This window comes from Nerophis lumbriciformis, linkage group LG06 (genome assembly GCF_033978685.3).
Source record: "Nerophis lumbriciformis linkage group LG06, RoL_Nlum_v2.1, whole genome shotgun sequence".
Taxonomy (NCBI): Eukaryota; Metazoa; Chordata; class Actinopteri; order Syngnathiformes; family Syngnathidae; genus Nerophis; species Nerophis lumbriciformis.
In genome coordinates this window covers 39,782,761-39,905,950 of record NC_084553.2, presented here as the reverse complement: position 1 = coordinate 39,905,950, position 123,190 = coordinate 39,782,761, and the positions used below count along the sequence as shown (strand labels likewise).

General features: G+C 39.0%; 4 protein-coding genes and 1 long non-coding RNA gene across 14 annotated transcripts in view; 4 read left to right on the top strand and 1 right to left on the bottom strand.

The window, feature by feature from the left end:
* The first annotated feature begins 2,467 nt into the window (after nucleotides 1-2,467).
* On the top strand, nucleotides 2,468-46,492 carry lpin1a (lipin 1a). Of its 5 annotated transcripts, none has more exons than XM_061964321.1 (24): nucleotides 2,468-2,590; nucleotides 15,549-15,749; nucleotides 15,961-16,056; nucleotides 20,075-20,171; nucleotides 20,254-20,464; nucleotides 21,771-21,839; nucleotides 26,206-26,298; nucleotides 28,182-28,296; nucleotides 29,459-29,624; nucleotides 31,742-31,885; nucleotides 31,958-32,051; nucleotides 32,174-32,373; nucleotides 35,166-35,259; nucleotides 36,731-36,800; nucleotides 39,251-39,337; nucleotides 39,549-39,641; nucleotides 39,700-39,749; nucleotides 39,825-39,948; nucleotides 41,575-41,723; nucleotides 41,798-41,884; nucleotides 41,966-42,118; nucleotides 45,465-45,579; nucleotides 45,655-45,758; nucleotides 45,831-46,492. In XM_061964321.1, exons 2-24 carry the CDS (start codon nucleotides 15,558-15,560, stop codon nucleotides 46,000-46,002), a joined length of 2,775 nt encoding a protein of 924 aa, XP_061820305.1. In that variant the 5' UTR covers nucleotides 2,468-2,590; nucleotides 15,549-15,557; the 3' UTR covers nucleotides 46,003-46,492. The 5 variants fall into 5 exon arrangements, with proteins under 5 accessions (XP_061820305.1, XP_061820304.1, XP_061820308.1 ...); XM_061964320.1 differs by having other exon boundaries at nucleotides 31,949-32,051; XM_061964324.1 differs by lacking the exon at nucleotides 39,251-39,337.
* A 12,144-nt stretch (nucleotides 46,493-58,636) lies between these two features.
* LOC133608792 (uncharacterized) lies at nucleotides 58,637-68,737 on the top strand. 3 transcript variants are annotated; one of them, XM_061964326.1, is made up of 8 exons: nucleotides 58,637-58,710; nucleotides 63,844-63,966; nucleotides 65,610-65,726; nucleotides 65,790-65,846; nucleotides 65,916-66,086; nucleotides 67,566-67,679; nucleotides 67,754-67,822; nucleotides 68,475-68,737. In XM_061964326.1, exons 2-7 carry the CDS (start codon nucleotides 63,844-63,846, stop codon nucleotides 67,799-67,801), a joined length of 630 nt encoding a protein of 209 aa, XP_061820310.1. In that variant the 5' UTR covers nucleotides 58,637-58,710; the 3' UTR covers nucleotides 67,802-67,822; nucleotides 68,475-68,737. The 3 variants fall into 3 exon arrangements, with proteins under 3 accessions (XP_061820310.1, XP_061820311.1, XP_061820309.1); XM_061964327.1 differs by having other exon boundaries at nucleotides 68,362-68,737; XM_061964325.1 differs by having other exon boundaries at nucleotides 67,754-68,737.
* A 10,138-nt stretch (nucleotides 68,738-78,875) lies between these two features.
* Nucleotides 78,876-97,377, top strand: LOC133608789 (uncharacterized). 3 transcript variants are annotated; one of them, XM_061964317.1, is made up of 8 exons: nucleotides 78,876-78,965; nucleotides 90,356-90,478; nucleotides 94,008-94,124; nucleotides 94,188-94,244; nucleotides 94,314-94,484; nucleotides 96,204-96,317; nucleotides 96,392-96,460; nucleotides 97,113-97,377. In XM_061964317.1, exons 2-7 carry the CDS (start codon nucleotides 90,356-90,358, stop codon nucleotides 96,437-96,439), a joined length of 630 nt encoding a protein of 209 aa, XP_061820301.1. In that variant the 5' UTR covers nucleotides 78,876-78,965; the 3' UTR covers nucleotides 96,440-96,460; nucleotides 97,113-97,377. The 3 variants fall into 3 exon arrangements, with proteins under 3 accessions (XP_061820301.1, XP_061820302.1, XP_061820300.1); XM_061964318.1 differs by having other exon boundaries at nucleotides 97,000-97,377; XM_061964316.1 differs by having other exon boundaries at nucleotides 96,392-97,377.
* A 2,904-nt stretch (nucleotides 97,378-100,281) lies between these two features.
* The window catches only part of LOC133608788 (uncharacterized), a 49,854-nt gene continuing 26,945 nt past the window's right edge, over nucleotides 100,282-123,190 (top strand). The window contains exons 1-2 of the long non-coding RNA XR_009815628.1: nucleotides 100,282-100,362; nucleotides 100,693-100,746. This is a non-coding gene — a long non-coding RNA (uncharacterized lncRNA). The remainder of the gene's footprint in view (nucleotides 100,363-100,692; nucleotides 100,747-123,190) is intronic.
* The window catches only part of cnsta (consortin, connexin sorting protein a), a 30,377-nt gene continuing 10,660 nt past the window's right edge, over nucleotides 103,474-123,190 (bottom strand). For both annotated transcript variants that reach the window (XM_061964308.1, XM_061964309.1), the window contains exons 5-12: nucleotides 122,583-122,669; nucleotides 122,078-122,159; nucleotides 121,649-121,670; nucleotides 120,156-120,222; nucleotides 113,016-113,470; nucleotides 112,590-112,766; nucleotides 107,117-107,258; nucleotides 103,474-107,017 (exon numbers count right to left, since the gene is read on the bottom strand). In XM_061964308.1, the coding sequence (XP_061820292.1) occupies nucleotides 106,806-107,017; nucleotides 107,117-107,258; nucleotides 112,590-112,766; nucleotides 113,016-113,470; nucleotides 120,156-120,222; nucleotides 121,649-121,670; nucleotides 122,078-122,159; nucleotides 122,583-122,669 (1,244 nt within the window). In that variant the 3' untranslated portion in view covers nucleotides 103,474-106,805. The remainder of the gene's footprint in view (nucleotides 107,018-107,116; nucleotides 107,259-112,589; nucleotides 112,767-113,015; nucleotides 113,471-120,155; nucleotides 120,223-121,648; nucleotides 121,671-122,077; nucleotides 122,160-122,582; nucleotides 122,670-123,190) is intronic.

Genomic DNA, 123,190 nt, shown 5'->3' with positions numbered 1-123,190 from the left:
GTCTTTCAGGTGCATTTTGGCAAACTTTTTACTAAGAAATAGCTTCCGTATGGCCACTCTTCAATACAGGCCTGATTGATGGATTGCTGCAGAGATGGTTGTCCTTCTGGAAGGTTCTCCTTAAAAAGGAATGCTGTAACTCTTACAGAGTGATGAAAACCAATGCTTCCCATCCAACCTGTTGGAGCTGGAGAGGGGTGCCAAGCTTGTGACATCGTATTCAAAACCACTTGAGACTGTAATTGATGCTAAAGGTGCATCAACAAAGTTTTGAGCATAATCTGTGAATACTTGTGGAACAAAAATAAATGTAGTCCTTTTTGGAATAAGGCTGTAACATAACAAAATGTGGAAAAAATGAAGCGCTGTGAATGCTTTCCGGGTGCACAGTATATAATATAACAATAACAACGTAAGAGTTTAAAGAATATACTGTATGGAGAGAATTTTAAATTGTAAAATTATATATATATATATATATATGTGACAAGAAGCAACTGTGCAAATATTGCCAAAGGTGCTAACAATAGGAGGTAGAAACATGTCATACTGTATATAGGGTAGGATTGACTTAACATTATAATAAGGTATAAATATATACAGACATTTACCTGTGTTGAATTTTGTGTTTTTGTACCTTTTTAAACCATGTTAAAAATGTGCGCTTGCACTTCCAATTGAGTGTTTTAAAAAACAAAATGCAATTATTAAATCATTTAAAAAGTGTTTATTTTTTCTTAAATATTGTAGTTGTTCTTTATTTTAAACATTATCACAGAGTAGAAAAAAATATTAATTAAAACGCTACACCTGGAAACAGTAGCGAATGATGGGCAGGACAACCTCCTTTGCAGTAAATTCTGCATGAAAATTATCTTAGTTATGATTTTTAGTTGTATCATTAAAGAACACCTGTGCTCATGACTTTACTTCTGTAGATTTGTAGACCGGTACCTTTATTTGTATGTGAGTATAATTTCAGCAAAAGTAATTTATATTTAACTTGAATACAGTCTTTTGTGCTCTTTATTTAGACCAGGTGTGTCAAATTCAAGGCCCGCGGGCCAGGTCCGACCCGCGAATGAATTACCTATGATATTTGATTAGTATTGGAACCGGCCCGCAGGCCACAGCCGCCTGCTGCTGTTTTGCACGCACCAATACTCCATCAGTGTTGGCGCTAGGAATTTTCAAAATGGGGTCCCTCCCCATCAAGTCATAAAAATGGGGTCCCACATTAAATCTTTGAGGTCCCACTTTTTTGTAAGCGTTTTGAAAACAAATGACAAATGTATGCATTATGCTGTTATATCTCACATACTATATTGTGTTTTGGAAAAAGGTTGTCATAAACGTTACTTAATTCATTAAAAACAATAACACAAAAGAAAACACATTTTTATGCATATGTACATGAATTCAGTTATAAACATTCATTCACTTTCTTCTTTCCTTCATGGATCTAAACTTTACCGCTGCCGGTATTTTCTCTCTCTATTGTTATTGTAATATTTTCAGAATGTGTTTGTTCTATTTTTGGCCTAAATAAGACAGAGAAAATAATCTGAAGTTGTCTTTATTTTTTTAGTTTTAATGCCATGATTTTAATCAGGGGTCCCCAAACTTTTTGACTCGTGGGCCGCAATGGGTTAAAAAAATTTGGCCGAGGGCCGGGCTGTATATATATATATATATATATATATATATATATATATATATATATATATATATATATACATATATACATTGTCTTTTTAATCCGTTTTGACATTTAACATTGTCACGTTATCGATGGGAAAATTAATTTTTAGACAATATGATTTGCCTGAGCGGCTAGGAGACACCGAGAGTAACAAGCGGTAGAAAATGGATTAGAAAGGAAAGATTAAAAATAAATAAATAAATTTAAAAAAAAATTAAAAAAATTAAAACTTTTTTTTAAATTTGGGACTTACCGTGGGCCGGATTTTGGATGCTGGGGGGCCGGATCCGGGCCGCGGGCCGTAGTTTGGGGACCACTGATTTTAATAGTGTGCACAGATTTTCCTCCATGCGGCCCCTGAGCTCAAATGAGTTTGACACCTCTGATTTAGACTGTAGTGTTTATGCACTTGTCATTGTTGTCACTTTAATGTCAAAAACAAATACTATTACATCAAATATATGGATAAGTAGACATCAACATCCATGTCTTAATCTGCTGTAAACATACAATAAAATCAAGTTTTTTAGTTTTTTTAGTTGTTTTTTTTAATAGTTTTTTTTTGTTTTGTTTTTAATTTTATAAACCTTTATTTATAAACTGCAGCATTTACAAATTAAATCAACGTGTATTTGTACAAGTTTTAACTTCTGACGTCATCGGGGCTCGACCAATCAGAGGGCAGTTTATTTGCGGCGCGTTGACAAGTGGGAGGAATATTTGTACTGCAGTTTAAATAGCGACGCAGCCTTGAGCAGCAGAAAAGAAACACAAGGAATCTTATCCGATATTTGACAATGTTTGGCCTGAGGATACACAGGTAACCATTTATACGTCACAGATTCGGACGGAAAGAACGCGGAAGCAACAGCAAAGCGTGTTATCGATGTAAGTAGGACTCATATGCATCATGTAACAACAACACGCCGTGGACAGTTACTACCATGTATATTACGCGTGTTTATGTCGCGTTATGTCTGTGGGCTGTAAGACTTGTTTTGCTCATGTCTCCAATGCGGTTGTTTGAATGGAGTGTGGCGGTGCCTCGCCCACATGTGTAAGATGTTTACATGGAACGCCAGCACATGACTGCCCCCTTTATCATTATCATGACCTATATTATGTTTATTTAGCCTCAAAAGCTCATATATGTTTGCTAGGCTTCGACTAAGTACATTATGAATGTTTTATATAGTAACATTTTTGGTTGCAAATATGTTATTTTTTTATGCAGGAAGGGACACTGGGTGAAGATGTTCAAAATATGGGCTTCCGTTTGTATGTTGTTGAAAACACAAGCTGTGTGTTTGTGTGTACGTTCAATGACACTGAATGACCCCCATGCACTAGTTGCCTTGTGATTGGTCATTACGTAATACACACGTATTGGGATTGGCTATTGTGGAAGCAATGTCCTGGGAGAGTGAGCACGCTGTGTGTGCGTGTGTGTGTGTGTGTGTGTGTGTGTGTGTGTGTGTGTGTGTGTGTGTGTGTGTGTGTGTGCTACCCTTCTTGAGACATCAACAAGGAAAAGTACCTTCCATATGAGGACCGGTGAACAAGTTAGGACCCAAATCATGGTCCCAGAATGGAAAATCATTGCCTCTAATAGAGAGACAAATACTAGAGTCTGTGAACATAGCTCCAAAGTCAGGATTTTTTGTCGATTTAATGTGCTTACAAAAGTAAACATTGACAGGTGCAGAGGCAGCAATATATGTTAAAACAAGACGGCAGCTAAAGAAGGACTTCCCTATTCCTATATTGGGGCGGTATAGCTCGGTTGGTAGAGTGACCGTGCCAGCAACTTGAGGGTTGCAGGTTCGATACCCGCTTCCCCATCCTAGTCACTGCCGCTGTGTCCTTGGGCAAGACACTTTACCCACCTGCTCCCAGTGCCACCCACACTGGTTTAAATGGAACTTAGATATTGGGTTCCACTATGTAAAGCGCTTTGAGTCACTAGAGAAAAAGCGCTATATAAATATAATTCACTTCACTTCACTATTCGTCCACGAAAAAAACCCTGCGTGTGTAAAAATTTGAAGTGCTCCCCCTCTGGCCAACATGTGTAATAACAAGTGTGTGTAAGAAATTTAAGCGCGCCCACTTTGGTCAAAAACTAATACAAAAATAAAATAAATATGCATATAGAGACATACTGTAATAACTTGAAGTAAATAATGAAGATTAAAAACCAATAACAAACAAAAAACTAACTAAAATATTACCTTTATATTGGCATAGTTGGTTTATATTATTAATGTTGTAAATACAAATTTGTATATATCTAGAAAGGGTGGTCCTAGAGAGGTAGGCATTTTTCTCTAGTCTCAAGAATGTAGGAAATACAAGAATATGTGTGTTTGTTACATGTGTGTTCTTGTATTTCTACCCTTCTTGAGACATCAACAAGGAAAAATACCTTCCATATGAGGACCGGTGAACAAGTTAGGACCCAAATCATGGTCCCAGAACGGAAAACCATTGCATCTAATAGAGAGCCAAATACTAGAGTCTGTGAACATTGCTCCAAAGTCAGGATTTTTTGTCGATTTAATGTGCTTACAAAAGTAAACATTGACAGGTGCAGAGGCAGCAATATATGATAAAACAAGACAGCAGCTAAAGAAGGACTTCCCTATTCGCATCCGAAAAAAACCTGTGTGTGTAAAAATTTGAAGTGCTCCCCCTCTGGCCAACATGTGTAATAACAAGTGTGTGTAAGAAATTTAAGCGCGCTCACTTTGGTCAAAAACTAATACAAAAATAAAATAAATATGCATATAGAGACATACTGTAATAACTTGAAGTAAATAATGAAGATTAAAAACCAATAACAAACAAAAAACTAACTAAAATATTACCTTTATATTGGCATAGTTGGTTTATATTATTAATGTTGTAAATACAAATTTGTATATATCTAGAAAGGGTGGTCCTAGAGAGGTAGGCATTTTTCTCTAGTCTCAAGAATGTAGGAAATACAAGAATATGTGTGTGTTTGTGCACGTGTGTTCTTGTATTTTTACCCTTCTTGAGACTTCAACAAGGAAAAGTACCTTCCATATGAGGACCGGTGAACAAGTTAGGACCCAAATCATGGTCCCAGAACGGAAAACCATTGCATCTAATAGAGAGCCAAATACTAGAGTCTGTGAACATTGCTCCAAAGTCAGGGTTTTTTGTCGATTTAATGTGCTTACAAAAGTAAACATTGACAGGTGCAGAGGCAGCAATATATGATAAAACAAGACGGCAGCTAAAGAAGGACTTCCCTATTCGCATCCAAAAAAAACCTGTGTGTAAAAATTTGAAGTGCTCCCCCTCTGGCCAACATATGTAATAACAAGTGTGTGTAAGAAATTTAAACGCGCCCAAAAATTAATACAAAAATAAAATGAATATACATATAGAGACATACTGTAATAACTTGAAGTAAATCATAAAGATTAAAAACCAATTACAAACAAAAAAATTAAAAGCTTATCTTTTTTATATTTGCATAGTATGTATATATTATTACTGTTGTAAATACAAATCTTTATATATCTAGAAAGGGTAGTCCTAAAGAGGTAGGCATTTTTCTGAGGTCTCAAGAAGGTAACAAATACAAGAATGTGTGTGTGTGTGTGTGTGTGTGTGTGTGTGTGTGTGTGTGTGTGTGTGTGTGTGTGTGTGTGTGTGTGTGTGTGTGTGTGTGTGTGTGTGTGTGTGTGTGTGTGTGTGTGTGTATCTTAGCACATGGTCAGTGTTGACGACATCAATGTGTGGTGTTCATCATTCACAAACCGCTGTGCATGTCTGCTTTGTTAAGGTATGTGTTACAATATGATTGTTACGTTAATACGCCAGCATATTAATACATGTTGCAGGGGGGAACGTTTAGGATAGACACTGTACAGGAAGTAAGCGGGCAAGTGTAAGTCAGCCACTTTGGATTGCAACTGCAACTGAAGTTGACAATAAAGTTGAAGTGAGCAACTATACTGCTCTAACTGTCCACTCTTTATGGTTGGGAACATAACGGACAAGAGTGAAACAGTATGGTGGCAAAATTATATAAGATATAGCCTATAATATGTGTCAGGCTTGAACAACAACAATGTTGTAACCATCCCTTTAAAGATATAATACAGAAACCATAGAAAGCGGTAGTTATCTACATGTACTTTGTTTGAGTAGTGTGTTCGTTATACTTTTTGGGCACTATGCCAATACAAGAGCTGTATTAAAAGCAGGGACGGACTATACCATTAGGCAAACACAGGCACTTGCCTGGGGCCCCGAGATTCCTAGGGAGACCCAAAACATCAAATTAAAAACAATGTTTTATACTTTTTGGGCACTATGCCAATACAAGAGCTGTATTAAAAGCCGGGACTGACGTACCATTAGGCAAACACAGGCACTTGCCCTGGGCCCCGAGATTCTTAGGGGGACCCAAAACATCAAATTAAAAACAATCTATCGTTTAATCACAGCCACCAGTCAAGAACTCTCTTTTTTCCACCAGTCACACACTTCCGGCCTTCACAATAATAGCGCTACGCATTACATTTGGTAAAGTTGTGCTAACAAAATAATGATATTTGAAAAATAGCTTACACTTTAATAAATATTGATTAATATTCCTATCAATTCATTGCCTGGCTCGCCAAGCTTTAATATGCAATAAATGGCATGGTGCTTTCTAACAACATGCTAAATTACATTTTTGTTATGTAAAGGGCCACAAAGGGATAGGTTTGCTTGGGACCCCATCTGAATAAATATGCTCCTGATCAAAAGTCATTACAAAGTAATAATGCTCAGGTTTGATTGACACTTTCAGGGAAGTAAAAATATTTGTACTATATTTGCAGCTCTTTTTAAACACAATAGCACAATAATAAGCCTATTACAGTAATGCCTCTGCTGTATTAATTGCTGTTGCACATCTGTGTGAATTCCAAACAATTAATTTACTGTTGTATATGTCGAGTGGACATTGTTTAACTGTTGCTATGGTGCAGTGAATTGCTCACCTCTGCCAGGATGTGCCAGTCAGTGGTGTTTGGATTAAAGACAAAAGTCAGTAGAAGTAAAAGGTCTTGGTGGATACCATATTGTACTATTTGAAAGGGAACTGCAGTTTTTTTGTTTTTTTTGGAAAGTTGCCCATCACCCACAATCTTTATCATAGTCAAAAGCCACGGTAATTCCTTTTTCTGTGTGTTCCAAAGAGTGAAAAACTGTAAGGACCAGGCGGCTAACAATGCATGTAATGGGAGTCATCTACTCTGGCTGTAAAACCCTCTAAAAAACATAAAAAAAACCACCAACAACACTCTATTTACACGCCGCTTCCTGCATATTAACCAAGCTATAGCGACATAGTTTTTATAAGAGCTAACACAGAGGAACTACTTTTCTGCCATGCTCACACTGCACCTTCGACTACTAGCGAGTGTCCAGCTACAACCTAGCTTTAGCTGCTAATAACGTTAGTCGCAATCCACCATAAAATAAAGAAGAAGGAGCTTGAGATTGTTCTGCTGCTGCTGTATTGCCTTTGAGTTCGTAAACGTGAATGCTAGATTATAAATCATGCATCTCACCTGTATAGTAGAAGGTTGTGGTACCAAGACAGGAAGTTGGTCAACTTTGAAAATCTACACCCTACCAACTCAGGTTCTCAATCATATTTCCATTTGCAGGAGTTGATTTGCCTGACAAATGAAATGATGAAGCACTGGTTTAACGCATAGCAACAATAGCGTTTGTTGCTTTGCGCTTTGTGAAATCAATGCACCCCAGAAAGAAGTTACAGTAATTTTTAAAATACCATATCATGCCCAATGACCAAAATACTGTAAATATTACATGTTAGCATGAATTTTCCCATTACTACATTACATCCATACTTACAGTATGTATATAAAACGGTGTTGGAGGTTTTATAGACGGCTATAAAGGCGGAATAGATTGTATGCCTATGACCTGCATTGTTACTGTAGCTGCCTCTTATGGGCAGTTTTTCACTATTTAGAATGCGCAGAAAAGGGAAAGGCATGTTTGTTCTTGCCTCACATTAAGATTATGGATGATGGGCAGAGTTTAAAAAAAAAAGTGGTGTTCAATCTTAATCATTCATCTAACATACTAATACACTTTGGACAAGTTTAGTCCCTGGAACACTGTCGGGTAACCCGTTTGTGTTTTCATTGCTCAGAGCAAGGCCCATGAAGTGTGGAAGAAGCCCATGCAAAGATGCCCCCAACTTTATTTATACTTGTGACACAATAAGAAGCTCATGCAAGTCGCATGTGTCATATGACCTCATTGGAGAAGAAGGTCCTAAATCTATACTGATCATTTGAATGTTGTTAGGCTGCCAAAATGTGAAGCTGTCTGTCATGAATCCTTTTTTTAACCACTTAAATACCGCACCCTTTTTGTTGTTTGTATCTTCAGTGCTGAGATTGTTTGCTGTATTTAAGGCCTGGTATCTAATGCAAAACAATTTCTATCGATTCATTCCTGTTCCTTTCTCATCTTTCTTGACTCAACACCGTGATGTCCCTGTCCACTCTCTCTCTGTCCAAGGCCATGTTTGGCATTGTGGGCCGAGGGCATTAATTCGTACTGTGTCCGTGTGACAGGATCAGTGCAGCATCATTAGGCTCACTCAAAAAGGGGAATCTAGTTATCGTTCAGGAAGACAAACATACTTTCTGATTCCACGCAGCCCAAAGCTGAGACAATCCACACATAGCAGCAAAGTACATTAGACATCTTTCTTTCTGTGTGAACAGCCTGGAATGACATGATCAATAATTCATGCTATGGAATGTGCCAGGGGTGTGCCGATTGTGCTTGAACTCATCTTCCAACACTAAAAACACAAGGTCATTTCCTCGGATAATGTTCAAGAAAGGAATGAATTGGAGGCTGTAATGTTGGGTAATACATCACAGCATATCATACCAATCCCCAGATACCATGCACATATGCTCCCTTGAATCTGTGAGCAAAATATGAGCGAATTTACTTGGGCTGTGAATCTTTGGGAATAACATCGGGTGCCAGTTGTATGATTAACTCCATTCTTCAATAAAATACACAAACAGCTCTGATAAATGTCTATAATATAGACATTTATCAGAGCTGTTTGTGGATCGGCCGCCGATATTAGCCAAAAAATGCGTATCGGCAAGGCATGGGAAAATGCCGATCCGGATCCAGTTTAAAAAAACTCCGGTCCGTGATTTCCAACGCACCGATTTAAATAATACATTCCACTTTTCTGCTGCTCCCTAATTTCCGTTCCGTATTTTCCAGTACAACTTCAACACATCCACAGGTCTGTGTCCTAACCGTCCTAATCGGAAGCGGATGCCGGTTCATGGTTCCGAAAGGCGAGCAAAAATGTCAGCTGTGTGGGATTATTTTACCCTACAAAACGAAAAAGATGAAGAGGTGGAGTGCAAAACATGCCACAATAAAGTCAAGCGTGGTGGTAAAGTTGTAAGACATTTTAAAACAACAAATCTGATCATGCATTTAGCGAAATGCCACCGTAAAGAATATGAAGAATTTCTAAAGAAAACTGACGAAAAGAAAAAGAAAGGTCCTACCCAACTAAGTCTGACAGAAACGTTCGCGAAGCGTGACATACTGCCACTGAACAGTGCTAAAGCCCAGGGGATAACTAGAGTCATTGCCGAGGAAATCATTCTGGATGATGAGCTGTTATCTCTCGTGAGTAAAGTGGGCTTTCGACGCACCATCCAACACATCTCCCCATTATGCTCGGACTGCAGTCAGGGGGGGCAAACAATTGAAGGGAGTGTGTAGATAGTTTTTTTTTTTTTAAGTTTACACTTGTTTAAGAGCAAGTATTGATGCTGAGTTATAGACATTTTATCCCACTCAGGTTGTGTGTTTTGCCTTTTTTAATAATGTTAACAGCAGTATTTGCACTTCATACTGTTCACTTTTCTACTGTTCAATGATGCCATTTCTATTTGTCATGTATAATTTTGTCTATTTTGTGTTTATCCTTGAATAAACAGGTCAGTTTCTTGTTACCAACCATTGTGTATTATTCAAACTCACCTAATTCAGCTGGCTAGTTGTTATCAAGAGTACTAAAACCCTTTCCAACATGAATCTGACAACTAAGTAGGCTAAATAACTTTAAACTTTAATACATGCTCGGATAAGCCAGTATCGGCCGGTATCGCTATCGGATCGGAAGTGCAAAAACAACATCGGTATCGGATCGGAAGTGCAAAAACCTGGATCGGGACAAAACCCGTTTTGTTTTAAGTAATATAGACTCTATATTACTTAAAACAAAACGGGTTTTGTTTAAAAAAAATGCCACCCAAACATTTAATAAAATCAAATACAAATAAGGCAACAAGAGAAGCATCTAACACATACCTTTTCTAAAGTAAATCTGTACAGCAGATATGGGCATCTACATCAACTATATGATTTACCTGAGAGGCTTGACAGGCCAGTTTAAAAAAAATAAAAAAATAAATCCGTTTTTGATTTGTTTGACTCAATTAAGAATCGTTATAAATAAGAATCGCGATTCAATTGAAAATCCTTTTTTTTTACACCCGTATTATTTAGTTCGAACCCTCCTCCATGTCTGTTCATAATTCATTCATACCATGCATTTAACATGTAATAGGTTAAACATCCATCCATCCATTTTCTACCGCTTATTCCCTTTTGGGGTCGCAGGGGGCGCTGGAGCCTATCTCAGCTACAATCGGGCGGAAGGCGGGGTACACCCTGGACAAGTCGCCACCTCATCGCAGGGCCAACACAGATAGACAGACAACATTCACACTCACATTCACACACTAGGGCCAATTTAGTGTTGCCAATCAACCTATCCCCAGGTGCATGTTTTTGGAGGTGGGAGGAAGCCGGAGTACCCGGAGGGAACCCACGCAGTCACGGGGAGAACATGCAAACTCCACACAGAAAGATCCCGAGCCCGGGATTGAACCCAAGACTACTCAGGACCTTCGTATTGTGAGGCAGATGCACTAACCCCTCTTTCACCGTGCTGCCCTATGTTAAACATACACAATATTTTATTTTCTAACTTGTTTAAGTGTCACCATTTCCTAATTGAAGAGAATATAATAGAAATGTGTAGCAATGGATGAAAGAAAGAAAATGTGTCGGAAAATAATCTAACAATATACAGCTTGTGCAATGTAAAAAAACAACAACAATGAAATATTACAATAAATATAAAAAATAATATTAAGAATGTACTGTAAGACTAAATAGGATATAAATATTTAGAAATAATGCTGTATATAACATAAGTCAAATATGTTTTAACTGATACTAGTGTTTCCCACAGGACAGCAACAGGGTTATTCTAATGTAATTAAATGTGGCGCGCCGCCACGTCATTTATATTATCGGCATACTTTGAAAATAAGATTGTTTTTTAAATGTATGTATACATTTTTTGAGCCTTTTTAAAGAAAATCATAGATAATTATGCCATTGGGACCACGCCCAGGCACACCCCCACCGCCACAGGTATCTTGCCAGTTTAGGGGAAACCCTGAGCAATCTTATCTAATTTACAGAATTGGCCGTGACGCATGTGCATGCCTTTTTTTTTTTGACATTGAGTAAGTAAATAACATTAAAATAATTATAATAATGCCAAAAATAACATAGGTCAAATAATTCACAGCACAGCACAATTGGCCTTGACACATATATTTTTATTAAAAAAAACATCAAAAGCAAATCTAATATGACAAACCTGCAATAAAAATGTTAACGCATATGAAATAAAATATGAATCAATTATATTTCTCAAAGTGCCTTGCATTGGAAAACCCATTAATTCAGAAGGTGGTGGTAAGTTAGATTCATACCCGTGTGGGTGGCACTGGGAGCAAAGTGAGTGAAGTCTCTTGCCCAAAGACAAAACGGCAGCAACTAGGATGGCAGATGCTAGAATCGACCCAGGAACTCGAAAGTTTCTGGACGACCGCTCCACACGCCGAGCCACTCTGCCCAAGTGTATGTCACTTCATTTTGTGTCCCACAGCAGGACCTGCTGCTCGTTGAGAAGTTATACACACTTTTATGTTCGAGCCTCCAAAAGTGTCCAACAATATTTGATGACAGAAAATAACAATCTACAGGGATCTGGATTAAGTTGTCAACACTTATTTATCCTGCTAGGTTTTTTTATTCTCTGACCGACCAGAGCCCTCACGTATTAGGAGTTGTGTGGATTTTTTAATAAAATGAGACCTACGTTAAAATCCAAAAAACAAGGTATGCTATGCAACAAAAAAATTCAGATGTATTAAAGTGTGAGCACGCACAAATCAATCTATCAATCAATCAATCTAATCAATGTTTATTTATATAGCCCTAAATCACAAGTGTCTCAAAGGGCTGCACAAGCCACAACAACATCCTCGGTACAGAGCCCACATAAGGGCAAGGAAAAACTAACCCCAGTGGGACGTCGATGTGAATGACTATGAGAAACCTTGGAGAGGAGCCCCCCCCCTCTAGGGGAGACCGAAAGCAATGGATGTCGAGTGGGTCTGACATAATATTGTGAAAGTCCAGTCCATAGTGGATCCAACATATCTGCGAAAGTCCAGTCCATTGTGGATCCAACATAATAGTGAGAGTCCAGTCCATAGTGGGGCCAGCAGGAAACCATCCTGAGCGGAGACGGGTCAGCAGTGCAGAGATGTCCCCAACCGATGCACAGGCTAGCGGTCCACCCCGGGTCCCGACTCTAGACAGCCAGCACTTCATCCATGGCCACCGGACCTGTGTAACTCACCCTCCACAAGGGAGAGGGGGGCAGAGGAGAAAAGAAAAGAAACGGCAGATCAACTAGACTAAAAAGGGGGTCTATTTAAAGGCTAGAGTATACAAATGAGTTTTAAGACGGAACTTAAATTCTTCTACTGAGGTAGCATCTCTAACTGTTACCGGGAGGGGATTCCATAGTACTGGAGCCCGAATAGAAAACGCTCTATAGCCCGCAGACTTTTTTTGGGCTCTGGGAATCACTAATAAGCCAGAGTTCTTTGAACGCAGATTTCTTGCCGGGACATATGGTACAATACAATCGGCAAGATATCCAATCCAAGCACATTTCTTTGTTACATCACAATCAACTTCAAATTGTTCGCAGCAGTTTGCTTGGCTTTGCACACCCAGGCCACGCCCCCTGATAAATACAATTAAGTCATATTTAAAGTAGCCATGTGCGTGAGATCTGCACGCTCTGCCCAATCAGGATTCAGTAGGAGGTGCTTCTTTCTCGTGTTTCGAGGGTTGAGATTGAAAGCCAACATCATTGCTGTGTGCTTCGGTTTTAACCGCACACAGGCTGAACAAATGGTTGGGCATCAGGAAGAAGGTGCGGAACGGAGATAATTGAGTTTGACCACCCGTAACCCAGTTTGAAAAGATAGTCGCTGCAATGATACGTAAAACTGTAGAAGACGTGGGTAATTTGTGTAGTTTACAACAAAATATTGTCATACAGTAGCCTGCTCACAGACAGATTATATTTTCATGTGAAAACCATGTAATATTTGGTTTGCAATCTTTTAAATTTAAACATGCCAGCCCTATCAAAAACGATGTGAAACACTTAGTTTGATTACTCAATTCATTATTACAACTCAGGAGAGCTACATGCTGTAGCAGCCGTATGTGACACAAAGGAGGGGTCATTCCTGCTGTGCCAATGTGCCGCCACCACCGGCGGGTGCTGTCAACTTGACTGGCCAAGCTGGTGCTGCAGTCACGGGAACACATTGTGACAGCAATGGGTGGCAAAATGATCGCCTAGATAAATTATTAGATGTCCTCACAAATGTTAATACGAACATTAAGCATAAAATGCATTGGCGAAAAAGTGAATTTTGTCTCCTTGCCTCGATGTTTTTGACATTATTGAAATTAAATTACCACCCCTGTGAGTGGAAACTATCCACGGCCTGTAGAAATGTGAGTAAGTGAAGCATGAAGTTGGCGTGAGACACCGCACAATTCCATGTTGCAGTTCAGCCTTGATACAGCACATCTTTTCCGCGAAAAGAGGCGTACGACAGTAATTTGTGCATAGACAAGCTTGTTACAAGAGGGCCCAGGTGCGAATGAGGTGTGTTAAGAAGCAGAGTTACGATGCCATCTACTGTACGGAGTTGGAACGACAAGTTACTTTCACATAGAGTCCAATTACAATGTGTTTATAAGCGAGGGCGTTAAGGTGGCTGAAAGAAATTAAAGTACAAGCAGAGTGGAAAAACCGGTTGCCTCTATATATCATATATATCTGATTTATGACACCTAAAGACTTCCAAAGTTTGCAAGTAAATAGATATGATCAAAATAGTATCAATCTCACGGAGATCCCCGAGCCATTTTGAGAGATAATGAGGAAGCCAGACACTTCATCGCGTGACGTAGAGGTAGGAACCACAGATCCCTTCCCCACCAAAAACAATGCAAATCATGCAGACTTTGTGAGAGCAAACCACGATTACTTGGGGCAAAATTATAATCCAGAACCTTATATTGTTGATTCTGAATATTAGGGGGATGAGCTACGAATTTTAGAAGCACTGCTAAACAAATCCAGCTTTAGTGAAACACTATAGCATCATGTAGCAGTCTTGCAAAGTGCTAAATAAGAAATACAAACTACAAACATAATAAAACAATAGTTTACTGTACGATGTCTGCTCATACTTCGATGACAACTGATAGGATGTCCATATATTCCTGTTTAGATGAACAATTAATCATGATGCACATGAAGGGTTAACAAGGAAAATTCTCCCTGCAGGCACTGTCTACTGTTGTTTGTGTTTGTCTCCATCTCTGGGTATACATCGAATGTCACAGATGAACATATTCTAGGTTCAATGTTCAAGGAGTGGCATGATTTATAATCTAGAATAAATTGAGGCGAGAACAGCCGAACATCGCTGCCGGATCACAGTAAAGCAGCAGAGGGCTACTTGGCTGGCTGTATCATTGCGCCGCTAAGAAATAGTTTTTTGCGATAGCGCTTTTAATAACAACATCGCTAATCTTTGGTTAATAATCAGGTCAGGATATGTATAAAGAGTATTGTTGGCGGGTTATGGATGGTTATTTAGAGGGTTTTGTGGGCAAAATAGAGAGCCCCCATTGAGTGCATTGTTTTATGTATTTATTTATTTACGACTTAAAAGCATTTAAAAAAAGAAAAAAATATGTGTTCATGTTTTGTATAGAGATTGTGAATGATAGATAACACATCTCTGTCTAATGTTTGCCTATTTCCAGTATGACTGATTTGATACTATGGTCAGAGTGCAGAAGCGTTCTCAAATAGCCGAAGGTATTCAGAGCGGAATATTCTAAATGGCTGACTGGATTTGTGGCATTTTGTAATGTTTAAACTGTGTTTTTACATACTTTGCGGATTGTAAATACGATTGGATATGGGTTAATGGATACAATAAAACACAATCAAGCATATAACGTCAACTTGTTTTTCCACTCTACTGGTACTTTAAGAATCCAAATTTCCTGCCATTTCATGTGCTGGTATGACAATAAAAATGTAGCACCAAATGTATTTGTGGTGGGATGAATGTATGAGAAACACTGCATTATAAAATGACAGTTCACACGTCCCAAACAAGAGCTACATTAAGTTTAGGAATTTAGAAATGGCAGTACAACTTTAAACATGTTTACAAAAAAATAACAAAGTATATGCTTCAGTCGCAGCTGCATTCTTCTAGTGATTCTCTCTCTCTTTGTGACTATTCAGATCCAGACCATGAATTATGTGGGTCAGCTGGCGGGCCAGGTGTTTGTGCAGGTCAAGGAGCTGTACAGAGGCCTCAACCCCGCCACGCTGTCCGGCTGTATCGATGTGATCGTAGTGCGGCAGCCCGATGGCTCCCTGCAGTGCTCCCCCTTTCACGTGCGCTTCGGCAAGATGGGCGTCCTGCGCTCGCGGGAGAAATTGGTGAGATTGCAACACTGCTTTACCCTCTCTGTGTGTTTTTATTTATTCATTTATCTTGAATCAAGGTTAAGAAATTTGAGTCAAAGGTCAAAATGGAGTTCCATAAAAATGGGCAATTTTTTCAAAAATGTGTCATTGCGTAATTCGATCAACTAACACTGTAAACGATGTATAATTGCGTCCTTTTGAATCCTTATTTGTTTTTCTGCAGGTGGACATTGAGATCAACGGAGAACCAGTGAGTTTGCACATGAAACTTGGGGAGAATGGAGAGGCCTTCTTTGTTAAAGAAGCTGAGAGCACATTGGTGAGTGATGACTGTAACGCAACAAGCAAACACAGCAAACAACACAACATACTGGCATGAAGGACCCACAACCTGCATTGCATTAAGTTAAAATCACTTTGTAAATCCTCACATTCATTCATTCATTTGCTGGTGTGTGTCCTTTTCAAGGTCATGCGAGAGCTGGAGCCTATCCCAGCAGACTTTGGGTGCGATGCAGGGTACACCTTGTATTGATCGCCAGTCAATCGCAAACATTGCAACATGCATAATAATCAGGAATGTATGGATACAGCTTTTTCACTTTCAATACCGATTTTAGAGTATTAGCCGACACCAATATTGATCCGATACGATTATAGCCCGAATCATACATACTTTTATTATTTTGTTGCATGGAATTTTAGAAAAGGTGTTATCAAGAGAAATTAGTCAAACAGAGAACAATAGTAGGTGTGAAAAATACTAACCTATTTATAATTAACTTATAAATATTTATAATTAACTTATGCTGTCTTTAAGTTGAAGTAAAATGGTCATTGATTTTTGGCGACACAAAAATCATAATACGGTATCATCAAAGGGGTCCTATTATGCGAAACCTATTTTTACCTATTGGCACCTGTTTTTGTGTATATGGGATCTGCATAAGTCCCGGAAATTCCAAATCAAACCCTGGAGGCATTGTAGAGATATTTATAAAACAATCTTGCTTTCCTTCATACTTTCTCCAATCGAGCCGTTTGGAATTTGCCGAATTTGTGACATTTTTTTCAAGTGTGACGTCAGCGGATATATGATAGAGATTTAACTGAAGAGCTTTGTGCAAGTCCGCCATTGTAGTCAATAAGTTCCTTTTTTTCTCTATCCTCTCGTTGTGGAGTAGACTGACTCATACAACATGCACATGCATTCTCGGCTGTTGCTATTTCTGATTGAAAGTAGCGTATAGTTCTAACTTATATCTGTCTGTAGACTCGCTATAGAAGTGCAAAAAACTAGAACAGGAGTGACGGGGAGTAAACACCGTCGAAGTGGAGGCACGTAAATAAGACCGCCCCAAAAACGGCGCTTGTTTACTTAGCTGTTGTGTAGCTGGTAGGTCTTAGTAACCTATAGCCTACCGTTTTTACCTTTTGTAAATGACTTGACTAAAACAGAAGAAAAGACCAATCTTGTGTGATAATTGGAGGACATTTAGATGTTAACTGTCTGTCCAGCTTTGCATGAGTAAATGTGCCGCAAGACTATTTGTATCAGAGATTTCAGATGCAAGCTGATATAATGCGATGGTTGATTTTTGCTGGCATTGAACTGATTTTCAATATCGATATCAATATTGACTCAGTGGCCTAGTGGTTAGAGTGTCCGCCCTGAGATCTGTAGGTCGTGAGTTCAAACCCCGGCCGAGTCATACCAAAGACTATAAAAATGGGACCCATTACCTCCCTGCTTGGCACTCAGCATCAAGGGTTGGAATTGGGGGTTAAATCACCAAAAATTATTCCCGGGCGCAGCCACCGCTGCTGCTCACTGCTCCCCTCACCTCCCAGGGGGTGATCAAGGGTGATGGGTCAAATGCAGAGAATAATTTCGCCACACCTAGTGTACGTGTGACAATCATGGGTACTTAACTTAACTTTAAATTAAATTTTTTCAGTATCTAATAAATTGAAATGTATTATGTTTGCAGATGAACCACATGTATATTGTTCAGGAGAAGATATGAAGGAAGTGTTGAGGATAATAGAGGTTGAGTTGCTTCAGCTAAAAAAATGGTTTGATATGAATAAGTTAGGCAGCACGGTGGTATAGGGGTTAGTGTGTCTGCCTCACAATACGAAGGTCCTGAGTAGTCCTGGGTTCAATCCCGGGCTTGGAATCTTTCTGTGTGGAGTTTGCATGTTCTCCCCGTGACTGCGTGGGTTCCCTCCGGGTACTCCGGCTTCCTCCCACCTCCAAAGACATGCACCTGGGGATAGGTTAATTGGCAACACTAAATTGACCCTAGTGTGTGAATGTGAGTGTGAATGTTGTCTGTCTATCTGTGTTGGCCCTGCGATGAGGTGGCGACTTGTCCAGGGTGTACCCCGCCTTCCGCCCAAAGGGAATAAGCGGTAGAAAATGGATGGATGGATGGATGAATAAGTTATCATTAAATGATAAGAAAACTAAATTTATGGTGTTTAGTGGTGCAAGGACAAATTGTGAAGCAAAATTAAAAATTAAATCAAGTGGAAATTGATAGAGTATATATCATAGAACTCACAGTCCCATGGGAGAACTCTGTTGAGGAGGCCTATGAACGCAAGAAACTGCGATATACAGAGGTGGCAGCAGACGCAACTCAAAATGGCTGGAATGTGAAGGTTTGTCCAGTTGAAGTGGGATGCAGAGGATTTGTGGCATCTTCCACCATCAGATTGCTGTGAACTTGGAATTCACGGACAGGCTCTGCCGCAGATTATCAGAGCAGTTTCTGAAGCAGCTGAAAGAGGCAGCCAATGGTTGTGGATGAAATGGAAGGACCATTGCTGGGCTCTAAGAACATGACACACACCCTCACATTTCCAACCCTCCAACCTGAGGAGGGCCTCTGAGGTATGCGGTCAGCTCTAAGCTTGGCTCAGGGAAGAGGACGGCCCTGATAGTCCCTTGGGATGTTAGTCATTTTATAGCTAAACTAATCCTAATGATTGGGCATGGGACACAAGCTACAGGGTTGATCACCTGTTAGCTGTCCGCCTTTGATGAGGGTGTTTAGTGAGTAAAGGCCGAAACACCCCAGGATTCAAAGGAACACTACTGACGATGTGTCCCACTCTAAGGTATACATCTCCCATGCCACTCTTAACATCAAAGCAAATCTCATGTGAGTGCACACCATCTATTGGCACAATGGACAGTCTTAACATCACGTCCTGTGTTTTACGATTCATTCTTATGAAACTTAAATTATTGGAAATAATAATTGATCATAAATTATGTTGGAAACCGCAGATTAAATATATAAAGGGAAACATATCCCAATCCATTGCCATTCTTTATAAAGTAAGACACGTGCTGAATAAGAAATGTCTGCAAATGTAATGTTATTATTTAATTTTTCCATATTTATCATATTGGGTTGAAGTTTGGGGAAATGTTTCTAAAACAAACATAAACCCAATAATTAAACTTAAAAAAAAGAGTAATTACAATAATACACAAAGTGTGCTACTATGAACCTACCAATCCAATCATAAGTTGTAATGTGTTAAAATGTTCAGATATAGTGTTTTTGAAAACAATGGAAATTATGTTTCGAGTAAAGAACAACAGCCTTCCAGCTTGTATTCTTAGGTTATTTACATTAAGAGGAGAAAAGTATAATTTACGGGGAATATTGATTTTGGAAATATGTAAAGTAAGAACGAATATAAAATACACATTTATTTCAGTTTTAGGAGTTGAATGGTGGAACAAGTTCAGTGATGAGTTGAAGACATGTAGTTATTTGTTAAGGTTTAAGAAAGCCTTGAAATGTGAAATAATGGAAAATTATAAAATATACCAACGATTACTTTCATCCCTTAGATTTTTTGAACGTTGATGTTCCAGGCAATCTAATTTTCAGGGAATGTATAGGATAGGCAAATATACGCCTTGGCTTCAGCCTATTCCTTTTTCGGTCATTCTTTTTTGTGTGTGTGTGTATGTGTCTGATTGTTAATATGTATAATCTGTGCTGTTAAATTGATCACACAAAATGATTGATTATATGACCAAAATAAACTAATTTCATTCATTCATATTTATTAGTATTTATTTATTTATTTATTGTTATCTATGTCCTTTTAAACCTCTTGGGCAAATCATATTGTTCATGTCAATGCCCATATCTGCTGTACAGTTTTACTTTATAAAAGATACGTTTTTCAAAAAAATACTACAATGAAATGCACTACTGTCAAGGTTGATTTTGATGTCCTAAAGTCGACATGAGGCTTCTGACACAGTCCTCTAAATCATACTATATAATTACTTCCTCCACTAACAGGAAGTCGTTCCGGCCTACCTGGCGACGTCACCCATCCTGTCGACCGGAGCGGAGTTAATGGAATCCCAGCTGAGCAGGAATAGTGCGCGTCACCACGGTATGCGTCTTTTAAAACCACACAACTTATGGGAGAAAAACACCACATTTCTTTAATATTGCTTTCATCTGTTGCCACACAGACATGCTGTGCGGATCACTTCCTGTCCAGATCATTGGGCTGCAGCAGGGTGACGGAGGGATGAGTAAGAAAAGGAGGAAGAGGAGAAGAAAGGCTCGGCCAGACGAAGGGGGAGGAAGAAAGGACGGAAGCGGGGAGGAGTTTTCAGATGATGACAACATGTTTACTATTGACCTGAGTTCTGATGAGGAGAGAGAAGGAGACGCTGGCAGGTTGGTGTCTCTGTGATGGATGACAAAGTCTTCCAAGTGATACGTTTAATGCGCTTCTTTGTCTCTTGAGAGTGCAAGGACCCTTGAAAGGCAGCTCCAGTTTCTGGAGGCGCTCCAAGAATTTGTCTTGTTCCCACAGTACTCTCTGTTTCCTTGACATAATGGAGCACAGCGGTGGCCTCGCTGCTGCTGCTGCTGCATTTGCCTTTTCAGTCTTTTTTAGGAAATCTTACCACATAGATGGGATTGGAACATTCCTGAGAGACACACACACACACACACACACACACACACACACACACACACTCAGTATTATTGCGTCAAAAAGGGAATTAGAGGAGCACGCTTGGCAACATTTTCACAACACAAATTGTATCTTATCACGTGAACAACGACACTAAGGGCCTGATTTACTAAAAGTTTGCATGTACTAAAATATGTGCAAACCTGATAGCACACGCAAAATTGATCTACTAAACCTGTGCAAAGTGGATTGTGTCTGTTAAGTGTGCAGAATAAGGTGTGCAATTCATTTTGCGTGTATGTCTTAATTGGTATGCAAAACATATGCTGATCATCAAAACATCCACAATACTCGGAATGTGATTTACAGTATCAACACTCGTCACAGTTTTGCCAGCAATATTTTGGTGTTTTTTTGCACCTTTGAGAAGGACAGATGAGAATCTTCCAACATGTCATGTGTTAACATTTTGGACTGTCAGAAATTAAATAAAAAAATATTAGACACGTTGTCTATTCAGCGACATCCTTTTATTATTTTGTAGCTGCTAGAGGAGTTAGATGGCTGATCAAAACAAATTCAGTTGATGTGTTTTGATGTCCTTTTGTATTTTTTTTAAATTACATTAGTTTTTTTTCTACATATTAAAATATTTTTATATTTTTAACTTCTTTAACTATTAATTTGTTTGCGTCTTGAGCGGTGTAAGTACAGCCTTTCTCCAATGAGCGCACCTTCAGCAGTAAAAAAAAAAAGTGGTTTCATTGTAGATGCACTGCAGGACTGTTTCTAAATGCCCATAAAAAATGGTAGATGTCTCCTGCACGTTTGAAAACATAGCAAAACGCCACATAAATGTGCAGCAAATGAGAGTGTCTCTATGGTGATGCCTCATATTGTACACGCAAAATCCTCATTTAAATAAGGCGGTCTGCACCACTTTCCAATTGCACACGCAGTCTTACTAGATCACACGCAACACGGATCTTAGTAAATCAGGACCTAATGGGTTCTTTCTATAAACTGGTTAATCTGTGGATGTGTTGTCTTTTTTGTGACCAGGACACTCTACGGTGATCAAGGGTCTGCAGCCAACACACACACCAGTGCAGACTGGAACCGCCCAAAGAGGTACACACACACACACAAATTGAACACTCTCAAAAATAGATGTACCAGTATGTACCCACAGTGGTACAATGCTTGTCCCTGGGGGTGTACCTTTTTGAGAGGTACTTATGTACTATTCAGTCCAGGTCCATTTGTGTAATAGCTGATAGTACCAGGAGGATGTACACATGTGCTTGAAACCAATATGAAAGAGAATAAAAGCTCAATACACAGCAATAAGTCGAATTTTAATATACCTTTGACAATAAAACAAGATCATTTTAAAAATGATGAAGAAACATTAATACTATTTTTTATTTAACCAGGAAAAAATCCCATTGAGATTAAAAAACTATTTTTCAAGGGAGTCCTGGCCAAGAGGCAGCAAAGTTACACATAAAATGACATTCACATTACACATTAAAATGACAGGATGGACACCAAGTAAAACAGTTACAGATAACCGAGGCTCCTTTTTAAAAGCATTTAAGGATTAAAAATTCAGTCAGCTTCCAGTCTCTTTGTAACATGTTCCAAGCACAATGAGCTGCATAGACAAAAGCTTTTTTCCCTAGCTCAGTGTGAACAAAAGGGACAGAGAGCAACAGCTGATCGTTGGATCTCAGTACATAAGAGTTCATACTTCTCTGTGAAATCAATGTAAATGTAATTGGGCAATAGTCCCAGAAGAGCCTTGTAAATAAAAGTGTACCAATGACACTGTCTCCTAGTGGACAGGGAAGGCCATCCCACCCGAGAGTACAAGTCACAGTGGTGTGTCATGGCTCTACAGTTTGTAATGAACCTCAAAGAAGCATGGTAAACACAGTCCACAATCTGAAGACAGTAATGAGTAGCATTCATATAAAACAGATCACCCTAATCTAGCACAGACAAGGCGCTTTTTTACACCAAAAGAAAAACATCTCTTATTACAGAAGAAAAAAAACAATTTAAGTTTTAGTTTCTTCACCAGTTGATCAATAAAAGGTTTAAAAGTGAGAGAGTCATCAATGAAAACACCAAGGTATTTGTATTCATGCACCACTTCTATGACATTCTCTGCAAGAGTGGACACTACTGGGGGAGTTTGAGGCACCTTCCTATGTTTGGAAAACAGCATAAGATTTGTCTTGTCAACATTGAGAATCCGTTTTAAGTCAATAAGTGACTAAAGCTTTCTGCAGCCTTTTCAACAGATGATCCAGAGCAAAAACAATTGTATCGTCAGCATAAAAATGCATATTAGCATCAGAGAAATATTGTTTGAGCTCATTGATGTATAAGATAAATAAGAGGGGCCCCAATACAGATCCCTGAGGCACCCCTTTATGAATAGTGAAACATTCTGAACAAAGGCTCTTGTATTTAATACACTGGGTTCTGTTTTCTAAATAATTTGAAAACCATGCGACTATATGTTCTGACAGTCCAATGAGAAACAGCCTGCGTTTTAAAATAGCGTGGTCTACTGTGTCATACGCTTTGGAGAGATCAATAAAAAGTGAGGCACAGCACTGTTTTTTATCAAGCGCTACAATGATGTCATTTACTACCTTCATTGAAGCAGTGATAGTTGATATTTACAAATAATTGTATTTGAAGAGAAGAACTATTTTAACTGATCACAAACAAGAGATTCCAGAATTTTTGATAAGACACATTTGATATTGGCCTATAATTAGAAAAAAACTGCTGGATCACCTCCCTTTAATAAAGGGAGGTCAAAAGCAGATTTCCAAACTGGTGGAACGTCTTTGTTTTTAACTGACAGATTAAAAATAATTGAAAGTGGTTTTGCTAAATCAGCTGCCAGCCTTAAAAAATAAGGCTCAATCAAGTCAGGTCCGGGGGACTTTCTGCGGTCTAATGTTTTTAGGGCTGTATACACTTTAAGACAAGTAAAAGGAGCAAAATTAAAATGATCTCCAGAGAACTTGGGAGAGTCTGTACAAGGATTCCCTATAGTTGTCCCTTTTGAGTCAAATAGAGAACCGGACGATAAAAAATGCTGGTTAAAACCATTCAAGACTTCAGTTCGATTATAAACTGGCACTGATTCTTGAAGTACAAATGTGAGAAAAGTTGCTGTGTTTTTATTCACAGACAGAGATTTGATCACTTTCCAAAATTCCTGTGGGTTGTTGTTGAGATTCTCAGTAGTGACAGACACAAAATATTCTGATTTGGCCTTTTTGATAAGGGAAGTGCATTGATTTCAAAGCTGTCTAAAATACAGTATGTCCAATCAGTGGCAGAGTTACTTTGTCTTGCCTTATTCCATGCCTTGTTCATGAATATCTGCCAGTTCTGGAGAAAACCAGGGATTTTCTCGTCCCTTCACTCTGTATTTCTTAAAAAGTGAATGTTTAATAATAATGTGCATGCAAATGTATTAGAAAAATGTCCAAGCTAGCTCGACATCTGGTATTAGATTTATATGTTCTCAGTCCACAATAGACAAATCATGATGAAAAGCTTGTTCATTGAAATTTTTAAGATTCCTTCTACAAACAATATGAGGTTTGCACTTCGGAATCCTAGTATTTCTACATGCAGCAATAACACAATGATCACTCAAATAATTACAGAATATACCCAAGGAAGAGAATTTATGAGGCACATTGGTTAAAATCAAATCAATCAAGGTAGATTTTTTTGGAATTTTGGGATTAAGCCTGGTGGGAAAATTGACCAACTGGGTGAGATTAACAGAATCACAAAACCTTTTAAATTCATCAGAAGCTTCATTTAACCAGTCCCAGTTAAATTCTCCTGACATAAGTAATTCAGTGTAATTTAACTTATCTAAAAGCTGTTTTAATGACTCTAGCGCCTTATTTGAAGCAGATGGAGGCATGTAACACCCAACCACAGTAATATGTAGTGATTTATCTATTTCTACATCCAGAGCCAAAATGCAATTTGTTTACTGATTGACTGGGAAAGAACAATTGAAGCATTAAATCTGGATTTCACCTAAATTGCTACACTCCCACCTTCTTTTGGCGTATCGGTGCGGTAAACATTATGGCCGTTAATGTTAATGTCTTGATTTGTAATAGACTTCGTAAGGCAAGTTTCCGAAATCAAAACAACATCTGCCCCTGTTAAATTCACCCAAATTCTGACCATGTCCATTTTTGGTAGTAAGCTCTGTACATTTAAATGAACATATTTAAGACCAGACAATGATTTAAAATCAGAGGATAAGCGGTAGAAAAAGGATGGATGAATGGGTGGGTGTCTAGGAGCACTGAAGCTCAGGTCCAGGATTTGGTTGCCCATTTTCGGACAAAAGTAGGAGTAAAGCAATCAACAGCCTCTGCTTGGCAATTTTTTTACTTTTAATCTTTGGCATGCTGAAGTCCCTCCATTTTGTGGATTGGAAAGATACTTATATAAAGCAAATAAACATTTGAGTTTTGATAGGTCTTTGGGTAGACCTGGAGACATGTTTACCGTATATCATTTTCCAATTGTACTGGAGGTTGCCCTGGAGATAGAGAAGCTATAGAGCATGTGCCAAAACCTTTCACAGTTAGGTGATTTTCATTAGAGTGTTCACAGCTCTTTAATGGGTGCAGCAAAGCCAAAAATAGGAAAATAGTTACTGAATGAATCATGCTGATTCCAATGTAGCACAAGACAGGAATACCCGAGTTTTTTTCGGTCCCTGAATTAGACGATGACGTTGCGTGACGTCACGCGTAAACAGGAACTGAGGCCCAACAAGGCAACACAGCGAACAAAATACGCCAAAAAACTAAGACCACTGTAGGCCGCGGTCTCAGGCAACAGGAAAAAGGGAAAACTATTCCCGGCACCAGAAGAAAGAAGCGCAGCCACCGTGCTGCACTTTCATCAATACTAGTATCTGCAAAATGCCTGTGTTTTCAAGACATGTGAGCAGTACATGAGGATTTTAACTTGAAAGTATTTGTACAACCTTTCACTGGACAACTCACAATATGGCAATATCCGCAACATGGCTAATGATTCAACACAAACCCCTAAAACATTTAAGGTATGCTGTAAATTTAAATGTGCATTTAAGTGTACATTATGTGATCTTTTTCTCCTCGCTACCTGTTATAATTGCTAGTATTTACATGATGTCACAGCAAAATCTCATATTTTATTTATTCATCTTTGTTCTCTTTACCAGTCCCATTTTAAAGAGTGTTCTTTTAAAACATTTTTAAATGATATGCAAAACATAAGGTAGCTAATGTCAAATATTGAATGATTATTGCTTGTTTGGGTCTATATCTTCACCTCACAATGAGTATGTAATAACATAATTCAATGCCTGACTTTTCTTCTCTCTTAGCTCCTCTTTTTGTTTGTGCTCATTTACAGTGTATATATGTTTATCTTCTTTTAGTCACATGGTTAAGGACACTCTCTCCATCCCTCTGTCCTGCGGACTGTCCATCTCTTGTCCACAGCAGACCTCTCACCTCTCCTCCCACCTTAGGTATCACCTCCACTTTCACCTTCTCTGAGCACTCCAGAGGCCACACAATACACTTATTGACTCAGCAGATTTACTATCTACATACATATATTTAAATTAGGGCTGTCAAAATTACCATTTGATAATGATTATCAATCAATATTAATATGATAAAAACATTTACTCCGTTAACCCATCTGGCAATGTATTTCAGAAAAATTGTCCAAGTAGTGTTATCGCCGTGCATGTGCAAATAAGCAATTTATCCGGTAGTGACCGGCTACAGAAGCAAACAATGAAATAAGGAAGAAGCTAAAGAACACATAAACCCTCTCTATGAGAAAATTAAGAACCAAAAAACATAATATAATTAGGGTGATTAATAGATTAATTTGATTAGGAAAAAGATTTGATTAATATTCTGTTGCTTCAATTAGTGTAACTAATACAATTCCAGACCGCATGGAGTGCCCAAAACTTGAAATACGCTGACATAGTTTGCGCATAACCCCATGAAATAGAGTGCACATGAGAGTGGTGGTGTTTGGGTGCCGTGTGGCAGCAAACAGCGGTGAGGTTTTTTATTTATGTATACATGTTAAAAGTGCAATTTTAATGTTGATGACGTGCATTTATTAGAAATGAAGAAATGGCAAGCAGGAAAAAAAAATTCAACAATTTTTCCTAAAATACTCATTGAGGCAATAAAGTGAGTTTTATTTGATTAGTCAATTAATCAAACGAACTAATCGATAGATTACTGTAATTTCCCTTGCTATAGAGCGCACCGGTATTTAAGTCGCACTCACTCAATTTTAGAAGAAATAAATATTTTTACATATATTAGCCGCACTGGACTATAATCCGCAAATATACAGTATACCATATACAGTATACCAGTACGAGAGATTTTGTAATGGTGCCTGCCACACAGCAGTAAAACGGCTTATCAAACAAAACAGAAGTCTTCTTCGTGGACCCACTAGCTGCGGAAGCTAGCTCTCCAATCAGCTAAAGAGACTCTGTAACTCCTGTGACATTTTGGTGAATTTTTTCAAAACTGAAACAATATAAAAAGAATGCCATGGTAAATTAATAATACTAACACACACTTGTAAATGTGTTTGCTAACACCAACAACGCTAGCTTGATGACATTACGATAGATGGTTTAGTAGATATGAATTGTTTTATTTAAAACTTGCAAAATTTGCTTGAAATAATGAATGAACAATCCTTTTGAGCAGAAACGCTGTGGACGAATATACTTTTGGCACAAAACAGGAAATACATAGTCAGCACCTGCAGTGAGCAAACTCATCCAGAAGCTGGCGCCGTAGCATAAACAATAACACACCTTTTTCAGTGTCTCTGTTGGCGTAATATGAAAACTATTTGTTGAATACAAAACATCGTGGCCGTTAGCGAAGAAAAATCCATAAATTAGCCGCACTGATTTATAAGCCGCAGGGTTCAAAGCATTGGAAAAAATTAGCGGCTTATAGTCTGGGACTCGATTATTAAAATAATTATCTGCAGCCCGAGACGGAACAGACAACCTACTTAGAGTATTATGCACACTGCAGAAAGTAGTTATATTTTCACCAAATCGCTTCTGTTTAAATGTGGTAACTGTTTCAAAAACAAAAAAAGGCAGTTTTTGTTCAAATTAACTTAATTAGGTGTTTTATAAACACTTTAAATTAATAAACAGTACAGTATATTCCCTTCTTTTTTTATTCTCTTTGCTCATGCAAAATGAAACACAATTAATGGTGATTAATCGAAATGAAGCCACACCAACACTGTGATTAAGCTGATTAAAAATATCAATTGTTTGATCGCCCTAATTTAAATATTGTACTGACAGCGTCCAAATGGATCAACATGTGTGATTCTTTTCAGCGACGCAGACGACTCTCAGTCTTCAACGCCCAAGAGCGACTCTGAGCTCGCCAGCCGAGCTAAAGATAACCCTGAGATGCAGTGGACCTGGGGGGAACTGCCACAAGCTGCACAGGTATTCACACACACACACACACACACACACACACACACACACACACACACACACACACACACACACACCTTGTTTTAAAATGGTGTGCATGTCCTATTATTGTAAATATTACCATTCATTTGGAGACTGTTCAGTTCAGTTTCAGTTTATTTAAAATCAAATCAAATCAAATCAACTTTATTTATAAACATGCATATGATAAAGTGTGGTCCACCTATTAATGATATTACTATTATTATTATTGTTATGATTGATACTTTTGCTTTTATTAAATTTAGTTTAGTTTTTTTTAGTATTGTATTAAATAAGTATTTTATTTGTATGTCTTCTCAATTGCTTTGTAAATGTCTACAGTATCTTAAGTATTGTAGAGGTGGGATTGGGTTGGAGTTGGGGTTGCGCTATTTTATTTTGTTAGATTGATTAACATGATTAGTATAAATAAAATTTAAAAGGACATTTTTAAAAATACGTTGTTTTTTTTAGACCAACACTGCACATGTAAGTCGTACGTCAGCAGCCAAAGGGAGCTTTACCTGTTGAAAAGGTTTTATTATCATTTAAATACAGAATAATATGTTACAAGAATAGTGTTGAATCAAGAATCGATTCTGAATCGAATCATCAACCTATAAATCATAATCAAATCTAACCGTGCGGTGCCCAAAGAATCCTACCTCTAAGTATTAGTATCAAAATTTCAGCTTTTTCTCATTACGTTACGTCTTTTTGCTCTTTTTTTTTAAACATTTAAATTATTTTTTTTAGGTTATATTTTTTGTTTATTGTCTACAATATGCTGTGGGCTAACAAAACTCAAGATGCAGACCACACTTTAGACAGCCCTGGTTTAGGGAATGGCAGATCCTTGCATTGCCTTTGTAGTGGACACTTAGGGGAGGTTTTTTTTTTTCTCAGTTTGAATTTTAGAAATACAGTACACCAAAAACAAATGTCCACTACAGAGGACACGAATCCTCGAGAAAATAAAAAAATAAGACTTATAGTAAAGGACAAATATGGCCCCCAGACCAAACTAGTTGATTAGCCCTGCTTTATTGACTTTGTTTTGTGCACAGCGCACAGAAAACTTGAAAGTATAAAGCATAGTTTAGCAGACTAAACATGGAAACCGCTCTCTTGTCTTCTTTTCACCTCTTAGCCGTCCTTCCTGACGTCCCATCAGAGGCAGGAAAGTGCAGCGTCAGTCACTATCCCAGTGTCCTCCAGCACTCACTTCAGGACCATCAGCGACACCAGACCCCCCTCGAAAAACCTCTATACAACCCAGCAAGGGGAGAGGCATGCTGACAAGCATCCTGATGATGGTAAGTCAAAAAATACCCTAACCATATCATGATTATAATTCTATATTTAAAACACTTCCTTGTGGTCTACATAACATGTAACGGTGGTTCTTAGGTCAACATTTTGCCGAGATTATGTTTTACAAACCGTCTTCAAGTTGTTTTCTGTGCCATTTCATGGGTGGGCTTACGTGCCTCCACTTCGACTGCATCTCCTCCCCATCAGCCATGCTCTAGTTTTTAGCACTTCCATATAGTCTACTGACAGATATAGGTTTCAACTATACGCTACTTTGTATTAGAAATGGCAACAGATGAGGATGTATGTGCATGTATGAGCCATTCTGCCCCACAGGGTAGAGAAAAATAAGCTTATTGACAATGGCGGACTCACGCAAATCACTTTGGGTACATTTCTACCATACTGGAGATATTTGCTGTTGTCACAAATTAGGCAAATTCAAAATGGCTCGTTTGGCGAAAGTATGAAGGAAGGCAAGATTGTTTTATAAATATCTCAGCCATCCCTTCATGGTTTCATTTCAAATTTTGGGGATTTATGCAGATTCCAAATACACAAAAACAGTTACCAATAGGTAAGAAAAGTTGGTTTTGCATAATCGGTCCCCTTTAAAGAAAAGCTTGATGCGGGTCATTTGTTGTTGTTTTATACAGTAAGAGCAATCGTTTTCTGTTGAAGAGGTTCATTTAGCCTACTAATGTGTATTTATAAATGGTTGATTTATATAAGCTAGTAAGGTAAAGTTTTGTACCTGACAAGTTTCTAGTCAGGTACAAAACTTTACCTTACTAGCCTATATAAATCAACCATTTATTAAAAAAAAGCAATCGTTTTCCCTTAGGTTGGTCAAATTTCAGATTGTGCAATCACAGGGAAGGAAGCTCTACTGTATTATTGCCAAGATGAGAGTCCATGTTCAGATTTGTGTATAAGAGAGTATGGCCAACTCGGTTTAAGGTGATCTCCTCAATGATCGGTCAAAATGCACTCACGTGACTACAGGGCACCATGACTGCTACCAACTTTAAGCTAATGCCATTTGTTTACGGTGCTTCCTCGTTAGTTTTTAGATGTGTGAAAAATGGCCACATAAGCTAGTACAAATAATAACAGAAGAAATGAACAAATTAAAGAGATGGTTTGACAAAAACAGACTATCTTTGAATCTCAGTAAAACTAAAATAATGCAATTCGCTAACAGTAGGGAAAATCAAACACAAATACAAATAGACGGACATTGAAAGACTAATAGAAACCACATTTTGTGTGCTACAATAGATGAGAAAATGAACTGGAAATTTCATAAACAAAATATACAACATAAAGGGGCAGGAACTATGTCAATAATGAATAAAACAAAATATGTTCTGGACCAATAATCACTTCATATTCTCTACTGCTCACCAGTGTTGCCATATCTCAGTTATTGTGCAGAAATATGGGTAAATAACTACAAAAGTACACTTACTCACTTAGCATGTTACAAAAAAGATGAGTTATAATAAAACATAATGAGTGATGCATACAGTGACTACAAATACATTGGCGGCAGACACCACAGTTGACATACTTCACACAAAAGTCACAATTTCTCTGTGATTGTTGGTCCAAAGCTAATGAAGATTTTGGCAAAATGAGGGTAAAAAGTAATTTTTTGGGTCGTTCTGTGTATATCTTTTACGTTTATTGTGCCGTCGGGTGTGTGTTAAGTACCTGCTGGTCACTAAACCCTGCAGGAATGTAGCAGCAGAATGCGTCAAATACGGCCACAAAATTCTACTTTCATGAAATAAAAGCATATTTTATTGTAAGTTTATGAGCTGGAGTATGTTTAGAACTATATATAGACGTAGTATTTTGGTCTATTTTGTCAGAAAAACTTAGGTTAAAACAACAGCAATTGCATGCGTCCGGGCACAGCCGCCCACATCCTTGGTAGCAGTCATAGCGTCTCTCGTTAAGTTGGCCATACTCTCTTTATACTCAACTCTGTTTGTGCTGAAACTTGGATGACCCCTAGTTGTAGGAGTTGGAAAGTAAAACATCAGCTGCGTATACTGTGGTGTTCGCAACATCCTGGCGAAAAACACAAATTATGTCATTGGCTTTCCTGCAGGAAGCATAGTGGAGAGTGTGAGTGGCTCATGTGCAGAGATGGAGGGTTTAACAACATCCCCAAGCATCCTTCCTGATCATTTAGAGGAAGGCAAGAATAGAGAAAGTCCTGTCAGGACCACAGATTCACCTTCCAAGAGGAAAGGTATACTTTTTTTAAAAAGCAGTGCAACTTTGAGATGTGGGGACGCAAACTCATTGTTTATAGTGTTACTAGAGAAAAGAAGCCAGCATCTTGGCGCTGATGGAGTCTACCTGGATGATATCACCGAACTAGAGCCTGAAGTAGCTGCTCTCTACTTCCCTAAAAGGTGCAATCTAAATACCCCTACTAGACATTTTGTTATGTACATCTACAAAATTTAAAGTGTGTAATCCATCAAAAAGTACAAGCTTTTATGAGACAGTAATTGTCCCTCTACTACTTCTACAGTGATGGAGGCGGTAGCTCAATGAAGGTGGACTCAGAGATGATGATGATGGGCGTGAGGAGTGCTAATCAGTCACCACAGTCAGTGAGCAGCAACGGGATGGACAGTGGTCTGGACAGTCTGTTGGACCACATGGGGGACCTCCCCCATGTGGCCATCTCGCTGTGCGGCGGCCTCAGCGAAAACAAGGAGATCACTGGAGGTATGACCAGGACTCGAATGACACCGACTGTGTTGTACACTGCATATTCATAGCACACTGAAATAGAATATTTTCTGGTAATAGTATCGCTCAACTTACAGATAAATGCCAAATGGGTCATCACTGGTGTGAGTGACAGCACACAAATTAGTCAGAGCTTTTCTTCCTATTACTCACACACACACAAGAGATGACCTACTCTGAAAAAAGGGTCTTAAAACTTTGCCTATTTGGCTAACAAATGAGTCAGATCTTTTCTTCCTGTCATTCACACACGCCAGTGATGATCCACTCTGGAAAAAAAAGTGTCTTAAAAGGGAACTGCATTTTTTTTTAGGATTTTGCCTATCGTTCACAATCATTATGAAAGACATGACGACGGATGTATTTTTTAATGCATTCTAAATATTACAGCAGAGTCAATTGGAGCTCCCATATTTCGCCTATAAAATCCGATACGTAACCATTCAAAAAGTGCCAACAATAATCCATTTACATTTCGTGACTTGAATATTAACCAAGTATTAGTGATATTATTAGTATAAGCGCTAACACAGACAAACTATTTGTTTTAGGCACTAACACATTCCCTGTGTTTACATCATCGATTGGTCTGCTGCTTTCTTGTTTCCCTGATTCCTGCAAGTTTATTGTACATCATAAATCATGGGTCTCACCTAGAAAGTAGATGGCTAAGGATATAATCGGACAAGTTGGTACACGAAAAGTCGTTTGGTCCTACCCACGGCGTCCCAATCTCGTTTCGCCGCAAGGATTACGAGACATTTTCCATTTAAGTGGGAATATATGAACATCCGAGCAGATGGCATCCTAATGACAGCAGACCTTCTACATTAAGTGATGTTTTATTATGCTTGTTGAAGTCTGCAGTGAGTAATAATCAGTGTTGGGTTAGTTACTAAAAACCAGTGACTAGTTACAGTTACTAGTTACTTTATTTCAAAACAATTTAGTTTCTTCTATTTTTATTTTTTTTTAAAGCTCCCATTAATGCCCTTTTAGCCTTCATTTCAGTACTGTTATTGCACTGGAGAATAATACTATATGTTGATATGCATTTGACATGCATTTGCATCACTGAACTCTGCTAAGCAATGTGGTCTACATACAACACACAAAGACAAAGATATGTTTCAAAGGGCCAATTTATTTCAGGCCAGAACAAATTGACAAAACTATTTTAAATAGCTGCAACATAACATACATAAGTAACAAACAGCATAATAAAAACATGTCACAACATAGCTGTAAACCTGGCTTCACCCAAGGAAGGCGCACATGACATACACAAAGCCTAACCAGGCATTTCTCTCTCTCAAGGAATTGTGAAATAAAATCATGTCTTCATGAGATCAACACTGTACTGAAGCCCAGAACACTCTAAGCATTTCCCCAGTTTTAGTTTAGAGAAAAGGAAAGATTGTCCTGGCCCACTAGGATCCCTCTTTATGTTTGTGAACTTTATAGTCTATACATTTAGAGTGATGTGATAATCAAACACTCAAGAAGTCTAGAATGAAAGAGTATATAAGAGAATTGACAGAGTGTGTACCTTCAGTGATGAATGATGAGCAGATGCAGAGTTTGGTGTGTCTTCTTTAGCTTGCTTTCCATGTTTATGTACTCACTGTCCACTGTGTCCAGGTACTTGGAAAATGTTTTCGTGCCATTTGCTGTTTGACGCCCGATATCATACTAATTAGCTGCCTGAAAGCGGGTGACTCCACTGTAGAGATAGCCTGCATGTCTTCTAGCACATACGCTGCAATGGCTCTATCAATGTTGTCCTGGCTAGCAGTCCCTCCGTTAAAATCCAGCCGCTGTCTGCGGTGGAGGTGAAGTGTGTCTCTCTTTACTAGCTTTGTCAAAGCATGTTGCTTTTGTAGCTGTTTCAGCAGATTTGAATTGCTGTTTTGGGCTGTAGATATGATCTTTGATCCAAGACACAACTTACATTTAACTTAAATGTTCTTTTCTTTGTGCTCGACAAAAGAAAAGTAGTGAGAATATCTCCATGTTAAGAAAATCGACTGCGGCTCCGCCATGATGTCTTGTTAGTAAACACAGACACGCCCCCCTCCCCACCCCACACCCACACACAGAGCGCACCTCTTCTCTCCCTTGTGACACAAGAACATTCAGAAAGACGACACTGCAACTCTCCAATAAAACACACTCAGATCTTCTGTTTCTAGCCGATACTACATAAAAAATAATGTAAAATAACGCAGTAACGCATCATGTAGTAACGGTAACTGAGTTACTGAATATAAAAAATAGCGCGTTAGACTACTAGTTACCGCCGAAACTAACGGCGTTACAGTAACGCATTACTTTGTAACGCGTTAGTCCCAACACTGGTAATAATCAGTTATCAAAAAAAGCAAACATTGTGATGCATTTTTTTAATTAATGCACCGCATATGATTAAAATGATCAAAATACGTAAATGTTAAATGTTATCATAAATGTGTCTGTTACTACATTACATATACACTTACATCATGTATATAAAACCTTAATGGAGGTGTTTGGATGTTTTTTGGGCTTTATAGGCAGAATTGAGCAGCTCCTGTAGGCTCCATTGTAAGCAGACTTTTGATCGAATTTCTTTAATATTAAGAATACATAAAAAAAAAAAAATAACATCCGTCGTTATGTCTTTCATAATGATTGTGAACGATAGTCAGTAGTGACAGCAAACAAATAGGTCCGAGCTTTTTTTCCCTGTCACTTACACATTTTCTGTGTACTGTGTTGTATTGCCACAGAACAGTTCCAGGAGAGGGCAGTGACCTACCAGCAGTTCTCCGAAAACCCTTCCATTATTGACGATCCCAACCTGGTGGTGAAGATTGGCAACAAGTATGCACAACCTTACTGTATTAGGTTCATGGCCGCACATTTCAAAATACTAACATTATGCAAGTTATTTGGTTTTAAAAATGTGTTATCTGGTAGTTTGTTTTTGTGATAGATAAGTTGCGAACCTCTCCAAAAAAGTGTAAAATAAATGGTCTATTATTAGTAGTATTATGGAATAAGGGTGTCCTGATCTGATATTGATATTAGATATCAACCCAATAACAGCAATAGAAACAAGTATCGGCTTGCATCTAAACTTTCCGAGGCAAAAGCAGTCCTGCAGTGTGTTTACTTGTACAAAGCTAGACAGCCAGTTAACATCTAAATGTCCTCCAATAAGCACACATATATGGTCTTTATTAGATTTTAGATCTTAGAAAATGTAGCCTAAACGGTCATATAAGCTACCGTACTAAAAACAGCCGTTAAGCACACAAGTTAGACGTCTGTATTAAGTGTCCTTAATTGAACAATATTGCAGTATAAAACATGACATTTGTCAATATAAACAAGCATCAAATAACTATAGTTGCATATTACTTACATATACAAAGTTTACAAGGAAGAAGGTATCCAGTAACGAACATGTTAGCACCATTTTAAGTTGAGCCTCGCTTAATGAATTGTTGTGGCTAATACAGTAGTTGTTGCCCAAAAATCAAATACCACTCCACTTCAACTTAAAGAAAGCATAGGTCCATAAAAGCCGTTTTTTTAAATAAAGTGTTTTTCATACCTATAATTTTTCTCTGTTTAAGTTGATCAAACCTTTTGTAACATGCCACACTACAAAATAATAAGAGCATGTATCGGATCTATATCAGCCAATATTCAAGGCTCCAATATTAGTATTATATCGTAAGTGAAAAAGTTGTGTCGGGACACCCCTAAACATTCAATCAATCAAACAAGCAATCAAACTTAATTTATAAAGCGCTTTTTATACATAAGAATGCAACAGAAAGTGTTTTGCCGATTTAAAAACAATGCCCGATGACCCACATCCCTCATCATCAATCACGTACACACACACACACACGGACACATCACACACACACACACACACACACACACACACACACACACACACACACACCAACAAATGAATGCATGGCTGAGTACAGAGGAGCCAGGTGAAGAAACACTATCACACCAAGAGGTCATCGGACCATGGCCACCAGGATTCTGACACAAAGCGCCCTCACAGCCATGGCCGATAACCCCAGATGCAGAGTGCTCCCTCTTAGGAACGCTGGAAAGTAAAAATAATAAAACTTGTAAAATATTAAGAACCATGAACTGACTTGTTTTTAAAGATTAAGTTGATTGAGCTGTAATTCATTGGGGAAACAAAGTTATTGTACACTCAGTACACTACACAAGAGCTGTATGCTAACATGCGTTAATCTTCAAAAGGCCAGATTTTTTTGCATTGTCCATAAGTTATTAACACAGTTGTATTGTATTTCAGGTACTACAATTGGAGCACAGCAGCTCCTGTCATGTTGGCCATGCAGGTCTACCAGAAACCATTGCCACAGGTAAGACCACTTCAGTGTTTTTTTGGTTTCTTCTATTTTCACACCTACATGTGAAGTTGTAGATTACATGCTTTATCTCTAATGTGACTGTTGGTCATATGCAGTGTACATCTCGTACACTAGGTGGCGAGTGTGGCCATTTCAGCTTGTTTAGCTATGTGGAATGTAAGAAGAAGAAGAGACTGCTACTGCTCCTAAGATCAAGATAGTAGCTGTCAGATTCTTGTGGGTATTATGATCTTGTTCTTCTTCGCCTGTGAAAAATGTAGCAAAGAGCGGTGTTTTGGTGTGTTAATAGGATTTTTCAAAAGCCAAACACAATCAGATCAAGGTGTTGTAAAAAGTATATTTTGAGCTGAATTATTTGAGAAGTCAGACTAATTTAGTACATACTGAGTGATTGGGAGAAGGATAAGACACACTTAGCATACAAATAAAGATCGCAAATGTTTTCAGTTTTACTTTTTACAAAAATTCAATTGGTCTAAGAAGATGTATTCTTTTTTTTCTTGTTATCCCCTTAATGATCAGAGCCTCACCAGACATGAACATCGCCGCACGTCACAGTAAACCAGGGGTTCTTAACCTCTTTGACCTTTTACACGACAGAGGTGCTCGGGACCCCCTCAAATATTAACACTGAATCTAAATTTGAATCATATTCAATAAATATATCCAAACCTACTTACAGTTTAGCAAAATATATGAAAGAATGTGTTAATCACAAAGATTATTATCAAGGTTTATGTCAGGCTGATTACAAAAATAATTAGTAATCAAATATACTGCTAAAAAATACAAACAATTATGCTGTGCTAAGATAAATAAATTATAACTAAATAAATAGTAAGTAATAACTATATCCATCCATTTTCTACCGCTTATTCCCTTTGGGGTCGCGGGGGGCGCTGGAGCCTATCTCAGCTACAATCGGGCGGAAGGCGGGGTACACCCTGGACAAGTCGCCATCTCATCACACGGCCAACACAGATAGACAGACAACATTCACACTCACATTCACACACTAGGGCCAATTTAGTGTTGCCAATCAACCTATCCCCAGGTGCATGTCTTTGGAGGTGGGAGGTAGCCGGAGTACCCAGAGGGAACCCACGCAGTCACGGGGAGAACATGCAAACTCCACACAGAAAGATCCCGAGATTGAACCCAAGACTACTCAGGACCTTCGTATTGTGAGGCAGACGCACTAACCCCTCTTCCACCGTGCTGTAATAACTATATATGTTTCCTAAACCTTCAATAAAATGTAAGTGCAAATGAAAATACAGCTTTACCACTTCTCTAGGATTTTAGCTCCAGACTTCTTCTGTTTGGTTGATATTGTCATTACCAGTGTTGGGTTAGTTACTGAAAACAGTAACTAGTTACAGTTAGTAGTTACTTTATTTCAAAAGTAACTACGTTACTAACTCAGTTACTTACACCAAAAAGTAATGCGTTACTGTGAAAAGTAACTATTTAGTTACTTATTGTTTTCTCTCTTTTTTTTAAGGCTCCCATTAATGCCCTTTTAGCCTTCATTTCAGTACTGTTATTGCACTGGAGAATAATACAATCTGTTGATCAACTTGACATGCATATGCATCACTGAACTCTGCTAAGCAATGTGGTCTACATACAACACACAAAGACAAAGATATGTTTCAAAGGGCCAATTGATTTTGGGCCTGGACAAATTGACAAAACTATTTTAAATAGCTGCAGAAGTCTACAATGAAAGAGCAACATTATATAAGAGAATTGTCAGAGTGTGTGTACCTTCAGTGCTGAATGATGAGCAGAGGCAGAGTTTGGAGTGTCTTCTTTAGCTTGCTTTCCATGTTTATGTACTCACTGTCCACTGTGTCCAGGAACTTGGAAAATGTTTTCGTGCCATTTGCCGTTTGACGCCCGCTAACATGTTAATTAGCTGCCTGAAAGCGGGTGACTCCACTGTAGAGATAACCTGCATGTCTTCTAGCACATACGCTGCAATGGCTCTATCAATGTTGTCCTGGCTAGCAGTCCCTCCGTTAAAATCCAGCCGCTGTTGCGGCTGTTGCTCCACCACCACCACTTCAGTTGGTGGTGGTGGCTCCGCCATGATGTCTTGTTAGTAAACACAGACACAAATCTGGTTCTTTTCTGTACCTGCAATAGTTGTTAAGTGCTTTTTTTTAGAGTTGTGCAAGCCTTTCCATCCCCTCTTCTCTGCACTAATTTATTTCACTCATTTTCACTTTGGTGAAATGCTCTTCCAGTGTGCTCCACATAAACATGTACCAGTGTACATGGTGCACAATGACAATTGTATCAAAACACACTGCCTTTACACCAGAGTGAAATCTAGCTGAACGTCCTAACACTTCAATAATGTCTTGTCTTTGTCCCCCTCTCTTTCCTTTTGTCACTTTTTATTTACTGTCTCACACCTTCCATCCCATTCCAAGTTTTGGTGTTTGAGTTATTTATTTTCGGCTTTCGGCCTCTTCTCATACTGCCTCCCCGGTCTCTTTGGCTCTACAACATCTGAGCATGTATGATGTTCTCCTTTTTTTCTACTGCTAGCATGTTTTTTGGCTTGTCTGTCGTCCTTCCTTTTGTTATTACAGGACATTGTGATTTGCTTTGCTTTCTAGCATTCACTCGGATATTTCCCAGCTCCATCCTGTTCTATGCTTGGATTTTTTGTGTCAGTTTTGATTTTTTTCAGTGGGTTTTGCGTGGTATGTGCATGCTTTTGTCCAGGCCTCTGTGGAGAACATCATGAAGGACAAGATGCCCAAGAAAGGCGGACGCTGGTGGTTCTCCTGGAGGAGCAGGAACAGTGACTCCAAATCGGTGGGTTAAGACGAGGCATGCGGAACATGCAGCCATGGTGACATATTGTGTCCTTCAGGAGTCAGCGACTGAAACAGCGGGAGAAATCACCATGGCGACAGCAAGCAGGTAAGTCCACACTATTTTACTGTTCTAGTGTTTTGCCGGTTTCACATCATATGTTGTTCTTATTTTTGTAAACAGGATGAAACACGAGTCGTCTTCTAGTGATGAGGACCATGTGTCTGTTACCTGCCAGTCCCAGTCTCTTGTTGGTTCTGCTAACATTTGTTACAAGAAGACTCTTAGACTGACCTCCGAGCAGCTGGTATGACGTCTTACATTTGGTCCTTATATTAAAAAAAAAAGGATGTTTATTTAATTCCAAGACAGTTTGAACGACATACAAAAGCAGCATAAATGCAATTTCTCATCTGCACGTCGGCAAAAAGTGTAGAAAAAAATGCTGACCATCTCAAACATCCTGGCTCAGATATTAATATATATAGTAGGGTTGGGTATTGTCTACATATTATCTGACACGGGTCCCAAATTGAAATGGCGCTAGTGCCAGAACTGTGTCACACATGTTTGCGAGAGTTGTGTTTCCCAAGATGTGGAAGGATGACAGGAAGCAGCGTGCAGGTAAGGAAAGTATTTTAATACTCACCGGGCAAAAAATTAACAAAGGCAGTGTGCCGCAGGAATGCGTACGTGGAGCGCCAGGCGAGACATAGCATAGCAATAACAAAAGAACTGAAACTAACGTTGCGTGTAGCAAACTTTGCACCTGCAACTAATGCTGGCTGACCAAAGAATATACAGGAGAGTGATTAACTACGGAGACAGGTGGAACTACTAATCATAAACAGAACACAGATGTGTCCATTCAGTGACCAAGGCAACAAGAAAAGTAGGAAGGCGCACTCAGGACCAAAACAGAACAATAAACTGCAAAAAATTACGAAAACACAAAACAAGACATGACCTGGGACAGTGGATCATGACAGTACTACACCCCCCCCCCCAGCATCAGAGTCCTAATTGAGCGCGTCATGTGCGCCCATTCACGTGACCTCGTCATTTAATATTTTTTTAATGACATTATTTTTTTTACATAGAATATATATTACTAACATACATCCTATATGATGAAAACTTCTTGAAGTATGCATTTTTTGCGTCTTTTGCACAGTAGTGCAGCCTCTCTCCCATGCTCTGTCAGCTGTAAAAAGAAAAAAGTGGTTTCAGTGTAGATGATAATGATAAATAATGATAAATGGGTTATACTTGTATAGCGCTTTTCTACCTTCAAGGTACTCAAAGCGCTTTGACACTATTACCACATTCACCCATTCACACACACATTCACACACTGATGGCGGGAGCTGCCATGCAAGGCGCTAACCAGCAGCCATCAGGAGCAAGGGGTGAAGTGTCTTGCCCAAGGACACAACGGACGTGACTAGGATGGTAGAAGGTGGGGATTGAACCCCCGTAACCAGCAACACTCCGATTGCTGGCACGGCCACTCTACCAACTTCGCCACATGCATGGATGGCTGCTTCTAAAATGCCCATAAAAAGTGGTGCATGTCTTCTGATTGTTTGAAAACATACACGCCACAGGTAGGAACATGATAACATGAATGTGCAGTAAATGAGTGTCTCTGTGGTGATGTCATTTAAATAAGGTGGACTGCACCACTTTTCAATTGCACACGCAATGTTAGTAGATTGCATGCAACAGGCCCAATAATAGTGCACACTAGTTTATAGATTGCACAGGCTGTTTAGCGAGAGGTATTTGGATCTTAGTTAATCCGGCCCTTAGTTTTTGTGTCTGGTTACTGCCGTTTATGCCAGCGCATGGTACCGTGTTTCCGTACTCATCCCTCGCTGTCTTAAAATCTAAAATTGAACACATCAAACATCAAATCCTGGTTGTTTTGTAGGCGAGCTTGCAACTGAAAGAGGGTCCAAACGAGGTGGTGTTCAGCGTAACAACTCAGTATCAAGGCACGTGTCGCTGCAACGGCACCATCTATCTGTGGAACTGGGACGACAAGCTGGTCATCTCGGACATCGATGGAACCATCACTAGGTTTGACCTCTCCAACAGCTCCTTTGGTTGCATCTTTCTACTACTCAGAGATGAACTTTTTCTTGTGGCTGCAGGTCGGACACACTGGGCCACATCCTTCCCACTCTGGGGAAAGACTGGACCCACCAGGGCATCGCAAGCCTCTACCACAAAGTCAGCCAGTGAGTGTACATAACATGTCCTTATATTTGTAATTATTCTGTCTTGCAACTTTTAACACAAGCTGTGCTTGTTTGTGTCAGAAATGGGTATAAGTTCATGTACTGCTCGGCGAGGGCCATCGGTATGGCTGACATGACCAGAGGCTACCTACACTGGGTCAATGAGAGAGGAACCATGCTTCCTATGGGTCCGGTGCTGCTCAGTCCCAGCAGCCTTTTCTCTGCCTTGCACAGGTCAGACACACAACATCACATTGCAAACAAGAGCTGCATGAAAAATTGATTGACAGGCTGTGAAAGGTAGTACAGTGGAACCGTCTGTGTTTTCACCTTCTTATTACTAAAAATTGGAGCTGCCTAAGTCATCTTTGACAAACGGCACATGGACGACCGCTTTTGTCGACAAAACATTTAAAACCTAATGATTAATTCATAATTTCTAGGAACAGTCGGTTCATTAATATCCACGTGTTGCGGTATTGGCGCTAAGCAATGTGAAATGATAACAGCACACAGTGACTTCCTGTTCGGTGCAAAAATAAAGGCATGGCAGAATCACTGTAACTTGGATTTTACAAAATGCATGGAATATGTCATCAATTGTCATTCAAGTGTAAACATGCAAGTAAAGGACTGCAGTGGCAATGTTAGATAAGAGTGGAGAAAAATCCAAATAAAAATATGCAAATACAGGAAAACAATGTCAATATATCATCAGTGATGGGAAAGCTACTTAGAAAATACAGTATGATAAGCTACATTTACTCTCAATTAAATGGGAAGCTATCCCCAGAGAATTGTAGCAAGCAAGCAAGTTGCCAGTGTCATCTTAAATTGTGAAGATCGCTGTCTGCGGGTATATCTGGAATATATTAAAGTACAACCACAGCGCGGACACGCTACCTCCGCTCCAGACAACTCCGTGCGTATAGCTTACGTCATCACAACTTCAGTTTCGGAAGCACTGGTTCCGGTGATTGAAGTACGTCTTTTTCCGGACAAATGTTTGGTGCATCCTTGGTCAATAGTGCGCAAATAATGAACTATATACTGTATAGCCATTCATACTGTAACTACCTGCTGGTGTTAATGTGTATGTGTGTTATGATGGTCATTTTTCCCATGGTCTGTGAACACACCGTGTCGGCGGAGAATGAAGAAGTGCGTCTCGGAGTGAAGCTAGGAGGCAGATGTGTGTGCACGGAGGAAATACTTGTTGGAATTGGGCCCGTTGTTAGCATAAAATCGGCAATAAAATCTAAAAAAAAATAGTGTTCAACCAGAATCTTGCCAGAAGCTTGTGGTTGGCTACCAAAAGCGCCTTATTGCAGTGAAACTTGCCAAGGGACATGTAACCAAATATTAACATTGCTGTATGTATACTTTTGACCCAGCAGATTTGGTCACATTTTCAGTAGACTCATAATAAATTCATAAAAGAACCAAACTTCATGAATGTTTTTTGTGACCAACAAGTATGTGCTCCAATCACTCTATCACAAAAAAACAAGAGTTGTAGAAATTATTGGAAACTCAAGACAGGCATGACATTATGTCCTTCACAAGTGTACATAAACTTTTGACCACGACTGTATATATATACTATATACTATATATATATATATATATATATATATATATATATATATATATATATATATATATACTGTTTATATGTGTGTGTGTGTGTGCGTGTACATATGTCCCCCCGTATGACATGCATTAAGCTACAGACCCCAATTTAACAGCGTTTATATCTATGGGCCCACATGTAATATAAATATCAATGTTAATGTAACTGGGAGTGTACAAATGGACTACCTTTAGGGATCCCCACACCTTGTGTGCCTTTTCTTTGGCCCACCCCTATAATGTTATTCATTTTCTCTGCCTACAACATTAAAAAAAGCATCTATCTATATCTTGACAAAAAAACTATGACTTGTGTGTTGTTTGAGAACAGTTGATAATGGTTATGAGCAGTAAAACTTTTCATGAACTCAACTCACCTTAATGTGTGTTCCTACATTTGTGTTGGGCATATTTGATAAAGACAGCAGTTATGATTTTGGTTTACAGGGTAAACAACTAAAAACTAAGGTGTTGGGCATTGTTTTCTCTAAACATTTGTGTAAATATGGCCAAAGACATGCATTATTGTGGGTTTCCTGCACGTCATCTTTGTTACTAAAGGAAAAATCTAATCTGCGCGACAGAATCCATCTGCCCTTTTTTTTGAGTTGTCAGCTTGAAGCGTTCCTTTATCTCCGACTCCCTCGTCGTCATGTGACATGAGTGCGGGTCTGTTATGATTTTGCTTCCTGGTTTCGATGACCCGCCTTATCTTGCTTCTGATTGACCAGTCCGTAATGTTCCGCCCTAACCTTAGCCAATTGTGACTCATCATACAAACACCAACCAATCACCATGGATTTTCTCCGTATGTATGGATGTTCGTATTCATCCAGGTCATTGTATTTTCTACATATTTTTTTTGGGCCTGGATTTGCAGTCCATTTTCTCTCTTTGTAGCTTTGATATGAGCTACCTCGCTACATGGATCTAAAAGTAGCTAAGCTACAGGAATCGTTACTCGTTCAAAAAGTAATGGCTACTGGGAAATATAGTTAAGCTACGTAGCTTTGCTACTGTCCAACACTGCCTATTACCCAAGAAAATGTGCAAGCAATAATTTGTGCCACGCTTGGGTCGCATATTCGCAGCGAAAGTTGAGATCCCAAAAGGCAGAAAGAAGTCAGCAGGAATAATAAAAAAATCTAAAATAATAGAACTATTGTGGTTATTATTATTATTAAAGTTATTATAAAACCACTTGCATTTAATACTATTTAAAAATGGGTCATTCAATAATAAAATTGATAATACAGCAATAATAATGTTGATATTACTAATGCCAATAATCCTGTTCTCCCTGGATTTGTTGTTGGACAGTTTGGACACAATAAATATTATAAAACACCCCAGAAATTGCTGTCAAACTCCTCGATAATGCAGGAATTAAACTGCAATATATTTGTCTATGTAAAGAGTTATACACTTAAAATATCCTGTAAATCAGTGGTCCCCAACCTTTTTGTAACTGCGGACCGGTCAACACTAGAAAATTTGTCCCACGGACCGGGGGGGTTGTCATTAAAAAATACAATCATGTGTGCTTACGGACTGTATCCCTGCAGACTGTATTGATCTATATTGATATATAATGTAGGAACCACAAATATTAATAACAGAAAGAAACAACCCTTTTGTGCGAATGAGTGTAAATGGGGGAGGGAGGTTTGTTGGGTTGGTGCACTAATTGTAAGTGTATCTTGTGTTTATTATGTTGATTTAATAAAAAATAAAAATAAAAAATAAAAATATATATATATATATACTGTGTATATATATATATATATATATATATATATTTTTTTTTTTTTTTTTTTTCCTTGTGCGGCCCGGTACCAATCGATCCACGGACTGGTACCGGGCCGCGTCCCGGTGGTTGGGGACCACTGCTGTAAATACCTCACAATTCAGTGAAAATATTGATGTTGTGTTGTGTTGTGTTGTCCAGGGAGGTGATTGAGAAGAAACCAGAGAAGTTTAAGATTGAGTGTCTGACGGACATCAAGCACCTTTTCTACCCAAATACGGAACCTTTCTACGCTGCATTTGGCAACAGAGCCACGGTCAGACCACACACATACGCGCACACACACACACAAACTGTGAGACTTGTACCAATGAAATGTGTATTATTGCAGGACGTGTATTCCTACAAGGAGGTGGGTGTTCCTCTCCACAGGATCTTCACTGTCAACCCAAAGGGGGAGCTGACCCAGGAGCATGCTAAAACCAACATCTCCTCGTAAGGGTTCTCTCTATCTCTCTATGTGTGCTTGTCCTCCAGCACTAACCTCTCTCACAACACTGTGTCTAGTTTTGGCCGTCTACGCGAGATGGTGGACCACGTCTTTCCCGTCCTCCTCCAGAAAGAAGGAGCCGACTTTAACCGTTCGGATGCTTTTGACCAATGTGATTATTGGAGCAAGCAGCATCTTGATGGCAGCATACAAGAGGAAGAGAATGACTCTCAGCTTCTTGTTGAATGAGACAAGGTGGTGAAGTAAAGACTAGTGAACCTGAATGTTATTTAACACGGTGCCATTCTTAAACAGCCGCAGGAAACTCACAACACACTTCTGTCAACTAGGAAGACATCAGAAGAACTGCAGGATTACCTCAGTAGACGCACAACGTAGACACATAGTGTTTAACAAAGCAAGCACAGACTTCTGCAATATTCTGTGTTCTTAATGCACACACACTCTCTCACACACACACAAAGCTCAGCGATCCTCCGAACTCAATGGATGACTTTCAGCAATATTCACTTCATGACACCTTCATTACCTCCATGTTGCCCACAAACTAGCTAACACACAAACACACACACGTGTATATATACAGTATGTATGAAGTCGAGGTTTCTGTGGTTTATCCGTTATACAGTGCTCGATACCGGGGTAGAGCGGAATATACGTTAGGTCAGGAAAAATATAGAGGCTATATCGTCCTTACAAGCCTGTTTCACAGGTTTCCCTGCTCAAATAAACCTGTGAAACAGGCTTGTAGGGATGATATAGCCTCTGTATTTTTCCTGACCTAAAGTATATATATGTATGTATGTATGTGTATATATATATATATATATATATATATATATATATATATATATATACATATATATATATATATATGTATGTGTATATATATATATATATATATATATATATATATTATATATATACAGTATGTGTATATATTAGGGCTGTCAATGATATTGAATGAATTCATCAAAATTAATCACACCATTTGTTATGACCGCATGTAAACCCGGAAGTCTGTGCTTTGTGCAAAGGTGAGTGATGATTTTCACTTCAGAACAAACTCCAATGAAACTTAGGAAAAAAACGGAGGTAATTTGTTGGCATTGCAGCGACATACCTTCTTAATATCGGCACACAGCAAGTTTGAAATAGCATCTTAAAGTAAAGCACATAAAGGGTTTCCGTGGGGCATCAAATATCAATAAATGAATTGTGCGAAAATGAAGGCCTTAAATGACATTGAATTCAAAGTCCAGAGACACTAAATATGTTTATATAATTGTAGCACTGCGCTGATAGATTAATCGACCGGTAAATTAAAATGAACTCAATAACTTTGCCGACGTCGATAAATTGCAGCTTCTGACTGTTTTTTTTCTTCTGCTGCGGCGTTCAAACTGCTTACAAAAGGTCTTGTATGGTTTGAAAGTGTGATAAGCGCTGCCTCTATACGGCAAGTGAAACGGCCCTGGAGTCCTACATTTTGCCATTCTTTGGAGACTGTAGGCGTGTGGTCCTTACCTGTGACATCTTGTCATGTTCATGTTTTTTACACAACTCCCCTCAGCCGTCTGCAGTAGTGCAGTTCAACACACATGAGCTAACTTGGCTAACATTAGCAGGTCTGATGATGCACATGACGTGACCTAGAACGGACATCCATATATAAATATATATTAATTCACAATCTAATGCGATCCAACAGAAAAACTAAAACAATCGGTAGAAACATTATTTGTATCACTTCAAAAGCCTATTATGTTTTATTTTGAATCTAATTGAAATGGAATGTTAATTGAAATGTTCTCAATATATTTTGTGAATATAAATTATTACAATTATTATTATATTAAAATATAAGATATTTAGCTCAATGAAAGTGGAAAATAGTAGAAAGTATGACAGTCTACCACTATTATTGGTATAAAACCAAGCATTATTACATTTGGAAAGTGATCTCATTAGATTGTAAAAGTGTACCTAATGAGTCAAGCAATCAAATCTCAAATAACAAAAAAGGTGTTGTTAGACAAATCAATGTGATCACATGACCGCGATACTGTGAAAGTGACACTTAAACACACACTCTGGTGTACACACTGTACTGTATGTTACTGTCCTCGTTAATATCATACATATTCTTGTTTAGTATATGTAGCTACTGGCGTGCATGAAGTTCCCTCACACCTCATAGGGGGCAGAAATAACTAAATATGAACTAACGTGATTATGACACAAACTTGTAAATATGGACTAAACTTTTGGTGCTCACAAAAGCAATAGAATGAAAACTTTAGTACGACTTTACAAATGCAGTCAATTCATGCAAACTAAATGTGAATCACACACCACCAAGCTGTGGTGATTGGATTCCTTTACTACTTAACATAATATTTTTTTTTTACCAAAAAACGGTAGTAGCATGTAGAATGTGAACTAGTTTACAAGTATCCTCAAGTATTGTCATCAACATTTATACAACAACTTCATCAGGAATTTACTTCCAAAGTTGTTGTTATGGTAACATAACTATGCATATCATCATCTTGGCCAACAACAGCACTGACTGGTCACCTCATTTATGTTTCATGAAGTAGTATTTATAAGTCATCATTTATTTGACACACAATGCAATCCACTTCTTGTGACTGTTTTTGTACCATTATTGTCGTTGAACTCTTTCTGTGAAAGATCTAATACAAATATTGACAAATCTTCCTGTGTGGTCTGTGTGTGTTCATCCTGTCTGATGATTTGCATTAAGCATTTGGTATGTGTCATTAAAAGTCTCCTATTGTGCTAATTTGACTTTCTAATGACATTCAAGCAGTTATATGTGCCCTAATGCATATTTATGATCATCATAACAGTCCCTCCCAAGATTTCACAAGCCATTATTTTGATTGTTGCGGCCTTAAGTTCCAAAATTCATGGCAGCCTTTAAAAAAAAAAAATTGCGGCGAGCGTCGCAATGTTTAGAGGCTTATTTTGTTTAAATACCCTTACCCCTCATACTGCTGCCATACTAGTCCATAGCCTGGTCACTCTCTCCTGTTTGGTCTCCCTCACAAGTCACTTCACAAACTTCAGCTTCTCCAGAACTCTGCAGCCCGGATAATCACCAGAACCCCTTCAATCCAGCACATCACACCTGTTCTGCAGCAACTCCACTGGCTAGCTATCAAACATCGCATCCACTTTAAAATAATTCTCCTCACTTACAAAGCCATCCATAACCTCTCTCCATCATATCTCTCTGACCTGATCCATGTCGCCACGCCCTCACGTTCCCTAAGATCCTCTTCATCCATCCATCTCACTGTCCCTTTATTTAAACTGTCCACCATGGGTGCCCGAGCTTTCAGCCGCTCTGCCCCACATCTTTGGAACTCTTTACCACCGGACCTTCGTAACATAGATTCAATATCCCTCTTCAAATCAAGACTCAAAACACACCTATTCCTGACTGCCTATTCATTGTAATCATCTTTTCTTTTCTCTTTGTTGTTGTTGTTTTTTTATTTTATCGTTGTGATTTTGTACGATGTCCTTGAGTGCCCAGAAAGGCGCCTTATAAACAAAATGTATTATTATTATTATCATTATTATTAAATCAACTTTGGATTTGATAAATTTGTTATCAATGTTTGAAATGTTCCTTGTAACCTTAACTTAAAAAAGGGCAGGATTACAACAACATTTGGAAATACTATATCGATGTTTTACTTGTTTTATACCACAAAGATGTAAAAGTCGACACTAGGTGGCAGTAAAAGCACATACTTAGCAGAGTTGTGTATAGACAGAGTATGGCCTACCCGGTTTTTAAAGTTGGCCTTTTGAAATGGCGCCCTGTAGTCACATGAGGGGCTTTTGACCAATCATTTAGGGGATCCTCTGGCTATACTCTCTGACTGGTCAAAAGCGACACACTTGACTACAGGGCGCTATTTTGAGGCCAACTTTGAAACCCAGTTGGCCATACTGCCATTCTGATACTCGACGCTCATTGTCAAATTAATGTAAATTTTTTTAATTTATTATAACTACTAAATAGATGTAAGCACAAGTTAACACTTGCAGGGCATTACTGCCTGACGCACCTCCGACAGTGCCATGTGGTGCTGGCTGCAGGGTCATCAGCCGGGAGCCACCTTTCACGGATGTTTCGCTCCTTTAATCCCGGAACATCTCTGGGTGGTGGAGCAGCGACAGGGACGTCTCCCTTCCGCCCCCTGCAGCCAGCTGAAGGATCCATACTGTACCCACATTCTAACCCCGGTATTATTGCTGTTGTGTATATGGAATGAGTCCCAAGGGACTATGCATGGCAGGGACATCCATCTCCCTGAGTCAAGTGTGGGCCTGACCGCATACCATAACATGGCAGCAGGGAAGTCTCCCTACTGCCCCCTGTCTACGTGCCTTGCTTTCCCCACGCCTTATCGTTTCTTCTGAGCCACAACCAGAAGCTCCCTTGTTCTGCCTCCTCTGCCAGGGCTTTGAGGGCCTTCTTTAGATTGGAGCCTTTAATCCCGAGGGACTTTAGGAGCCGCTGGGTGGACGCTCCAGTGTAGCCTCTACAGCCAACTTCTACTGGATAGGTGAAGGGCCTCCATCCTGCTTGTGCACACTCACTTGCCAGCTCTAAGTATTTGTCCCTCTTTCTTTCAAAGGCAGCCTCCATTCCCTCTTCCCATGGTATCGTTAATTCTACCATGATGACAGTTTTAGTAGAGGTGGACCACAGGACAATGTCTGGGCGTAACAAGGTTGTTGTGATTTCTTGAGGGAACTTCAACTGACGATCTAGATCAGCCTTCACGTTCCATTCTCCGCCAGCTGACAGGAGGGACTGGATGCTCTTGCTGCTGCTCTGAGGCTGGCCACCTTGCTTGACAAACTTAATCAACCGCTGAGCTGTTCCTGGACTGGCCCCATTTGCTTCCACTCTGCGTGCCTCCAGGATTTCAGCTAGCTTCCGCAGGACGCGGTCGTGCCGCCATCCATACCGGCCCTGCGACAAAGCTACCTTGCAGCCAGAAAGAATGTGATGCAAGCTTGGGTTCTGGGAGTCACAGAGCTGGCAGGTCACCTCTGCCCCATACCACACATGCAAGTTCCCGGGACTGGGGAGGGTATCGTACGTGGCCCTGATGAGAAAACTTAGCCTCGCCTGGGGCATCTTCCACATGTCTGCCCACGTAACAACTCTGTTGACAACGGCCTCCCAATTGGTCCATCTCCCTTGCTGCTGTTGGCCCACAGCCTTGATCATGTAGCTCTCCTCTTCCATCTTGACCACTTCTGAGATCACCAGATCTTTTCTTTCCTTCCTTGAGGCTTTGGACCACATCTTGGATGCTGTTACCCATCCGAAGCCGGCTCTGCCAGACTGTATCTGTCCTACCATCTCCTGGTGTTTCAGTCGGACGATGGCCTGGTCTACTGTCTGTGTCGCATTCCACTTACGCCCTGTACAGACTTGGGTCTTGGTGTTACGGACAGACGGATCAGGTGAGTCTCTGAGCTCAAACACGAGCCTCACCTTCTCCTGTTTGTAGCCCAAGCTGATGGATTTCAGTGGCAGCTTCAGGATGGTTCTTCCAAACAGCGCCGTGTTGGAAAGACATCTGGGAAGGCCCAGCCACTTGCGAATGTAGTTGTTGGCTTTTGAGTCCATCTTGAAGACTGTTGTGGAGGTGATGTCGCACAACTTCAAGGGCCACATCAGGCGATGGTATAAGGTAAACTGGTAACACCAGACCTTGAATTTCCCTGGAAGATAGCTTTGGTCAATTTTGTTCAGGCCATCCTTCCGCTGAGAAGTGACAGAGGTAGCCATGTTCTTATCAGACATGTCAGCAGTGTAACGCCTTCCGAGGCTCCGCACAGGTTGGTCGACCACGCGTGGGATTAATTCACCATCCACTGAGAATGAGATTTTGTCATTCCTGGCTCCTTTCCGGATGGAGAGGCTGCGGGACTTGGCAGGTTTTATTTTCATCCGTGCCCATGCTAGGAGCTCCCCGAGCCTTTTCAGGAGTCTGGTGGTACATGCAGCCGTCTGGAGGAGGGTGGTAACATCATCCATATAGCCCCGCAGCGCCGGGAGTCGCTGGCCTGACTCAGATCTCACTCCTCGGACCATCTGTCTTCCACCGATAAGGATGATCTCGAAGGCTGTTATGAACAGTATTGGGGAGATAGAGCAACCCATTGCTATTCCCTTCTCTAACTGGTGCCAACCAGTTGAGATCTCCTGGGTCGTGTAGCAGACTTTGAAGTTGTTAAAGTAGTTTACTACCAGGCTTTGGATGCATGATGGAATGTGGAAGAAGTTGAGTGCAAAGCTGATGAGTTGATGTGGAACCGATCCATAGGCATTTGCCAGATCCAACCAAACCACATGCAGGTCCGCTTTGTTGCGCTTTGCTGACTGGATTTGCTCCCAGATCATGGCCGAGTGCTCCACGCAGCCAGGGAAGCCTGGAACGCCTGCCTTCTGACAACTGGTGTCGATGTAATTGTTTGCCAGAAGGTAGCTGGTCATCCGTTTCGCCACCACGGTGAAGAAAAGCTTCCCTTCCACATTCAGTAGGGCAATGCCTCTGAACTGGTCGATGTTACAGGAGTTACTCTCTTTTGGGATAAAAGTTGTTATTGCTCTGCTCCACGATGATGGTATTGACTGGGTTTTCCAGGCAACGCCCATCAGCTTCCACAACAGCTTCAGGAGTCCAGGACAGTTTTTGAAAACCTTGTAAGGTACCCCGTTCGGTCCAGGTGCTGAAGCAGTTCTTGCACGCTCAACCACTTGCTTAACCTCAGCCCATCTCGGGGGTGTGGTGTCAAACTGCGAGGAAGGCTCAGGTGGGCGAGGTACGTGCCCCGGTGATCCGAGGGGGAGGTCCTTTTGGCTATCACTGAGCTGGACTGTGATGTGTTCCTCCAACTCCAGCTCACTGGTCTGGAGTGTCCCGTTCTTCTTTTCCTCTAGCAGGCTTCGAGCATACTTGAAGGGGTCCCGGAAGAAGCTTGCCCTTGCTTTCTCCTTGCGGCTTCTGCGTTTCCTGATCCTTTCAGCTCTCCTCAGTTGTGTGAGTCTTAGCTTGATCTGGTCCCACAAGTTCTTCAGGCCGACTTTCTCCTGGTCATTGGCTTTCCTCCACTGCTTGCGTAAGAGGCGGCGTTCCTTTACGAGCTGGAGGATTTCCCTCTCCCGTCTCCCGCTCTGTTTGGGAACGATCTTCCTCTGTGGCATCAATCCAAAACGCTCTTTCCCTTCTTCGTAGATGATGTCTCCCATAATGTTTAGTTTGGAAGTTACACTGCCTCTTAGCGCACTTTGGAGAGTGGTGCATAAGTTAAAATCGAAGCTGCTCCAGGAGTCTTTGTCGTTGGCTTTTGGCCACTTCACTTTGGCTTTCCGGATAAGCTTCACTGATGTTCCTCTTGTGGGTTCTCTACTTGGTGTTTCACTGTGCTGCGGGCTGTGCTGTTGTTGCTGCACGTCCTGCTGGGAAGGCTGGTCCTCCTCTCCCTCACCAGTTGCAATGGTGGGATCAATAGCACTGTGGTGCTCAACCTGGCTAAGATTCCTCCTTGTCTGATCTGCTTCTGCAGTGCAAGCTTGCATCTGGTTGCGGCCACCGCCGCATTTTGCCTTTCCCTGGTGTATTCGCAGGCCCCGGTAGGTTGTTTCCTTGGCCCACCCACAGCCACATTCTCTGAGGATCCTCTGCTCGTTCGTCATTGTCGTGCCAGTCGTTTCCGTGTTATCCGTCCTGATTGGTCCATCTTTCATCCCGCCTCTCGGTGGACCGCCGGGCTGTTTCTTCCTTATATTGCTTGTAGTTAGGTTAGGGAGTCCATGGAGCTTGCTTCACAGACATGAATAATAATAATAATAATAATAATAAATAATTATAATATTAGAAAAAACATCACTAAGACTTTCTTATCATTTACTGTTTTACTCTGTCGTCCACAAGTTATATATAAAAAAAATATATATATATACTGATATTAAACAAAAATATAAAAGCAACACTTGTTTTTGCTCCCATTTTCCATGAGTTGAACTCAAAGATCAAAACTTTTACTACTTACACAAAAGACATTCCTCTCAATTATTGTTCACAAATCTGTCTAAATCTGTATTAGTGAGCACTTCTTCGTTGCCAAGATAATCCATCCCACCTCACAGGCGTGGCATATCAAGATGCTGATTAAGCAGCATGATTATTGCACAAGTGTGCCTTAGGCTTGTTATGATCCGCTGCCCGGATCATATTTTTTGTTTACATTTTCAAGATACTTGTGTTTTTTGTTAGTTTTGGACTCCTTGAGTGCCTGTTTTGTACACCTGAGTTTGTTGCCATGGCTGCTTATTATTTTCACCTGCCGCGTGTGTTCCCGACGCACACCTGTTTGTCATCACTGACATTATTATTTAAGCCTGCCTTCCCTGTCATTCTGTCTTGCTTCGTAGTTTGCTTTTTGCAACAGTAGACGACTTTTGTTCTTGCTCTGTACCTGCTAGCTTCCACGCTAGGCTCTGTTACTCGCTAGCTCCCACGCTAGTCTTCCTTAGTTTTTACCTTATGTGCTATGAGCACCCTTTTCTTTGTTTCTTCTGAGTTATTCTGTAAATAAATCATTTCTTTTACCTTCACGCTGTGTCCGAAGTCCGTTGCATCCTGGGAGAACGAAACCCCGCATCACTATGCGCCCCGGTCGTCACAAGGCTGCCCACAATAAAAGGCCACTATGAAATGTCACACAGCACAATGCCACAGATGTCGCAAGTTTTGAGGGAGCGTGCAGTTGGCATGCTGACTGCAAGAATGTCCACCAGAGCTGTTGTGTGTGAATTGAATGTTCATTTCTCTACCAAAAGCCGTCTCCAAAGAGAATTTGGCAGTACATCCAACCGGCCTCACAACCGCAGATCACGTGTAACCACACCAGCCCAGGACCTCCACATCCAGCAGGTGCACCTCCATGATCGTCTGAGACCAGCCACCCGGACAGCTGCTGCAACAATTAGTTTGCATAACCAAATAATTTCTGCACAAACTGAGAAACCGTCTCAGGGAAGCTCATCTGCATGCTCGTCGTCCTCATCGGGGTCTCGACCTGACTGCAGTTCATTGTCATAACTGGCTTGAGTGGGCAAATGCTCACGTTCGATGGCGTCTGGCACGATGGAGAGGTGTTCTCTTCACGGATGAATCCTGGTTTTCACTGTTCAGAGCAGATGGCAGACAGCGTGTGTGGCGACGTGTAGGAGAGCGGTTTGCTGATGTCAACGTTGTGAATCGAGCGGTCCATGGTGGGGGTGGGGTTATGGTATGGGCAGGCGTATGTTATGTACAAAGAACAAGTGCATTTTATTGATGGCATTTTGAATGCACAGAGATACTGTGAAGAGATCTGAGGCCCATTGTTGTGCCATTCACCAGAGACCATCACCTCATGTTGTAGCATGACAATGCCAGGCCCAGGGCTGGGCGACATGGCGGAAAATTATATCACGATAAAGGTTTTTTATATTGATCGATATCGATAATTATTGATACTTTTTAACTTATTCAAGCCAGCCAATAAATACAGTAAAATAATATCCAACTTACCAACGGTGCTATTTATCAGTGGAGAGAGTGTCTGGTAGCCAGGTAGGATGAGCACGGTAATAAGATATATTTTATTACTAACGTAATAAAATCAAGTAGATTTGAATGTATTTGCAGATTTGAGACACTAGATAGCAGTAGTGTTTAAGCTTTTAAACATTACACAGTAGTTTGAGAAGGTATTGGGTTGATATATAAAGATATCATAGTTTCTCTTTTTACTCCATGCAGAGAATCCACAGCGAGACCGAAAAACAGCGCAACCACTTTAGTGTTATGAGAGTAGTTTATGTGTGTGTCTTTAAGAATGGCAGCGTGTCAGTGAGTGAGTGTAAGAGTGAGGAGATGGAGCGGTAGCATGCAGCAGTAGTGGTGACTGCCTGGTTGTGTCCTGCGGAAATAATAAAGCAACCAAATTGTCACGAATTGGCGACTTAGTCATTCTGACCCGAAAGCAGACCTTAGCAGACCCATTGTGGAGTAAAGTGAAAGGTGTTACCCCCGACAAATACATCTGTCCTGGAGGGAAAGTCTCCCATCCCCTGCGCTCCTCGACTATGGTCTGGGACTGGGAGCCGAACAAGAGGAAAGGTGTAGTTGATACCAGACTGTAGATATCTTATATAGAGATGCTGCATCCACCGCTACTGCCTATAGGTGGGTTGCGATCACGTGACCAAGAGGCCCATCCGGGCGCTTTTGGGTTTCAAGCGATGCTCTAGAGCCGACCTGGGCAAAATACGGCCTGCGGCCCACATGCGGCCCGTTAAGATTTTCAATCCGGCCCGCCAGACGTTCTACATAATTTTTTTTAGACCTTTGACATAAAAACTGCTACTGCCATTAATATGTGCAGTGCTGTTTTTAAATGACCGTAAGTTTTGAACTATAGAAAGTATTTCAATGCTTGAAATCTGAGCTTTTGAGTGTTATACGAGTTATTACGGTAATGTATGTCACAGCAGCTCAGACGAGGAACAAAGCAGAGTGGGCGGGGTTTGTTTTCAGAGCAGCCAGCCCGAAACGCGTGTGTCAGAAACAAATGCGGAAGCAGATTCTGACGTGATAATATATCATATTGTAGGTGTTTATTACCCTTTGCGTTCATATTTTGCTGTTTGTTACATTTTTGTTGTGTTTTGCTTGATTGTAAAAGATACACAACTATCGAGGAGCTGGTCTGAGAAATAAAAGAGGAGCGATGTTCATATGTTGTTAATATTCAGTGTTTTATTATTCATAGTTAATATTGTAAATCCCACTTTCTTTATGTTCATGTACATTTTGGGTGTCCCATTCAGTAAAAACTGTAAAATTTAATTCCGTAACCACTCTACCGTAACCACTCTACCAACCGAGCGGTATAGCTCGGTTGGTAGAGTGGCCGTGCCAGCAACTTGAGGGTTGCAGGTTCGATAATCGCTTCCGCCATCCTAGTCACTGCCGTTGTGTCCTTGGGCAAGACACTTTACCCACCTGCTCCCAGTGCCACCCACACTGGTTTAAATGTAACTTAGATATTGGGTTTCACTATGTAAAGCGCTTTGAGTCACTAGAGAAAAAGCACTATATAAATATAATTCACTTCACTTCACTTAGCAAAGATAGAATACATGTAAGTAGAGATGTCCGATAATATCGGCCTGCCGATATTATCGGCCGATAAATGCTTTAAAATGTAATATCGGAAATTATCGGGATCGGTTTTTTTTAATTATCGGTATCGTTTAATTTTGTTGTTGTTGTTTTTTAATTAAATCAACATAAAAAACACAAGATACACTTACAATTATTGCACCAACCCAAAAAACCTCCCTCCCCCATTTACACTCATTCACACAAAAGGGTTGTTTCTTTCTGTTATTAATATTCTGGTTCCTACATTATATATCAATATATATCAATACAGTCTGCAAGGGATACAGTCCGTAAGCACACATGATTGTGCATGCTGCTGGTCCACTAATAGTACTAACCTTTAACAGTTAATTTTACTAATTTTCATTAATTACTAGTTTCTATGTAACTGTTTTTACTTGTTTTACTTTATTTTCTATTCAAGAAAATGTTTTTAATTTATTGATCTTATTTTATTGTATTAATATTTAAAAAAAGGACCTTATCTTCACCATACCTGGTTGTCCAAATTAGGCATAATAATGTGTTAATTCCACGACTGTATATATCAGTATCGGTTGATATCGGTATCGGTTGATATCGGTATTGGTAATTAAAGAGTTGGACAATATCGGATATCGGCAAATAGCCATTATCGGACATCCCTTCATGTAAGTGTGAAAAAAAAAACCAACAACATTATGATTTGTACATTTTCAGAATGTGCTGTTCTGTTTTTAAACAAAGAAAACAATCTGAAGTTGTCTTTATTTTTAAGTTATCGTGCTGTGATTTTACCAGTCCGGCCCATTTGGGAGTAGAGTTTTCTCCATGTAGCCCCTCCGATCTAAAATTAGTTTGACACCCCTGGTTTAGAGGCAAATATAAGAGTGATCATGAAAAAATATTTGAAATGGGATGGAGTGGATTTTTACACTCCACCGACTATAAATATTATCATGGATGGATTTGTCAATAAAATTGTAATAAGTACACCTCTGCATAAAATTGTACTCCTATTTATATGAAAGAAAACAACAAGGTATTTCCTTATCTACCATTGTAGTCACAGTGAAGCCAAGCGCTACGTGCGCTTCATCATATTCTAGTCGGGTAAAAAAAAAGCATGTTCCTCGAGGTCACACTGGTATCGAAGTCTTTTCAACGTTTTTTTTTATAAGAGAAGGCTCCTCAATATCTGGCTCCCTTGAAAGAGCTGTAAATCCCATCTCTCATAAAATGTTTTTTATTACTGTTGTATTGTTTCATGCCCTTTTTGTCAAAGGAAACCTAGTTTTTTAATGGCAAATCACAAACTATACCATTTTTCAGTTAGTACAAGAGAAAAGGACAGAAGTGAGTGACTTGCTAGAAGACATCTTGAGTCAATTACTCATTCTGTGCACATGAAGTCATCCCCTCCCAAAATGTCCGACACTCCTTAGGAATAGAAAAGCTTCTCTGTGCAACAAAATTATCCGATGTCCCTTCAGTTGTGGGGAAAACAAGACGAGATTGTGACCACAGAGGTCTGAGTGTGTTCCAAAAGAACAGATCGTCTACGAAGCACACAGCAGGTCAACAAGAAGGAGGAAGAGGATGAAAAGGAGGAAGAGGAGGAGGAGTCACTACAAGAAGAGGAAGGGTGCAGTGTTGCTGATCTGGAAAAAAAAAGGTTGGAGTCCTCTTTTCTTTTTCTCCTTTTTTAGCTTGTTTTTTTTCACTGCTTTGTTGACTTTTTACTTTTTTCAAGCTAAGGGTTGACGAAAGTTTGCATTGGGAGACAAACTGGCATCTTTTGGAATGTTCTAGAACGCGTCAAAAGTGATGCTGCTGAGTAGATTAATGTTGATATGCAAACTCTTGTGGTTTTAAAAGTAAACGTGTGTTTTGTGAGTGTTGAGCGTTCACAACCCAGCAAAGTCTCTAAATGAGAAACATGTGGGAACACTTTATGACGTCATCTTTGTTGTGCACTGATTGCATAATCCTGACTCTAAACTTTCAAAATCAAATAATATCCTATAAAATGTTTTTGTTTTTTTTTCCAGTTCTGCATAAGTGACCTATAGTCACATCCGGGCACTTTTGGGTTTTAGGCGGGCTACTCTTTATTTACCTGATTCAGTGCAGATTCGGGTATATTATGATAGGTTTAGAGACAAATATATAAGCAATCCTGAAAAAAATATTTGAAATGGGATGGAGTGAATTTATACACTCTTGAGAAAAATATTTCTTTAATGATTTAAACTAGAGGTGGGAATGTTTGGGCACCTTACGATTCGCTTAAAAATCGATTCTTGATGCATCTTTAGAGGGGAACATTATCACCAGACCTATGTAAGCGTCAATATATACCTTGATGTTGCAGAAAAAAGACCATATATTTTTTTAACCGATTTCCGAACTCTAAATGGGTGAATTTTGGCGAATTAAACGCCTTTCTATTATTCGCTCTCGGAGCGATGACGTCACATCGGGAAGCAATCTGCCCTTTTCTCAAACACATTACAAACACCGAAGTTGGTAGAGTGGCCGTGCCAGCAATCGGAGTGTTGCTGGTTACTGGGGTTCAATCCCCACCTTCTACCATCCTAGTCACGTCCGTTGTGTCCTTGGGCAAGACACTTCACCCCTTGCTCCTGATGGCTGCTGGTTAGCGCCTTGCATGGCAGCTCCCGCCATCAGTGTGTGAATGTGTGTGTGAATGGGTGAATGTGGAAATACTGTCAAAGCGCTTTGAGTACCTTGAAGGTAGAAAAGCGCTATACAAGTATAACCCATTTATCATTTATTATCATTTATAATTTCGTTTTCGCTACCTGCCTCCACACTACAACCATCCGCCTCCACAAATTAAACATTGATCAGATTTGGGCATATTTTGAATGGTTAAGAGACAAATACTGTATATAAGCAATCAAGAAAAATTTATTAAAATATGATTTAAGTGGATTTTTACACTCTTAAAAAATATTAGGGCTGCGAATCTTTGGGTGTCCCACGATTCGATTCGATATCGATTCTTGGGCTCACAATTCGATTATAAATCGATTTTTTCGATTCAACGCGATTCTCGATTCAAAAACAATATTTTTCCGATTCAAAACAATTCTCTATTCTTTCAATACGTAGGATTTCAGCAGGATCTACCCCAGTCTGCTGACATGCAAGCAGATAGTAGATTTTTGTAAAAAGCTTTTATAATTGTAAAGGACAATGTTTTATCAACTGATTGCAATAATGTACATTTGTTTTAACTATTAAATGAACCAAAAATATGACTTATTTTATCTTTGTGAAAATATTGGACACAGTGTGTTTATAAATGTCTAATGATAATGTCAATGAGGGATTTTTAATCACTGCTATGTTGAAATTATTACTAATATTGATACATTTTGTATACTATCACTAATAAGTACGCAGTGTCCCAAGTCTTGCCTCTAAACACGGCACATAGCTCCACTCCGTCTGAAGTCATGCAGCTCTTGCAGCGGGGGATACAAATAATTACTATTGTGACATCCAGTGGACACATTTAGAACAACAGTTTCTTTCATTCAAAAATTTCAGCTCATTTTTATATTTAGCAAACTCCTCTCACGGGCCGGATAAAACCTGTTCACGGGCCAAATCCACCCCGTTTGACACCTCTGCTCCGGATAAATAGATGTTTAATTGTCATTGCAACATGTGACATGTACAGCAAGATTAAAAGTGTGGAAAAAATGTCAAAGTGCATAAGTGGATCGCAGTAAAAACTTACATTCAAGGGCAGGTTTACAAACCCCGTTTCCATATGAGTTGGGAAATTGTGTTAGATGTAAATATAAAAGGAATACAATGATTTGCAAATCCTTTTCAACCCATATTCAATTGAATGCACTACAAAGACAAGATATTTGATGTTCAAACTCATAAACTTTTTTTTTTTTTTTTTTGCAAATAATAATTAACTTAGAATTTCATGGCTGCAACACGTGCCAAAGTAGTTGGGAAAGGGCATGTTCACCACTGTGTTACATGGCCTTTCCTTTTAACAACACTCAGTAAACGTTTGGAAACTGAGGAGACACATTTTTTAAGCTTCCCAGATGGAATTCTTTCCCATTCTTGCTTGATGTACAGCTTAAGTTGTTCAACAGTCCGGAGGTCTCCGTTGTGGTATTTTAGGCTTCATACTGTGCCACACATTTTCAATGGGAGACAGGTCTGGACTACAGGCAGGCCAGTCTAGTACCCGCACTCTTTTACTATGAAGCCACGTTGATGTAACACGTGTCTTGGCATTGTCTTGCTGAAATAAGCAGGGGCGTCCATGGTAACGTTGCTTGGATGGCAACTAAGGCTGAAATGACGCGTCGACGTAGTCGACGTCATCGGTTACGTAAATACGTCGACGTCGTTTTTGTGCGTCGACGCGTCGCATATTTACGTCACACTACTGTCATGGCGGAGCGCAAAGCAGACGATGCGAGCGAGGAGAAAAAAGCACGCCAAAAGTCGTCAAAAGTGTGGGAGTATTTCAATAAACGGCCTAATAATGTTGTTGTATGCACACTGTGTCGAGCGGAAATGGCCTATCATAGCAGCACAACGGCTATGAACGAACATTTGAAAAGAAAACACCCGACAGCGTTCTTGCCATCACCATCAACTAGTCAATCGTCCGCGTACAGTATACGTTGTCATCATTACACAAAAACATGGATGTGTCATTTGTATCTGCGTTGTAAATTCATAAACTAAAACACTGTTTCGCTCTGAGAGGCGCGTTTGGCGTGCCTGTTCAGTGTTTACAAAGACGCGCTCCTCTTTAACGCTGTGGAGAGGCGGGGCCGGCGTGCGAGCGGCGAGGCGAGGCGGGGCGCGCCGGGAGCAACGCTGCAATCGTGCCCAGGTGCGCGATCCAACCAAGATTTCAATTACATCACACCTACTCAGTGGCCTAGTGGTTAGAGTGTCCGCCCTGAGATCGGTAGGTCAGAGTTCAAACCCCGGCCGAGTCATACCAAAGACTATAAAAACGGGACCCATTACCTCCCTGCTTGGCACTCAGCATCAAGGGTTGGAATTGGGGGTTAAATCACCAAAAATGATTCCCGGGCGCGGCCACCGCTGCTGCCTACTGCTCCCCTCACCTCCCAGGGGGTGATCAAGGGTGATGGGTCAATTGCAGAGAATAATTTCGCCACACCTAGTGTGTGTGTGACAATCATTGGTACTTTAACTTTAACTTTAAACAAAACGACAAACATTCCCTGCAGCACCAACTCTTCCGGGACGCTACAATATAAACAAACGCCATGGGTGGATCTACACCTAACATCCACTGTAATGATACCACGTACAAGAGCGTATCTAGTCGATACTACTATGATTACATCGATATTTTTTAACATCACAAAATTATCTTTCGTTTTTTTTTTTTTTATATTATGTTTATAAACTCAGGAAATATGTCCCTGGACACACGAGGACTTTGAATATGACCATTGTATGATCCTGTAACTACTTGGTATCGGATTGAAACCCAAATTTGTGGTATCATCCAAAACTAATGTAAAGCATCAAACAATAGAGAAAAAGTGATTATTACGTTTTAACAGAAGTGTAGATAGAACATGTTAAAAGAGAAAGTAAGCAGATATTAACAGTAAATGAACAAGTAGATGAATAATTCATTTTCTACCACTTGTCCTTAATAATTTTGACAAAATAATAGAATGATTAATGACACAATATGTTACTGCATATGTCAGCAGCTAAATTAGGAGCCTTTGTTTGTTTACTTACTACTAAAAGACAAGTTGTCTTGTATGTTCACTATTTTATTTAAGGACAAAATTGCAATAAGAAACATGTGTTTAATGTACCCTAAGATTTTTTTGTTAAAATAAAGCCAATAATGAAATTTTTTGTGGTACCCTTTATTTAGAAAAGTACCGAAAAGTAGCAAAATACTTTTGGTACTGGTACCAAAATATTGGTATCGGGACAGCACTAATACACACACACACCGAGCACCTACTGGCCGAAATGTAGATAATAAATGGAATAGTATAAAACTGCCTCCGCTATTTTTGGACAGTCAGCTCAACTCATCCCCTACATCACGACTTTGAAGAAACCTCTCTCGTTTTACAGTTTTATTGATGCGAAAAAGGTGAAACTGTAATACACAGTTGAAGAAATAACCACTTTCAATTCTTATTTGTTATATATTTGTATTATTTAACAAAAACAAGTAAAAATGTACTTTGCTTAAAATAAAAACTAACTCCCATATATACACATGAATCCCTTCACGTTCATGGCTCACATAAACCAGAAGTACCCAATTGCAGTCATTCAGACGTCAGTTTTACTGATGAATTAGACCAAAATAATAAGTGTAAATATAGTTCTAAACATACTCCACGGCTCTTGCAATAAAACAAATGCTTTTATTTCGTCAAAATATAATTTGGGGGCAATTTGATGCACTTTGCCGCTGCATTCATGCAATGTTTAGTGACCAGACGGCAGAAAATACAGAACGACCCAAAAAAATGATTACCTTCATTTTGTCAAAATCCAAATTAACTTTGGACCAACAACCACGGATAAATTGTGACTTGTGTAACTTTGTTCCGAGAGCAAGCGTCATCACTCGTTGAACAATCCATCGTCCATTGAGCAGCACTTTTCTCTCAAACTGGTTGGTTTTTTTGGGATGTTTGCTTATCAAGGAACCTTGGTCAAGGGTTAGGGAAACTGTAAAAAATGTTTTTGACAAATCAGACTTCATGTTCACATCTAGATGTCTGTGGAGATCTTCTCTGCGAGTCCTCCCGCTGGGAACAATGAGAGTCTTCAAGCCAACAGAGTGGGAGGAAGTAAACCTCTACATCGCTTTATGAAGGCACAACCTCAGAGTGTTGGAGTGAGACATCACACAACCAAACCTGATCACAATCTTTGAAACATCACCATGATGTGTTGCAGGAGGTAGGGATGGGTACCGAATCCGGTACTTTTTTGGCGGCGACCACAACTGAGGTCCTATCGGGAACCGATTTACGTAAAACCAACGGTGTCATGTTTCGGTAGTTGGTTGAGCATGACATCACACCCCATTGCTAACTCAGCTGCCAACTCAGCAAGCTTTTTGCACGTCGACACTTGGCCCTCACTCCAGCAGCACTACAGCGCACTCAGCCAAACTACCTCGAGGTCAGGAGGGGTTCTTAACCTTTTTGGCTTTCGGGGCCCGGGGCCCACTCAAATATTAACACTGAATTGGTAATCTTACTCTTGATTTGAATCGTATTCTTACTTGATTGCAGTTAAATAGGATGCACTTTGTCAAATGATATGAAACCATGTTTAATCACAAAGATCAAGGTTAAGGTCAGGCTGATTACAAAAATAAATACTAATCAAATACACAGCAAGAGAAGGGACTCATTAAAAATGATGAAAAATAAATGTACTTGAAATTCACGCAGTGCTAAGATGGATGAATTCTAACTGAATAAATAAAATAATATACAGTACAGGCCAAAAGTTTGGACACACCTTCTCATTTCAATGCGTTTTGTCTATTTTTATGACTATTTACATTGTAGATTATCACTGAAGGCATTGAAACGGAAACCATTTCAGCTCATCAAGAGAATGCCAAGAGTGTGCAAAACAGTAATCAGAGCAAAGGGTGGCTATTTTGAAGAAACTAGAATATAAAACATGTTTTCAGTTATTTCACCTTTTTTTGTTAAGTACATAATGCCGCATGTGTTCATTCATAGTTTTGATGCCTTCAGTGACAATCTACAATGTAAAGAGTCATGAAACTAAAGAAAACCCACTGAATGAGAAGGTGTGTCCAAACTTTTGGCCTGTACTGTATATGTTTCTAAAATAAACTATCAAAAAAGTGAGCGTGCCAATGCAAATACAGCTTCACCGCATTAGTCATAATTTTTGCGCTTATTAAACTTCTCTGTGACTTTAGCTCCAGACTTCTTCTGTTTGTTTGATATTGTCATTACTGCCACGCAGGGTGAAAAAGTGTATTACAACCGAGTACGCCGCGGCCCATACGGACCACAGCTGATTAACTTTTTAATTTCATGAAAACTACAACTAAGAGTCACGTCACAATTAAACAGCTTGTACGTAATTAGTACAATACTTACAGTATTACCACTTTGTATGGTGTAACAGACAACAACGACTGAAATGACCGACCACACCATCAATTATACACTACTGCCATCTTGGACTTGCAACTGATACTCAGAAATGTGATAATGAAACAAGATACAACACCTGGACAGCAGATATGATAATCAACTCATTTTTAAATGTTACAATAAAAAATGTATGTTATCATCATAAACAATATTTATTAACAAACAAAAGTACCAAAAATGAGTACCGTTGAGTACCGGTATCGATTCCCAAGTACTGAGAATCGGTACCGTATCGGTTCCAATGTGAACGTTACCCATCCCTAAGAGGAAGGTCCAATTTTTACTTACTGTTGCTTTATTGTTCACTGTTGGTGTCCCCTGTAATTTGCAGGTGGCTGTTGTGATTTTGGGAGTATCTTTCATCATTGCGTCCATTATTATGGCAGTAGATCATCCCGCTCACCATTTGTGGCGAACCACCCCGCTGGGATACATCACTGGAATAAAGGTGAGGTCACAGGTGAAGCACTGCCAGGACACATTTGATGTTCTTGTCTTCTTCTCCTTGCAGTTCATCGCATGTGGCGTTCTGTATATCATCACAGAGCACAACCCAACCAAGAAAACTGTAAGATTAGTTTTTGTTAGTTTATTTCAAAGGTCAAGGTTTCATCTTGTCCATCTTTTCCACTTTTAGGTGACAGCATCCTTGGCTCTCAGCATCGTGACAATCATATTTTCAAGTTTGATGATTTTTTTCCTCATTCCCAACATTGAAAACCATCATTATATTAGGAGTTTTGACATTTATGCCATGGACAACACGACTGCTACTATTGAGGACGACACATGGGTGTCACAGGCTGAAGTAATGCCTCTTTATAATATTTTCTTTAAAAACTTATAGGAAATGGAGCTTTAGCATTCAAACTATACACACAATTTAGGTGTGTGATCTTATAATATATATCATTTCATATAATACATTAATGTACTCCAATTGTGAAACTGTAACGCCATAATGATTATCTAAAATTACAATGAATTGCAATTACAATACTGTGCTACATTTGAAAAAATAAACACATGCCATGTGAAATATAGTACAATAAAACTATATCCTTTTCATATATATATATATCCATATAAAATTCGAATTAAGTTATTATAATTAAGTTGAATTAAAAATAATTACAAATAAAAGGAACACATTAAATAGTACACTTTTAATACTGTAATATTTGTATTGTTAGTATTTATAATTGTCTCGGTATGGACAGAGTTTAAATCTAGATGTGCTGCAATAACAACAAATATATTTTACAAAAATAAAGAATGCAAACAAAAATGGAAGAACAATAAATATAATTATTATTATATATAATTAATCATCATTAAAAACATGAATGGTCCTGCTATGCACTCAAGTAATATGTTGTAATTGAACAGAATAGATGTACCGGTATATGTTACTTCTGATAGCGGTATTTACCAATAAAAGCCAAAATGTACAATACATTTTTATTATAATTTTGTATTATTAATGTAATATTAATGCAAAACGTATAAAAATAATACGATAAGAACAATAATATAACAAAAAAACAATAACATAAGTGATACAAAAAATGGACATGCATAATAGCGTATAATACTTTGAAAATTATATAAAATTAGAATTTAGTTTGATGATGGCACTAAAAAAATTAAAACGTATTCCTACAGACTATTTTTTTTTAAGTGAATGAGAATTGCTATTCACCTTTACAAAATCAGGACAATACTAAAATAAATAGAATAGTCTTGTAATATCGTCCAATGAAAAAGTGAATGCTGTTATATTAGTACTCAACTAAAACAAAAGAATGATTGAAATTTCCAAATAAAATAAAATAGTCTTGTAATAATTCTCCGTTGTAATATAACAAAATGTAGCTCTAGCTTATGTCATTTTATAAATTATAAATTTATATATATAAATAATTACAGGCCACATCATTAGTAATACCTGCATAAGCAGCTGCACACCACTGGAAACTACTACGGGACAAAAATAAATACATGAATATATCTTTGAATAATTACCTAAATCTGTCATTAATAAATCATTAGATACATGATGAAATTGTGAAATAATTAATTAGATAATTAAAAGATTAAATCAATGTTTAATTTAACAGTTACCTAATTAATTCTAACTATGATTCATTAATGACACATTCAAGTAATCATTTAATTTTGTCCCACTAGGCCCTCCATAAACTACCAGCAAGACAATATATTATGTTTGCCTGTGTGACTTTGTCAATCAATAACTAATAATCCAACCTGTTGTGTTTATTTGTAGGCCCTTGGAATCACAACTGAAGCCATCTTCATATTCTATGTGTTTGTTGGTCTAATTATTGTGTTGGTGATGTCGGTGCTAGCTGGAGCTGCTCTGCGTTCCACCAAAACTCAGGTACACAAACACGGCTGCTGATGCGTCACTATTCATTTCAACCGACAACAATGATGTTTGTCCTCCGCTTTTAGGCCACTGTAGTGTTGTCCACCATCAAGGCTCAAACACCTGATCAATAACACCATCAAGATTTCATCTTAGTGAGTAACTCCATATACCGAAACTGTACTCATTACACTACACCTGGATTTATACTAGCAATAATATTTCAAATGTACCACTCATTTACTACAACTACATGAAGTCATACACGGGTTGACTATAAAATGGTTATCTAATAATGATAATAAATCTACAATAAAAAAATACATATATTTTATATCTTATTTAAATATATGAGAATGCTAAATAATACTGTAAATAACTAAGTCATGATTGTTTTTTCAATGGATAAAAGTACAACATGATTGCACAATATAAAACTGTTTTAAAAGACTAATATTTAATTAATATTTAATAAGAGTGTTGGTAATAACCAATTCACCTTTTGTTAATGTATTTATTTTTTAATAAAATAATACCTGTATGAAATCATATTTGAGTTGAGTGTGAAATTACATAATATAGTTATGGTAGAACACGTTTGTATTTTTATGTAGAACATTAAAAACAACCTTTTTGTAATCTGCGCATGGAAAAAAAAAGTGATGTTTTTTATTCAATATATTTTGGTGTCCAGGCCATGGGATAATGTCATCCCTCATCCAAAATCAGCCGGGCTAGGCTCCAGTTCCCCCGTGACCCTGAACAGGAAAAATGTCTTACAATGCTTTTTAATATCTTGTATAACAGGAATGGTTTTGGGATGGACTGTCATCACTGAGAACACAAGATGGCACATGAAATACCTCTGTGAAGAAACAGGACCTTTTCATGTAATAATGCATCAACTTGTATATGTTGTGTTCTCTGACAATGTAGAATGTAAAAGTTAAGCATTGTGTTATTCTGCAAAATCCTGCTTCTTATTGCCGTAAACATATTTACTGTGTATGTCTAAGTCTAAGTATGCAGTGTTATTTGGTATTCAAATGTAAATAAACTGTCTTGTGACAACAGTGTATTAAAAGTATGCTGCGTCATTTATTCCACTTTACTTCCTCAACTTTGATGAATTAAAGCACTCACATTGTATTTAATGTTTCAAATAAGGGTGGTGGATGTCAGCACATAAAGATAAAGTGTGATGATAACCATAGAACCACAAATGGACTTCATTGTGACATAGGAAACGGTCTGGCTGCTCAGTACAACATGAACAATACAGGTAATTATACAAATCCTGTTTCCATATGAGTTGGGAAATTGTGTTGGATGTAAATATAAACGGAATACAATGATTTGCAAATCCTTTTCAACCCAATTGAATGCACTACAAAGACAAGATATTTGATGTTCAAACTCATAAACTTTATTTTTTTTTTGCAAATAATAATTAACTTAGAATTTCATGGCTGCAACACGTGCCAAAGTAGTTGGGAAAGGGCATGTTCACCACTGTGATACATGGCCTTTCCTTTTAACAACACTCAGTAAATGTTTGGGAACTGAGGAGACACATTTTTTAAGCTTCTCAGGTGGAATTCTTTCCCATTCTTGCTTGATGTACAGCTTAAGTTGTTCAACAGTCAGGGGGTCTCCGTTGTGGTATTTTAGGCTTCATAATGCGCCACACATTTTCAATGGGAGACAGGTCTGGACTACAGGCAGGCCAGTCTAGTACCCGCACTCTTTTACTATGAAGCTACGTTGATGTAACACGTGGCTTGGCATTTTCTTGCTGAAATAAGCAGGGGCGTCCATGGTAACGTTGCTTGGATGGCAACATATGTTGCTCCAAAACCTGTATGTACCTTTCAGCATTAATGGCGCCTTCACAGATGTGTAAGTTACCCATGTGTTGAGCACTAAAACACCCCCATACCATCACAGATGCTGGCTTTTCAACTTTGCGCCTATAACAATCCAGATGGTTCTTTTCCTCTTTGGTCCGGAGGACACGACATCCACAGTTTCCAAAAACAATTTGAAATGTGGACTCGTCAGACCACAGAACACTTTTCCACTTTGAATCAGTCCATCTTAGATGAGCTCAGGCCCAGCGAAGCCGACGGCATTGCTGGGTGTTGTTGATAAATGGTTTTCGCCTTGCATAGGAGAGTTTTAACTTGCACTTACAGATGTAGCGACCAACTGTACTTACTGACAGTGGGTTTCTGAAGTGTTCCTGAGCCCATGTGGTGATATCCTTTACACACTGATGTCGCTTGTTGATGCAGTCAGCCTGAAGGATCGAAGGTGACGGGCTTAGCTGCTTACGTGCAGTGATTTCTCCAGATTCTCTGAACCCTTTGATGATGTTACGGACCGTAGATGGTGAAATCCCTAAATTCCTTGCAATAGCTGGTTGAGAAAGGTTTTTCTTAAACTGTTCAACAATTTGCTCACGCAGTTGTGGACAAAGTGGTGACTCTCGCCCCATCCTTGTTTGTGAATGACTGAGCATTTCATGGAATCTACTTTTATACCCAATCATGGCACCCACCTGTTCCCAATTTGCCTGTTCACCTGTGGGATGTTCCAAATAAGTGTTTGATGAGCATTCCTCAACTTTATTAATATTTATTGCCACCTTTCCCAACTTCTTTGTCACGTGTTGATGGCATCAAATTCTAAAGTTAATTATTTGCAAAAAAAAAAATGTTTATCAGTTTGAACATCAAATATGTTGTCTTTGTAGCATATTCAACTGAATATGGGTTGAAAAGGATTTGCAAATCATTGTATTCCGTTTATATTTACATCTAACACAATTTCCCAACTCATATGGAAACGGGGTTTGTACATTCTTTTTAAACACAGTAATCTGTTTAGCAGATGCCCCGCAATGCTCATGCAATAGCAGTAAAACGCCACTAGGTGACAGTATGGCTCTGCAAACGCCAGAGTTGTGTATAGAGAGTATGGCCAACTCGGTTTAAGGTGATCTCCTCAATGATTGGTCAAAAGGCACTCACGTGACTACAGGGCGCCATGACTGCTGCCAACTTTGAGCTGATGCTATGTGTTTGTGGCGCTTCCTCGTTAGTTTTTTTATGTGTGAAAAATGTCCTGTTGTGCAGCATGGGGCTGCTCCAGCTGCGAGAATTGTGGAAAGTTTTCACATCGCTTTCTCACAACCCGTAAAAAAGACAAGTATGGGAAGTGAAGGTTCGCCTTCAACACTAAAGAGCCACCGATTACAGCGTCTTGAGCCAGGTGTCTACGTTTTGTTCAGGAGAAAACACACATAAGCTAATATAAATAATACCAGAAGAAATGATTACATTAAAGAGATGGTTTGACAAAAACAGACCATTGGCGTTGTTAGGCCTATTTTAGGGGGGCTCAAGCCCCCCTAAAATATTCTTAAGCCCCCCTAAATAATTATTGGTATAAAACCAAGCATTATTACATTTGGAAAGTGATCTCGTTAGATTGTAAAAGTGTACCTAATGAGTCAAGCAATCAAATCTCAAATAACAAAAAAGGTGTTGTTAGACAAATCAATGTGATCACATGACCGCGATACTGTGAAAGTGACACTTAAACACACACTCTGGTGTACACACTGTACTGTATGTTACTGTCCTCGTTAATATCATACATATTCTTGTTTAGTATATGTAGCTACTGGCGTGCATGAAGTTCCCTCACACCTCATAGGGGGCAAAAATAACTAAATATGAACTAACGTGATTATGACACAAACTTGTAAATATGGACTAAACTTTTGGTGCTCACAAAAGCAATAGAATGAAAACTTTAGTACGACTTTACAAATGCAGTCAATTCATGCAAACTAAATGTGAATCACACACCACCAAGCTGTGGTGATTGGATTCCTTTACTACTTAACATAATATTTTTTTTTACCAAAAAAAGGTAGTAGCATGTAGAATGTGAACTAGTTTACAAGTATCCTCAAGTATTGTCATCAACATTTATACAACAACTTCATCAGGAATTTACTTCCAAAGTTGTTGTTATGGTAACATAACTATGCATATCATCATCTTGGCCAACAACAGCACTGACTGGTCACCTCATTTATGTTTCATGAAGTAGTATTTATAAGTCATTATTTATTTGACACACAATGCAATCCACTTCTTGTGACTGTTTTTGTACCATTATTGTCGTTGAACTCTTTCTGTGAAAGATCTAATACAAATATTGACAAATCTTCCTGTGTAGTCTGTGTGTGTTCATCCTGTCTGATGATTTGCATTAAGCATTTGGTATGTGTCATTAAAAGTCTCCTATTGTGCTAATTTGACTTTCTAATGACATTCAAGCAGTTATGTGTGCCCTAATGCATATTTATGATCATCATAACAGTCCCTCCCAAGATTTCACAAGCCATTATTTTGATTGTTGCGGCCTTAAGTTCCAGAATTCATGGCAGCCTTTAAAAAAAAAAAATTGCGGCGAGCGTCGCAATGTTTAGAGGCTTATTTTGTTTAAATACCCTTACCCCTCATACTGCTGCCATACTAGTCCATAGCCTGGTCACTCTCTCCTGTTTGGTCTCCCTCGCAAGTCACTTCACAAACTTCAGCTTCTCCAGAACTCTGCAGCCCGGATAATCACCAGAACCCCTTCAATCCAGCACATCACACCTGTTCTGCAGCAACTCCACTGGCTAGCCATCAAACATCGCATCCACTTTAAAATAATTCTCCTCACTTACAAAGCCATCCATAACCTCTCTCCATCATATCTCTCTGACCTGATCCATGTCGCCACGCCCTCACGTTCCCTAAGATCCTCTTCATCCATCCATCTCACTGTCCCTTTATTTAAACTGTCCACCATGGGTGCCCGAGCTTTCAGCGGCTCTGCCCCACATCTTTGGAACTCTTTACCACTGGACCTTCGTAACATAGATTCAATATCCCTCTTCAAATCAAGACTCAAAACACACCTATTCCTGACTGCCTATTCATTGTAATCATCTTTTCTTTTCTCTTTGTTGTTGTTGTTTTTTTATTTTATCGTTGTGATTTTGTACGATGTCCTTGAGTGCCCAGAAAGGCGCCTTATAAACAAAATGTATTATTATTATTATCATTATTATTAAATCAACTTTGGATTTGATAAATTTGTTATCAATGTTTGAAATGTTCCTTGTAACCTTAACTTAAAAAAGGGCAGGATTACAACAACATTTGGAAATACTATATCGATGTTTTACTTGTTTTATACCACAAAGATGTAAAAGTCGACACTAGGTGGCAGTAAAAGCACATACTTAGCAGAGTTGTGTATAGACAGAGTATGGCCTACCCGGTTTTTAAAGTTGGCCTTTTGAAATGGCGCCCTGTAGTCACATGAGGGGCTTTTGACCAATCATTTAGGGGATCCTCTGGCTATACTCTCTGACTGGTCAAAAGCGACACACTTGACTACAGGGCGCTATTTTGAGGCCAACTTTGAAACCTAGTTGGCCATACTGCCATTCTGATACTCGACGCTCATTGTCAAATTAATGTACATTTTTTAAATTTATTATAACTACTAATAATAATAAATAATTACAATATTAGAAAAAACATCACTAAGACTTTCTTATCATTTACTGTTTTACTCTGTCGTCCACAAGTTATATATAAAAAATATATATATATATATACTGATATTAAACAAAAATATAAAAGCAACACTTGTTTTTGCTCCCATTTTCCATGAGTTGAACTCAAAGATCAAAACTTTTACTACTTACACAAAAGACATTCCTCTCAATTATTGTTCACAAATCTGTCTAAATCTGTATTAGTGAGCACTTCTTCGTTGCCAAGATAATCCATCCCACCTCACAGGCGTGGCATATCAAGATGCTGATTAAGCAGCATGATTATTGCACAAGTGTGCCTTAGGCTTGTTATGATCCGCTGCCCGGATCATATTTGTTGTTTACATTTTCAAGATACTTGTGTTTTTTGTTAGTTTTGGACTCCTTGAGTGCCTGTTTTGTACACCTGAGTTTGTTGCCATGGCTGCTTATTATTTTCACCTGCCGCGTGTGTTCCCGACGCACACCTGTTTGTCATCACTGACATTATTATTTAAGCCTGCCTTCCCTGTCATTCTGTCTTGCTTCGTAGTTTGCTTTTTGCAACAGTAGACGACTTTTGTTCTTGCTCTGTACCTGCTAGCTTCCACGCTAGGCTCTGTTACTCGCTAGCTCCCACGCTAGTCTTCCTTAGTTTTTACCTTATGTGCTATGAGCACCCTTTTCTTTGTTTCTTCTGAGTTATTCTGTAAATAAATCATTTCTTTTACCTTCACGCTGTGTCCGAAGTCCGTTGCATCCTGGGAGAACGAAACCCCGCATCACTATGCGCCCCGGTCGTCACAAGGCTGCCCACAATAAAAGGCCACTATGAAATGTCACACAGCACAATGCCACAGATGTCGCAAGTTTTGAGGGAGCGTGCAGTTGGCATGCTGACTGCAAGAATGTCCACCAGAGCTGTTGTGTGTGAATTGAATGTTCATTTCTCTACCAAAAGCCGTCTCCAAAGAGAATTTGGCAGTACATCCAAACGGCCTCACAACCACAGATCACGTGTAACCACACCAGCCCAGGACCTCCACATGCAGCAGGTGCACCTCCATGATCGTCTGAGACCAGCCACCCGGACAGCTGCTGCAACAATTAGTTTGCATAACCAAATAATTTCTGCACAAACTGAGAAACCGTCTCAGGGAAGCTCATCTGCATGCTCGTCGTCCTCATCGGGGTCTCGACCTGACTGCAGTTCATTGTCATAACTGGCTTGAGTGGGCAAATGCTCACGTTCGATGGCGTCTGGCACGATGGAGAGGTGTTCTCTTCACGGATGAATCCTGGTTTTCACTGTTCAGGGCAGATGGCAGACAGCGTGTGTGGCGACGTGTAGGAGAGCGGTTTGCTGATGTCAACGTTGTGAATCGAGCGGTCCATGGTGGGGGTGGGGTTATGGTATGGGCAGGCGTATGTTATGTACAAAGAACAAATGCATTTTATTGATGGCATTTTGAATGCACAGAGATACTGTGAAGAGATCTGAGGCCCATTGTTGTGCCATTCACCAGAGACCATCACCTCATGTTGTAGCATGACAATGCCAGGCCCAGGGCTGGGCGACATGGCGGAAAATTATATCACGATAAAGGTTTTTTATATTGATCGATATCGATAATTATTGATACTTTTGAACTTATTTAAGCCAGCCAATAAATACAGTAAAATAATATCCAACTTACCAACGGTGCTATTTATCAGTGGAGAGAGTGTCTGGTAGCCAGGTAGGATGAGCACGGTAATAAGATATATTTTATTACTAACGTAATAAAATCAAGTAGATTTGAATGTATTTGCAGATTTGAGACACTAGATAGCAGTAGTGTTTAAGCTTTTAAACATTACACAGTAGTTTGAGAAGGTATTGGGTTGATATATAAAGATATCATAGTTTCTCTTTTTACTCCATGCAGAGAATCCACAGCGAGACCGAAAAACAGCGCAACCACTTTAGTGTTATGAGAGTAGTTTATGTGTGTGTCTTTAAGAATGGCAGCGTGTCAGTGAGTGAGTGTAAGAGTGAGGAGATGGAGCGGTAGCATGCAGCAGTAGTAGCGACTGCCTGGTTGTGTCCTGCGGAAATAATAAAGCAACCAAATTGTCACGAATTGGCGACTTAGTCATTCTGACCCGAAAGCAGACCTTAGCAGACCCATTGTGGAGTAAAGTGAAAGGTGTTACCCCCGACAAATACATCTGTCCTGGAGGGAAAGTCTCCCATCCCCTGCGCTCCTCGACTATGGTCTGGGACTGGGAGCCGAACAAGAGGAAAGGTGTAGTTGATACCAGACTGTAGATATCTTATATAGAGATGCTGCATCCACCGCTACTGCCTATAGGTGGGTTGCGATCACGTGACCAAGAGGCCCATCCGGGCGCTTTTGGGTTTCAAGCGATGCTCTAGAGCTGACCTGGGCAAAATACGGCCTGCGGCCCGTTAAGTTTTTCAATCCGGCCCGCCAGACGTTCTACATAATTTTTTTTAGACCTTTGACATAAAAACTGCTACTGCCATTAATATGTGCAGTGCTGTTTTTAAATGACCGTAAGTTTTGAACTATAGAAAGTATTTCAATGCTTGAAATCTGAGCTTTTGAGTGTTATACGAGTTATTACGGTAATGTATGTCACAGCAGCTCAGACGAGGAACAAAGCAGAGTGGGCGGGGTTTGTTTTCAGAGCAGCCAGCCCGAAACGCGTGTGTCAGAAACAAATGCGGAAGCAGATTCTGACGTGATAATATATCATATTGTAGGTGTTTATTACCCTTTGCGTTCATATTTTGCTGTTTGTTACATTTTTGTTGTGTTTTGCTTGATTGTAAAAGATACACAACTATCGAGGAGCTGGTCTGAGAAGTAAAAGAGGAGCGATGTTCATATGTTGTTAATATTCAGTGTTTTATTATTCATAGTTAATATTGTAAATCCCACTTTCTTTATGTTCATGTACATTTTGGGTGTCCCATTCAGTAAAAACTGTAAAATTTAATTCCCTTTTTTCTTGAGGTGGTCTGATTTTAGAATTCTATCGGACATTGTGACTTTTGGTATTAGTGTTCCTGAAAAAAAGGGATGCAAACACACATGCTGTAGAGCATATTTTTACAGCTAAATGTGTACATATTTATACACACATGCACATTGGCCCCCCAGACACATTTCTTTCTCTCAATGTGGCCTCCGAGTTTAAATATTTGCCCAGCTCTGGTCTAGAGTCCCATTAGGCTACTGTTTATTAACCTGATTTAGGCTTATTTTGAAAGGTTTAGAACAGAGGTGTCAAATGTACGGCCCGCGGGCCGAACAGGTTTTATCCGGCCCGCGGCATGAGTTTGCTAAGTATAAAAAATTACCTGAAATTTTTGAACGAACGAAACTGCTGTTCTAAATGTGTCCACTAGATGTTGCAATAGCAATTCTTTGTATCTTAGTCGATGATGCTACATATGTAAAAAAATAAAATAAACCACATGATGTTAGTACATCAGTCAGGAAAATGATCAAACTACATAAATAACATCTTGTAATTTGATTTTGATATTTTTTTATCTTGATAGATTGAAAATTAACACCAATGAATTGACTGATGAATATTATCACATAATTTATTTAGAAAATTTAAATAACAACAAATAATTTTTACGTGATAATATTATATATTATATATGATAATATTATTATCACGTATTATCATGTTATGCATGATAATATGATATATTATCATGCATAATCACTCTACCAACCGAGCGGTATAACTCGGTTGGTAGAGTGGCCGTGCCAGCAACTTGAGGGTTGCAGGTTCGATAATCGCTTCCGCCATCCTAGTCACTGCCGTTGTGTCCTTGGGCAAGACACTTTACCCACCTGCTCCCAGTGCCACCCACACTGGTTTAAATGTAACTTAGATATTGGGTTTCACTATGTAAAGCGCTTTGAGTCACTAGAGAAAAAGCACTATATAAATATAATTCACTTCACTTCACTTAGCAAAGATAGAATAAATGTAAATAGAGATGTCCGATAATATCGGCCTGCCGATATTATCGGCCGATAAATGCTTTAAAATGTAATATCGGAAATTATCGGTATCGTTTTTTTTAAATTATCGGTATCGTTTAATTTTGTTGTTGTTTTTTTTTAAATTAAATCAACATAAAAAACACAAGATACACTTACAATTATTGCACCAACCCAAAAAACCTCCCTCCCCCATTCACACAAAAGGGTTGTTTCTTTCTGTTATTAATATTCTGGTTCCTACATTATATATCAATATATAGCAATACAGTCTGCAAGGGATACAGTCCGTAAGCACACATGATTGTGCATGCTGCTGGTCCACTAATAGTACTAACCTTTAACAGTTAATTTTACTAATTTTCATTAATTACTAGTTTCTATGTAACTGTTTTTACTTGTTTTACTTTATTTTCTATTCAAGAAAATGTTTTTAATTTATTGATCTTATTTTATTGTATTAATATTTAAAAAAAGGACCTTATCTTCACCATACCTGGTTGTCCAGATTAGGCATAATAATGTGTTAATTCCACGACTGTATATATCAGTATCGGTTGATATCGGTATCGGTTGATATCGGTATTGGTAATTAAAGAGTTGGACAATATCGGATATCGGCAAATAGCCATTATCGGACATCCCTTCATGTAAGTGTGAAAAAAAACAACAACAACATTATGATTTGTACATTTTCAGAATGTGCTGTTCTGTTTTTAAACAAAGAAAACAATCTGAAGTTGTCTTTATTTTCAAGTTATCGTGCCGTGATTTTACCAGTCCGGCCCATTTGGGAGTAGAGTTTTCTCCATGTAGCCCCTCCGATCTAAAATGAGTTTGACACCCCTGGTTTAGAGGCAAATATAAGAGTGATCATGAAAAAATATTTGAAATGGGATGGAGTGGATTTTTACACTCCACCGACTATAAATATTATCATGGATGGATTTGTCAATAAAATTGTAATAAGTACACCTCTGCATAAAATTGTACTCCTATTTATATGAAAGAAAACAACAAGGTATTTCCTTATCTACCATTGTAGTCACAGTGAAGCCAAGCGCTACGTGCGCTTCATCATATTCTAGTCGGGTAAAAAAAAAGCATGTTCCTCGAGGTCACACTGGTATCGAAGTCTTTTCAACGTTTTTTTTATAAGAGAAGGCTCCTCAATATCCGGCTCCCTTGAAAGAGCTGTAAATCCCATCTCTCATAAAATGTTTTTTATTACTGTTGTATTGTTTCATGCCCTTTTTGTCAAAGGAACCCTAGTTTTTTAATGGCAAATCACAAACTATACCATTTTTCAGTTAGTACAAGAGAAAAGGACAGAAGTGAGTGACTTGCTAGAAGACATCTTAATGAGTCAATTACTCATTCTGTGCACATGAAGTCATCCCCTCCCAAAATGTCCGACACTCCTTAGGAATAGAAAAGCTTCTCTGTGCAACAAAATTATCCGATGTCCCTTCAGTTGTGGGGAAAATAAGACGAGATTGTGACCACAGAGGTCTGAGTGTGTTCCAAAAGAACAGATCGTCTACGAAGCACACAGCAGGTCAACAAGAAGGAGGAAGAGGATGAAAAGGAGGAAGAGGAGGAGGAGTCACTACAAGAAGAGGAAGGGTGCAGTGTTGCTGCTCTGGGAAAAAAAAGGTTGGAGTCCTCTTTTCTTTTTCTCCTTTTTTAGCTTGTTTTTTTTCACTGCTTTGTTGACTTTTTACTTTTTTCAAGCTAAGGGTTGACGAAAGTTTGCATTGGGAGACAAACTGGCATCTTTTAGAATGTTCTAGAACGCGTCAAAGGTGATGCTGCTGAGTAGATTAATGTTGATATGCAAACTCTTGTGGTTTTAAAAGTAAACGTGTGTTTTGTGAGTGTTGAGCGTTCACAACCCAGCAAAGTCTCTAAATGAGAAACATGTTACTTTATGACGTCATCTTTGTTGTGCACTGATTGCACAATCCTGACTCTAAACTTTCAAAATCAAATAATATCCTATAAAATGTTGTTGTTTTTTCCAGTTCTGCATAAGTGACCTATAGTCACATCCGGGCACTTTTGGGTTTTAGGCGGGCTACTCTTTATTTACCTGATTCAGTGCAAATTCGGGTATATTATGATAGGTTTAGAGACAAATATATAAGCAATCCTGAAAAAAATACTTGAAATGGGATGGAGTGAATTTATACACTCTTGAGAAAAATATTTCTTTAATGATTTAAACTAGAGGTGGGAATGTTTGGGCACCTTACGATTTGCTTAAAAATCGATTCTTGATGCATCTTTAGAGGGGAACATTATCACCAGACCTATGTAAGCGTCAATATATACCTTGATGTTGCAGAAAAAAGACCATATATTTTTTTAACCGATTTCCGAACTCTAAATGGGTGAATTTTGGCGAATTAAACACCTTTCTATTATTGGCTCTCGGAGCGATGACGTCACAATGTGACGTCACATCGGGAAGCAATCCGCCCTTTTCTCAAACACATTACAAACACCGAGTCAAATCAGCTCTGTTATTTTCCGTTTTTTTCGACTGTTTTCCGTACCTTGGAGACATCATGCCTCGTCGGTGTGTTGTCGGAGGGTGTAACAACACGAACAGGGACGGATTCAAGTTGCACCAGTGGCCCAAAGATGCGAAAGTGGCAAGAAATTGGACGTTTGTTCCGCACACTTTACCGACGAAAGCTATGCTACGACAGAGATGGCAAGAATGTGTGGATGTCCTGCGACACTCAAAGCAGATGCATTTCCAACGATAAAGTCAAAGAAATCTGCCGCCAGACCCCCATTGAATCTGCCGGAGTGTGTGAGCAATTCAGGGACAAAAGACCTCGGTAACACGGCAAGCAATGGCGGCAGTTTGTTCCCGCAGACGAGCGAGCTAAACCCCCTGGATGTCTTGGCTCACACCGTCCCTTATGCCACCGAAGATGATCAAGAGAAGAATATCGACCCTCGCTTCCCCGGCCTGCTGACATCAACTCCAAAACTGGACAGATCAGCTTTCAGGAAAAGATAGCGGATGAGGGAATGTCTACAGAATATATTAATTGATGAAAATTGGGCTGTCTGCACTCTCAAAGTGCATGTTGTTGCCAAATGTATTTCATATGCTGTAAACCTAGTTCATAGTTGTTAGTTTCCTTTAATGCCAAACAAACACATACCAATCGTTAGTTAGAAGGCGATTGACGAATTCGTCCTCGCTTTCTCCCGTGTCGCTGGCTGTCGTGTCGTTTTCGTCGGTTTCGCTTGCATACGGTTCAAACCGATATGGCTCAATAGCTTCAGTTTCTTCTTCAATTTCGTTTTCGCTACCTGCCTCCACACTACAACCATCCGTTTCAATACATGCGTAATCTGTTGAATCGCTTAAGCCGCTGAAATCCGAGTCTGAATCCGAGCTAATGTCGCTATTGCTTGCTGTTCTATGCGCCATGTTTGTTTGTGTTGGCTTCACTATGTGACGTCACAGGAAAATGGACGGGTGTATATAACGATGGTTAAAATCAGGCACTTTGAAGCTTTTTTTAGGGATGGGTAAAATTTTGAAAAAAACTTTGAAAAATAAAATAAGCCACTGGGAACTGATTTTTAATGGTTTTAACCATTCTGAAATTGTGATAATGTTCCCCTTTAATTTATGTATATTGATGCAATTTTCCTTTTTTTTCGTTTCACTAAATAAGTGTTTATGACTTGCAACTTTAAAAAAAATTGTTTGGCATAAGAAACAGTTGAATTAATTCCCACATTTATTAAATTAATGAAAATGTGTGCAAAACTAGACCATAAGTTCCAGATAATAAAAGTGCTGGTCGGATCTCTCTGTGAGGTGGCTCGCTGCAGTCAGACACATTTTAGAACTGTCTGCATTACTTTATTTACAATAAATATATCGATTATTGACGTTTACTAATCGATTCTATAATTGTCCATGTCCCAATTGCGATGCATCTAAAAATCGAATATTTCCCCCACCTCTAATTTAAACCATTTATCATCACCAAGACGTTACTGCTCGCCACAACTTTACTTCATTTGACACTTACGGTATTTAGAGAAGTAAAGATTGGAGGCATATCATGTCTTTACATCTGAGGGCTCCACAAATTAAACATTAATCAGATTTGGACATATTTTGAATGGTTAAGAGACAAATACTGTATATAAGCAATCAAGAAAAATGTATTAAAATATGATTTAAGTGGATTTTTACACTCTTAAAAAATATTAGGGCTGCGAATCTTTGGGTGTCCCACGATTCGATTCAATATCGATTCTTGGGCTCACGATTCGATTATAAATCGATTTTTTTTGATTCAACGCGATTTTCGATTAAAAAACGATATTTTTCCGATTCAAAACAATTCTCTATTATTTCAAAACATAGGATTTCAGCAAGATCTACCCCAGTCTGCTGACATGCAAGCAGAGTAGTAGATTTTTGTAAAAAGCTTTTATAATTGTAAAGGACAATGTTTTATCAACTGATTGCAATAATGTAAATTTGTTTTAACTATTAAATGAACCAAAAATTTGACTTATTTTGTCTTTGTGAAAATATTGGACACAGTGTGTTGTCAAGCTTATGAGATGCGATGCAAGTGTAAGCCACTGTGACACTATTGTTCTTTTTTTTGTGTTTTTTTTTATAAATGTCTAATGATAATGTCAATGAGGGATTTTAAATCACTGCTATGTAGCAAATTGTTACTAATATTGATACATTTCGTATACTATCACTAATAAGTACGCAGTGTCCCAAGTCTTGCCTCTAAACACGGTACATAGCTCCACTCCGTCTGAAGTCATGCAGCTCTTGCAGCGGGGGATACAAACAATTACTATTGTGACATCCAGTGGACACATTTAGAACAACAGTTTCTTTCATTCAAAAATTTCAGCTCATTTTTATATTTAGCAAACTCCTCTCACGGGCCGGATAAAACCTGTTCATGGGCCAAATCCACCCCGTTTGACACCCCTGCTCCGGATAAATAGATGTTTAATTGTCATTGCAACATGTGACATGTACAGCAAGATTAAAAGTGTGAAAAAATGTCAAAATGCATAGTGAAAAAATGTCAAAGTGCATAAGTGGATCGCAGTAAAAACTTACATTCAAGGGCAGATTTACAAACCCCGTTTCCATATGAGTTGGGAAATTGTGTTGGATGTAAATATAAACGGAATACAATGATTTGCAAATCCTTTTCAACCCATATTCAATTGAATGCAATACAAAGACAAGATATTTGATGTTCAAACTCATAAACTTTTTTTTTTTGCAAATAATAATTACTCCTCTCTGAGCTGCCACCTTACCGTGGTAGAGGAGTTTGCGTGTCCCAATGATCCTAGGAACTATGTTGTCCGGGGGTTTCTATGCCCCCTGGTAGGGTCTCCCAAGGCAAACTGGTCCTAGGTGAGGGATCAGACAGAGAGCAGCTCGAAGACCTCGATCAAGAACACAAACCAAGGACCCAGATTTCCCTCGCCCGGACGCGGGTCACCGGGGCCCCCCTCTGGAGTCAGGCCCGGAGGTGGGGCACGATGGCGAGCGCCTGGTGGCCGGGCCTGTCCCCATGGGGCCCGGCCGGGCACAGCCCGAAGAGGCAACGTGGGTCCCCCCTCCAATGGGCTCACCACCCATAGCAGGGGCCATAGAGGTCGGGCGCAGTGTGAGCTGGGCGGCAGCCGAGGGCAGGGCACTTGGCGGTCCGATCCTCGGCTACATAAGCTGGCTCTTGGGACGTGGAACGTCACTTCGCTGGGGGGGGAAGGAGCCTGAGCTAGTGCGTGAGGTGGAGAAGTTCCGGCTAGATATAGTCGGACTCACTTCGACGCACAGCAAGGGCTCTGGAACCACTTCTCTTGAGAGGGGCTGGACTCTCTTCCACTCTGGCGTTGCCGGCAGTGAGAGGCGACGGGCTGGGGTGGCAATTCTTGTTGCCCCTCGGCTCAAAGCCTGCACGTTGGAGTTCAACCCGGTGGACGAGAGGGTAGCTTCCCTCCGCCTTCGGGTGGGGGGACGGGTCCTGACTGTTGTTTGCGTTTACGCGCCAAACGGCAGCTCAGAGTACCCACCCTTTTTGGATTCACTCGAGGGAGTACTGGAGAGTGCTCCCCCGGGTGATTCCCTTGTTCTACTGGGGGACTTCAACGCTCATGTTGGCAGCGACAGTGAAACCTGGAGAGGTGTGATTGGGAAGAATGGCCGCCCGAATCTGAACCCGAGTGGTGTTCTGTTATTGGACTTTTGTGCTCGTCACAGATTGTCGATAACAAACACCATGTTCAAACATAAGGGTGTCCATATGTGCACTTGGCACCAGGACACCCTAGGCCGCAGTTCCATGATCGACTTTGTAGTTGTGTCATCGGATTTGCGGCCTCATGTTTTGGACACTCGGGTGAAGAGAGGGGCGGAGCTTTCTACCGATCACCACCTGGTGGTGAGTTGGCTGCGATGGTGGGGGAGGATGCCGGACAGACCTGGCAGGCCCAAACGCATTGTGAGGGTTTGCTGGGAACGCCTGGCAGAGTCTCCTGTCAGAGAGAGTTTCAATTCCCACCTCCGGAAGAACTTTGAACATGTCACGAGGGAGGTGCTGGACATTGAGTCCGAGTGGACGATGTTCCGTACCTCTATTGTCGAGGCGGCCGATTGGAGCTGTGGCCGCAAGGTAGTTGGTGCCTGTCGTGGCGGTAATCCTAGAACCCGTTGGTGGACGCCGGCAGTGAGGGATGCCGTCAGGCTGAAGAAGGAGTCCTATCGGGTTCTTTTGGCTCATGGGACTCCTGAGGCAGCAGACAGGTACCGACAGGCCAAGCGGTGTGCGGCTTCAGCGGTCGCGGAGGCAAAAACTCGGACATGGGAGGAGTTCGGGGAGGCCATGGAAAAAGACTTCCGGACGGCTTCGAAGCAATTCTGGACCACCATCCGCCGCCTCAGGAAGGGGAAGCAGTGCAGTGTCAACACCGTGTATGGTGGGGATGGTGCTCTGCTGACCTCGACTGCGGATGTTGTGGATCGGTGGAGGGAATACTTCGAAGACCTCCTCAATCCTACCAGCACGTCTTCCTATGAGGAAGCAGGGCCTGGGGAATCTGTGGTGGGCTCTCCTATTTCTGGGGCTGAGGTTGCCGAGGTAGTTAAAAAGCTCCTCGGTGGCAAGGCCCCGGGGGTGGATGAGACCCGCCCGGAGTTCCTTAAGGCTCTGGATGTTGTGGGGCTGTCTTGGTTGACAAGACTCTGCAACATCGCGTGGACATCGGGGGCGGTACCTCTGGATTGGCAGACCGGGGTGGTGGTTCCTCTCTTTAAGAAGGGGAACCGGAGGGTGTGTTCCAACTATCGTGGGATCACACTCCTCAGCCTTCCCGGTAAGGTCTATTCAGGTGTACTGGAGAGGAGGCTACGCCGTATAGTCGAACCTCGGATTCAGGAGGAACAGTGTGGTTTTCGTCCTGGTCGTGGAACTGTGGACCAGCTCTATACTCTCGGCAGGGTCCTTGAGGGTGCATGGGAGTTTGCCCAACCAGTCTACATGTGCTTTGTGGACTTGGAGAAGGCATTCGACCGTGTACCCCGGGAAGTCCTGTGGAGAGTGCTCAGAGAGTATGGGGTAACGGACTGTCTTATTGTGGCAGTTCGCTCCCTGTATAATCAGTGTCAGAGCTTGGTCCGCATTGCCGGCAGTAAGTCGGACACGTTTCCAGTGAGGGTTGGACTCCGCCAAGGCTGCCCTTTGTCACCGATTCTGTTCATAACCTTTATGGACAGAATTTCTAGGCGCAGTCAGGGCGTTGAGGGGATCTGGTTTGGTGGCTGCAGGATTAGGTCACTGCTATTTGCAGATGATGTGGTCCTGATGGCTTCCTCCGGCCAAGATCTTCAGCTCTCACTGGATCGGTTCGCAGCCGAGTGTGAAGCGACTGGGATGGGAATCAGCACCTCCAAGTCCGAGTCCATGGTTCTCTCCCGGAAAAGGGTGGAGTGCCATCTCCGGGTTGGGGAGGAGATCTTGCCCCAAGTGGAGGAGTTCAAGTACCTCGGAGTCTTGTTCACGAGTGGGAGAAGAGTGGATCGTGAGATCGACAGGCGGATCGGTGCGGCGTCTTCAGTAATGCGGACGCTGTATCGATCCGTTGTGGTGAAGAAGGAGCTGAGCCGGAAGGCAAAGCTCTCGATTTACCGGTCGATCTACGTTCCCATCCTCACCTATGGTCATGAGCTTTGGGTTATGACCGAAAGGACAAGATCACGGGTACAAGCGGCCGAAATGAGTTTCCTCCGCCGAGTGGCGGGGCTCTCCCTTAGAGATAGGGTGAGAAGCTCTGTCATTCGGGGGGAGCTCAAAGTAAAGCCGCTGCTCCTCTACATCGAGAGGAGCCAGATGAGGTGGTTCGGGCATCTGGTCAGGATGCCACCCGAACGCCTCCCTAGGAAGGTGTTTCGGGCACGTCCGACCGGTAGGAGGCCACGGGGAAGACCCAGGACACGCTGGGAAGACTATCTCTCCCGGCTGGCCTGGGAACGCCTCGGGATCCCCCGGGAGGAGCTGGACGAGGTGGCTGGGGAGAGGGAAGTCTGGGCTTCCCTGCTTGAGCTGCTGCCCCCGCGACCCGACCTCGGATAAGCGGAAGAAGATGAATGGATGGTAATGGTAAAATAATAATTAACTCAGAATTTCATGGCTGCAACACGTGCCAAAGTAGTTGGGAAAGGGCATGTTCACCACTGTGTTACATGGCCTTTCCTTTTAACAACACTCAGTAAACGTTTGGAAACTGAGGAGACACATTTTTTAATCTTCTCAGGTGGTATTCTTCCCCATTCTTGCTTGATGTACAGCTTAAGTTGTTCAACAGTCCGGGGGTCTCCGTTGTGGTATTTTAGGCTTCATAATGCGCCACACATTTTCAATGGGAGACAGGTCTGGACTACAGGCAGGCCAGTCTAGTACCCGCACTCTTTTACTATGAAGCCACGTTGATGTAACACGTGGCTTGGCATTGTCTTGCTGAAATAAGCAGGGGCGTCCATGGTAACGTTGCTTGGATGGCAACATATGCTTGGATGGCAAAACCTGTATGTACCTTTCAGCATTAATGGCGCCTTCACAGATGTGTAAGTTACCCATGTCTTGGGCACTAATACACCCCCATACCATCACAGATGCTGGCTTTTCAACTTTGCGCCTATAATAATCCGGATGGTTCTTTTCCTCTTTGGTCCGGAGGACACGACGTCCACAGTTTCCAAAAACAATTTGAAATGTGGACTCGTCAGACCACAAAACACTTTTCCACTTTGTATCAGTCCATCTTAGATGAGCTCAGGCCCAGCGAAGCCGACAGCGTTTCTGGGTGTAGTTGATAAACGTTTTTTGCCTTGCGTAGGAGAGTTTTAACTTGCACTTTCAGATGTAGCGACCAACTGTAGTTACTGACAGTGGGTTTCTGAAATGTTCCTGAGCCCATGTGGTGATATCCTTTACACACTGATGTCGCTTGTTGATGCAGTCAGCCTGAGGGATCGAAGGTCACGGGCTTAGCTGCTTACGTGCAGTGATTTCTCCAGATTCTCTGAACCCTTTGATGATATTACGGACCGTAGATGGTGAAATCCCTAAATTCCTTAGGTTTTTCTTAAACTGTTCAACAATTTGCTCACACATTTGTTGTCAAAGTGGTGACCCTCGCCCCATCCTTCTTTGTGAATGACTTCTGATTTCATGGAATCTACTTTTATACCCAATCATGGCACCCACCAGTTCCCAATTTGCCTGTTCACCTGTGGTATGTTCCAAATAAGTGTTTGATGAGTATTCCTCAACTTTATCAATATTTATTGCCACCTTTCCCAACTTCTTTGTCACGTGTTGCTGGCATCAAATTCTAAAGTTAATGATTATTTGCAAAAAAAAATGTTTTTATCAGTTTGAACATCAAATATGTTGTCTTTGTAGCATATTCAACTGAATATGGGTTGAAAAGGATTTGCAAATCATTGTATTCCGTTTATATTTACATCTAACACAATTTCCCAACAATATGGAAACGGGGTTTGTATTTTCTGCTGGATCTACTCTCTATTTTATGCTGCTGCTGTCACATATACTGTAATGTTGTACATGGTCATTGCTATATATTGTATATATGTTATAGACATAATATAATATATCTGTATATATAATATACTGTACACATATTATGTATATATTCGTTTATATGTTAGATTTTTTATCGCTAGATTAGTCTATTTATACCTGCATTGTCCTTTCCATCCTTACACTTTCCATCATTCTAACTGAGCTACTGTGTTGAACAATTTCCCTTGTGGATCATTAAAATTTGTCTAAGTCTAAGTCTAAGTCTATTTCACATATGAAATACTTGACTTGGTGAATGCTGTAAATATACTCGTCCCCTTTTAACCACGCCCCCGCCCCCCAACCCCCACACACACCTCCCGAAATCGGAGGTCTCAAGGTTGGCAAGTATGCTTACCACCACCAGGTGTGAATGAATGATGGGTTCCCACTTCTCTGAGAGCGCTTTGAGTATCTAAAAATAGAAAAATGCGATATAAAATCTAATCCATTATTATTATTATTATTATTAATAAAAAGCATAGACGCCGATCCCGTGGGTGCTTCGGGGCCCGAGCACCCACGGACAATGCCGAGCACCCACGTGGGATTGTTGGCAACATTCCATCTTTACAATAATTTTTTAAATATTCAGTCTTGTTGTTGGTAATTTTGTGGCGAGTTTGGTCCTATTTACATATTAAAAAAGTCACAAATCATATAGTCTATAATTAATAAAGTCTAACCAAGATTTCAATGACATCACACCTACTCAGTGGCCTAGTGGTTAGAGTGTCCGCCCTGAGATCGGTAGGTCAGAGTTCAAACCCCGGCCGAGTCATACCAAAGACTATAAAAACGGGACCCATTACCTCCCTGCTTGGCACTCAGCATCAAGGGTTGGAATTGGGGGTTAAATCACCAAAAATGATTCCCGGGCGCGGCCATCGCTGCTGCCTACTGCTCCCCTCACCTCCCAGGGGGTGATCAAGGGTGATGGGTCAAATGCAGAGAATAATTTCGCAACACCTAGTGTGTGTGTGACAATCATTGGTACTTTAACTTTAACTTTAAACAAAACGACAAACATTCCCTGCAGCACCAATTCTTCCAGGACGCTACAATATAAACAAACGCCATGGGTGGATCTACACCTAACATCCACTGTAATGATACCACGTACAAGAGCATATCTAGTCGATACTACTATGATTACATCGATATTTTTTAACATCACAAAAAAATTTTAAATTTATATTATGTTTATAAACTCAGGAAATATGTCCCTGGACACATGAGGACTTGTGAATATGAATATGACCAATGTATGATCCTGTAACTACTTGGTATCGGATTGAAACCCAAATTTGTGGTATCATCCAAAACTAATGTAAAGCATCAAACAACAGAAGAATAAGTGATTATTACATTTGAACAGAAATGTAGATAGAACATGTTAAAAGAGAAAGTAAGCAGATATTAACAGTAAATGAACAAGTAGATTAATAATTCATTTTCTACCACTTGTCCTTAATAATTTTGACAAAATAATAGAATGATTAATGACACAATATGTTACTGCATATGTCAGCAGCTAAATTAGGAGCCTTTGTTTGTTTACTTACTACTAAAAGACAAGTTGTCTTGTATGTTCACTATTTTATTTAAGGACAAAATTGCAATAAGAAACAGATGTTTAATGTACCCTAAGCCAATAATGACATTTTTGTGGTCACCTTTATTTAGAAAAGTACCAAAAAGTAGCAAAATACTTTTGGTACTGGTACCAAAATATTGGTATCGGGACAGCACTAATACACACACACACCGAGCACCTACTGGCCGAAATGTAGATAATAAATGGAATAGTATAAAACTGCCTTCGCTATGTTTGGACAGTCAGCTCAACTCATCCCCTACATCACGACTTTGAAGAAACCTCTCTCGTTTTACAGTTTTATTGATGCGAAAAAGGTGAAACTGTAATACACAGTTGAAGAAATAACCACTTTCAATTCTTATTTGTTATATATTTGTATTATTTAACAAAAACAAGTAAAAATGTACTTTGCTTAAAATAAAAACTAACTCCCATATATACACATGAATCCCTTCACGTTCATGGCTCACATAAACCAGAAGTACCCAATTGCAGTTAAAAGTTAAAGTTAAAAGTTAAAGTTAAAGTACCAATGATTGTCACACACACACTAGGTGTGGCGAAATTATTCTCTGCATTTAACCCATCACCCTTGATCACCCCCTGGGAGGTGAGGGGAGCAGTGGGCAGCAGCGGTGGCCGCGCCCGGGAATCATTTTTGGTGATTTAACCCCCAATTCCAACCCTTGATACTGAGTGCCAAGCAGGGAGGTAATGGGTCCCATTTTTATAGTCTTTGGTATGACTCGGCCGGGGTTTGAACCCACAACCTACCGATCTCAGGGCGGACACTCTAACCACTAGGCCACTGAGTAGTCATTCAGACGTCAGTTTTACTGATGAATTAGACCAAAATAATAAGTGTAAATATAGTTCTAAACATACTCCACGGCTCTTGCAATAAAACAAATGCTTTTATTTCGTCAAAATATAATTTGGGGGCAATTTGATGCACTTTGCCGCTGCATTCATGCAATGTTTAGTGACCAGACGGCAGAAAATACAGAACGACCCAAAACAATGATTGCCTTCATTTTGTCAAAATCCAAATTAACTTTGGACCAACAACCACGGATAAAGTGACTTTTGTGTAACTTTGTTCCGAGAGCAAGCGTCATCACTCGTTGAACAATCCATCTTCCATTGAGCAGCACTTTTCTCTCAAACTGTTTGGTTTTTTTGGGATGTTTGCTTATCTAGGAACCTTGGTCAAGGGTTAGGGAAACTGTAAAAAATGTTTTTGACAAATCAGACTTCATGTTCACATTTAGATGTCTGTGGAGATCTTCTCTGCGAGTCCTCCCGCTGGGAACAATGAGAGTCTTCAAGCCAACAGAGTGGGAGGAAGTAAACCTCTACATCGCTTTATGAAGGCACAACCTCAGAGTGTTGGAGTGAGACATCACACAACCAAACCTGATCACAATCTTTGAAACATCACCATGATGTGTTGCAGGAGGTAGGGATGGGTACCGAATCCGGTACTTTTCTGGCGGCGACCACAACCGAGGTCCTATCGGGAACCGATTTACGTAAAACCAACGGTGTCATGTTTCGGTAGTTGGTTGCGCATGACATCACACCCCATTGCTAACTCAGCTGCCAACTCAGCAAGCTTTTTGCACGTCGACACTTGGCCCTCACTCCAGCAGCACTACAGCGCACTCAGCCAAACTACCTCGAGGTCAGGAGGGGTTCTTAACCTTTTTGGCTTTCGGGGCCCGGGGCCCAATCAAATATTAACACTGAATTAGTAATCTTACTCTTGATTTGAAGCGTATTCTTACTTGATTGCAGTTAAACAGGATACACTTTGTCAAATGATATGAAACCATGTTTAATCACAAAGATCAAGGTTAAGGTCAGGCTGATTACAAAAATAAATACTAATCAAATACACAGCAAGAGAAGGGACTCATTAAAAATGATGAAAAATAAATGTACTTGAAATTCACGCAGTGCTAAGATGGATGAATTCTAACTGAATAAATAAAATAATATACAGTACAAGCCAAAAGTTTGGACACACCTTCTCATTTCAATGCATTTTCTCTATTTTTATGAGTATTTACATTGTAGATTGTCACTGAAGGCATCGAAACGGAAACCATTTCAGCTCATCAAGAGAATGCCAAGAGTGTGCAAAACAGTAATCAGAGCAAAGGGTGGCTATTTTGAAGAAACTAGAATACAAAACATGTTTTCAGTTATTTCACCTTTTTTTGTTAAGTACATAACGCCACATGTGTTCATTCATAGTCTTGGTGCCTTCAGTGACAATCTACAATGTAAAGAGTCATGAAACTAAAGAAAACCCACTGAATGAGAAGGTGTGTCCAAACGCTTGGCCTGTACTGTATATGTTTCTAAAATAAACTATCAAAAAAGTGAGAGTGCCAATGCAAATACAGCTTCACCGCATTAGTCATAATTTTTGCGCTTATTAAACTTCTCTGTGACTTTAGCTCCAGACTTCTTCTGTTTGTTTGATATTGTCATTACTGCCACGCAGGGTGAAAAAGGGCAATACAACCGAGTACGCCGCGGCCCATACGGACCACAGCTGAGAAAGATTATTTTTGCCAACACGGCTCCAAAAAGCTCTAATATTAGTTAAGTAAGGCTCCTATTTTCCACAAATGCACCAGCTTGATGCTAATACACATTGGCTTTGCTATTGACATGCTACCAGAGGTGGGACCAAGTCATTGTTTTGCAAGTCACAAGTAAGTCTCAAGTCTTTGCCCTCAAGTCCGAGTCAAGTCCCGAGTCAAGACAGGCAAGCCCCGAGTCAAGTCCAAAGTCAAGACTGGAAAGTCTCAAGTCAAGTCCTAAGTCCTGCATTTTGAGTTTCGAGTCCTTTCAAGTCCTTTTAACCACAGACTAATATATTAACACAGATTGTGTATGCTTTTCAAACGCTGTATTTATTTATTAAAACAAGGCATTTTAAATTGCAGGAAAGAAAATTGTGCTGACATTGCACTTTATAATAGCACTATTAACCAGTCATTTTAAACATTAACTCATTCCTTTACAGAACAAACACATTGAAAAATAAAGTGCAAATGTACTTATTTGTACAAAAGTGTTAACATTGAAAAAACATGACATATACGTGAACATAACAAAAAAGTTGTACTTTTTATATGTCAGGGCCCTATGCTGCATTGCATTTGCAAAAGACCAAATTAGCCAAGAGTCTGTCAGTCATTTGTGCACGATGGGGGCGTAGTATGATGCCACCATGGCTGAAAACTCGCTCCACTGGAGCACTGGAGGCAGGCACTGCCAAGACTCTCATGGCCACTCGTAACAGTGAAGGAAGAGTCTTCATGTTCAATGCCCAGAACAAAAGGGGGGAGAGAGTTGTTTTGGGTTGGTGCACTACTTGTAAGTGTATCTTGTGTTTTTTATGTTGATTTAATTAAAAAAAGAAAAGAAAAAAAAATTATTTCTTATGCGGCCCGATACCAATCGATCCACGGACCAGTACCGGGCCGCGGCCCGGTGGTTGGGGACCACTGAGGTAAACAACCAACAGTATGTCAGAAAGCTAGCTAAAACGGTACACATATTCATAATATAGTATACATTTTAACTGATCTTTATTTTACTATTTTTGTCTTTTTTTAGGTGGCTAAAATACGCGGTGCTGCTGACCGCCGTCTAACGTTACGTGTGATATATTGACTAACGTAACCCTGCTTAAAAAAAATCACTGAACAAAAAGTATGAATAGGTAGTGAACTGCAACAGATTCCCGTGTTTGCAATAACGTTATAACGTTAGCAGTGAGTTTACAGCCTCACTGATTTAACTACACAGCAAATAAAAGTCACGTTACTTAGCCAATAAACGTTATCTTACATTCAAAACTTACCGTTCTTTGTGCAACTTCAAATGCCGGACGAAGTTGGAAGTTGTTGCCTCTCCATCAGTAATTTTCGAACCGCATGTGTTGCATACTGCAAACCGTTTTGTGTTGACCACCTCGTAATTTTTATACCCAAACAAAATTATTTTAGGTATCATTTTTTGTTCACTGGCGTGTGGTTTGGACATGTCTTCTTCGTTGGTTGTCCTGCAATTTGATTGGATGAATGCTGTGTGATGAAAACAAAGTAGATCTAATTTGATTGGCTGTTGTACTGAGACCACACCAGCTGACACACGCAACGCTGATAGACAAGTACACGATGAAAAATACGGAGCGCTCCCGAATAACTTTTTCATCTATGGGTTTTGGGGAAAGTAGCAAGTCATGTCAAGTCATGTCAATTCAAAAGGCTCAAGTCCAAGTGAAGTCACAAGTCATTGATGTTAAAGTCTAAGTCGAGTTGCAAGTCTTTTTACATTTTGTCAAGTCGAGTCTAAAGTCATCAAATTCATGACTCGAGTCTGACTCGAGTCCAAGTCATGTGACTCGAGTCCACACCTCTGCATGCTACTGATTAACTTTTTAATTTCATGAAAACTACAACTAAGAGTCACGTCACAATCAAACAGCTGGTACGTAATTAGTACAATACTTACAGTATTACCACTTTGTATGGTGTAACAGACAACAACGACTGAAATGACCGACCACACCATCAATTATACACTACTGCCATCTTGGACTTGCAACTGATACTCAGAAATGTGATAATGAAACAAGATACAACACCTGGACAGCAGATATGATAATCAACTCATTTTTAAATGTTACAATAAAAAACTTTGTTATCATCATAAACAATATTTATTAACAAACAAAAGTACCAAAAATGAGTACCGTTGAGTAGCGGTATCGATTCCCAAGTACTGAGAATCGGTATCGTATCGGTTCCAATGTGAACGTTACCCATCCCTAAGAGGAAGGTCCAATTTTTACTTACTGTTGCTTTATTGTTCACTGTTGGTGTCCCCTGTAATTTGCAGGTGGCTGTTGTGATTTTGGGAGTATCTTTCATCATTGCGTCCATTATTATGGCAGTAGATCATCCCGCTCACCATTTGTGGCGAACCACCCCGCTGGGATACATCACTGGAATAAAGGTGAGGTCACAGGTGAAGCACTGCCAGGACACATTTGATGTTCTTGTCTTCTTCTCCTTGCAGTTCATCGCATGTGGCGTTCTGTATATCATCACAGAGCACAACCCAACCAAGAAAACTGTAAGATTAGTTTTTGTTAGTTTATTTTAAAGGTCAAGGTTTCATCTTGTCCATCTTTTCCACTTTTAGGTCACAGCATCCTTGGCTCTCAGCATCGTGACAATCATATTCTCAAGTTTGATGATTTTTTTCGTCATTCCCAACATTGAAAACCATTATGATATGAGGAGTTTTGACATTTATGCCATGGACAACACGACTGCTACTATTGAGGACGACACATGGGTGTCACAGGCTGAAGTAATGCCTCTTTATAATATTTTCTTTAAAAACTTATAGGAAATGGAGCTTTAGCATTCAAACTATACACACAGTTTAGGTGTGTGATCTTATAATATATATCATTTCATATAATACATTAATGTACTCCAATTGTGAAACTGTAACGCCATAATGATTATCTAAAATTACAATGAATTGCAATTACAATACTGTGCTACATTTGAAAAAATAAACACATGCCATGTGAAATATAGTACAATAAAACTGTATCCTTTTCATATATATATATATATATATATATATATATATATATATATATATATATATATATATATATATATATATATATATATATATATATATATATATATCCATATAAAATTCGAATTAAGTTATTATAATTAAGTTGAATTAAAAATAATTACAAATAAAAGGAACACATTAAATAGTACACTTTTAATACTGTAATACGTGTATTGTTAGTATTTATAATTGTCTCGGTATGGACAGAGTTTAACTCTAGATGTGCTGCAATAACAACAAATATATTTTACAAAAATAAAGAATGCAAACAAAAATGGAAGAACAATAAATATAATTATCCATCCATCCATCCATTTTCTACCGCTTATTCCCTTTTGGGGTCGCGGGGGGCGCTGGAGCCTATCTCAGCTACAATCGGGCGGAAGGCGGGGTACACCCTGGACAAGTCGCCACCTCATCGTTATATATAATTAATCATCATTAAAAACATGAATGGTCCTGCTATGCACTCAAGTAATATGTTGTAATTGAACAGAATAGATGTATATGTTACTTCTGATAGCAGTATTTACGAATAAAAGCCAAAATGTACAATACATTTTTATTATAATTTTGTATTATTAATGTAATATTAATGCAAAACGTATAAAAATAATACGATAAGAACAATAATATAACAAAAAAAACAATAACATAAGTGATACGAAAAATGGACATGCATAATAGCGTATAATGCTTTGAAAATTATATAAAATTAGAATTTAGTTTGATGATGGCACTAAAAAAATTAAAACATTCCTAATAACTATTTTTTTTAAGTGAATGAGAATTGCTATTCACCTTTACAAAATCAGGACAATACTAAAATAAATAGAAGTCTTGTAATGTTGTCATTAGAGAATGCTGTTATATTAGTACTCAACTAAAACAAAAGAATGATTGAAATTCCCAAATAAAATAAAATAGTCTTGTAATAATTCTCTGTTGTAATATAACAAAATGTAGCTCTAGCTTATGTCATTTTATAAATTATAAATGTATGTATATAAATAATTATAGGCCACATCATTAGTAATACCTGCATATGCAGCTGCACACCACTGGAAACTACTATGGGACAAAAATAAATACATGAATATATCTTTGAATAATTACCTAAATCTGTCATTAATAAATCATTAGATACATGATGAAATTGTGAAATAATTAATTAAATAATTAAAAGATTAAATCAATGATTCATTAAATGATTATATAATTAAATGTCACTTTACATTAAGTAAATGAATGACATATTTAACACAAGTTACCTAATTAATTCTAACTATGATTCACTAATGACACATTCAAGTAATCATTTAATTTTGTCCCACTAGGCCCTCCATAAACTACCAGCAAGACAATATATTATGTTTGCCTGTGTGACTTTGTCAATCAATAACTAATAATCCAACCTGTTGTGTTTATTTGTAGGCCCTTGGAATAACAACAGCAGCCATCTTCATATTCTATGTGTTTGTTGGTCTAATTATTGTGTTGGTGATGTCGGTGCTGGCTGGAGCTGCTCTGCGTTCCACCAAGACTCAGGTACACAAACACGGCTGCTGATGCGTCACTATTCATTTCAACCGACAACAATGATGTTTGTCCTCCGCTTTTAGGCCACTGTAGTGTTGTCCACCATCAAGGCTCAAACACCTGATCAATAACACCATCAAGATTTCATCTTAGTGAGTAATTCCATATACCGGAACTGTACTCATTACACTACACCTGAATTTATACTAGCAATAATATTTAAAATGTACCACTCATTTACTACAACTTCATGAAGTCATACACGGGTTGACTATAAAATGGTTATCTAATAATGATAATAAATCTACAATAAAAAAATACATATATTTTATATCTTATTTAAATATATGAGAATGCTAAATAATACTGTAAATAACTAAGTCATGATTGTTTTTTCAATGGATGAAAGTATAACAAGATTGCACAATATAAAACTGTTTTAAAAGACTAATATTTAATTAATATTTAATAAGAGTGTTGGTAATAACCAATTCACCTTTTGTTAATGTATTTATTTTTTAATAAAATAATACTTGTATGAAATCATATTTGAGTTGAGTGTGAAATTACATAATATAGTTATGGTAGAACACGTTTGTATTTTTATGTAGAACATTAAAAACAACCTTTTTGTAATCTGCGCATGGAAAAAAGAAGTGATGTTTTTTATTCAATATATTTTGGTGTCCAGGCCAGGGGATAATGTCATCCCTCATCCAAAATCAGCCGGGCTAGGCTCCAGTTCCCCCGTGACCCTGAACAGGAAAAATGTCTTACAATGCTTTTTAATATCTTGTATAACAGGAATGGTTTTGGGATGGACTGTCATCACTGAGAACACAAGATGGCACATGAAATACCTCTGTGAAGAAACAGGACCTTTTCATGTAATAATGCGTCAACTTGTATATGTCGTGTTCTCTGACAATGTAGAATGTAAAAGTTAAGCATTGTGTTATTCTGCAAAATCCTGCTTCTTATTGCCGTATAAACATATTTACTGTGTATGTCTAAGTCTAAGTATGCAGTGTTATTTGGTATTCAAATGTAAATAAACTGTCTTGTGACAACAGTGTATTAAAAGTATGCTGCATCATTTATTCCACTTTACTTCCTCAACTTTGATGAATTAAAGCACTCACATTGTATTTAATGTTTCAAATAAGGGTGGTGGATGTCAGCACATAAAGATAAAGCGTGATGATAACCATAGAACCACAAATGGACCTCATTGTGACATAGGAAACGGTCTGGCTGCTCAGTACAACATGAACAATACAGGTAATTATACAAATCCTGTTTCCATATGAGTTGGGAAATTGTGTTGGATGTAAATATAAACGGAATACAATGATTTGCAAATCCTTTTCAACCCAATTGAATGCACTACAAAGACAAGATATTTGATGTTCAAACTCATAAACTTTATTTTTTTTTTGCAAATAATAATTAACTTAGAATTTCATGGCTGCAACATGTGCCAAAGTAGTTGGGAAAGGGCATGTTCACCACTGTGTTACATGGCCTTTCCTTTTAACAACACTCAGTAAACGTTTGGGAACTGAGGAGACACATTTTTTAAGCTTCTCAGGTGGAATTCTTTCCCATTCTTGCTTGATGTACAGCTTAAGTTGTTCAACAGTCCGGGGGTCTCCGTTGTGGTATTTTAGGCTTCATAATGCGCCACACATTTTCAATGGGAAACAGGTCTGGACTACAGGCAGGCCAGTCTAGTACCCGCACTCTTTTACTATGAAGCTACGTTGATGTAACACGTGGCTTGGCATTGTCTTGCTGAAATAAGCAGGGGCGTCCATGGTAACGTTGCTTGGATGGCAACATATGTTGCTCCAAAACCTGTATGTACCTTTCAGCATTAATGGCGCCTTCACAGATGTGTAAGTTACCCATGTCTTGAGCACTAATACACCCCCATACCATCACAGATGCTGGCTTTTCAACTTTGCGCCTATAACAATCCGGATGGTTCTTTTCCTCTTTGGTCCGGAGGACACGACGTCCACAGTTTCCAAAAACAATTTGAAATGTGGACTCGTCAGACCACAGAACACTTTTCCACTTTGTATCAGTCCATCTTAGATGAGCTCAGGCCCAGCGAAGCCGACGGCGTTTCTGGGTGTTGTTGATAAATGGTTTTCGCCTTGCATAGGAGAGTTTTAACTTGCACTTACAGATGTAGCGACCAACTGTAGTTACTGACAGTGGGTTTCTGAAGTGTTCCTGAGCCCATGTGGTGATATCCTTTACACACTGATGTCGCTTGTTGATGCAGTCAGCCTGAGGGATCGAAGGTCACAGGCTTAGCTGCTTACGTGCAGTGATTTCTCCAGATTATCTGAACCCTTTGATGATGTTACGGACCGTAGATGGTGAAATCCCTAAATTCCTTGCAATAGCTGGTTGAGAAAGGTTTTTCTTAAACTGTTCAACAATTTGCTCACGCAGTTGTGGACAAAGTGGTGACTCTCGCCGCATCCTTGTTTGTGAATGACTGAGCATTTCATGGAATCTACTTTTATACCCAATCATGGCACCCACCTGTTCCCAATTTGCCTGTTCACCTGTGGGATGTTCCAAATAAGTGTTTGATGAGCATTCCTCAACTTTATCAATATTTATTGCCACCTTTCCCAACTTCTTTGTCACGTGTTGATGGCATCACATTTTAAAGTTAATGATTATTTGCAAAAAAAAAAAAAGTTTATCAGTTTGAACATCAAATATGTTGTCTTTGTAGCATATTCAACTGAATATGGGTTGAAAAGGATTTGCAAATCATTGTATTCCGTTTATATTTACATCTAACACAATTTCCCAACTCATATGGAAACGGGGTTTGTACATTCTTTTTAAACACAGTAATCTGTTTAGCAGATGCCCCGCAATGCTCATGCAATAGCAGTAAAACGCCACTAGGTGACAGTATGGCTCTGCAAACACCAGAGTTGTGTATAGAGAGAGTATGGCCAACTCGGTTTAAGGTGATCTCCTCAATGATTGGTGAAAAGGCACTCACGTGACTACAGGGCGCCATGACTGCTGCCAACTTTGAGCTGATGCTATGTGTTTGTGGCGCTTCCTCGTTAGTTTTTTTATGTGTGAAAAATGTCCTGTTGTGCAGCATGGGGCTGCGAGAATTGTGGAAAGTTTTCACATCGCTTTCTCACAACCCGTAAAGAAGACAAGTATGGGAAGTGAAGGTTCACCTTCAACACTAAAGAGCCACCGATTACAGTGTCTTGAGCCAGGTGTCTACGTTTTGTTCAGGAGAAAACACACATATCCATCCATCCATTTCTACCGCTTATTCCCTTTGGGGTCGCGGGGGGCGCTGGAGCCTATCTCAGCTACAATCGGGCGGAAGGCGGGGTACACCCTGGACAAGTCGCCACCTCATCGCAGGGCCAACACAGATAGACAGACAACATTCACACTCACATCCACACACTACACACATAAGCTAATATAAATAATACCAGAAGAAATGATTACATTAAAGAGATGGTTTGACAAAAACAGAGTCCATTGGCGTTGTTAGGCCTATTTTAGGGGGGCTCAAGCCCCCATAAAATATTCTTAAGCCCCCCTAAATAATTAGGTGTTATATATATATATATATATATATTTTTTTTTTTTTACAAATACATGCCGAAATATTCCTTATAAAGTGGCCCGAATATGAGTTTAAATAAATAATTATATAACCTGTCATTATTCACTCAGTTTCCCCTCACTTCATAACGTAAGGTAGACAGCCCCTTTAGTGCGTCGGTATCCAATCCATTCCACTTGTTCATATAGAAAATGCCCACATCACTCAAAATCCAGTCCGCATTTTCTTTGCGACCTTGCTTGCGGTCCTTGGACTTGTTCATATAGAAAATGCCCACATCACTCAAAATCCAGTCCGCATTTTCTCTGCTACCTTGCTTGTGGTCCTGCAAGTGTACGAAGCACATTAGCACACAGCACTCAACTGCAGAACAAGAACGTGAACGGATGCAAAATGGACATAAGAAACTTTTTCAAGAAAGTAAGTATTCATCACTGCTTGTAGTAAATTGTATCAGCTCCACTTTACACCAGGTCTGTGTTTGACAAAAAGTTACATTCCCGCTCTAAAACAATGCTGCTACTTAGTTAGCTAGTTAGCCCGAAATGCATCATGAAGGTCCTGGTTATTTATAAAGTTAAATGTGCACTCTTTTTTTTTACCATTTGCTATCTTTGGGGTTACTTCCTTCTGGAGCATCAGCTGTGTTTCTCACTTTACACATGCAGAACAGGAGCTGTGCTCATTCACATATGACTATCATCAGTAGATAATAATAATAACCACTCCACAACCCCTATTGACCTGTAGGAGTCAGGGCAGAGGAGCACAGAAAGTGGGAGGGCAGAGGCTTCTACTGGAAAGGTGAGTAGGAGAATAATGATACATATAAATAAATATTAAAACCATTTTTTTTAAATGGCTTATCGATAAGCCATTTGTTTTATTTATTTCTGGGTGGATCATGTTGACTATTGGTCCTCCTAATTGTCAATCATTCTGGTGATGTTACTTAAGGACATATATATATATATATATATATATATATATATATATATATATATATATATATATATATATATACACATATTATTTATATAATAGATTGTATTTATAATCTACTTTACATTTGATTCCAAATCTCAAAGTGCTACAGAATTACAACCATTGGCGTTGTTAGGCCTATTTCGGCATTGTAATAAAAAAATAAATAAAAAATGGCTTATCGATAAGCAATTTCTTTTATTTGAGATATATATATATATATATATATATATATATATATATATATATATATATATATATGAAAGACTTAAAGGTATACTAGAGGATGTTGTGGATCATGTTGACTATTGGTCCTCCTAATTATCAATCACTCTGGTGATGTTACGTAAGGACATATATATATATATATATATATATATATATATATATATATATATATATATATATATATATATATATATATATGAGACAAACCCCAAACCCAGACACCATCTTTGTAGTCAGTTTTCTCCTGCGTGGACTTCCGTCTTCCTTTACAATGAGTGAAGCTGCACGAAACCTTGGGTCTGCAATTGTAAATAATTTAGTTTTTAAGTTTTGTGTTTCTTGTAGAATCTATATAAAGTAATATACATTAGCTTATTGTTAAAATATGAAAAAAACATAATTAAATATATTTGTTTTATTGTATTGTTACATTAATAGCTGTTGTATTATTATAGGATGACTTGTTAAACATTTCATAGGATTTTCAGAGGGAGGAAAATCCAAGACATTTAATATAAAATGTTAAATGAATAAATACATAAAAAGAAAAAGAAAAAAAATGGTTAAAAGCCATCGTCCTGGGTAGCATTTCATTTCGTCCCTTGCATTTTTTTAAATAATAATAATAACCATGAATAACTTCTAAGTCTTTGTTAGCCATTTGTGAAGTTTTGTGCTCGTGCGCTACGTTCGCTCGCATCCTGTGTATCTCCTGGGGGCTTAGCCCCCCCTGTCCTTAAAAGCTAGTGACGCCCCTGGTCCCTGTGATGAGGTGACTTATCCAGGGTGTACCCTGCCTTCCGCCCGAATGCAGCTGAGATAGGCTCCAGCACGCCCCCGCGACCCTGAAAGGGACAAGTGGTAGAAAATGGATCGATGGATGGACGGATGGATTCTTTGCTCAGCATTAAACTATTATTATGCTAACATTAGCATGCAAACTTTTTTTTATAACAAAATTTGCATTTGTCTTTAAAGCAACTCTCCAAAAAGCAGCAAGTTGGTCTTCAAGCAACCTCGGGCCAGAGATTCAAATCACAAATTGCAGGCCTATTCAAAATTTCCCCAAATTCCAGTTACTATTATTGTTGTAACATTACTACTTTTTCTTGTAATATAACACTACAATTGTTTCAGTGTGCTACAATAAATACAGCAAGTAGTACATCGTGGGATGTGGGATCTGAGCAGAGGATGTCGTTGTGGCTTGCGCAGCCCTTTGAGACACTTGTGATTTAGGGCTATACAAATATACTTTGTATACTCTAGTTAATAACCTGATTGTCCTAAAATGTATCAGCTTGCATTTACATGTTGGTGATACATGTAAAACAAAGTTTACCAGTAGTGTTTGATTTAATTTCACATTCCAAAGACCTGAGTATGAGTATTTATTGGTGATAGTACTTACTTGTGTGCTGGGTAGAGTTGTCCTGGATCCTGTCTCTGTCGGAGCACACAGTCACACCAGCGAGCTTGTTGTCGTCGGTGGTTCAGGCGTGCCAACAGTAAAGTTGCGTGACTATTGATGGCCTTCAAGAAAATAGCGTTAAAGCACTGCACTACATTAGCATCATAAGATATTGCATTATAAACATAAGTGGACAACAGTTTAACATGGTTGAAGTATTATAGAAAAGGATAATACTAATTCTCTTACCTCCATGTTGATCAGGAAGAACACAACACCTGTGCACCGTCAGTTCTAGCCTGCACTTGAATAAAGTTAACGGCCATCATAGAGAATATATACACACACTACTATCTACGCACATGGTCCCCTTTGGAAAACCATCACATGCATTTCAAACTGGAAACTTAGTTGTGACGTGGAGGAACAGGTGCTTATAGGGAGAGCTGTCCTCAAACGTCACAATCTCCATGGTCCAATATGGAGGGTCCACTACTGGGAACCAAGCACAGAGCATAGACTTGTAGCAGATATTGTTACATGTGTTAGGGACAGGAACTTTGTGTGCTGATGTGCTACAATGCAGATAGAAACTGAGATTGACTGACAGACAATGAACGACTGCACCATGGTTTTGACTAGAAACAGAAATGTGCAGGTATTGGAGGAAGTGGGGTGTCCACTAGACTGACACGCCAACACACCACATACTTGTCACACCTCTTAATCCACTTGCACTTCACAGACCACTGGTACACTCTGCTTGGCATCTGAGCAATTGAAATACAATCATGCCTTGGCAAACATGGACTCCCTAAAGTGCCCACTGTGTGAGTAGCTGGTGATAAGATATGTCTGGAAAACAATGTGACATGTATTTGATACACTGAATTCACAGACAGACACTGTTCTCCGTCAAAAGAAAACACACTTTGAAGTTTTATCTGGAGTAACATTATTTGAGAGCTCCATATGGGTAAAAAATATATATACACGCACGCACGCACACAAAGAGGAGACAATACATAATTTTACACAAACACAAGGAATTTAAAAGCAGTGACAAAGTCAGCTAAATACATATTTAAAGACTTTACTTCAGGGTTAGACATTAACAGGTACCAAAGATGGAATATCTTATAAGATAAAATACACAGGTATAAATAAGAATGTACTGTATTACTATCAGTACTAATCCTTACCCATATAACATGAACAGAGCAAATTAGTGCTGTTGAAGCATCCTAATAATAACTTTTGTTCTTATTCTTCAAATATAAGACCACGGTGAACAATGCGGTTATCAGATTATGACAAACCACATTGCCTTGCTTGGAAGACTGTACAAACATCACAATCTAATGTAACCGAACCTTTCAGGTAGAAAAGTGATAAAAGCAAATTACACATCATTAGTTAAAAAGCATTCCATTATAAAAAAAAAAAAGCCTGCATAAAAGATGAAAAACTATTATAATGTGCAACAGCAATCATTAAAGTGAGGATGACCAGTATACGGAATCTTTGCACCCACCCAGTCATAAATAAGTAGACTTATCGGAGTCATCTGAACCAGCCAGGAGACTCGTGCAAATAAAAACAAGAAGGAAATCACAATGCTTTACATCATTGTGTGACATGATAATACTGATCTAAGACTATCAATTATGCATGGAAGCTCCTCTCACGTGTTGAAACTTTTGCTTTAGTATTTGCGACATACTGCTTAAAGAGGAACTGCACTTTTTTTTTACATTTTGCCTATCATTCACAATCATTATGAAAGACATGACAGCGGATGGATTTTTTTTTTAATGCATTCTAAATATTAAACAGACGTAAATAAAAGTCCGCTTACAGCGGAGACAATCGGAGCTCCTCTATTCCACCCATAAAATTCGATAACCGCCAACAATACTCCATTTACATCTCGTGACTTGAATATTAACCAAGTATTAGTAATATTATAAGCACTAATGCAGGCAAAGTATTTATAGAGGTGACATGATCATTTCCTGTGTGCCAATCTTTACATTATCAAGTGGTCTGCTGCTTTCATGCTTCCCTATTCCCTGTAAATTTATTGTAGATCATAAATCATGCCTCTCACCTGGACAGAAGGTGGCTGTTAATATAATCTGACGAGTTGGGACACGTTGAACGCTATTTGGGACCTGAAACTGGCGAGGACGACACGAAAATAAGTTGTTCCCCCCACCCCGTTTCTTCGCGAGGATTATGAGACATTTTTCATCTTAAATGGGAATATATGACCATCCTAAGGACAGCAGACCTCATACATTAAGTGAGGTTAAATTATGTTTGGGATAAATTGACTGGCAACACTAAATTGGCCCTAGTGTGTGGATGTGAGTGTGAATGTAGTCTGTCTATCTGTGTTGGCCCTGCGATGAGGTGGCGACTTGTCCAGGGTGTACTCCGCCTTCCGCCCGATTGTAGCTGAGATAGGCTCCAGCGCCCCCCGCGACCCTAAAGGGAATAAGCGGTAGAAAATGGATGGATGGATGGGCTCTCAATAAGTCTGCAGTGAGCAGGAATCAGTGATGAAGAAAAAAAAATGTGGTGATGCGTTTTAAAAATGAATGTGCCGTGTATGCTTAAAATGATCAAAATACATAAATATTAAATGTTATTATAATTGTGCCTGTTACTACATTACATATATACCGTATTTTTTGGACTATAAGTAGCTCCGGAGTATAAATCGCACCGGCCGAAAATATATAATAAAGAAGGAAAAAAACATATATAAGTCGCTCTGGAGTATTAGTCACATTTTTGGAGGAAATTTATTTGATAAAACCCAACACCAAGAATAGACATTTAAAAGGCAATTTAAAATAAATAAAGAATAGTGAACAACAGGCTGAATAAGTGTACGTTATATGACGCATAAATAACCAACTGAGAACGTGCCTGGTATGTTAACGTAACATATTATGGAAAGAGTCATTCAAATAACTATAACATATAGAACATGCTATACGTTTACCAAACAATCTGTCACTCCTAATCGCTAAATCTGATGAAATCTGATACGTTTAGTCTCTTACGTGAATGAGCTAAATAATATTATTTCATATTTTATGGTAATGTGTTAATAATTTCACACATAAGTCACTCCTGAGTATAAGTCCCAAACTATGAAAAAAACTGTGACTTATAGTCCGCAAAATACGGTACTTACATCATGTACATAAAACCCTAATGGAGGTGTTAGGATGTTTTTAGGGGCTCTTTAGGCAGAATTGAACGGCTCCTATAGGCTCCATTGTAAGCGGACTTTTGATCGAATGTATTTAATATTTAGAATGCATTAAAAAAATCCATCCGTCATCATGTCTTTCATCATGATTTTGAATGGAAAAAAAAGTGCAGTTCTCCTTTAAGTAAGACATATAATGTAGACTTTCAACTAAAACAAAAGTTGATACACAATCCTGTGTTGCATTCAGAGGCAAACACAAGGCCTGGATAGTGAACAGAAACAAGAACGATGTATAGAAATCCTGAGAGATACAAAGACACAGCTGGGCTGACACAATGCTACATAACATCCCACTGACATTGTGATATACACACATAACAGAGAATATTACACAAAATAAAGACAAAAGCTGTCTGTACCTGTTGAGTTAAACATTCTTGTCCTGCGTACTGTAATCCTGTAAGTAGATGTAATATATCTGCTTGTCGAAGTTACATGGTAAAACAATGCATAGCTTAAGATCAGTGCTTTGTACTGCAATAAATCAGAATCATTACCCCAAGTAAGTGGCTCATTAAAAAACACTTAAATGCCTCACTGATGACAATCAATGCGTTAAGACATGATTAAGACATGATGATTTCATTCCAAATAGTGAAGAAATGCATGGGTTTTTACAAAACACACAAAAAGACATCCTTAAAAGCAACTCTCAGGGTTGCAACATGCCTGTGAGGCCACGATTTGTGCAGCATGTGTGTGTGTGTGCTGGGTGTGTCTGAGCCTGCTAGCTCACAAACTGTTTTTTTTTGTTTTACAAATTACATAAGTTGTTTTGTTTTTAAGGGAGTCAAGTAAGAAATGTGGATCCAGTCATGATTTCAAACCCAGAGAGACCTTTGGTGTGATAAGTCATTCAGTCAATGGGGACCCCTTCAAACTAAACAGGTACACCTGGGAGACACTAACCTGCACAGGGCAAGTCATAAAACTCTGCTGCTGCTGCTGTTGCTACGATGAACTTGGACCAAACCAGTGTTGGATCTGCGTAACGGCGCGCTGCATCTGTCCAAAGTAGAAATCCACATTTCTGGAGAAGTCTTGACAGACGGACGAATTGACGTCCCCCAGTGCGCAATAAAGGGTGGTGCCGCCCACGCTGATCACCACAGTAACCAGACAAAGCAGGAAGAGGAGCAGGCACGAGTCCCTCCCGCGAACATCTACAGAAAGACAGGAGACAAACGACTTAGAGATAACATTTCATTAGGAAGTGATTGATCTGTATGAGAAGTTATGTCCTTTAGCATACAAATGCATACCGTTGTCAAAGCCATCATCTGCCACTCTGAAGCGGACCCGTCTTTTGGCAGTTGGTTTATTGGGCTTGAAGTCTGAGCTAACATCATCTACAGGTAAATGTTTCTTCTTCAAGATGGAGATGAGGCCACAGGCAGGAGACATCTGGGAAGGCAACAAAAACACAATGTGTTTTTTCTTCATTCTCTAAATTGTTACTTGTTGTTAGACAAATGGACGTCTTGGAATAACATTTGGGATTCAAAATAGGCCGGTAAAGTTGCACGAAACCTGCGCTCAGTGAACATCTGAACCAGAGGTGTCAAACTCATTTTTATTTAGGGCCACATCACAATGCTGCCCTCAGAGGGCCACATGTCACAGTGAATATATATGAATGTAGTCGTATAATGATATCCTTGTTACCCAATTTGCAAAGGCAACGGTTTTTGAATATTATATTTTTTCAGATTGATGGATACATTGAAATTGTTATTCAGGATGGCAAACACATATTTAAATGTTTACTTTTAAAAACGAAAAAAAAAAAAAAATTATTGGACCTTCAGACGATATTAGAGTGAACAACATACGCAAATGCATGTGCAACATTTTTTCAGTCAAAATTGAAAGAACAAATACATTTAGCCAGAAAGTGCTTTTTTATTTCCAGCCTTTCGCAGGTGACATGGTGGGCCACATTAGAATTATGTATATTCAAAGTGGCAGCATAAGATACATTTATTGCATGTGACTGTGGTGCGTTAAAAGACCATTAATTAAAGTTAGAAAAATGGCATCCCTAGTTTTTAAAGACAGTGGGAGACTTAACACCCAGGAGATACACTAATAATAATAATATAATCACAATAGCAATGATGTATAATTATGATTTGTATTAGCCACAGATGGAACTGATATCTGTATCAGCTAATCTTTACTTTACACTTAAAGGAAAACTTGCCAAAATTATAGTCATATTTAAATGAATAATGAGAGGTTATAGGTTTCTTTAAATTCATATTCTGGATACTTAATGCTGAATTTGTTGCCACTTATCTAATAAAAATATATTTTTTAAACAAAACCAAATAATTAATGGTTATGGTTTGAGTTTATTTCGGACATGCATTCAATCACAACATGATACATCACAATTTCCAGTTTCTCTTTACATGTTCGAAAAGTAGTAAGAAGGAGCAGATTTTATTTAATCCTTCCCCTTTTCCATTACATAGCAATTGCTAACACCTTTGTTCCCATCCTGTTCTCAATTTATTCACAATATAATCCATAAATAGTAGAATTTAAACAATAATTAATAACTGAATAGTAAATATCGAAGTAAGTTTTATTTCATATAGTGAAATGAATAAGATCATAAATAATTTCAGAATGGTTATCATGGTTCTTCTTCTTGGCATTTTTTAAACACTTTGAGGATGAACAGTTTCTTAAACTGCATCATATTAGTACATTGTTGGATTTCTTTATTTAATCCATTCCATAATTTAATTCCATATACAGAGATACTAAATGTTTTAAATGTTCTACAAAGCATACAAATGTTTTAAGTTACAATTTTCTCTGAGATTATATTTATCTTCCTTTGTTGAGAAGAATTGTTGTATGTTTTTTTTTTTTGCTGTTTGCAAATTCACTTTATCGTGGAATTTCAATATGATCGATTCAATAAATAAAGGGTTTGAATGTTCTCTATATCCAAAAAAAGGGGAAAAAAAAGAATTATGTGGCGAGCCAAAATAAAATGATGTTGCGGCGGGGCACATTAACTTAATGTGGCAGGCTACATTAAATTATGTATTAGGTGTGCACAAAAACATACAGTATATTCATCCAAATCGAGATTTGTTTTTATTTTGATTCTAAATCGATGCATAATTGTCGAGAATTGAAATAATTTATTTTTTCACAATATATATATTTTTTTACGAACCCATTTTTTTATTAAAAAAATAAACCACAATTTTTTATAGCATTGATACTGCTGTTGCTTTTCTAACTGTTTGGTTTTAATACATTTTTTTCTTTTTGTTAATATTGTATTTAGTAAGTATTGTATTTGTATGTATTTAAAAATTGCTTTGTAAATGTCTACCCTAAGTATTGTAGAGCTGGGATTGATTTGGAGTTGCTCTTTTTTCTTTGAATAGATTCATTACCTTCTGTGATTTTTTTAAACATAAGACATTTATTAGGTCAACACTGCGCATATAAATTGGACGTCAGTAGCCAAGAGGAACTTTTGTAACCTGTAACCTGTTTTGAAAATGTATGACTATAATTTATATACCAAATAATATATTGGGAGAATTGTGTTAAATCAAGAATCGATTCTGAATCGAATCATGACCTTAAGAATCTGATTTGAATTAAATTGTCTACCAGTAAATGTGTTTTGATTTTATTGTGATGCCGCCGCAGAAGAGTATCAGTTATGTCATGAAAAGTGCTAAAATGGCCACATACTGTAGATCAGGAGTGTCCTAAACTTTCCTGCGAGGGTGGCATATAAAACAATTGAAGAATGCTTTCATACATTTTGTAAAGATCAGTCAATAAATACCTAACTATTTTAACAAAACATTCACATCTTAGTTTTGTGTTCTAAGAAACAAAGCAAATTAGTGCAATATCTAATATAACCCCTTTGAGACATTAATTCATTTTGGTTTTCAGGTCCGATTTTGGGGAGGGATTTGGGCCGGTTCCAATTTTTCTTTCTTTTTTTGTGTGTGTGTAATGTACTTATTTTTTTGGCCAATAAAAAACAAGCTGCTGGCTGCAAATGGGCACTTGACCGCATTTCGGACACCACTGCCATAGATGGAATAGTAACTTATTGCGACATAGGAAAACAATTACGGTCAATATTTTGGTAGCGGTACCGGTAGCAAAATGTATTTTGATATTTATTAAAATAAAGGGAACAACAACATTTTTTTATATTGGCTTCATTAACAGAAAATATTTTGATGTATTAAACATGTGTTTCTTATTGCACACAAAAAACAATTTACAACTGTATATATTATATATACATTCTGGTTCTTTTATTATTATACTGTATGTGCTTTTATGATAATGATCATGTTTTATTTTGATTATTGTGCAAGCATCTTTAAGTGCCTTTTAAAGGCGCTATATAAATAAAATGTATTATTATTATTATTATATAGTTGCCATATTCTAGAATTAAATTAGAATAAAATAGAACGCTTTATTGACATTGTATTAAATGTTTCATGAGAAAAACACAATCATTAGTAAATACTAAAAACAATACTATGGCTGAATCTACCATATTTTCCGCACGATAAGGCGCACCGGATTACAGTATAAGGCGCACCTTCAATGAATGGCCTATTTTAAAACTTTGTTCATATATAAGGCGCACCGCATTATAAGGCGCATAGAATAGACGCTACAGTAGAGGCTGGGGTTACGTTATGCATCCATTAGATGGAGCTGCGCTAAAGGGAATGTCAACAAAACAAATAGTGATTGTACTGACACTTCTACTTGCTGCTCTCTGTTCAACAACCCACTGTTCGAGTTTGTCCTCCAACTGTAGCCATCTCACTTTGTTCCCTCGGAAACTCTGTTTAGTATTCTTTACTTGGCGCAGGTCATCATGTTGCTTCCTCCACTTCCGCACCATTGATTCGTTAATGTTAAATTCTCTCGCTGCTGCTCTATTCCCGTGTTCTACTGCGTGACAGATCGCCTTTAGTTTAAACTCTGCGTCGTAAGCGTGTCTCTTAATAGGAGCCATTTTTGGGTCTTTACATAAAGTTTAGGTCTCGCAACTGCGGTAATCAGCCGCCGACATAATTTTCCCCCGTAGAAGAACAAGTTCTTGTTCTACGGTAATCAGCCGCCGACTTCATTTTCCCGCAGCCGTAGAAGGGGGTAAATGTAGTCGGCGTAGTTACCGTAGTTGCGAGACCTATTGTGGCTCAATATTGGTCCATATATAAGGCGCACCGAATTATAAGGCACACTGTCAGCTTTTGAGGAAATTGCAGGTTTTTAGGTGCGCCTTATAGTGCGGAAAATACGGTACAAAGATAAGACATGGAGCAGGTAAAACACAAATCATAAAAGATAAAACACACATTTTAGGAATTTGTTACAAAATTCAGTAATTTAATTTGCATTAGTTTACGCTAATTGTACTGTGCTAATAATTGACAACAAGCCAACCAGCTGTGTGCGCGTCAACGTATCAATATGTGCATAGCAGGTGAGCTAGTTAACTACATTACCTGTCACTCCTTAAAATCCTTTTACAGACCTGGATGCTTGTTATATAAATGTTTACCTAAATTTGAAGCAAAGGTGGTAATACAGTAATGCCACCTTTAGTGAGGCATGTTTTAAAGCAGTGCGGCGCGTCCATGTTTAAAGCATCACATTCATTGATCGTTTTGAAGCCCAAAAACCTCATTATTGTGCTTTATGCACCCTCTTTATTTATCAGTAGAATTGCCATTTTTTGCAATTCTTCCTCTTCATGTCTCTGCTTGTAAGCGCTCTGTGTGTGCGTTTTGACACACTCAACATCATGCGCCTTGGCTCTGTATGTCACCGTCGCAGTATAGTATCGTTTGCATTAGAACCGCGGTACATTATTAGTATACTGAATACCGTACAACCCTGAAAGCAATACAAATCTCTATCCAGGCTGCTCAGTATGGTTAAAAACAACCAAAAAACAGGTTAAAATGTATAAAAATACAAACAAATTTAACTAACGTTCTCGTGAAATGGGTTGAATTCAATTAATTTAATATTTGGAGATGCACCCCTCCTTCCAAGGCCACTAGGTGTCAGTGCATTACACAATAAGCTGTCCTAAACTATAAACAACATCACAGAACCTTCCCTATGAGACACACTGGGAAGCACTTCTGTATATGGAACGGCCCAAACAATCAATATTATTTTGAAGACACCATAATGGCAACTCAGCACAAATAAAGGACAAAAGGAGAACAACTAATTTTTGCAATGCAGCTGCCATTGTCGAAACATTGTTTTATTTACACCTTTATCTACTCCTTTATTTAATTACTTTCTCCATTACCGAATAGGCTACAGCACCATTATTAACTTCATTATTACAAATCTTGGTCTTTTACTTCCACTATCAAAAAACTGATAAATTAAACACCAGAAGTGAACAAGGGGAAAATTTTAATATTTTTTGCTTCTTTCTTCTCTTTTTCTGACATGTTGAATTGTGCAAGTGTAAACATGTATTGTATGGAAATAAACTCAACCGTTAGCAGTGTTCTACACCAAGTAAAACTGACGTATGATTTTTCATATTCGGGAAAACACTGAATTAGTCTGAAATCTGCAGAGAGAAAACACTGGCTGGGTATATTGATATTATATTGTAGCTAAGTGGCACCATAGTGTTAATCTGTGGGTTTTATGAAAATAATAAAAGCATGAGCAAGTACATACTTCCTCTACAGTGATGAGTCTAGCCATGTCGTCCAGTGTGACCGCTTCTCTGAAGACGTCCCTTAGCTCGTCCTCATATTCTTCTTGCTCCACTTCGTTGCCTAGCTTGTCCTGTTCCAGACGAGCCTCTTGGGGAAGATGGGCTTCATGCTGCAGCAGGCAGCTTTCATTGCTCTCCTGCAGAGTAAAATGGAATGCGGTGCTTATACACATTCGCATTCAGGAAATAGCAACAGATGTTGCTCCATGGTAACATTCAATAAGGGACAGAGTAAGTGATTGGACAGTTGAGGGAAAGTTTACAGACAAATCTACTCATAAAATAGCTATTTCGATTTTGTACCCATCTTAAAAATGTGCTACCTGAAATAACAACAAACAGTGCATTTGTACCTCCATCCCTTGATCTGACTCATTTTGTCTTACCTCTTGAGCTTCCACCTCTGCTTCTATTTCCCTGTGCAGTGTCTCCACTTTGGGCACCCTCTTCTCTTTCTCCTCCTCTTCTTCTTCAGTCTCATCCTCCATACTCAGTGCCTCTGCAGATTTTCCCACATTGCTCCCTTCTTCTTCCCTATTCACTTCTTTTTCCTGTGCTGGACCTAAGTCTCCACCCTGCTGCTCTGCGGGCTTGGTCTGATCCATTTCTCCATCTTCAGAGGGGTACACCATGTTTCCCTCATGTGAATTGGTATGTTCCGGACACTCCCCTTGCTCTTTGCCACTGCCCTCCTTCTCAGTCAGCTCAGTCCCATGGAAACCGACCCTCCCTTCTAAATTGCATTCAGGGTGTTCCCTGTCTTTTTCTGAACTGTCGGGGGAATGGAGTTGTTGTGAGAAATCTTGAAATCTCTGCTGCATCCCACATTCAGTCTGATAGGCTGTAGGAAAAGAAACAAAGTAGAAACAAAGTAGGAAGTGTCAGGTGTTAAATAATGTATGTGTCTTAATACCATTGGCAGCAGCTGTAAAATGAACGACGGGCCTTACTTTCCTATTACCATGACTTTGCATATAGATACTGTAAATGATAAATGGGTTATACTTGTATAGCGCTTTTCTACCTTCAAGGTACTTAAAGCGCTTTGACAGTATTTCCACATTCACCCATTCACACACACATTCACACACTGATAGCGGGAATCAGGAGCAAGGGGTGAAGTGTCTTGCCCAAGGACACAACGGACGTGACTAGGATGGTAGAAGATGGGGATTGAACCCCAGTAACCAGCAACCCTCCGATTGCTGGCACGGCCACTCTACCAACTTCGCCACGCCGTCCCTACTGTACATGTGTGTAGCAGTCTGTAGCTACAAGTGACACAGTAATTCAGATTATTTCATCTGGTCAAGAAAGTTCATGTCAAAGTATTTCTTCAGAAAAAACTGTTCTGGTCTGAACGCATCACAGCACGTGAATTGTCATGACTATTACTATATGTGTTTTAAATCACAGCATGTCATGCGTTGTCATGACTATTACTATGTGTTTACAAACCCCGTTTCCATATGAGTTGGGAAATTGTGTTAGATGTAAATATAAACAGAATACAGTGATTTGCAAATCCTTTTCAACCCATATTCAATTGAATGCACTACAAAGACAAGATATTTGATGTTCAAACTCATAAACTTTATTTTTTTTTGCAAATAATAATTAACTTAGAGTTTCATGGCTGCAACACGTGCCAAAGTAGTTGGGAAAGGGCATGTTCACCACTGTGTTACATCACCTTTTCTTTTAACAACACTCAATAAACGATTGGGAACTGAGAAAACTAATTGTTGAAGCTTTGAAAGTGGAATTCTTTCCCATTCTTGTTTTATGTAGAGCTTCAGTTGTTCAACAGTCTGGGGTCTCCGCTGTCGTATTTTACGCTTCATAATGCGCCACACATTTTCGATGGGAGACAGGTCTGGACTGCAGGCGGGCCAGGAAAGTACCCGCAATCTTTTTTTACGAAGCCACGCTGTTGTAACACGTGCTGAATGTGGCTTGGCATTGTCTTGCTAAAATAAGCAGGGGCGTCCATGAAAAAGACGGCGCATAGATGGCAGCATATGTACTTCCAAAACCTGTATGTACCTTTCAGCATTAATGGTGCCTTCACAGATGTGTAAGTTACCCATGCCTTGGGCCCTAATGCACCCTCATACCATCACAGATGCTTAGCTTTTGAACTTTGCGTCGACAACAGTCTGGATGGTTCGCTTCCCCTTTGGTCCGGATGACACAATGTCGAATAATTCCAAAAACAATTTGAAATGTGGACTCGTCAGACCACAGAACACTTTTCCACTTTGCATGAGTCCATTTAAGATGATCTCGGGCCCAGAGAAGCCGGCGGCGTTTCTGGATGTTGTTGATAAATGGCTTTCGCTTTGCATAGTAGAGCTTTAACTTGCACTTACGGATGTAATGACAAACTGTATTTAGTGACAGTGGTTTTCTGAAGTGTTCCTGAGCCCATGTGGTGATATCCTTTAGAGATTGATGTCGGTTTTTGATACAGTGCCGTCTGAGGGACCGAAGGTCACGGTCATTCAATGTTGGTTTCCGGCCATGCCGCTTACGTGGAGTGATTTCTCCAGATTCTCTGAACCTTTTGATGATATTATGGACCGTAGATGTTGAAATCCCTAAATTTCTTGCAATTGCACTTTGAGAAACGTTGTTCTTAGACTTAGACTTAGACAAACTTTAATGATCCACAAGGGAAATTGTTCAACACAGTAGCTCAGTTACAATGATGGAAAGTGTAAGGATGGAAAGGACAATGCAGGTATAAATAGACTAATATAGCGATAAAAAAAATCTTAACATATATACGAATATATACATATGTGTACAGAATAATATTTATACAAATATATTATATTATGTCTATAACATATATACAATATATACCAATGACCATGTACAATATTACAGTATATACAGTATATGTGACAGCAGCAGCATAAAATAGAGAGTAGATCCAGCAGAAAATAGAAAATAGATGTTAAAAACAAAGAGAAGTAGCTAACATGTCAGGTGTCAGGTAATAGGCAGATGTCATCTATTGCTGTATGGCGAGTGATTATACAGCTGGATGGAGTGTGGAATGAAGGAGTTCTTGAATCGCACAGTGCGAGAAGGAAGCTGGAGGAGCCTGTTGGAGTATGAGCTCCGCTGTCCCTTAATTGTCAGGTGGAGTGGGTGGGCAGGATTGTCCATGATGGCCAGCAGTTTGTCCAGTGTCCTGTCCCTCACCGACACAAACGCCTCCAACTGCGTGCCAATAGTTTGGCCGGCTTTCCGGATCAGTTTATCAATCCGGTTTGAGTTCCTTTTTCTGGTGCTGCTCCCCCAACCAACCACTGCAAAGTACAGGGCACTGGCCACAACAGACTGATACAATTTCTCCAACAGCTTGCTGCACACATTAAAGGACCTAAGCTTCCACAGGAAAAAGAGTCTGCTCATGCCCTTCTTGTAAACAGCTTTGCAGTTGTCCTTCCAGTCCAGTCTGCTGTTCAAGTGGACTCCCAGGTACTTGTACTGCTCCACTACTGCCACCTCCCGGCCCTGGATCTTGATGGGCTCTACCGGGGTCACTCTCTTAGTTCTTAAACTGTTTGACTATTTGCTCACGCAGTTGTGGACAAAGGGGTGTACCTCGCCTCATCCTTTCTTGTGAAAGACTGAGCATTTTTTGGGAAGCTGTTTTTATACCCAATCATGGCACCCACCTGTTCCCAATTAGCCTGCACACCTGTGGGATGTTCCAAATAAGTGTTTGATGAGCATTCCTCAACTTTATCAGTATTGCCACCTTTCCCAACTTCTTTGTCACGTGTTGCTGGCATCAAATTCTAAAGTTAATGATTATTTGCAAATAAAAAAATGTTTGAGTTTGAACATCAAATATGTTGTCTTTGTTGCATATTCAACTGAATATGGGTTGAAAATGATTTGCAAATCATTGTATTCCGTTTATATTTACATCTAACACAATTTCCCAACTCATATGGAAATGGGGTTTGTAAATCACAGCATGTCATGCATTGCCCTAAATATTACTGTTTTAAATCACAGCATGTTTTGCAGTGTCGTAACTATTATTAAATGTGGTTTGAATCACAGCATGTCTTGCACTGTCATAACTGTTACTTTATGTGTTTTATCTCACGGCCTGTCATACCCTGTGGTAACTATTACTATATGTGTTCTGAATCACAGCATGTCTTGCACTGTAATTACTATTACCGGTACTTTATGTGTTTTAAATCACAGCCTGTCATGCAGTGTCGTAAATATTACTATATGTGTTTTAAATCACAACATGTAATGCACTGTCGTGACTATTACTATGTGTTTTAAACCACAGTATGTCATGCACTGTCGTAACTATCACCAAGTGTGTTTTAAATTACAACACGTCATGCACTGTCATGACTATTACTGTATGTGTTTTAAATCACAGCATCTCATGTACTGTCGTAACTGTTACTTGTGTACGTCAATGATATTACCATGGTTTCCAAACTATTTAAGAGTATTTTATTTGCGAACGACACAACCTTATTTTATTCAGGACAAAATATTACATATGTGTTAGATAGAGGTGGTTGGAAAGAAATTCATCAACATTAAAAGATAGTTTGATGTAAATAAAGTATCCTTGAATACTAGTAAAACGAAATTAATGATTTTTGCAGTAGTAGGAGAAGTGTGGATGGCTCATTATATGTCAAAGGAGTTGAGATTCAAAGAACACAAGAAATCAAGATTTGGGTGAGATGATTGATGAACATTTGTCATGGAAATCACATTTAAATGATACAAAAGCTAAAGTATCTAAAACTATTGCTATTTTACACAAACTGAAGGAATTGCTAAATCAAAAAGCATTGTATATTTTGTATAACTCACTGATTGTATATCTATCTATCATACTGTATTGAAGAGTGGAGTACTGCGTGGCAAAACATATTTAAATCAAATCTTCCTTCTGCAGAAAGGAGCCTTAAGAAACATTACTGGAAATGCATACAGGAAACACACAAACCCAATATTCAAACAGTTAAACTTATTAAAATTTCATGAACTGGTAGAGTAATATCCTAAAAATCATGTACAAAGCACACGCAACAATTCTACCAAACAACATTCAAAACTGATTTGTAAGAAGAGAAAGTAATTATAATCTGAAAGGAACTGAGATCTTTAATACATCTAGATTTATAACAGTGATAATGGAAAAAAGTATTTCAATCAGAAGTGTTGGTTTATGGAACTAACACAGTGGAATAAAACAATGTAAATCTCTTTCTCTATTAAAAAAAAAGTAAAAATCATGATGAATAAAAGATATGACAGAGTAGAATTATTTCTTCATTATTGGTTAAATTGTTGTAAAATAAAAATATGGCTTTGTAGTCGTCAACATTGAAAGTCAGATGTTGTACTTGTGAAAATAGGGGGCAGATATTATAAGTTTTTAACTTCTTTCTGCTGCTTTTCATTCATATTTTACGTTAATGTTATGTTGATTGATTTATTTGTATTTTATTTCTTTGTTTGATTTTTAATGAATTAAATAAATAAATGAACTGAACTATTACTATGTGTTTTGAATCACAACATCGAATGCACGGTCATGATTATCACTATATGTGTTTTAAATCACAGCATGTCTGTCGTAATGTTTACTAGGAGAAATATAATCTTAGAGAAAATGTAATTTAAAACATTTGTATGCACGTACAACACTTAAGACCTTCAGTACATCAGTATGTGGAATTAAATTATGGAATGGATTAACCAAAGAAATCAAACAATGTACTAATATGATCCACTTCAAGAAACGCTTCAAACTTAAAGTGTTTACAAAGTATAAAGAAGAAGAATCATGATAAACATTCTGAATTTATTTCATCCATCCATTAATTTTCAAGATAATCTTATTTATCTCACCATATGAAATATAACTTACTTCACTAATTATTATTTATTTATTTTTAATGTTATTAGTTATGGAGTATACTGTGAATAAAGTTAAAACACGAAGTGAACAAAAGTTTTAGCAACTGCCATGTAAAGGAAAAGGGGGTAGGATTAAATAAACTCTGCTTCTTCCTACTTCTTTTCAAACATGTTGAATTCAGAAACAGGAAATTGTGATGTATCATGTTGTATGCATGCATGTACGAAATAAACACAAACTTAACTCAACTCAAATGTGTTTTAAATCACAGCATGTCATGCACTGTCATAACTAGTAATGTGCAGATTGATACTGAAATATGTATACCGCCGATGCCAGATCTTTATGCTCTAATTTTAATCGATTCTTAAATCAAAATATCGTTACTTTGGCTACTCTAGTTAGTAGATGTAATGTATATCATTAAACACAAACACAGTGTAAAGGAACTAAATCACTGAGATCTTGTCTAAATGATACAAGATTGGTGGAACTACTTTTTCTTCTGCTAGGTAAGTACGTATGTGCATGCGCAGCGTCACACTGTGCTGTGCGCAGTTATTCAGTCTGTCATTAGTTTAAGAAAATGACTGGCAATCAAAATGAGTCACTCAGTATTATAAAAACTTTTATTGTAGGCTACTTGGAGACACTACATACTGAGTTGAATATACTGTAAATAAGATAATAATAAGATATTCAGTGCAGAATAACGCAATCATTTGTTTCGCTCTGTGATTTTTTTATCGTTTTAAGATGATTCCCCAATAGCAGCAACACTTGAAATGTTTTAATTTTACCAGACACTTTAGGTATATTTCCACCAAGTATCGGTATCGGATCGGCATCGCCGATACCAGTCTAATCTTTACTTAGTATCGGACCGGAAAGAAAATCAGTGTTATCGCACATAACTAGTGGTAACTATTACTAAATGTGTTTTAAATCACAGCATGGCATACACTGTACTGTACTGTATTGTACTGTACTGTACAAAGCTAGCAAGCCAGTTTACATTGACACATTTTTTTACACAATCTGGTTTAAACTCAATCCCGATTTTAAAAAAAACAACACGTTTTTGTGCGCAGGAAGTGTATATGCAAAAAGCTGAGAAATACAGTCCAACAGACACACACACACTCATGACATACATTAACAGTTAATTTCACAATGTGTACAGCTAAACAAAAGTGCCTGGGTGCATGTAACGTTAGCACATTTTAAGGCCTTCAAACAAGAAGACTGTACAGTAGTCGTAAAAGTATTTATAAAACACAATTCACAGCCAATGGCCAAGTTACCACTTACAGAGGCAGGTTTGGACAGCAAAGCAGTAAAAAACCACAAACATTTTATTACTGTATATAAATATACTTTACAAGTTATCCTGATCTGATACTGAAACCTTTAGTTAAGCAAGCTATCACACTCCAAGTGTGTGTGTGTCACTTGTATGTACTGACAAGAGAACACCGTGTCTCAGCAATAAACCTCTGTCAAATATGGAGCAACATAAAATACATCAATGATCTCTAACACGCACGCACGCACACTTCTCTAAAACACACATACACAGTCTTGCTCACTCTCTCACCTGATGGATGTGGAAGCAGTGCATCCCCTTGTTTAATGGTGGACTTTAAGTAGTCCAGAGATGCAGACTGTGAATACACAAAAGTATAAAATATTTTACAACACCTAATAAAAAGGTACAAGCGAAGGATGTCCCAATCAACATTTTTTCCTCTGATCTCAATCCAAATGTTTTTGCCTCAGATCTGATGTGATTTCGAGTTCCACTCCGATACAATAGAATTTAGAACTAACAATGTTTTATAGCAAGTAACTAAAGTAAACACAATAACACATTTTTACAAATCCTATTAAATTAAATGTAGAATTTGCTAGTATTTTTGTACATCACATGATGAATTCAATTTACGGTATTAAATGCAGTATACCATTTTTAACACAATAAAGTGAACTAAACAAAAACAAAAACTACTTTTGCCTTTGAATTTATGAACAATAAAGACTCCAAAAAATACTGATATTACACTAGGTATCAACATCTGGATCGATCACGCCTACTTTACATTGAAGCTTTAGCGGTTAACTTCTTGGGTCGTTCTGTTAAACGTGTGCGTAGCAGGGCAAACCGTTTGTTTTCCTCTAGTCTTTAAAAAAACTTAGTTTATTTTCCACCATAGTGTAGTTGCGTAGCATAGTTGAGGATTAGTATCTTAGAAGCGCCTTAGCGCTGTGGACACACAACATGTTTGCTGCAGCTTGTTCTCATATTCCAGCCGGTGTTCTGGCAAGATACGCACCTTCCTGGAATTCATGCAACTCTCTCATGTGTGTAATTAGGAATATGGAAATGTAATTGTATCACCCTGAATGTGCATTCTACACTGGAAAAACTCACAATCTCACCAAATATATTGTATATTTCTAATTTATACTCAAAATATGTTAAACTTAATACAAGTCACAATCCGCTAAATATCATTTTTTCAGTCAGACATAAGAACTTGTTTTTAGGCAAAATAATCTTCTGAGAAAAAATTACTACTTTTGAGCATCACAAGTTTGGTGTAAGAAACAAAACTTCGCAATACTAGTAAGTATAGCTAATACATTTTAATTGCTAATTTCAAGAATAAATTTAAGTTTATAAAACTTAAATATATCTAATTTAAAAAAAAATCTTACCAAGACAATTTTGACTTGTTCCATTGGCAGATTTTTTTGCTAATTACAAACAAAATTAATTTGTATTGTTTTTTTTACTCCTTTTAAGAGGGGCATTTTTTCCTGTGCATTTGAAAGAATATTGCACTTGTGTACAATGTTTCGTCATGTAAACATTGGGACAAAGCTGCGGTAAAGATCAGTTAAAAAAGGCAAATATCAGCCCCAATCCGATCCAATGATGGGCATCGGCGCATCTTTAGTACAAGCACTTGTCTTTTCAAGAGGGTAATAGTTCCTTGGATGCAAACTAAAACGTCACACACCTCATTATATGAGCATGCACATTCGCCCTATTATATACAACGAGAGGGAAAATAGCGAGTGTCTTACCGCAACATCTGCAGCACATGGTCTATAAAGAGGAAACAGACAAAACGACATTGTGAGTACATTCTACGTTTTAGTAAATGAAGACGTGACACATAGGCGATGATTCTCTACTCTCCCGTTCTAATAATAGTCTGAGAATATTTCTCAGGCTATTACGACGTGGCTGGGTGTATAAGTGTGCCAGAGTGAGAGTCAAGTGGGGTGAAACTATATTTCTTTAAACCTTTTATTCAGTACTCACCACACGCAACATGCATGCCGTAACACTGTGCAACACACAAAATGACTTTCAAGTAAACATTATAACAATGCCAACGTGGTTTACTGAATGATTGTTTTATCTTATTAGCATGTTCAATGTTGTTTCTTTAACCTTGACATGAACTTTAACTACATTTACAGTGTACACAAAGAGAAACACGCACTCACCGAGTGTGTGTCTGGCAGATGTCTCTCAGAGTGTCCAGATGTCGGGCTTCCAGACTGCTGGAGGTTCTCATACACTGACTCTCTATCAAGAAAGCACAAAAAAATACAGACATGGTAATATTACAAAAAAATAACGACATTTGCTTTACTCTAAACTTGGGCTTTGACTGATGAAAATAGACCAATTAGAGGAGACTGGGGTTTTAGTGGTTGGGCTAGAGCGATCGACAAAAAAAAAGTGCTTTCTGGAATGCATTAAAGCATATAAGCATGTAGCAGACAGCAAAAATACAATAATTATCAGAATTAGGGGGCAAATGGTACCCCTTGCCTTTGTGCATTCACACTGCAAGTAGATACATGGATATATGGACAGATAGACAGATGCTGTGTGTGTGTGTGTGTATATATGTGTTTGTATGTGTGTGTGTGTGTGTGTGTGTGTGTGTGTGTGTGTGTGTGTGTGTGTGTGTGTGTGTGTGTGTGTGCACGTGCACATTTTTACCCCACTGTTGCTGAAGAGCATTGAGGTTGTCCAAAACTCTCTGGTGATAGAGCCTCTCCAGCTGGATACACCTTAAAGCCAGCTGGTCTGAAGAGCACAAGTTAAAGGACAAACACGATGGGCAATGCAGTAATGTTTAAGTATATATATATATATATATATATATATATATATATATATATATATATATATATATATATATATATATATATATATATAACTTTCTGGACATAACTTTATACATGAGAAAACAAGGGAGAACAAAGCGAAAGTGTTGGATGAAAAGGAGGACGAAGCGCTCATGTTTATGTATATGAGCAACGAGCCATAATACAATCCTCCTTTGACATGCTTCGCTCTCTCCAACCAGCCTCCTCTATTCACACATGGAATAGATAAGCCAGCGTCCCCTTCTCTTTGACTGTTATAATCGTGTCTGGCTTTCAAAATTGTCACAATCTTTTTGTTTGCAGACACCTTTGGAAGTGAAAGTGTTGCACTTTGCCCTTTTCTGACACAATGTCAAGCAGAACAATTTTACTTTGGTAACTGTTAAACACGAACTGACGTCCAACCAAACCAATAGTTTTATAAAAACACATATTTGC

What these genes read in the sequence shown, in the direction of transcription:
- lpin1a (XM_061964319.1), top strand. Translation starts at nt 15,558, where the DNA reads ATGAATTATGTGGGTCAGCTGGCGGGCCAGGTGTTTGTGCAGGTCAAG. An exon ending in CACCTCTCCTCCCACCTTAG is followed by an intron (nt 26,299 to 28,181) that starts GTATCACCTCCA and finishes GATTCTTTTCAG; the next exon opens with CGACGCAGACGACTCTCAGT. An exon ending in ATCGATGGAACCATCACTAG is followed by an intron (nt 41,724 to 41,797) that starts GTTTGACCTCTC and finishes TTGTGGCTGCAG; the next exon opens with GTCGGACACACTGGGCCACA.
- LOC133608792 (XM_061964326.1), top strand. Translation starts at nt 63,844, where the DNA reads ATGTCTGTGGAGATCTTCTCTGCGAGTCCTCCCGCTGGGAACAATGAG. An exon ending in ACAACCCAACCAAGAAAACT is followed by an intron (nt 65,847 to 65,915) that starts GTAAGATTAGTT and finishes TTCCACTTTTAG; the next exon opens with GTGACAGCATCCTTGGCTCT. An exon ending in CATGGGTGTCACAGGCTGAA is followed by an intron (nt 66,087 to 67,565) that starts GTAATGCCTCTT and finishes GTTTATTTGTAG; the next exon opens with GCCCTTGGAATCACAACTGA.
- LOC133608789 (XM_061964317.1), top strand. Translation starts at nt 90,356, where the DNA reads ATGTCTGTGGAGATCTTCTCTGCGAGTCCTCCCGCTGGGAACAATGAG. An exon ending in CACAACCTCAGAGTGTTGGA is followed by an intron (nt 90,479 to 94,007) that starts GTGAGACATCAC and finishes TGTAATTTGCAG; the next exon opens with GTGGCTGTTGTGATTTTGGG. An exon ending in GATACATCACTGGAATAAAG is followed by an intron (nt 94,125 to 94,187) that starts GTGAGGTCACAG and finishes TTCTCCTTGCAG; the next exon opens with TTCATCGCATGTGGCGTTCT.